Source organism: Caenorhabditis remanei, chromosome I, assembly GCF_010183535.1.
Source record: "Caenorhabditis remanei strain PX506 chromosome I, whole genome shotgun sequence".
NCBI lineage: Eukaryota > Metazoa > Nematoda > Chromadorea > Rhabditida > Rhabditidae > Caenorhabditis > Caenorhabditis remanei.
The window spans coordinates 8,869,320-8,995,064 of NC_071328.1; the positions used below are offsets into that span (position 1 = coordinate 8,869,320).

At 36.2% G+C, this 125,745-nt stretch overlaps 30 protein-coding genes across 30 annotated transcripts; 16 read left to right on the top strand and 14 right to left on the bottom strand.

Annotated features, from left to right (window-relative positions):
• Positions 1 to 3,319: 3,319 nt before the first annotated feature.
• Positions 3,320 to 6,191, bottom strand: GCK72_001821 (uncharacterized protein; the record flags this gene model as incomplete). The annotated part of the gene is made up of 10 exons (XM_003114844.2): positions 3,320 to 3,430; positions 3,508 to 3,660; positions 3,732 to 3,854; positions 3,901 to 4,044; positions 4,094 to 4,176; positions 4,222 to 4,339; positions 4,386 to 4,547; positions 4,593 to 4,693; positions 5,172 to 5,354; positions 6,095 to 6,191. 10 exons carry the CDS (start codon positions 6,189 to 6,191, stop codon positions 3,320 to 3,322), a joined length of 1,275 nt encoding a protein of 424 aa, XP_003114892.2.
• A 14,066-nt stretch (positions 6,192 to 20,257) lies between these two features.
• GCK72_001822 (uncharacterized protein) lies at positions 20,258 to 21,922 on the bottom strand (the record flags this gene model as incomplete). The annotated part of the gene is made up of 6 exons (XM_003114961.2): positions 20,258 to 20,380; positions 20,431 to 20,583; positions 20,627 to 20,803; positions 20,858 to 21,151; positions 21,408 to 21,494; positions 21,695 to 21,922. The coding sequence occupies 6 exons, from the start codon at positions 21,920 to 21,922 to the stop codon at positions 20,258 to 20,260; spliced, it is 1,062 nt and encodes a 353-aa protein (XP_003115009.2).
• A 2,745-nt stretch (positions 21,923 to 24,667) lies between these two features.
• On the top strand, positions 24,668 to 25,099 carry GCK72_001823 (uncharacterized protein; the record flags this gene model as incomplete). Its single annotated transcript, XM_003114803.2, has 1 exon — positions 24,668 to 25,099. The coding sequence occupies one exon, from the start codon at positions 24,668 to 24,670 to the stop codon at positions 25,097 to 25,099; it is 432 nt and encodes a 143-aa protein (XP_003114851.2).
• Positions 25,100 to 31,142: 6,043 nt separating this feature from the next.
• GCK72_001824 (uncharacterized protein) lies at positions 31,143 to 31,839 on the top strand (the record flags this gene model as incomplete). The annotated part of the gene is made up of 2 exons (XM_003114575.1): positions 31,143 to 31,277; positions 31,693 to 31,839. The coding sequence occupies 2 exons, from the start codon at positions 31,143 to 31,145 to the stop codon at positions 31,837 to 31,839; spliced, it is 282 nt and encodes a 93-aa protein (XP_003114623.1).
• A 1,205-nt stretch (positions 31,840 to 33,044) lies between these two features.
• GCK72_001825 (uncharacterized protein) lies at positions 33,045 to 34,537 on the top strand (the record flags this gene model as incomplete). The annotated part of the gene is made up of 5 exons (XM_053723143.1): positions 33,045 to 33,179; positions 33,226 to 33,399; positions 33,491 to 33,667; positions 33,794 to 33,959; positions 34,044 to 34,537. 5 exons carry the CDS (start codon positions 33,045 to 33,047, stop codon positions 34,535 to 34,537), a joined length of 1,146 nt encoding a protein of 381 aa, XP_053591788.1.
• A 586-nt stretch (positions 34,538 to 35,123) lies between these two features.
• GCK72_001826 (uncharacterized protein) lies at positions 35,124 to 36,514 on the bottom strand (the record flags this gene model as incomplete). Its single annotated transcript, XM_003114924.2, has 6 exons — positions 35,124 to 35,409; positions 35,529 to 35,630; positions 35,677 to 35,760; positions 35,808 to 36,189; positions 36,253 to 36,375; positions 36,421 to 36,514. 6 exons carry the CDS (start codon positions 36,512 to 36,514, stop codon positions 35,124 to 35,126), a joined length of 1,071 nt encoding a protein of 356 aa, XP_003114972.2.
• A 2,573-nt stretch (positions 36,515 to 39,087) lies between these two features.
• On the bottom strand, positions 39,088 to 39,802 carry GCK72_001827 (uncharacterized protein; the record flags this gene model as incomplete). The annotated part of the gene is made up of 2 exons (XM_003114663.2): positions 39,088 to 39,233; positions 39,280 to 39,802. 2 exons carry the CDS (start codon positions 39,800 to 39,802, stop codon positions 39,088 to 39,090), a joined length of 669 nt encoding a protein of 222 aa, XP_003114711.2.
• Positions 39,803 to 40,127: 325 nt separating this feature from the next.
• On the top strand, positions 40,128 to 42,380 carry GCK72_001828 (uncharacterized protein; the record flags this gene model as incomplete). The annotated part of the gene is made up of 7 exons (XM_053723144.1): positions 40,128 to 40,219; positions 40,319 to 40,389; positions 40,453 to 40,649; positions 40,720 to 40,983; positions 41,028 to 41,159; positions 41,209 to 41,424; positions 42,222 to 42,380. 7 exons carry the CDS (start codon positions 40,128 to 40,130, stop codon positions 42,378 to 42,380), a joined length of 1,131 nt encoding a protein of 376 aa, XP_053591789.1.
• Positions 42,381 to 42,701: 321 nt separating this feature from the next.
• Positions 42,702 to 43,416, bottom strand: GCK72_001829 (uncharacterized protein; the record flags this gene model as incomplete). The annotated part of the gene is made up of 2 exons (XM_003115002.2): positions 42,702 to 42,896; positions 43,210 to 43,416. The coding sequence occupies 2 exons, from the start codon at positions 43,414 to 43,416 to the stop codon at positions 42,702 to 42,704; spliced, it is 402 nt and encodes a 133-aa protein (XP_003115050.1).
• Positions 43,417 to 44,434: 1,018 nt separating this feature from the next.
• Positions 44,435 to 45,352, bottom strand: GCK72_001830 (uncharacterized protein; the record flags this gene model as incomplete). Its single annotated transcript, XM_003114879.2, has 2 exons — positions 44,435 to 44,635; positions 45,143 to 45,352. The coding sequence occupies 2 exons, from the start codon at positions 45,350 to 45,352 to the stop codon at positions 44,435 to 44,437; spliced, it is 411 nt and encodes a 136-aa protein (XP_003114927.1).
• Positions 45,353 to 47,406: 2,054 nt separating this feature from the next.
• GCK72_001831 (uncharacterized protein) lies at positions 47,407 to 48,083 on the top strand (the record flags this gene model as incomplete). Its single annotated transcript, XM_003115076.2, has 3 exons — positions 47,407 to 47,411; positions 47,467 to 47,653; positions 47,703 to 48,083. 3 exons carry the CDS (start codon positions 47,407 to 47,409, stop codon positions 48,081 to 48,083), a joined length of 573 nt encoding a protein of 190 aa, XP_003115124.2.
• Positions 48,084 to 49,186: 1,103 nt separating this feature from the next.
• On the top strand, positions 49,187 to 50,594 carry GCK72_001832 (uncharacterized protein; the record flags this gene model as incomplete). The annotated part of the gene is made up of 8 exons (XM_003114838.2): positions 49,187 to 49,274; positions 49,342 to 49,464; positions 49,515 to 49,695; positions 49,739 to 49,832; positions 49,890 to 49,963; positions 50,029 to 50,214; positions 50,265 to 50,457; positions 50,508 to 50,594. The coding sequence occupies 8 exons, from the start codon at positions 49,187 to 49,189 to the stop codon at positions 50,592 to 50,594; spliced, it is 1,026 nt and encodes a 341-aa protein (XP_003114886.2).
• Positions 50,595 to 50,793: 199 nt separating this feature from the next.
• GCK72_001833 (uncharacterized protein) lies at positions 50,794 to 52,425 on the bottom strand (the record flags this gene model as incomplete). Its single annotated transcript, XM_003114819.2, has 6 exons — positions 50,794 to 50,898; positions 50,942 to 51,074; positions 51,123 to 51,544; positions 51,596 to 51,701; positions 51,751 to 51,885; positions 51,932 to 52,425. 6 exons carry the CDS (start codon positions 52,423 to 52,425, stop codon positions 50,794 to 50,796), a joined length of 1,395 nt encoding a protein of 464 aa, XP_003114867.2.
• A 582-nt stretch (positions 52,426 to 53,007) lies between these two features.
• Positions 53,008 to 53,828, top strand: GCK72_001834 (uncharacterized protein; the record flags this gene model as incomplete). Its single annotated transcript, XM_003114973.2, has 5 exons — positions 53,008 to 53,141; positions 53,194 to 53,262; positions 53,334 to 53,418; positions 53,468 to 53,623; positions 53,760 to 53,828. The coding sequence occupies 5 exons, from the start codon at positions 53,008 to 53,010 to the stop codon at positions 53,826 to 53,828; spliced, it is 513 nt and encodes a 170-aa protein (XP_003115021.2).
• Positions 53,829 to 54,472: 644 nt separating this feature from the next.
• Positions 54,473 to 57,455, bottom strand: GCK72_001835 (uncharacterized protein; the record flags this gene model as incomplete). Its single annotated transcript, XM_053723145.1, has 3 exons — positions 54,473 to 54,844; positions 55,051 to 55,257; positions 57,315 to 57,455. The coding sequence occupies 3 exons, from the start codon at positions 57,453 to 57,455 to the stop codon at positions 54,473 to 54,475; spliced, it is 720 nt and encodes a 239-aa protein (XP_053591790.1).
• Positions 57,456 to 60,115: 2,660 nt separating this feature from the next.
• Positions 60,116 to 63,200, top strand: GCK72_001836 (uncharacterized protein; the record flags this gene model as incomplete). The annotated part of the gene is made up of 8 exons (XM_053723146.1): positions 60,116 to 60,199; positions 60,975 to 61,062; positions 61,432 to 61,533; positions 61,665 to 61,816; positions 62,231 to 62,580; positions 62,629 to 62,776; positions 62,821 to 62,942; positions 62,987 to 63,200. 8 exons carry the CDS (start codon positions 60,116 to 60,118, stop codon positions 63,198 to 63,200), a joined length of 1,260 nt encoding a protein of 419 aa, XP_053591791.1.
• Positions 63,201 to 71,836: 8,636 nt separating this feature from the next.
• On the bottom strand, positions 71,837 to 72,701 carry GCK72_001837 (uncharacterized protein; the record flags this gene model as incomplete). Its single annotated transcript, XM_003114560.1, has 4 exons — positions 71,837 to 71,993; positions 72,063 to 72,176; positions 72,299 to 72,396; positions 72,450 to 72,701. 4 exons carry the CDS (start codon positions 72,699 to 72,701, stop codon positions 71,837 to 71,839), a joined length of 621 nt encoding a protein of 206 aa, XP_003114608.1.
• A 4,453-nt stretch (positions 72,702 to 77,154) lies between these two features.
• Positions 77,155 to 79,835, top strand: GCK72_001838 (uncharacterized protein; the record flags this gene model as incomplete). The annotated part of the gene is made up of 11 exons (XM_003114580.2): positions 77,155 to 77,230; positions 77,718 to 77,868; positions 77,942 to 78,041; positions 78,088 to 78,235; positions 78,282 to 78,367; positions 78,417 to 78,542; positions 78,594 to 78,966; positions 79,061 to 79,196; positions 79,245 to 79,351; positions 79,416 to 79,516; positions 79,587 to 79,835. 11 exons carry the CDS (start codon positions 77,155 to 77,157, stop codon positions 79,833 to 79,835), a joined length of 1,653 nt encoding a protein of 550 aa, XP_003114628.1.
• Positions 79,836 to 80,213: 378 nt separating this feature from the next.
• Positions 80,214 to 82,043, top strand: GCK72_001839 (uncharacterized protein; the record flags this gene model as incomplete). Its single annotated transcript, XM_053723147.1, has 10 exons — positions 80,214 to 80,255; positions 80,322 to 80,396; positions 80,443 to 80,640; positions 80,688 to 81,317; positions 81,431 to 81,496; positions 81,544 to 81,608; positions 81,656 to 81,719; positions 81,767 to 81,838; positions 81,883 to 81,930; positions 81,981 to 82,043. The coding sequence occupies 10 exons, from the start codon at positions 80,214 to 80,216 to the stop codon at positions 82,041 to 82,043; spliced, it is 1,323 nt and encodes a 440-aa protein (XP_053591792.1).
• An 824-nt stretch (positions 82,044 to 82,867) lies between these two features.
• On the bottom strand, positions 82,868 to 83,806 carry GCK72_001840 (uncharacterized protein; the record flags this gene model as incomplete). The annotated part of the gene is made up of 4 exons (XM_003115096.2): positions 82,868 to 83,170; positions 83,305 to 83,441; positions 83,487 to 83,659; positions 83,754 to 83,806. 4 exons carry the CDS (start codon positions 83,804 to 83,806, stop codon positions 82,868 to 82,870), a joined length of 666 nt encoding a protein of 221 aa, XP_003115144.1.
• Positions 83,807 to 84,241: 435 nt separating this feature from the next.
• On the top strand, positions 84,242 to 87,299 carry GCK72_001841 (uncharacterized protein; the record flags this gene model as incomplete). The annotated part of the gene is made up of 8 exons (XM_053723148.1): positions 84,242 to 84,476; positions 84,522 to 84,652; positions 84,698 to 85,414; positions 85,460 to 85,532; positions 86,184 to 86,443; positions 86,494 to 86,618; positions 86,665 to 87,122; positions 87,175 to 87,299. 8 exons carry the CDS (start codon positions 84,242 to 84,244, stop codon positions 87,297 to 87,299), a joined length of 2,124 nt encoding a protein of 707 aa, XP_053591793.1.
• Positions 87,300 to 87,562: 263 nt separating this feature from the next.
• GCK72_001842 (uncharacterized protein) lies at positions 87,563 to 89,819 on the top strand (the record flags this gene model as incomplete). The annotated part of the gene is made up of 11 exons (XM_003114891.2): positions 87,563 to 87,626; positions 87,676 to 87,772; positions 87,817 to 87,920; positions 88,059 to 88,297; positions 88,344 to 88,437; positions 88,487 to 88,589; positions 88,637 to 88,772; positions 89,088 to 89,267; positions 89,315 to 89,435; positions 89,484 to 89,606; positions 89,773 to 89,819. The coding sequence occupies 11 exons, from the start codon at positions 87,563 to 87,565 to the stop codon at positions 89,817 to 89,819; spliced, it is 1,308 nt and encodes a 435-aa protein (XP_003114939.2).
• Positions 89,820 to 90,080: 261 nt separating this feature from the next.
• On the top strand, positions 90,081 to 91,169 carry GCK72_001843 (uncharacterized protein; the record flags this gene model as incomplete). The annotated part of the gene is made up of 4 exons (XM_003115088.2): positions 90,081 to 90,240; positions 90,334 to 90,599; positions 90,647 to 90,838; positions 90,897 to 91,169. The coding sequence occupies 4 exons, from the start codon at positions 90,081 to 90,083 to the stop codon at positions 91,167 to 91,169; spliced, it is 891 nt and encodes a 296-aa protein (XP_003115136.1).
• Positions 91,170 to 91,584: 415 nt separating this feature from the next.
• Positions 91,585 to 92,132, bottom strand: GCK72_001844 (uncharacterized protein; the record flags this gene model as incomplete). Its single annotated transcript, XM_053723149.1, has 4 exons — positions 91,585 to 91,623; positions 91,783 to 91,893; positions 91,937 to 91,998; positions 92,048 to 92,132. The coding sequence occupies 4 exons, from the start codon at positions 92,130 to 92,132 to the stop codon at positions 91,585 to 91,587; spliced, it is 297 nt and encodes a 98-aa protein (XP_053591794.1).
• Positions 92,133 to 93,234: 1,102 nt separating this feature from the next.
• Positions 93,235 to 99,474, bottom strand: GCK72_001845 (uncharacterized protein; the record flags this gene model as incomplete). Its single annotated transcript, XM_003115075.2, has 11 exons — positions 93,235 to 93,411; positions 93,467 to 93,588; positions 93,758 to 93,862; positions 93,953 to 94,062; positions 94,442 to 94,583; positions 94,776 to 94,872; positions 94,991 to 95,096; positions 95,362 to 95,430; positions 95,475 to 95,637; positions 95,790 to 95,850; positions 99,394 to 99,474. 11 exons carry the CDS (start codon positions 99,472 to 99,474, stop codon positions 93,235 to 93,237), a joined length of 1,233 nt encoding a protein of 410 aa, XP_003115123.2.
• Positions 98,212 to 99,571, top strand: GCK72_001846 (uncharacterized protein; the record flags this gene model as incomplete). Its single annotated transcript, XM_003115052.2, has 5 exons — positions 98,212 to 98,286; positions 98,333 to 98,497; positions 98,547 to 98,830; positions 99,245 to 99,330; positions 99,381 to 99,571. The coding sequence occupies 5 exons, from the start codon at positions 98,212 to 98,214 to the stop codon at positions 99,569 to 99,571; spliced, it is 801 nt and encodes a 266-aa protein (XP_003115100.2).
• Positions 99,572 to 101,165: 1,594 nt separating this feature from the next.
• GCK72_001847 (uncharacterized protein) lies at positions 101,166 to 104,359 on the top strand (the record flags this gene model as incomplete). Its single annotated transcript, XM_053723150.1, has 16 exons — positions 101,166 to 101,253; positions 101,496 to 101,563; positions 101,611 to 101,743; positions 101,795 to 102,102; positions 102,145 to 102,331; positions 102,374 to 102,503; positions 102,555 to 102,801; positions 102,852 to 102,999; positions 103,104 to 103,202; positions 103,247 to 103,378; positions 103,425 to 103,511; positions 103,561 to 103,712; positions 103,757 to 103,909; positions 103,953 to 104,019; positions 104,065 to 104,153; positions 104,204 to 104,359. 16 exons carry the CDS (start codon positions 101,166 to 101,168, stop codon positions 104,357 to 104,359), a joined length of 2,244 nt encoding a protein of 747 aa, XP_053591795.1.
• Positions 104,360 to 104,458: 99 nt separating this feature from the next.
• Positions 104,459 to 105,491, bottom strand: GCK72_001848 (uncharacterized protein; the record flags this gene model as incomplete). Its single annotated transcript, XM_003114676.2, has 4 exons — positions 104,459 to 104,713; positions 104,821 to 104,958; positions 105,011 to 105,065; positions 105,388 to 105,491. The coding sequence occupies 4 exons, from the start codon at positions 105,489 to 105,491 to the stop codon at positions 104,459 to 104,461; spliced, it is 552 nt and encodes a 183-aa protein (XP_003114724.2).
• Positions 105,492 to 106,174: 683 nt separating this feature from the next.
• On the bottom strand, positions 106,175 to 107,954 carry GCK72_001849 (uncharacterized protein; the record flags this gene model as incomplete). Its single annotated transcript, XM_003114942.2, has 4 exons — positions 106,175 to 106,258; positions 107,142 to 107,246; positions 107,405 to 107,635; positions 107,757 to 107,954. The coding sequence occupies 4 exons, from the start codon at positions 107,952 to 107,954 to the stop codon at positions 106,175 to 106,177; spliced, it is 618 nt and encodes a 205-aa protein (XP_003114990.1).
• A 1,743-nt stretch (positions 107,955 to 109,697) lies between these two features.
• Positions 109,698 to 120,490, top strand: GCK72_001850 (uncharacterized protein; the record flags this gene model as incomplete). Its single annotated transcript, XM_053723151.1, has 40 exons — positions 109,698 to 109,742; positions 109,793 to 109,879; positions 109,926 to 110,071; positions 110,178 to 110,457; positions 110,507 to 110,773; positions 110,821 to 111,045; positions 111,097 to 111,209; positions 111,269 to 111,509; positions 111,566 to 111,696; positions 111,748 to 111,906; positions 112,350 to 112,493; positions 112,691 to 112,843; positions 113,555 to 113,689; positions 113,777 to 113,985; positions 114,081 to 114,298; positions 114,347 to 114,454; positions 114,502 to 114,728; positions 114,802 to 114,889; positions 114,934 to 115,040; positions 115,084 to 115,209; positions 115,294 to 115,559; positions 115,610 to 115,894; positions 115,948 to 116,096; positions 116,148 to 116,446; positions 116,496 to 116,640; positions 116,696 to 116,816; positions 116,920 to 117,098; positions 117,145 to 117,429; positions 117,896 to 118,066; positions 118,118 to 118,201; positions 118,246 to 118,394; positions 118,444 to 118,678; positions 118,731 to 118,835; positions 118,911 to 119,207; positions 119,260 to 119,612; positions 119,663 to 119,911; positions 119,959 to 120,039; positions 120,087 to 120,187; positions 120,233 to 120,363; positions 120,413 to 120,490. The coding sequence occupies 40 exons, from the start codon at positions 109,698 to 109,700 to the stop codon at positions 120,488 to 120,490; spliced, it is 6,972 nt and encodes a 2,323-aa protein (XP_053591796.1).
• Positions 120,491 to 125,745: the final 5,255 nt, after the last annotated feature.

The following is a 125,745-nucleotide window of genomic DNA, read 5'->3' on the forward strand; positions in this document are numbered from 1 at the left end:
TACTTTAGGACATCAAGTGGACATTATTAGGGAGATGCTAGTATACTAACCTAGTCAGAGATGATGCAAATGTGATCTACTGTATGCGGAAGTTATTAGAAGACTTCAGAATTGTTTCGAAGGGAGAATAGTTTCAATCAATTGGCCAAATACTTTGAAATACTAGGCTGGCGGAAAACAATAGAATTTTCGAATTACTTCAAGAAGACGCTCCGAAGCCGTACAAGAACTTCAAAAATCATACGTGATTCTTGTGATGGAAACTTGGAATCTTTGAACGGAGAGTGCGCATTCTGAAATAAAAATGGAAGCTGAAAAGTATTGGTAATTGGAAATAATAACTTCCGGAATAGATGAGCAGCTGAATTATGAAGTCATCGAGAAATGGAGACCTGAACTTAGTCAGGAACCGAATTGTTCTAGGAAACTTTGGCTTTCGACAAGAAAACTTTGAAAAACTGAACGTAGAATTGAAGGAAGAGCTCTAATGAGACAAAAAAAATTCCGTCGAGCCGGATTCGAACCAGCGACCTAAGGATACCCACTGACTCTACAGTCCTCCGCTCTACCAACTGAGCTATCGACGGCACGGAGAGTAGACGCACATCCTCCTGCAGAGGCCCTCTCAAAGTACTGCGCGCAGTGCATCTATAGACGGCAATTCGGCAATCAGTTTTTATCAGTTTGTTGAACGAGAACAGCAAATGTATCGGTCGGAAAACGGTGCTACTTCGCTTAAGAACTGCACGAATAAGAACTGTGTTGTTTAAGAACTGGCTTCGCAGAAGAGCTGCGCGTATAAGAACTGTACCGTTTAAGAACTCGTTTAGCAATGGAGCGCGTTCGCATTAATAACTGAAATTTGAAATTTCTGCAGGTTTTCAGTTGTTTTTCGACGTTAAAATTGGTATTTTCACGACAAATGCGCTCTATTGCGAACAGAGTTCTTAAACGGTACAGTTCTTATGCAACACAGTTCTTCTTCGCGCAGTTCTTCTGCGAAGCCAGTTCTTAAACAACACAGTTCTTTTTCGTGCAGTTCTTAAGCGAAGTAGCACCCGAAAAACGATAAGAGTTTTGTTTTGTATTAGTTTCATAGATTGATCTTGTGGAGCTAACGGATCTTAAGAAATTAGACTGATCTTTAGAAATAGGAGTTTAAAGAGTATTCCTGCTGCTGATTAAAGAAAACGATTGAGAAAATGAGAGAATCTGAGTGTATAATTTTGAAAAAATCACAATGAAAATAGAATAGAGTCAATAAAAAGGTGTGAATGTGTATCGAAGCGAATCGAGAATTCCTCCTCCTCAATTCCTTCTCTCGTCTTCTTTTTTTCACTCCAGAATGATCTTGATACACATTAAAATTCAGAAAATACATACGTTTCCGGCTCTCGTTTCTTAGCTCAAGGCACACTAAATACGTATTAAAAATAGAAAGTGTTGGAATAAGAAGAAGGAAAAAAAGTAAACGAAAAGGCTAAGAAAAAGGATCGGATGACTGAAAATGAATAGAAGAAAAAGGAAGTAGTAGTAGAAAAAAGAAGAGGACAAATAAGATTTTTTGGGAGAAAAAAAGAAGAATCCTTATTACAAATATTGGAATTTATCGAGTCTTTTTTTTATTAATTCAAATTAATTCAATGAGTTTTTGTAATAAAAAATATGGTTTTTTGGTTGAATACATGAAATTTCGAAACTTGAACAGTGGAAATATGTATGGGTGGTACGAACGTTTGGATATACAGTACTGGCCATAAAGATTGCGACACTTGCAGTTTTTACTTGAACATGGTCAATTTTTTGACGAGGAGTCGGAGGCGTCGCACAGGGAAAAACGTAACATTAATAAAAACTTATAAGAGTAGTCGATTGTTATTTTTAATGACTTTACAGTTTCTCTTCAAGACATAAGAAATTACATGCGAAACGATAATATTTGACAAATAGGAGCTTCAAAATCCCGAATGAGTTTGTGATTTGCTATAAAAACTTCAGCGTATAAGTTTTCAAATATCGATAAAATGAATTTCAATCGAATGCAAGTCGATAAAAATAATTAGAGCTGATTCGGAGAACCGTCTTCTCAATTTTCTCCAGAGACTAAGAAGTGTGTTATTGGGATTTTCTCGAAACACTGGGATCCTCGAAATTAAATTAAAGCAGCCGAAGCCGATGAGCAGCTAAACAAAATGAAAGAGACTAAGAAGATTAGAAAAGAGAGAAAATGAATTGTGTGTTTTGAGAGAATTGGATCTTTTTTCTTGTTTCATTTTAGTGTTGAAAATAAATAAGAGATGGGAAATTCAATTTGTTACGGTTCATTGCACATTATATATTTGCTCATTATATACTCGGAAAATTAATTGAAAATTTGCCAATATTTTAATGAATTAGGCATGTTTGATCGAGATGGTTAGATGTTTTGACAAACAAGACGGTAGAGGAGAAAGTTTTAGTGCTATAAGTTGGGGCATACACATAGATTCTTCCTTGAAATCCCGTTTCAACTTCTAAATTCCTTCTTATCACCATGAGCCCACTGTCGCGGAATTAATAGGTCTTAATTCACGACCTCGCAGGATATACCAAAGCCACACTGGCTCATTCACTACACATAGTCTCCACTAGACACCTCTCATTTACAACACTTTATAAACTATTCTAACTATCGACGTGACCCTTCCATCTCACTTCTGGCAAAGGAAACATCTGGCAATTCTACCGTATGACCGTGCCATTGGCCTTCGACCAACCGACCCGTCCTCTCGATGACCAGCTGCCCTACTTCTCAGTGCATATAAGGAAGGAGGAGCGACGGAATCAACACTCTGCTCTGCTCAGAATCTCTCGACAGCAACTGCCGTTACGTTCAATGGTCTCCACCGCTTCTACCACCGCGTCTGCTTCCGCTCCGGCTCCGAAGTCTACGTCGTCTTCTGGAACCACCCCGATGGAGGTTGATGAGGCGAAAGATGTCAAGAAGACTAAAGTTATCACCGATGGTTAGTAAGATTTGTTAGTGTAATAAATGTGTTGACTCTATTTCTCTGTTCTGTTCTCGCACTCTAAGCCTGACGGGGCTCACCGGCCCTTTAACGTCGGAACACCCACTTCGATGAAGTCCTGGCTTTGATTTTTTTTCTGAAAAATAAAACGAAAGAAACTTCAGAGATCAAATATATTCATTTATCTTTAGTTTTTTGGCATTCAAAGTTTTGAAAAACCCGGAGAAATGACTAGAATTGGCGCGTATGAGTATCTTATCCTACTTGTAGAGAGATCAGAAAATTACAACGAAAAGAGAAAGAAAATGGTATTAAATATGAACACTGCTATCCAGTACAAGATCAATTTTTATCATTGGAATAGCATGAGTCGGAGATTCTTTTGACGGCGATTTGCGGGTTGGCATAGCAGAACAGCGAGTCTGAAAGTAAATGAACATAAACATTGGAGAGATAAATTTGAGTTTAGTCTGCCTATACTTGCTGCCCAAGTTCTTACCAGTGGACGTTTAGGCTTCGGACGGCAATAAGCAAGAACAGATGATCGGAATGATTTGTTCATGAAGCAATAAGTAATCGGATTAGCCAATGAACTGACATAAGTGAGAATAGTTAGAGAAGAGTTAAGTCCCGGATTCCAGAGAGATGTTGCCTGAAAACAAATAAAATATTAGAAAATATATTTGAGATTCAAATTTATTTTCAGATCATAATATCACTTACCGCCAAATCAGCCATCCGTAAAAGAAGCCAATACATGTATGAAGGAACCCAACAAAAGGCAAAAACAATGACAAGAGTTATCAACATTCGTGTCACTTTCTTCTTGGCTATCAGAATCTTTTCCTGAAAAAGTATTGTTTGATGAATCCAGTTTACTCAGTCGTCCTACTTGATTAGTACTTCTTAGCAGCATTGTTGCATCAAAAGATCCACGTGGCGTTGAGAAAAATGAAGAAAACGATGATCGACTGGGGCGAGCAGAGAGACCAGTTGTTTGGGGGATTGATAGAGAATTCTTCTCTTTGAATTGAAACTGAAATAGTCAATGAGAATTAGTTCATGCCAGAAGACAGAAAACTCACGGTTTTAGAGACGACTTTCATGCTTGGAACTCTTTGGACTGCACTCACGAACCAGTCGGAGAAGGACGCCCGAGATGGAAGAGCTGGAATTTGTATAGTAATTTTAGAAGATGATCAAAACTATTTACTTTTCTCGATCATTTGTTGCTCAACTGTCGGATGATCACTATTGATTGCAGTGTTCAATGTAATTATCACGTTACCATAAAGTCCAACCATCAAAGCCAATGGAACGAATAAGAGAGTCTGGAATTCAATTGTTCAAGCAGTCTGATAGAGATAGAAAACTTACAAAAGTCAAATATAGTTGATATATAAAGTCCACGAGAGGTCCTCTCGTGGAATCACATGTGAATTTTGAACCGATTGGAACGGCATCGTAGAGAAAGAGACTGGTAAGGTTAGCAGAGAACGAAAAACACCAAACCAAGGAGATGGTGATGAGAGCACGTTTCTGGAAACAATCAGGTATTTTGGAGTTTATGATTTGAAAGCCAACCTTTGTCTGCCATTTCCTTGACTCCAATGGTCGACATATTGCGTAATATCTTTCGATAGCAATGACTGCCAGAGTGTAAGCAGATGCACATACTCCTACAGCTGAAAACAATCACTTTGTTGACTTTTCTAGAACATCATGTCTTCCCAATATCAATCAATACACATAGATTTTAGAAAAGAGATGGACGGAGCGGTAAGTTAATTACAATTGTTTCGAATAGTTTAAATAAATAAATAAATAAATAAATAGTTTTCAGCCCCCACTCGGACTTAAATCGAGTAAATTCAATTTTATTTCTTCCACATAAATTATTTATTTTAAAGAACGCTCACTTCACACATTTATTTTCCCTATCTTCACTATTTCTGAGGTCAAAGAATACAAAAAACGAGTATGTTCCATTTCTCTGAAACTCCATTTTTCTTTTTTTAATTCCTTTTCCCTTCATCCTACTTCCAATTCCCTTTTCCGTCATTTTTGATTGATGTACTCAATTTCTCCCTCTTCATCTCTTAATCTTTTCAACTCATTCTCCCATCACTTCCTCATTTTTTTTTCTGAAATTACTCCACTTACGTTGTAAAAATGCAACAATTTTACACATGGCAGCTCCGAGGAGCCAACAGTGTGTCAGTTCTCCAAGAAGAGTACTTGGAATACAGATTATACTTCGAAGCAGATCGGCAAATGCCAAGTTTAGAAGATAAAAATTGGTGATGCTTCGGGATCGATGCGATTTTCCAAGGATTGTGAGGATTACTGAAAAATATCGAATGTTTAGACATCACGAAGGATCGTTCTCAACTGGAACCGTCCGCAATTACAGTACTAATTATAAGAAGACAACCTGAACGCGTTGAAGGCACGCCAGACATGCATAAATCTTCAAATTATGATCTACTTTCCCCTCTTTTGTCCATGAACATCGTCACTACACTCCAGTGACATAGACATACTTGATCTCTGTTCACCTATTGAAATTCAATTCTAGAACTCATAGAATATTTGAGAACTCTTTTTTCCCGTTTTAGTCACCAAAGTGTCTCAAATTCTTGAATAGGTGTGGAAGGTCAACAAACAATACTATTGGAACGAAGTCAACTCACTACAGAACATTTTCAGAATAGAGTTTATATTATCTCGAAAATTTAAGTTTTCCAGCTTCCTCGCTCTTTCAGTTTTGAAAAATGATGTAGGCTTTTCCCAAACGAGCTTGTCAAAATTCAAATATTTTCACTTCTTAAAATCATGTTTTTTCCCGGGGGTGTCATACCAAAAGGGGGTCTCAATCTAAATGACAAACAAGTCCAAAACACACGTTTTCAGCATTCTTTAGTCTATTTTTCTCCAGTTTCTTCTCGTTTTTGCAGTGTCGCAAAACGGAGAAAAAATGAAGGAAAATGAAGAAAGGTTCGAATTTCAGAATGACGAGATATTGTACATTTTTAAATAAAAGAAAAATCAAAAATTGATTAACTTCTGGAAAAAACATGACTTACCGATTGCATTTCCAAGGAGAGAAAGAATGAGACATAACAGGAAAACAGCTGAAATCATAACTGTGTATGGACTGATTATAATTGAACATTCTCGCATTTTTGTGGATCTGAAAATAGAAGAAATTAGAGAAGAGTTTTGTAATTCTTGGTAAAATGCAAAAGTGAAATTGAAAGAATAGAAGAGAGGAAATCACGAAATAATCCATAAATCACCTGATATCATTTGGAAAGTGAAGTGGGTGGAACTGAACGGAAAGCGGAAAACTTTTTTGAGAAAACTGAAGAAAACGGAAATTCGAATAAATCAAAATGATGGAAAATGACCTCGAAATCACATGAAATGAAGAAAAAATGCACCTCAAGAACTCAAGATTCATATCAAAAAGTTTGTAGTTTGGATTTTCGAAAAATATTTATTTTGTCGTGAATGAATTGAAGGTACCGTAATGGAATAGACTAGATGAGATTACAGATTTGCAGCCTGTTTCAACATATTATTCAGAGATTTTTATATAATTTCAAATGAACAAAACCGACGAGTTCTCAATTAATAGTCAAAGTTATATCTCATCGTAATCACTTCAACGAAAAGATAATTTCTGAATAAAAGTGAAGTAAAACTATTTCCAAGAGTCCTATTTTTGAACCTTACGTAAAAACATAATTGTGACATTTACTTTCTCTTTCTTTCGTTTTCGATAATTGTTCGTTCGGAAATAGTGAGAAAAAGTAAAGAGCAAAACACAAACAAAAGGAAAGTTCAGATCATTATCAAATTAAAAAGGGAATCAATTAGTAATTATAATTTAACGAAATAAAAAAGTTCGAACCTATGTGTTTTTGGCTACGAAAAAACATGTGTCCATCGGATAAAACAATTATTTTTTGATTCTAAATATGGAATATGTGAGTAGAAGGTGCTGTGCCACTACTCTTGGACTGAGAAGCGGGGGCAAATAAAAAGTAAATAGATCATCTACTTCTGAGTCTCACTCCTTTTCTTAGTTCTTGTTTGAATTGTGATATGTAATTGGATCAAGTATCACATCTCACCCCTTCTCTTTTCTTCCTTTTCAGAGAAATATGGGCGGAGTCTCGATTCATTTTTTGCTCTCTCGCTCGCTTTTTTTGTTTCCATTTTTTATCCTCTTTTTGAAATATTCCATGTCCCACATCTGTTTGGAATACGAAGTGTAGAAGTGGGGGAGATGGAAAAAATGAATTAGAGCCCGAGGCTGTTTGTCTTTAAAGAAAAATAGAAAAGCAAACGAATCAGTGCCAAGTACGATTCCAGAGTGTTCCAGAAAGAGAAGAAAAAGTTTTTTGCAGGAAAAGAGAAGATATTCAGAAGCAAATTTCAACGAATTCAGAGATTCACAGAGTCTTGATCTTGTGAATTCTTCAAATGACGTTCAGATAAATCGTGAAAAATCCAAAAAATCAAGAACTTCTTCTAATTTAGAGACCACTTGAAAGAAGACAAAGGAGATAAACAAAACACAAAGACCTCATCTTGAAACTCTTGAAAATGTTTCTTCTTCTAAGAGCACAACACAAAAACGCCCCCAAGAAAACAGAGAAGAGTCGTCTTCTTTTGTCTTGAGGAACTTTCGCAAATATTTCAACTCGTGAAGAATTCTCAGTTTTAGGATTAGACTACAGTGATGTGAAAAAAACGAAACGAGGAAATCTTATTGAGGTCAACAGGCGAAGAAAATATTTTTGAATTCTGGAGAGGAGAAGAAACACGAAAAAAGAGAATGACGCAGGAATTGTGATGAGAAAAAAGAGATTAGAGGAGAGTAATTAATTGGGGAAATAAATTACAATTTGCTGTAATGTTTCATGTCTGGAATACTAGAACAACTGATTAATGATTCAAAGGAGTGGAAGGAGTTTCAGATGAATTATAGACAAGAGAACTCTTAAGAACATGAGAGTACACCAATATATCATCGGAAAATTATTTTATAGATCAGTGAGATATGGTCGCCTTACAATCAGCATTGTTACCGACAAGATATAGAAGCTGTTGTTGTTTATTAAAATCATATTTTCAGCTATCACCAATCAGATATTTCAATCAAGCCAACAGAACAATAGATCACGAACCAATTCAATGAAATATGATTTTCCAGAATATTGACGCAAGGCGTAAATAATCAAAGAGAGACCTCCACGAAATTAGTTGGAAACTAAAAGTCAAATAATAGAATTTCCACTTCATCAGCTTCCTCTAAAATCTGTATCATCTCAAACAATCTGTTTAGTTTTCTCACGTAAAAAAATGTGTCTTTAGTCCTTTGATTGAGGAATTTGGATTACACTGAAATAACAAAAAATATTATTTCCGACTCTCAGTGTCCCCGATTTCCTTATTTTGATGAACTTAATTTTAGATGCACTACTGAATTCAAGGTATAACAAAAACAGAACGTCAAAGGACATCCCGCTTTGTTTTTAAAGTCTGAAAACTTCGATCATATCAGTGTATCGAGATCTTGATAACGGGATGTCCCTATGTCTGGTTCTTAGATCAAGTACTATCTCACCATGTCCTATTTGTCTTCCAAGAAACCCCTTCTTCTTCCTGACATTCTAATTATAATTCCAAACAAAAACACCCAAAAAAGAGCATCATCGAAAAACAACACCACCAAATAAATCAATCTTTAACACGATGGTTTCTGGTCAGAATTACGGAATAAATTGATGACAGAGCCTGACCTTTTCATAGGGAATGGGAATTTATTTGGCTGAAAAATGAGAATTTTCAGTCGAAAAAAAACGGGAGGGTTCCCCGTTACGTGTTGATCGTTAAAGATAATGATCAAAACACGGAACTCCGTTAAAGTTAAGTGAAAAGAACTGAATATATGGAGGAAAGGGAATGAGTACCAGGTTAAACACAAAAGAAACTGGAAATTTGATCAGATAAATATCCTGTTGATTTGTATTGTTTTTGGCTACAGACATTGCTTGCTCATATGAAAACTGATTGTTTTTGATACACAATCAGAAATATTTGTGCCGTTTCTATTATCAGAATCAGCAAGTAGATTACTCGAAGTGGTAATTACAGTCTTTACCAATTCTGGCAAGCAGAAAAAGAAATTATCATAAACATCTGAGTCAGTCAATATGTGGTTGTAGAAGACTCATGTCTGGAATGCATATTCTGACTTATTCTCAGCTGAACTCGATTTTCTATGAACGCATTTTTCCACTTGACCAAGAAAACGTCATTCGGCTCAAATGCTCAAAAAATGAAAGTTGGAACACTAAAGTAAAACAAGAAGAAAAGTTTTAAGTTTTCCTCTCAAAAAACATCAAAAAACTAATCTTGTTCCTTCTTTTCTCTCTTCTCCTGGGGGCGTGATTAGCTTTCTCTTCGTTTCTTCCAATTAGGCTCCGCCCACTTTCTATTCTGGATCTCTCGTGTGGAGAGAAAGGAAAGTTTCCGTGTGTTCTAAAAATTGGTCTAAACATGAAAAAAACAGATCTGAAAATGGAAGAAACTCGGAAGAAGAAAAGAAGAATATATTTAAGTGGAGCCATGAAATGAATTGAAAATTAGATGGAATGAAGTAATAAAAATTGGGAAAACAGAAAGAAAAAATGGAAAGAAGAATGAAATAAAATAACAAAACGATAGAGTTACCGGGATGAATGATATATCTCATAGTGAGACATTCATAGATCTGGTCAGAATTCAGTTACACTTAGAGAGGGTTGGACCAAGTGGAGATTACTTATTTGAGAACTGTAATTGCTTAACGACAATTTCGGATCAGTAGAGAGATAGTAGGGAGGATATTAAAGACGATAAAAGAAAGTCATAGCTATTTCAACGAAATAATAAGAATTTTCAGGTGGATCTTTAGTTGATCCATTCCATTTCAACTAATAAAAACAAGGTTCGAGACCAATTTTTTCCACGAAAACGTGAGAATTCTTAAGAAGAAATCGGTAGCGAAAGAAATATTGCAGCAGTTCTTTTTCAATTTATATGTGGAAAAATATTGGTTTCGTAATTTCAATCGGAGGGTGGATATAATGGGTTTAATATAACGAAAACTCGTGCTTTTGAACGGTATAATAACATGTTTTCCGGGAAAAATACTCATTATACGGGTCTACTGAAACTAATTGACGAAGAAAACTCTGGAAGATTTTGAAAATTTTGATGACGTGGAAAGAGTAGAGGATCATGAGAAAAGAGATGAAACTAATAATAAACTATGTCTGGTGGGTTGAAGAAACGTTTCGTTTCGAACATCAGAAATCTCATGAATCTTTTCGCAATCTGGAATATTTTGAACCGCATTTGATTTAAAAGTTTTTCATGAAACGCCAATTAAGGTCATACTCAATTGTTTCCAATAATCAGAATCACGGACTTGGCAAACGTTGGATTTCAGACAAGCTTCCACTAAAAACTGTCTGAAACAACTAAATTTCAGTCTTGAAAACTGAAAATTAGTTTGCCAACAAATTGAACTTTTTCTCGAAAGGGAAGAAATACTAATTCTTTTTATTTGTTTATTTAACTTGGCGAAGAAAATAAAAGAAGCTTCCACTTCCCCATCAACACGAATGCATTTGGGAATTTTTCCGAGTTCGTTCCTCGAAAAAAAAACTTTTATTCTGAAATAGTCCGTAAATCTTTAGTCGGAATTGTTTGGATGTCTAGAAGCTGAAAACTAAGTATGTCTGAAGTTTATTCAAATAAATTAGGTAACAACTAAAAGGACTGGGAAACAGAAATCGTGTTGATTGACGGGTCTATCAAAAGAGTCATTAGAAAGAAAGAATTTGTGATGATAAGAGCAGAAATATGCGATTTTTGCATTTCTGACTCTTCTAGACAGATATTTATGCTTGAAATCAGATCTTAAACTTCATTATCTCAAAATTAGATGTACTTCATGATCAACCTCAGAACCCTGTTATGCAATAGAATGAGTCATTTTACAGAGAACATTTTGATTCTGATATCCAACTTAAAATGAGGTTACAAATATTTTTTCGTCGTGATGAAAGAATACACCCACAAATAAGAGAATCATGCAGGATAATGAACAGTTACACACTTTACAGTAAGAAAAGATTTCCAAATTGGCATATATTAGGTCTCAAAGTGAAAAGGAACTAACTTCCGCCTAATTTGAAGCGAATTCGGAGCAATTTTGGAAAGAATCGGAAGAAAAAACAGACAAAACGAAAAGAAAAATCTGAAAATGACGTGTGGTTTTATTCGTGTAAAAATGGAAAATGGAAAGTTCTAATACCAAAAATGTATGGATGAATGAAGTTGAATTTTCAAGTTGAATGCAGAAATGAAGCATTTCGGGTAGGAGAAACCGGCGAAGAGCAAGAAAAAGATGTTCTTGTTATCAGAAGACATGTGAGAAAATATAAGAAAAATTGCACTTTTCAGAGAGTAATGAAACATGTGTCAATTTGAAATTCTGGTGAAAAATGTTTCGGAACTTTGAGCGGAATCAGTCGCGGTAATTTCATAGGAGATCGTATAAATGAACTCTGAAATCAAATCATTGAAACATAATTTAGTAAGAAAAACTTAATTCCGCAAATTATATGACCTTTGGAAAACTTTATTTCACTGCTGTTATGCTTCTGAAACAGAAGTTTCGCTCACTGTAAATCGAGGTTGGAGCATATCTGACTCCATCTCGTCGATCTGAAAAAATGCAATCGGACGCAAAAGTAAGAGCCCAAGATCTAACTTGGGAAATCGGATCAACATTAAGAACCATGACTAAACTAGAAACAAAAAGTGAACTTGTCCATTTATCCAATCATTTGGAGTTCAAGAAAAGCCAGAAATAACATTTCTTCTTTTCCTCTTAATTTCCGACTATTTTTGTTGTGGAACGATCAAAAGTCAGTATGTTTTCTGTGCTTTATTTATCATTATTTCCTATTTTCATTGGAGCGGAAAGCCAGAAAAAAGAAACATTTTCCCCTCATTTCTCCGGAAATTTCCATTGTTTTCGGATAATAATTATTAGAAAATTAGAGAAGCAGAAAAAAATAGGAAGAAAATGATCAGAAAACAAAAGAAAAGTGAGTGAGATGTCAGTTGGTTTTATGATTTTTGTGTGCTTTACTTGTTCTTTTTTCTCGTTTTTCTTGTCGAAAAACCTTGGATTCAATGAAATTGTGACAGCAGATGGACGAAAAGAGAGAGAAAGAAATGATGGAAGAGATCAGAGATTTTATGAAAACGAAACGAACATTAAGAAAATAAATGACAATTTGATCCTCTGTGAGTTATTCCGAAAAATCAGTTCTGGCACGACGTGAATGCGACGACGCATTCGGAGGAGGATTCTAATAGGAACTCAAGTATTTGAGTCAGCACTCTTTCGTGTTTCGGAAATGGACACATGAAATACTAATTCTACAAACCGGCCCACTGATAAGTAAGCTCGAATTTACAAATTTAACCTTGTATGATGCGTTGAAGAAGCAAATTAAAAATTGATGACACTGAATTCGCCAAGATGAGATTTAAGTTCAATATAATTCTCTGGTTTCCAACTCCATTTTATTCGAAACTCAAGATCTACTACATCGGTTCCCTAATAAGCACACCAACTATGAATGTGTTATTCAATCAAATTTGATTATAAAATATGAAAAATGAACAAAAATCAGTCGAATACGCACTCAAAACACACTGATTTCTTTTCAATTTTTGATAAATTTATCTCAATTTTGACATAGACATTTTAAGTTGCTGAATATTGAGAAAACGTCACGAATTCTGATGGATCGGAAGTAGGGAAGAAATGAGTTACGTGCCGATTTGAAGAGTCTGGAATTTAGGAAAAAAGGTAAACAAAGAGATGTACAAAAAGGATAAGAAAAGTGCAGATTTTATTGAAACTACTCTGTTACAAACACAACTTACAAACATGTATCTAGTTTCATTTTGAACTTTTCTTTTCTTCTAAATTTGTCATTGTTTCTTTTTTCTTTCTCTTCGTTTCCTCCCACGGAAATGGCAGAAAGAATGAATTCTGAAGAATTTCGAATTCCCGAGGGATTCATGGATTCTTCTCAACATCTTCCAAGAAGAGATTCATTTTGTTTCTATCTTTTCCTTTCTTCTACAAAAAATTTGTTTCTGGGGAAGAGTAAAAGCAAAAAAGAAAACATGAAAATTGCACCTTGTTAACAAAATCGAGGAAGTCCGGATGTGAATTTTTGGTTCCATAACGGGCAGGAATAAGAAAGAAGAAGGAATTCAGAAGACGTCGTTGACATGAAGAAAGAAGAAGACGTCGTGACATTTAACACGAGGTTTTGTGCGCTCCAATGAATTTTATGAGCCAAGAGGAGGCCAGAAGAATTCAAGATTTTATAGGAATGGTAAGTACAAAATAACAGGTGAAAACTATTTAATTGATTAAAGGAGGACGCATTGAGACTTTATGTTTTCAGACTTTGCATGAAGTGTTTGCAAAAAGACGTTACTTTGTATAAAAATAATTATCAAAATTTCAGAACATAAACTAGATCCAAAAACATAAAAACTCGAAATCAGCAGATCAGTTATTCCAAAATGTTTCTTGGTTTGATCATGAGCTTCTGTTTTTTTCAAAGAGTTCAAACACTTCAAACTGAATTTCTAATGGAATCTTTGAAATTTTAAAAACCCAAACACTTTAGGAACACACGTGGTTTCAGAGAGGTGTCGTTCCTATGGCAGGGAATCAAACAACTTCTGGATCAAAGTACATACAGACATCTTCAGACCGAAACAAGAATAGACTGTTTTAGGTTTTGTGTGGTTTCAGTCAACGAGATCAAGTCTGCTAATCAAAAGCTCAATGTTTCTTCAAGATTTTTACAGTATTGCAAAATCTGTGAGATCCATTATCAGAGAAAACCTTCTTGTTCATAATTCAGACATCAAAGTCCCGTGTTCCTAATAGAAACTCCGACTGAAACACTTAATCCGACTTCAGGAGACACATCTTTATAAAAAGGATTATAAAGAAAGATGATGTTAGGATTCTACTCTGACCCAAAAAATGTTCCTCTTGTAACAAAACAGAGAACATAATAATCACGAGTGAAAGAATGAATAATTATGAGAAGGTGATGATGATCGGTGTTTTGGGGAAAGTTTTTCGTGGATACAAAACTGAAATAAACAAGTAAATACGAGCTTAGAGCTTAGTAAGTTGTACGAAATCTTGAATTCTTCAAAGTAGTGATCAGAGACTAAGGGAGAGAGAGAAAAACTGAGGAAGTTCGAAAGTTTATGAACATTGCAAAATATAAAGACGGTGTTTATTCAGCTGGATGTATCAGAGAGGAAACAAAATACATGTGAGTTTTGAGCAGGTCAGGGAAGTACGGACTAGGTTGGTGGATCTGGTCCATCTCCAGAGGAAGGAAGAAACTAATTTGGATGGGGTCGTTTTTGGGAGAATTTTTGATAGATTGCAGATCGAATAGAACCTACAGTAGCGAGCATAAGTGAGTATACCACCATACTTTCATATGTATCTCAGCTGAAACAAGTCCGTTTTGCATAAACTTTTTTTTCAAAGATAGCTGAAGTATCCAGTAAAATCGACATAAGTTTTTTGTTTGAGGTGATCAGCTGATTTTTAAGATTATTGATTTTTCCTGATCTTGATTTCAAAATCCGAAAAAAAACTTTTTATTTTTGAACTGGACCCTATGATTTTTTGAGTCCAAAATGTTGAGCAACGTTCATAAAAACAAAGTATAATGTTAGAATGCTTCTGTGAATCTTGACCATCGTGCTACAGCTTCAGAAGTCCAAAATGGTATGCTCGGCTAAATCATCATAACTTATCGAAAAATGATTCAAATTGGTTGAAAAGTGCGGGAAAACATGCGTATTATGTTTATCAACAATCTTATATTTAAAAATAATAATTTTGAGAAATTTTTTTTTCGAATTTTTTTCACTCGAAAAATTTTGGTTTCCAACTTTTGCTCAATTTTTTTTATGTTTTTATGAAAGTATGGAGGTATACTCACTTATGCTCGCTACTGTACATAAAAAGAGTAATTACTTAAGACCATGGGAATTCAAATAAAGACTTATATGGATTCTTATTATCGTGGCATGCAATTATATGGGCCGATTCTGAAAATAGTGCGATCTAGTTTTTTGTCCGAGCTGACGATCCGAGCCGGACTGGGATCAAATCTCGCAAGTACTTTCCCGCCAGTTGCTCATCTAACTGAATAGGTCAAATGAATTCCGTGGATCCTGTGAGAACTCTAGATTTCTTCCTGATACATAGATCAACCCAATTGGTATATAAATCAACAGTTACATTGTCTATGACTATGTTTCCGTATCTCGTTTCCTGGAATATCCTGTCAAACCAAGCATAACATAATTTCAGAATTTCTATAAAACCGGATGTATAGAGTCTCATATGGAGTAGACTTTGATTTCAATAGAGAAGAAGTGAAGTTTGAGTAAAAAATTTCAAAAAGGGAAATATTTTTCTATTTTTAGAAAAAGAGGTCCGTTTCCCTTAAAGCTTCTCTTATTCTTCTTGTTATTTAGTGTTTACACACAGAAGAAGATTATAAGAGCATTCGATGGAAGAAGAAGAACAAAAAAGGAAAATGTTTTCTGATTCTTTTTCTCTTCAGAAGAATGAACATTGACTTCTTGTCTTCTCAACCAGCAGATGAAGAGGCAACAAATTTGATTTATTCGGAGGTCCCGATACTTGTGCAACAGATTTCAAATTTCTTTTATTCTGAATTCTGAATCATGGCATTTTTTGCAGAATCTGAAGCTTCAGAATCAGAATTCGAACAATGTCAACAAAAGAAATGGAGAGAAGGATTGAGGAATTCAGAAGAATAAGGAATGAGGTCAAAGGTTCTTCTAGTTTCTCTTTAAATAGAAGAAGACGTCTAGGCAAATTAAGAGAAGGAATCGTAAGATCATGTGGGTGGGAATGAATAAACTGAAAATTGGAACTGGAATTATAATGAAGATGTAGTTTGATACACAGAAAACACGAAAATCATAAGATAGAACTTTATTGAAATTATTGCATTTATCGATAACATTCATCCAAACCTCACGTAGTTCTATCTCTGAAAATTCCATTAAATTTTCTATCTCAGAAATCAAAAGAAACAAGTTCTGACAAGTTTGCAGTCTCACAGTTTCCAAAGTCTCGAAATTTTTCAGTTTCGACAGAACTTCAAACCAGAAATCGATTGAAATCTTTCGTTTTTTCGTGAAAAAAGAAGATAACTAGATTTATGTTTTGTCAGGAAACAAGTAGGGATTTCAGTTGTCTCTAATATCAGAACGGAAATTTGGAAAGTTCAAAGAGACTGAACTCTGACTAAAGTCTTTTAGTCACCTAGCAGCACGCATGAGTTGCAGAATATTCAAAATGTTTGGAGTCTTTTTTTTTCGAAATTTTGGAATTTCAGATGAGGAATGATTGATAAGGATGGATGTGACTATTTGAACTGATTGAAATAATCCATTTCAGAAATTAAAATTTCGAATGATAAGTTAGAATTAGAATAAAGAAACAATGCGATTTTTTGAAGTGAGTGAAGTTTTGTACAAGTGTAAACATTGAAGGGGAACAGGATGAATTTCCACACTTTTCGACTGTTTGCAGAGTTCTTCAAACCGAAAAAAAAGAGATAAAAGAGTGAACTAGATTCAAAATCTTGCTTCTATCAATGCATCAAACAGGAAAAAAAAGGTTTGACTCCATTCTGCTCCTAAAAACTCTTCATTCAGTTCTTTGGTTCACGGATTTGCGCATCACCGACTCGTTCTCTCTGTCTGATCTCTGACGTGTCTTTTCTTTTTTCATTTCGAAAGTGAAAAACGAGAAAATTTGGAAGAAACGAGTTTATTTTTTCGAACTTTTATTTTTCTGTCCGTTTGAGAGTACGGAGAACAAAACAAAACATTTCCAAGTAATTGGGTTTCAGAATTCGCTCGAATCTCTTGAAACTTGAATCTTCTAAGAATTATACATTAGACAGTAGTATTCAGTGTTTCCAAGTACCCTGCGTACCAATAAAAAGAATTCCAATGAGATATAAGACAGGCCAAATTTGAAAATTTTTTTTCCTCGACAGTTTTCTCTTTGTATTTGGCAAAAAATGGGAAACTCATAATTGTTAAAATCTGGCGGATTTTTGAAAAGTATGTGATTTTTAACAGATTTTTATGAATTCTCAGCTAGTCGAATTTTTCTGAAAAAGTTAACTCATGCTTGAAACTTTCTCTTTATTAGGATTTGATTAACGACAAGTTGGTAAGACTGGAACAATGTTCACAAAAAATTTTATTGAAGGAATTTTAAAAAGACAAACACAGAAAAGACAAACACGTAACAGTTACACTTTTGTGAAAAACAGAAAAGAAAAGTACGTGAAAATTAGAATAATTTTGATTTCACGTGACGAACTCGAGCTTCCCCAAAATCGAAACTGTTACAACTCTGGGAATTATCCACGTATCGTTGTGTATGAGTTTCAGAGTGCTACCTGAAATTAAAAACGAATTGAACGTATTGACACAAAAAAAGAAAACGACAAACCTCATTGTGACTTAGAAGAGCATTTTGTAATATATCAACATAAGCCAATAACAACGATAGATTGATATAAATAAAATTTTGCTCCAAACACAATATAATATATCTGAAAATCTGAAAGGATTATTCTTGAAACCGTAATCGTTAAGTTACCTTCTAAACACTATTGAGAAGTCCAATTAGCATTAAAAACCCAAGTAATAGAACTGGGAATTGAAAATTAGATGAAAAATCTGCAAATTTGTGGTTGTTTCTTACCTGGATTCAATAATTTTCTCTGGAATAGGCATATTTCAATGTATAGGGCTATATCTCATATCACATCTAGCAGCAAATTTGCCATCAAGGAGGAATAAAACAAATCATCAAAACGTGGTTTTCTTTCCAGAATGTATTTTTTTATAAACGTGGCAGAATTTTAAATAACAAGCCACGTTGAAAAACGTCCTTTGTTTTTTGAGTGACACGTCATTTGTTTTGATGATTTGTTTTATTCCTTCCTGCTGGTAAATTTGCTGCTTGATGTGACATGAGATATAGCTCTATACATTGAAATATGCCTATTCCAGAGAAAATTATTGAATCCAGGTAAGAAACAACCACAAATTTGCAGATTTTTCATCTAATTTTCAATTCCCAATTCTACTTGGGTTTTTAATGCTAATTGGACTTCTCAATAGTGTTTAGAAGGTAACTTAACGATTACGGTTTCAAGAATAATCCTTTCAGATTTTCAGATATATTATATTGTGTTTGGAGCAAAATTTTATTTATATCAATCTATCGTTGTTATTGGCTTATGTTGATATCTTACAAAATGCTCTTCTAAGTCACAATGAGGTTTGTCGTTTTCTTTTTTTGTGTCAATACGTTCAATTCGTTTTTAATTTCAGGTAGCTCTCTGAAACTCATACACAACGATACGTGAATAATTCCCAGAGTTGTAACAGTTTCGATTTTGGGGAAGCCCGAGTTCGTCACGTGAAATCAAAATTATTCTAATTTTCACGTACTTTTTTCTGTTTTTCACAAAAGTGTAACTGTTACGTTTCTGTGTTTGTCTTTTTCAATAAAAACTGGTCGAATTTTTACGTAACTATTTTTGAAACTGTTTCAAAAAATCAAATTGACAGCTGACCTTAATCAGTTTCTACAAACCAGTTGAGGAAAAACTGTAATTTCGTAGAAATCCTGTTGAATTTCCCAGAAGTTCTAAAAATTTTCCGTTTTCTAACAATTTTGGGAGATTCATTCAATTTCCACATCAATTCTTGGAATTTCGCAACACTCAATTTTTTCTGTGAAAACTCACAGGAAAGTTGAAAATTTGTGAAAAAACAGACGACGAAAAAAAATTTTCAAATTTGGCCTGTCTTATATTAATAGATCTGCAGTCTCAAAAAGTATACCACCTACCCATGAACTTGATGATCATTCAAGATTATCTTTTAATAAGATTTATCTTTTTCTGAAGAGAAGATGACGATGACAAACCAAACATCTATCTCGAATTTGATGTTTAGGAGATTTATTTTGAGTCAGTTGATTTACGTCAACAGAATAGCGAACACTACTTCAGAAGAATGCCAAGGGCGAGAGGTTATAACGGTTTCTGATTGAATTTAGTTGGGAAAAAGTTGGGTGCTATGTAGTCATTGTATGCAAAAAATGGTTTATCCTTCGGAAGCTTATTGATGGAACAGACTTTTCTCAGAAACTCTGCCATTACTGGTTGGGTTATTTGAATTTATTTTGTTTATCGAAATAGAATACTGAACTTTTGGCAACCGTTCAAATTATACATGTAGTTTTAAAAATTGATGAATGGCGTCTCTGAAACCAGAGTCCAAAGTATGCAAAAATGATCTTTGGCTGATCTCGAAGTCAGAAAAAAACTGAAAAAAGAGCAGATGTCATCGTTTATCCTAACTGACATTAATCTTATTAAAGAAGTTCTCCTCCTACTCTCCAAGAAATGATGAGGTGGAATTCAGCTTCTTCTTTTTCTTTTTTCCAATATTTTCTTATCCTAAATAATTCAAATCCTTCTTTTTTCTCCAAGTCTTCTTGACTTCCTCCTGCTTCTCTGAAGACGTTCATCTCTATTTCTAGAGTGGATAATTACAAGATTGACGCATACATTTTGAAGGGGTCTAGACTATTTCGGCAACCCACAAGATAGATATTTTGTTGTTTTTTTCACGAGTCTATTTTGAAAATAAACAAATCCCAGTAGAGGAAAGTCAAGTTGGTCATGACATATACTTGTACATAGTTTTTGATTTTTGTTTCACTAAAATTGAAATTCATTTTTTCTTTTGAGAAAGAAAGGGGAAGGGAACAAGACAAAAGAAAATGCCTCGAGGGAAATGGAATATGTTTGATGGATGGATGGAAAACCGACAAGGAAGATGAAAAAAGTCAACGGAGAGGAAGTTTGGAGAGGGATTCAGAGATGACGTGGAATCTCAGTTTTGCTCCGGATGCGTATTCAACAGTGATCGTTTATTCAAAATTCACAAGTATTTACAGTTCTCTCTCAAGAAATTTAGAAGTTTGAAGCAGTGGAAGTCTTTGATTTCATTGAGCTCTTCTTCTCGTTTGTCGTCGTTTCCTTTGTATATAAATCTTGAACAGTTCCAGATTGAGATACGGATGATGACGACTTCGCCTGAAAATGAGAGTAATGTTTTCACATTTCCTTCTGTTAACGAGTCTTACATTGAAAAGAAGTTTCTTGTTACAACTGAGCAGAGCCATCGGTAGAGCAACTTGTGGAGCACAGGAGACGATTTCATCGATACGATTGTAGAGGGCACTGAACGTTTCATTGGTCACCACGAACACCATGAATAGATGGACAATGAGGGAAGCCTGAAAACAGGTATAAATTAATGGAATGAGTATCTCAACTTACCGTATAAGTAACCAAAATGAGCATTCCGATTTTCAGAGTTTTTCTTTCCGCTTTATCAATAATTGACTTGGTCTTGTCACTGACAACCAGAAGACGTTTTTGACGGAGATTGTTGTATGCTACTACATAAAACACAATCGATGACAACGGGAAAACGTAGACAGCGATTGTCAGAGGCTGAAAAAAGTAGATTTTTTTAGAACATCAGTCACTTTGAAAGCACAATCTTACCTCGGCCATATCACTTGCCATCATCTGAACAGTATTGGTTGCTGCATCATAACGAGTGTAGACTCCGCATAATTTCTGATAAACAATAGACAGAACAAGAGCAAGAAGAGCTGCACAAGTGAGTGTTCCACGTACAATCCAACATCCGAATGCATTGATCACTTTATGAGGCCAAACAAGAACCATCATTCGATTTAATCCGGCATAAAACAACCATATAGAAGAGGCGATGCATGTGAACATATTCACTATCATTATCAGTTTTATGTACCAACATTCTTCGAAATCTTCGGCCTGAAAATTCTCTCGTTTTCCTCTGTGATCCAAACTCTTTGAAAACGTCATCACTAAAACTACGGTATACCACCAGAAACCAACCAAATAGAGTTAATTATAGATGAATGGCGGCTGGAGACAGAGAGAAATAATTTGATTTTTTGGAAGTCAGAACATGAGAAAAGAGAACTTTGGTTGTACTTGTTAGCGAGGGTACACTAGAGATCACTTGGCATGTACCAATCAAAATGTTGTGTTCTACAGTAATCCTCACCTTTCTATCCATCATTGTTGCAAGTGTTCCCAGTGCATTCACGGCAACAAAACAGTTGAAAGTTCTCATGATGATGTAGAAACAAGCCTGAATAGTTCGGTTCAGTTTTTGAATGTCTAGTTTGTGAATTCGAGTATCTGAACAGTCAGTAAAAATGCGATTAGAGACTGTAGTAACAAATCCGTTGAGTTGAACCTCTCAACTCAACAACATTTACAAATAAACAACATTAAAATGATTCCTAGTTTTCCTTTCTCAAAGATATTATATCCTAAATGGGGACATACCTTATATTCTGGCTTTGTAGCTCTCCAGAGAACGGCGAAAACCGAAACATTGAGAAAAACGATGAATACATTCAAAATGATTTCTCCAATGAACATTGCATATTCAACAGTTGATAACCACTTCGGCGCTACCGTACTCCCTCCGTAACTTCCAGATGGAATAGCTGGCCATCCGGGAGATATTGGTGACGTTGTCACTGTAGACGATTCAGTGAATTTCATGAACATCTTGAAGAATATAAGAAATAGTGAGAATATTTCAGAGTGATCAAATCCTTTTATAGAGCCGAGTGGGTGTGTCTTGTTGGTATTGGTAACCAACCAGAAAATAATTGAATATCTCTGACACACGGGCGGTAATTTGGTTTTTCTAGCGGATTATGCTCACTTTTCAGATGTAAATTGGAAGTGTATGACTGATAGAAACTCGTGATGAAATATAAGAGTATAGTGATTTATGTTGCAAAAAAAGGAAATCAAAGAGTGGAAATTTGATTGATTGAGTTGGTTGGGTTCAGTTTTGTTTAGAGATTATAAATGATGAATGTAAGAAACAAAACAGTTGAAATTGGTTTTTCAAGTTGAACCACTGGTTAGAAGGCAATTGAAACCTCTAAACAAGAATACATTTTTTGTTACAGTGGTGTTTTATAGCCAAAAAAATTAACAGGCGAGTCTAGACGACGTCAATGACAGGTGTTCTTGAATTGCTTCTGAAAATTGGACCGTCTGTTTATGAAGAAAACAACAATGAGTCAACTGTGGTTCAGCTATCAAACTTCACGAGAAATCCTTGAGTCTAAACTTTGGAACAGCTTCACCATTCATCATTGTTATGTTCTCACCCTCCTACATTCTCGACTCCCCAAAAGATGTCCGATATCAAAACGGTTTTCCAATTTCAACATTGTAGTATTGAAGATCTCAAAGTACACTTCTCTAGTCACGTAAAATGTTATTTTTGGGAGCCAACATCTCAATTATCTGAGCATTTTCATGATATCCAAGTTATTTTGCAACGGGCGTAATCAAGTTATGCCCTACGACGGTGTTGGACACAAAAAGTTGCGAAACACTTTTTTATTGGTTTTACTTTTTTGTAGATATCAGGTTCTCGGGGGTGGTGCTGCGGATGTAAACAGGAGAATAGCATGTGAAGTCTGAAAGACGCCTGAAAAAGTTTGAATACGGCGGATAATTGAATAACATGAAGCTGTCATCAGGTATATCAAAAACTCCTGAAACACAAAATAGGAAGAATGGAAGTTCTAAACAAAAAGTTAAAAGATTTCTGGTTAATATCATGAACTTCTTCCTGCGTTTCGGAGAAATCCATTGCGAAACATTGTTTTATGGATGTCAATGAATTTTATAGAGAATCAGATAAGAATATGATTTTGCTATTCGGATACAACTTCAGAAAAAACTAACAAGAATATGCATTCGGAGCAGTTTGACATTGGTTTCTACGTTTTACTCACCAGAAAGATTTGAAGAATCTTCCACCTTCCTGATTACTGCTTGGACATTAAATCTTTCAGAGTATCTGAAACGAAAAACATGAAGATATGAGTCATAAGAAATTAAGATAAGTTTTACACTTTCCCATTAATACACGATGGTTGACTCTTAAGTATTCCGTGTCTTGAAAAACTTGATTATTCGGGTTTTGTGATTTCATTTTCAATTTTTTCAAAAAGTTTTATGCATTGCTCTTTATCAGACAGTAAATTGAAGTTTCTATTTGATTGTCTTTTTTGAAATTTGATGATCTGTGTCTCCGATGCGATCGCGTTTCAAAGTGAAACGAATTCCAATATCATACGTTTATAAAGCGATTGCTCACTATTTTAGAGTAATTTCATTCTTCTCTGTCGTTTCATAAACACTGGTTCATTGCAAGATACACACTCCACAAAAGTTCATAAGAAATAATGACGTAATGTGTCTCTGGGAAAATCACGGACTCTCCGACAACTTTTTTGAAACTAGTCAAAGTAGGGGTAGAGGAAATAAGTATTATTTCATTCATATCGTTTTCAAGTTTAGATTATTCATTTTTAGCAGGTCTAAACCAAAGGGGATGTCCCACTAGAACTATTCTCTGGAACACATTAATTTTGAATTCGAAATTCTGTTTCTCTTTCGAATTTTGTCAATTACATTTTCAATCCTATTTCAACAAATCAATAATCTCTAGACAAAGTCATTCCACTTTTCATTTCAAGTCTATCTATCTCTTCCTTCTTTTTCTATTATTACACATTTCGTAGTTCGTGCTCTCTGTTCTAACACAAGTATAATGAAAAAGCCTTATCTGATTCTCGATCATCAGATATAGTGTTTGAATTGAAGAGATGAAAAAGACAAGTACCTTTTGACTATGTTTTGATTAATTATGACACGCATGCAGTAAAGCATCAAAACATATCTCTTATCCATTTCTCTCCTATTATTTTTCGAATTTATCCCGCCCTTTTCTGAAGAGAGTTTGAACGTGACCAGTCATTCATACTTCTTCTTTTTCTCAATTCATTTGGAGACTTCTGTCTTCTTTTTTCAGAAAAATTGTAGTTTTGAATTCAATTTGAATATTGAGATATGTCAGAAGAGTACTCAAAAGGAGAATCAATCTCTTTCTTTCAGACTTCGAATTGTCTGTTTTTTCACTTATTCAACCAAAACAATAATCGTCTAATTGTTGTGAGAACTCACGATTGTTTTGATCTCTCTCTTGAATCATTCCAGTGAATAATATCTCTCGAATGTCGGTTGAACAAGACCATAATATTTTCAAAATATGTAATACGAGAAATCGAACGTTCTCACGTCTTCTTCTTCTATTCTAAAAACTTAGTATTGTCCAAATCTCTGAAATCGATCTGGATCGTGACAACTACTTTGTTTTTATTGTTGCTTTTGGATTGTACCTCTTCCTTTCTTCTGCTAAGAAAATGATAATTTCAGACAGAAATGTCATCTCCAAACACCAACATCTCTCCAACTCAGGGCATTAATCTCCTCCGATCACTTCTCAATGATCCGCACATCAGTCCACAGAAACAACCACAAAAGATTATCGAGACACTGGGATCTCGTCCAGTTCCAACTTACGGAAACTGGACAATTGCTCCGAATCAAAACAATTTTCATCAGAGCCAAAACTCTCAGCCAACTTTCGTTCCAGTTCGTAGATACTTCGTCTACAAGTATCACTACGAGTACTATGATCCCATTCCTCTTCATCATCTTTTCAATACTTCGATGAAGAACCAAAATGAGATCGATGAGGACGCTTTTTTGCCTCAGTCAGACCTCTACTGGATGAGAAAGAGACAAGAGCGATACGAGTTTCATAAGAATCAGAAGGGTAAGGTCGAAAAACAACTGTATATAAATATTTAGACAAATATATATTTAAAAAAAACCAGTTTCAGAGAAACACTAAACCAACCGCAGTCACCTCTCGTTCATCAATCCTCCAACTATACTCTCATCAATCAGATACTCCGAAACCCAGGTCTCTGATACGTCGTCACCGGAAATTTCCATTTTTTTGAGTTTTTTCTGTTTTTTGTTCTTATTAATATGAAATTAATTCTTCTGTTTCAAACCAATTTTTGTTTAATAAATTGAATGCTCAAAAGAATCCACTCTATCATCCAAAGAGAAAGAAGCTCTCCATCAGCCGAACTACAAACACATTTTCAGATATTCATATGCATTTGATTCCACCAAAACATTGTTTTGTCGCATACATGTATGAAGCTATTCTATTTTGAATAGATATACTACTGGTCCATATTCTGTGTTCATTCAGCTGAACAAACATCACATTTTTGAAAAGGAGGTGCATCTTTTGGCTGATAGTTAAATAATACGTGGTATCTTGTTATTCGTTATCATAATTTGATGTTTTGTTCTCATAAAACTTGCATTACTCTTGTTTTTTCAGAACATAATTCGGTTACTCCAAATATTTTTCATCTTGAGATTCAAATGCCCATCGCCACATTAGATTCAAATTTTACTGTTAGAAAGGAATGCATTACAATGTAATGGTTCGATAATCTATTCCATCAGATTATTGTATCTTCAACCTTATCCATTATAATAGATCGTATTGTTCATAAAATACATCAAAAGGGACCGAATATAATCCGTCCTCTCCTCCTCTTTCTCCTCCTCTGACCTATTTTATATTACTTTTTTCAACAACTGTTCAAATACTTTTTCGAAATGTCTCTTCACAAACACACCGAAATTCAATCCATTTCCCTCTTGAAACTGTCCATAGTAACCCCACCTCACAATTAGTATGTGTCCGAAATGCTGCTCTGACCTCATTGCTTGTTGACAGTTCCTCTCCGGAACATAAAGACTTCGGCGAGAGAGTGAATACTTTTGAGAGGGTCCAGAGACTCGAAAGAGGTACAGAGAATGAGTCATTTCTCTCTTTTTCTTCCTTGGAGACCTTTCTTCCGAGGTAATATTTCGTAATTCGAATCCTGTGAAATGACCTTGTCAAGTGAGGAGAAATAGAGAAAGGTCAGCCTGTGTCGGAAGACAACATCCACCGCCATTTGCATTGCATATTTCGTTTTTATTCTCATTCGTATTCCTTGTATTTCTTCTCTTTTGTTTTGTTTCAACCTACTTTTTTCTGGTATGTTTTCAAAATATGTAATCGTTTTATCCGTTTAAATGTAACTACAGTAACTGAGTTGTTGACTTCTCTTTCAATACCATTCGACGGTTTGTTAATCGCTGGCTTGTTCATCAGGGAAGTACAATATGGTTTGAGGAAGGATACGCTTATGAAGCAATATTGTATTTGAGAATTCGGTATCCGTGTCCTCGGTTCAAGGTTCTACCGTAAAAAGGTAACAAGTTGAGCTACATGTTTGTCACATATTTTCGAATTCACTGATTATATCCTCATAGTTTTCAAATCTTTTATTTCGAATTGTCATTCGAATCCCTATTTTCAATACATCAATTAACTCTAATCAGAATTCATTTTCTTCTTTTTGAAACCTCAAAAACTGTCATCTGGATCTTTTGAGTCTCTTTCCTTTTTCCCTTCTTCTCTCACATTTTTCAAAATTCGAAATTCGAAATTCAAAGTGACAGTTTTTTGAATATGACAACCTGTGAAAGCACTCACTTTTCATTTCAACTTTCAATATATTTCCTGCCTTCAATTCAATCAAAATTGTTTATGAAACTGTATTTATTTTTTCAAAAGAAAACGAATCGGTCAATATTTGCATTTGAATTATATAGCAGGTGACGTGGCACGACTGTGAAAAAAACAAAATAGAAAATGAAAAAGTACAAAAGGAAAAACAGTTTTTCTGCTGAGAATTGAGTACTAAATCAGGATCTTGGTCTAGGAATAGCTCCGAAACATTGATGGACAGAGGAACATCTGAAAACGTATCACACAGACTTCTTACAATTAGCCGTTCAAGCTAAGTGTTTCTATAAATACCAGATTCATCATTCTTATATATAAAAGACAAGTGGGCGTTGTCTGAGGCACTGTCCGCAACGATTTCACAGGTGGTTCGCGATGGAAGCATTGTGCGTTCGCGCGGTGTCGAATATGGGAGTCATAGGAAACTTATGTGCTAGTTATATGCCTGGTATATGGAAGCATGTGGTGCAGCGGGAAGCATATATGACCCACGCGCGATCCGTGTTATTCTTGCGGTTCATCATGTCTACCGACAGCTCGTGCGATGCCCTCGCCTACTAATTCAACCCATTATAACGTGTTGCTACTTTGCTATTCCATTCCGAGTCTGTTCAGCTCTATTCTTTATGACATATTCATTTTCTCCGTTTTCAATTTTCATTGAAAACAAATTACGACTATACTTTCAGTAACAAAAACACGAACAGTTTTCGAGAAAGCACAGAAAGCTATAACTTTTTTTTCGTTGTTTTTTTCTTTTATTCCATTTCTTACCAAAAAAACAGAAATGAATCAAAAAAGTTTCAATCACCTAATCAACGAAATGAATGTTTTCCGAAAACCGTATAACACAGTGATGAGCTTCTTACTTTTCTTACTTCGTCTTGACAAAAACTTACCGTCTTACCTTTTTCCATCTAAAAATAATTATTATAGCCAATCCGAAGTAAGAAAAATAAAGACGCTCTTACTTTCATGGATCCTATATGCGAGCTATATGGAAGCACGCAGGATCCGTGCCACAAGCATCACGCCTCGAAGCATATCACTTCCGCGCGCAAAGCACATCGTTTTATGCGAGCACATGGGAGGTTATATGCTTCCATTTTGAATATGCCCCATATAGCATCCATCGCGAACCACCTGTGTTCGGAAAGAGAAGAGAAACTGAGCCAGCGGGCAAAACCGAACTAGCATGTTTTTGACACGACCGCCGCTTTAGACCACTCGGCCATGCGGGCACATTCGAAAGTCAATGACCACGTGAATAAAGAGAAACCAGCCGGCTCAACCGCCGAAGGCGGGGGTGACAGGCTGGTTATCTCATAAAATACAAGTAATCCCCGTGAATCAAACCATCTGACTCATTACTTTCCGTGTTCGTTTTATTCTTCTTTTCTCCTATTCTTCTAGATGATTCTTCTTGTTTTTTCTTCTTCTAGTACTATTTGATGATTCATTCTTATTCTTCTTATTCCACAGGTGGTTCGCGATGGATGCTATATGGGGCATATTCAAAATGGAAGCATATAACCTCCCATGTGCTCGCATAAAACGATGTGCTTTGCGCGCGGAAGTGATATGCTTCGAGGCGTGATGCTTGTGGCACGGATCCTGCGTGCTTCCATATAGCTCGCATATAGGATCCATGTTTTTACCGTAAACCTGAAACTTGCAACGACACTCCGCCATTACACCATGGCGTGTTGTTTATCGTAATTGAAACTGCATTTTTTTCAAAGACATTTTCATAATTTTCTCCGTTTTTGAAGATTTTCATGCACTTTTTGTCAAATTTTGCTGAAAACAAATTACGACTAAATAAAAATTAATTTTTAATTAATGTCCGAAAAGTATAATTTTAATTTTCAAGCTGAATCGCGATTTTTTAGGAAAAGCTAAATGAAATGAAATGATAAAGTTATCTTATTCCATGAAAGTAAGAGCGTCTTTATTTTTCTTACTTCGGATTGGCTATAATAATTATTTTTAGATGGAAAAAGGTAAGACGGTAAGTTTTTGTCAAGACGAAGTAAGAAAAGTAAGAAGCTCATCACTGTGTTATACGGTTTTCGGAAAACATTCATTTCGTTGATTAGGTGATTGAAACTTTTTTGATTCATTTCTGTTTTTTTGGTAAGAAATGGAATAAAAGAAAAAAACAACGAAAAAAAAGTTATAGCTTTCTGTGCTTTCTCGAAAACTGTTCGTGTTTTTGTTACTGAAAGTATAGTCGTAATTTGTTTTCAATGAAAATTGAAAACGGAGAAAATGAATATGTCATAAAGAATAGAGCTGAACAGACTCGGAATGGAATAGCAAAGTAGCAACACGTTATAATGGGTTGAATTAGTAGGCGAGGGCATCGCACGAGCTGTCGGTAGACATGATGAACCGCAAGAATAACACGGATCGCGCGTGGGTCATATATGCTTCCCGCTGCACCACATGCTTCCATATACCAGGCATATAACTAGCACATAAGTTTCCTATGACTCCCATATTCGACACCGCGCGAACGCACAATGCTTCCATCGCGAACCACCTGTGTCCTCTCTTCTTTTCCTCTTTTTCTCACTTTTGTTTGTCTGATCGTTCATCGTTTCGGTTGTTGCTGCAAACACATGTTTCATTTTTGTGTGTGCTGCTTCTTGTTCTCTTTTTTCTATTTTCTGTCTTTTGACCGAGATAAAGAAAAAGAAAAATTGGTGTTCTTGTTTAAAGTTTTGGAAACAGAAAGTTGGGAGAAGGCGCGTTTTTCCGCTATCCAGGCACCAAACTACAGTAATCCTTTTTCGTACTGAAAATATTTTTTGTTAGGACATCTGTTCTCATCTATGTTTGTCTGGATGTCCTACATTTCAGTTTTTCAAACTAGGCATTTCTGGTCATCCAAAAAATCACATTCTCCACTAAACACCCAAATTTTGTACTAGGTCAAAGTATGGCACACACATGTTTCTTTCCAAACAACAGAAACTAAAGTTCTTAGCTCATCGACCAAAAACAACAATCCCTTCCTTTCTCCCACTCTCTCTGTTATTGCCTTTTTTCGAAACAATAATATGTATTTCGAAACCAACTTTTTCTCATTTCGAAATATATTCTCATTTCTATTATTCCCACCTTCTCACCTTTCCTTTCAATACCCTTCTTTCCACCTCTCTATGACCCATTTTGCACAAAAAAGAGAGTGAGAGACCCCATAAATATTCATTTTCACATTTCGAATCCACAATATTTTCATTCTTTTTTCACCATCTCTTTTTCTCTCCTATCACAATTTCTCTTGTTTTCGAATTCTCTCTTTTTGGAGGTGTATACCTGGTTACACGTCATCTGGACAATGTTTTTCAAAATTATTTTATTGACTTTTGATGAGACCTTTTCACTTATCTTTTGAGTTAGAAATTGATTGAGCAACTATAACCTTTTCATTACTTCAATAGATCAAAACTTGACATTGAACTGACAATTCCATGTGTTTTCGTTTCTCAAGATATTCGTCAAGAGCCTTCTGAAAGAAGCCTTGTGATTCAGAATTGATTGAAATAATTCCAGTGTTGGCCCCTCTTACTCAATTAAATGTCAACCTTCAAATTCAATTTCTTTTTTCTTTTCCATTTTTTTTTCGTTTTCATCTTCTTCTTTTCCATACACAAATCTGAAACAAATCCCTATTCCATTTTCTCTGCGCCTCTCAAACCTCTTCTTTCTTTCCATTTTGTTTCTCAATCTCCATTGACATTATACTTCGATTCTCCTATATAAGGATATAGACTTTTGACGTATTAATGATGAGTTGAGAGATTTTGAGACGGAGAAAAATATTCTTTTCTTCTGCTTCAGCTCCTTCTCTTTTTTTAATCTGTTGCTCCGTGAGCTCTCTCCGCCAACGTCTCCATTATCATCTTATCACCAGGGCAACTGATCACGCCTTCTTCTTTTTCTTCTCTCTTTTTCTTATTTCGCACCTCAAAATGTGTTGGTGCTTCTGTTCTGGGTCTGATTGTGAGGGGGAATTCTGGAAACAATGAATTCTTCGCAAGTTCAATGTAAATGTCCAGGCGTTTCTTTCCATGTTCCAGTTCCACCACTTTCAGCGTTTCACCTTCTCACTAGTCAGATCATCGTTTTTTTTCTGAATCAATCAAATTGCGTTTCTTATCATATTTCCCTTTTTTCTGCTGATTTCTCGAATTTCAATCTTCCAGATCAAACACTACAACAAAACCAGCGAAATCCAGAATGGCCGAGGAAAAGATGACTGTCAATGTTCCAGCTGATGCTCCAGAAGAGGGACGTGTCTTCGTCATTGAATCGAATCGTCGCGATGAAATGATCAAGTTGGCTCTTCTCATCATTCTCATCATCATCTTCCCAGTAAGCAACAAATTGCACTAACACTCATCACGCTGCAGTGGATTTCTAATAACATCTCCAGAAAACATTCAAAAGTTCATCTTCAAACGAATCCCAATCACGAGTTTCCTGTATCCCAAATCCCAGCTTAGTTAACCAACAAGTACACAAAACCTTCTTGTGGTTCAATAAGCAGATCAGCTCTATCATGCATAGACTTTTAGTTTTTACGAATTTCTCAAAATAGCTGAAAATGATGCTGATATTTGTCAGGTGATCAGAAGACATTAGGCTGATTTTTGATTCAAGAACAAAAAGAAAATCATGAAGAGAAACTTAAACCAGTACCGTAAAAGTTTGGAACAGGAAACTGATAGCGAGATGCACGATCATTTTTATGAACAGCAGAGATTTCAAACAAATTCTGATTTTTCAGCCAGCAGCCGTCGCCGTCCATGCAAACGAATGCAATATGCACGTTTTCATCTCTCTGATCCTCGTCTTCTTCTTCATGATTCCATCATACATCCACGCCATCTGGTACTGCTTCTTCCGCAAGCCAACTCAAATGACAATTGCTTAATTCGATTACTGTCACTACAGTAATCTCATCGTCATTCCTCTGTTTATCTCTCCCACCATAATCATGATCATAATCGAGCGCTTTATCATTGAGCAATTCTCAACTTTTCTCACTCCCTTTCAAAATTTCGTATTCTTATCTTTCGCCCCAGCCGCCCGACCAATTGTATTTCATTCTCATTGTCATTGTAATATGTTTTGGTATGATCAATAAAGTAAGTATTCCACATGAAAAAACTGAACAAACTATCGTAATGTACTGCTCTCATCGCCTCGTTTCCGTGGATTACTGTCATACAACCATGCTCTACTGAATCAACAGATACCATCTGAGACCGCTACGCGGGCCATCGCGTTCCGTTCAATGTGTGACTCGGGTCTCTCGTAGGATGAGTGTAACATGTCATCTGCTCTTTTCATTTCTCGGTTTTCAATGACTTCAGTTCTTTCCATTTTGTAATGACTGTTTTATTCTTGAATTTCCTTTCTGCGGGTTTGTAGAAAGAACATGTAGTTCCTAGGAATTCCTGTTATAGAAAAGTTGTAATCCTCGATCATCGCTTTAAACACTGAATTTTTTTTGGTGTAAAAGTATTTTTCTTCAATCACGTTTTAGCTCAAATTCGTTTCGTTTCAAATGCTCTTCTTATCCAAAACTAGATTTTCTGAACGATTTTACACGGCAAAAATCGATGCAATTCATGACAGAGGGATCTTCTCGATCGATAATTCGCGCGATAATTGATTTTTTCATGCAGACAGCTGCCTCAAAACCATCGATTAAATATCTTTCTAGGAAATTGTAATGAAGATGTGCGCACACAACTAACATTCAAAAATCTATCGCTGTTCTCTCCAAAATAGTCTGCGTCTCATCTCTTCCCGCACTTCTCGCTCTCCTCTCGTAGTCTGTGTCTCGCGCGCTCTCGTCACCACTCGTTCTCTTTTAATCTATAAAATTTCAGAGACGTGGACACAGTTCACCTTGAAATGAATATTATTTTCAAACGCTCTCTCTTTCTGATATATTATTTATCTCGTCTTTGTATATCAGCGAAGTTATTCTTCTCAGATCTAACGCTTCCTTTTTAGCTGGTTAACCAGTTCCGCCTATCTGCTCTTTCATTCATATTTCGCATTGATCGCATCATTTTGGCAATCGAATTCCAATTAAATTCAACATTTTCAGATAAAACTCAATCGAAAATGGCGGGTGATTTGGTAATACCTCCTGATGCTAGAAATAATGAATTCCGTTTGGATATGGACGATACACTCTTCCAATCAGTCGTTCAACAATTCATACTTCTTGACAAAGAGTTTATCAGAGCGAAAGCAGAGGTAAGAGTTTTTATTTCTAATTAGAAACAAATATTGATATTTTCAGAAAAATGCCAGCCTCAGACTTTTTATCACATCTCCTAGATTCCTCATTGAGTATGCTCGGTTGACTCATTTTTCAAGCGTCCTTCCACAAAAGGAGTATTTAGACAGGATGTCCGAAAACAATCTATTCCCATACAGAAAAAATGTATATTCTTTCAATTTAACCGAAATTGTGGTAAGTTCATAAAGGGGTTCAAAATCAACACACTAACATTAGCGTTGCCGTACGCTTTCTGAAAAACAGGCATACCCATTTCATTTTTCAGTTCGACAAAACTCGTCATGGATTCAGGGAAGTTGACTTTCCATTCGACGCAAATCACGGAGTAACGGCTGTTCAAGACGTTGGAGGTTGTCATTCGTCTTACGATCTTCGCAATATTTTCGTTCTCGAAAATATGAATGTTCCAGTTTGTCGCTTCGACCCCGTGATGTTTTGTCAGGTGAGTCAAACACGGCAAACGGAGTTATGTAGATTGAATTGAAAAAAAAGCGAACTGAGGTTTCGAAGAAAATCAGCATTCGAAATCTTAAGCTATTTGAACAGCGAATGATTTTTCTTTTTTAAGTCCTGGGTGCTCACTCTGTTCCGCCCTAAATTCGTGTTCCGTGGATTGGTTGCTTGCCCGAAAGGAGACTATGGACTTGCACGAATGATTGTAGAAGTAGGAAACTCGAAAGGATCAACTTTCCGATCGGAAGCGTCAATTGCATTCAAAAAGGGAGACGATGAAAGTGAGTTTCGAGACTTCCAGCCCATGCATAAGAATTTAAAACGAAAATATATCGTAAACGAAGAGACAATTACCGTATTTTCAGAGCTTGGAAAGTTTATTCCATTCGAAGTTGCAACTCCAGAGTATAACTTCCGACCAACACACATTTTCTTCTTCGTCTGCATTTTCTATGTCAATCGGAATCCTATTCCAATCCGTGGAATGCGTGTTTCCAACTGTACAGTTCAATGTGTTCTGCCGGAAGGGCCGCCATCATTGGACGCAGTTGAATGTAATGATAGTTTCCCGGCAGGAGCCTATGATACTCCACCCGTAATGTGCAACTATGTTGTCGAACACCACGACGATCCAGAGTATTTGAGAGACTTAAAGGCTGGATTCTTCTCAACTTTTGATAATTACAAAAATATGAAGGCAGCTGAAGTTGCACGTGCTGAACAGGAAATGTATGATATATTGGAAGGAAACATTTTGGAAGATCGAATGGACGTTCAAGAAGTCGACGGTTTGTCTGATAATAGGAAACGTGTGAATGTTGATAACGAAGACGAGCCACTCGCAAAGAAGAAATGCTGAAACTGTACTTTTTTCAAATAACTCGTTTTATCTGCATCTTTTACATATTTGAGGTCACTTTGTTGACATCTCTGCTTTTAACCCATGTGACACAATTGAAAATGTTTTAAAAGTCTCTCTTCTTTTGTGCTTCATTCCTCTCGTCTTTTTCAGTGTTCCTTTACGGAATTTTCATGTTTCATCTCTCATACTACTCGATCCTCGGTTTTAATTAACAAACTTTATGCGCATCGCTATTCACATCACAATCTAATATATGTATTCTCTATATTCCTTCTGGTTACCATACGAATTGTTCATGAAACTATTTTTCCATTTTTCCCGATCTCAAGAGTTTCATTTATCCCGATTTTTCAGACTTAATTTCGAAATGTTACTTCTTTGTAATCAATTTTTGTATAAATATATTTTCCAGTTTTAATAATATTATTTTTACTGTTATTTGGTTTTCAACCCGAAACAAAAACAACTGATGAAAGAATGAAAATTATACAGGGCCAAATGGTAAAACAGGAAGGCGTTTGTAAGCATCACAGGCAAAGAACATGGTTTGAACAACTAAGCTATAAAAGAGAAATTTAAAAATCTAGAATGTGATATTTTTAGACAATCCAACTAAAACAGCACCAGTGATAGTGATTGACATGGCAGCCCCCAGAAGCATGAAGTTCTTCTTTCCACGAATTTCACGGTAATAGAAGATACTCCAAGCAGCGGCAATACATCCAGGCATTTGAGAAATTATTGGGAATGTGACAGTTTGAGATAAATGTTGATTGGCGACGAAAAACGATGTTTGAGCGATTGCCCAAAGACATCCAGCAGCCATTCCGGGAAGAAAGAGATTCGGTGGAGCATACGGTTCATTTCTTCTGAAAACTTGAATTATATTGATCATTTCAGTGACTCCTGTGTTACTGTTCTTCAAATTAATAATTTCAATGTCTAATAGCCTGTATTTCCAGACATACTAAATCTTAAATAGAGCTACCTGAAGATAGAATAAAGGACAAAGATTATTGTCGATGTGATGAAAATTCCAAAGTAATGAGAGAACACGTAAGAAAGTCCATCAGTTGGGAATCCCTTATATCTGAAATAACATGAATTAGTGAAGTAGTTTTATTTTGAACACTCACGTTTCAGGATTGTCGATCATTCTAATCACTGGTACAAATGTCATTCCGTAGAAGACTCCGGCTATTAATGCGGCTATGAAGGCACTATAAAATATGAAACTTTTTCAGGGATATAGATAGTATGAACTTACAACAGTCTTTGCGATCCAGAATTTAAGTCCTTTGTTGGTCTCAAAACTTCGATATCAGCGACGCCATCGTCCGAAGACTCTCCCGTATTTAATGCTTTCTTTTCTTCAAAGTTCATAGTCTCCATATCAAATGATGCTCGACTAGTTTTTTTAGCAACCGGAGCTGAAGGCTCTGATCTAACTTGTGCGAATATCGAACCACCGATAACAACAAAAACAAGTCCGAGATAATTGAGAAATGGTGATGCGGGCACTTGTGCTTTCATTCCGAATAAACCGAATCGACCACCAGCCCATCCAGTCAAACAATTAGAAGTGTTCCAGACGAGGATTGATACGGCGAGTCCGAGGCGAGAGATGATTGGAATAGCTGTCGCGTTTCCTAAAGAAAATTATTTATGTCAACAAACTTGATTTTAAATTAAATTTATTGTTTTGAACTGACCGATACACCAAGAAGCTCCACCCAACATAGCAAGTGGATAAAATCCAGAAAATCCGGTGTATGCGAAAACAACAAAACCGACGAGAAGAATGGCAATTGACATCATCCATTGTGCGAAGATACCTGGAAATATCATCGATCAGGTACTTTTCGAGGTTTTTTGATTACCATCTCTCGAATCATAAGATTTTATTGGGACAAACATGGAACCAAAGAAGACGGATGAAACGGCACAAGCAGCCATTCCTATACTTGCCGACATTCTCTTCCTGAAATTCATATTGAGAGAGACTTTCTTATAAACTATGTAATACAGAGTTAAAAACAGTTTAGTAATTTGTTATGATGAATTCAGAAAGAAATGATACGAATTGATAAGTGGAAAGTAGACGTCGACTTTTTGTTCGATTTTCTGAGAGAGAGATATGACATTCTTGATAGATATCATGTCATTTTGATCGTTCGCAAGGAAAAAAGAACGAATCGTCGAAACGCCGCAATTCAAGAAAATAGGTAATCGTGAAAAAATAAATTGATAGATTCGAATGTTAGAACAAGAAAGGAAATATCTGAAACGACCACCTCTGGGCGGCTATCTAGCAAAATGAAATAAGAAGAATATCCACCTCCGGATCCTATAAAACTGTAACTTTTCAGTTTAAACTTTTTATTATTAAAAAAACCAGCATCATTTCCTTATGATAAGGGAGACAACTCCACTGATAAAATTAAATATTACAAACCACATGTTCTATTTTTTTTACTACCTCGAAAATTTTCAAACAAGTTTGGAAATTGAAAGGAGTCAGATTCAGAGAAATAAAAACCTTATGGAAGAATACTTCGAATTTTTCACATTTTTATTGTTTTTATTGTCTCGAGAACTAAGAAAAAGTTATGATTTTATGAGGCAAAGTGAGAGGCGACATGGCGGTCTTGTCTCTTCGCTTTTTTATATTTACAAAGTGTGTGTTTAACTGTAGACACAGTAAAAAGTAGAGAAATAGAGAAGTCAGAAGTAGGGAGAGAGAGAGATGAGGTGTTGACCATGAGCAGGTGGAGAGCTCTGACTATATTTATGAATATGTGCTGTGAGCTGTGAGCTAGAAGCCTTGTTTTTCAACTATGTTATTGGAAATGTGGTGTGGTCGAAGATTTTTTAATGTCAACAGAAAGGAAATAGTTTGTTCATAACTTATTTTGAAACTGTGTCGACAGTTTCTTGAAATCAACAGAGAAAGGCAACGAAGAAAATACATTTTAACCGACAGAATAGAACTCTGGTGAACGTAACAGGAAGGATCTACCGGTGTTCACAGAGAAAAATACAAATTTTATTGCATCAAAACTACAAAATTTTCTGTCAGAATCGAGAAATAACTTGCTCACTTTGCAAGTTCTGGATTCTTCGGTTCTCTCCACCCACCTCGCCAAATGTCTCAAATTTCAAACATTTCCGTTTGAAATAAACATTTTTCTGTTTTGAAGGTGAATGAGACGAAACGGAAACTGAATCAAGACACATTTCGATTTGTCATCACTTGGTGCAGGGAAATGGACTCGTAAATATGGGGTACTCGAATAAATTAAAAGGAATTATGGAAATATCAGTGATCATGGAGGCAAGTACGATTTTATTGACCACTGAAACTATCCGATTAAAACGGATAAAACTTCGGTTTTCAAAGTTTCCAAAATTTATATTCTTATTGAACATCGTCATTTGAAGCCTTTTTTCTGAAATTAAGGGGAAAAACAACTCACTTTTCTCAGTTTTTCGTTTCCTAAACCGATGTGATGAGATTTCTTCTCGTTCTTTCATGCGGTTTCGATCGGATGGAGCACGGTCTGAAAAACAGTTTGATGTTTATGAATTTTTCGCTGGGGAAGGCTGGGAAAGCACGAAACTAAAGAAATTTGGGAAAAAATTGGAAACGTGGCGTCGATGAAAATACGCTCTGTTGATAATTCGAGAATGAAACACGGATGCATCAAATTCGGAAAAATTCAGAAAAGCTGAAAGCTACTTATGATCATGTTTTCATCAGTAAAAATGTTCTGAAGAAAGATGCATTTTGACTCAAATTTGATGTCGGGATAAATATTCTGAAAAATTGCTGAAATAAACTTGCAGGTTCAAGAAGTTCAAGAGCATTAAGAACATCTGCAGTCTATGCTCCATCAACAAGAAAAGGTCAAATTGCGTTCTCTATCCAATTATCTCTAATTATTGTTTTATTGAACCAACCGGAGTGAAGCCATTAAAAATGCGCGAGAAGCTGTTGGTGGACCAGAAGGCTTTGTCAAAAGAAAGAAAGAGAACGGGTTAGAGAGCGGAAGGAAAAGGAAAAGAAAGGCTCATTTCATTCAACTAAATGTCTCTCCATATCTGCGTCTCTTCCTTTTCAATACTCTCTAGTTCTTTCTTCCACTGGCCATCTGCCAGAGGGTCCCTCGATTCCGTTTCCAAGGAGGTCGCACTTTGCTTTCATAATAAGGAGAAACTTCATTGTTTCAAATTCCGTGAAAACACTGTTTTTCAAATTTCAAAATCACAGTTTGTTATTTATTGAACATACTTTCACAGTTTCAGATATTATCAGTGAGAGCATTAAACTATCTAAACGAAAAGTTTCGATTATTGTTCATTCCAATATATGATATTCATTCAAGTATCCACTGGGTTCTAGTTAAAAAGAAAGTTCAAGGCATGGTAGAGTGTTCAGTCTGTTTGGATTACTACAGTATCCCAAATTGTATAACAAACGAAACTCATCCGCAAACCTATAACAAAAACGAATAAACCAATTATTATTTTATTTAAAGACTCTTTTTTCACATGTTCAATAAGACTCGATTTGTCGGTAATCCATAGATTCCTCCGTTTTCGATTTTGAAGATTTGGCGATCATACGGACAGCGAACAAATCCGTTTTGGATGAAATGTTCAGCACAATCAGTACAGATCGTATGACCGCATTCTAGAAAAAAGAAGTTTTAATTAGCAGAAGCATCATTTTTACTCACTCAAAACACGTGGAATTCGTCCATTTAGTTTTTCAAATGGAGATGCACAGATTTCACAAGTTTTCCATGACGGTGGTTCTTCACTCGTCTCGTCGTCATTATTCTGAATATTATCGAGTTGTTCCATCCATTTCTCTCTATTTTCTACTGTTTTCTCCCTCGCTTCCGTGTAAACTTCATCTTGTTCTTTGAAATTATCAAGTTTTCTTTCCATTTTTTCAATTTTCAACTTCTGAGTCTCATCCAGTCTGGCAGTTTTCTTCACCTGAACAGTCAGCTCTTTCTTCATCTGAACTGCCCTTCTTGAATTCCGAAATGACATATGAACTCTCTGTCTCATCATTGAATTCTCTCTTATTGTATTCGTAATATTGTTACAAGTTTCATCCAAACTCTTCTCGACACCCTTTAATTTTACTTTCAATTCTTCTATTTTCTTCTCCGTCGTTTTCGATTTTTTAGCCACAACTTCTTCTCTTTCCTCTTCTTTCTCGGCGTTTCGCTTTCTCCAAGAATCCAACATTGTCTCCTGAAAATTAAAAGTGTTTCGAGATATTGAGGATTTCAACTTACGAGTTCTGTTTTTGTTTCAGTTAGTAATTGTCCGAAGATTCAAAAGAATGATTATGTTGGAATGGATTTTTTCAATTCGAAAACTCACGTTTAATATTTAAAGCAAAATAATTTTCCGTTCTTCTCCAGAAAACAAAATCGTGAATATTACTTGTGTTTCTTCTCTTTTTTCTTTTTTTAAATTTTCACTGTTGTAGTTGCATATTCTCGAGTTGTCCCAATTTTTTTAAAATTTTGTTCTACTGAAAATCAAGTCTATTAAATTTTCAGCCAAAATGGGGAGTCAATCCTCGTTTCTCCATTTCATGCATCGATTGGTTTTTTGGGTTTTATTCGCGATGGTTTCATGTTTTGTTCTGAGAGTTTTGTGAGTTTTCTTTAAGTTTCCAGTATCTCCATTTGGTCTTTTTTACACTCATAGTCAGTTGCTGAGTGTCTTCATATTTTGAGAATTTATTGATTTCAGAATTGTACTGGATCTGAATAAACGGATCTACAACCATACACCTGGACCATGTCGAGTGTTAACCGAAAAGTGTAAGTCTGACTAGTGAAAAATGAAATCTTCATTTCTCTCAATCAAGTTCTATTAAATTTCAGACAAAGGTACCGCTGGACTGACGTATGTGGACTCCCAGAAACGAGTTTATATCACTTTTGGATACGGAAAATCTCATAATTTAACGACAAACACGGGAATATCATTCTATAATTCAAATCGAAGTGATGGAAGAAGTCAACAAGAAATGTATGATCTGGTTGAAATGTCAATTAATTGGAATGGTTATGAATATCAGGTTAGCATTACTCGCAAAAGAAATGTGTTCTTCTTTTGATACAACACAAAAACTATACTTTCTATTATAGAATCTGTTTATTCCAACTGGAATTGATTCATATTCCTCATCAAATGGTCGTGTTCTTCTTTATGTGATAAATGCTCATCCAGATCATCAATGTATTCATTTCTTCCAAGTTGACAACACTAAATTGAACTACAGAAAATCAATTTGTGACTCATCTTTCACTAGTCTTCAAGATCTTTCGGTTGTTGGACCCGATAGAATCTTCTTTACGAATATGGCAGCATTTGGAAGAGGATGGGCTCAAGTTGTTGAATTTGCATTACAGGTGAGATTAATAAGAAAATCAACATTACACAGAAGAAGTTTCAGACTGGTCAAGGAGTTGTGTACTATTATGATGGATCTAAACTGGCAATCGGTGCTCCGAGTGTGAATGCGCCAACTGGAATTGGATATGATTCAAAGAGAAGGATTCTTTATGTTGGATCTTTGATCAGAGAGGTAAAATTATTATTTCATAGTTTCAGATATTTCAATGAGTCATTTTCAGTCCCTGTTCGCATATAAAGTGGCCAAAGATATGACACTTGAGCTGATGTATGAAATGATGTTATTGACATCTCCGATTGGAATATTCGTTGAATCGAAAACAGGAGATGTTTGGGTTGCTGCCCATCCAGTTCTTCATGAATCTGCATGGCATTACACACATCCAGAGAAAAAGAATGTTCATTCTTCAAGCCAGATTTTGAGAATCAGAATACAGGTGAGTGAAGGCGCAGTTTATAACAAAAATAATTATTTTTATGAGTGTTATCTCTGATAAAACTAGAATCTATGAGTCAAATAAGAGCAAGAATTGTAGTATTTATTCACAACTCATCAAAATATGTTCAATTCTTATCCAGAAATCGGATAGTAATACGGTAGTTTTTCTTCTTGAACAGGTGCGCCTCCAGCGTAAATATAAGGAAAGAATTTTGTAGATTCAACAAATGAAACTAGATATTGAATAATAAGTACCAGAAGAATTAGGAAAAATATATTGGATTTCATGCTGAAAATGCCCAATGAATGACTGACGAAATATAATTGTTGAGAGGTCTATTTAAAGAAACATAATTTCAGTTTTCTTTGTTTTGAAATTTCCAATGAGATACTTCAGACATAAACTTGTGGTTCTCTAGCCACTCGAATGATTCCAATATGAAAAACAATTTCAGTTATGGGCGTGAAAAAACAGAACTTTGACAAAAAAATTACATCTCCTAGTTGAATAATTCTTGGGATTTTGCCTGCGTATTCAAGTTTTTGAACATTTTACTATTATTTCATCTTATCATCAACAAATTATGCAATTATTTTATTGCTTCCCATCATAAAACCTGTCAAATTATGCTAACCAAACACTTTGTCCTCATAAACATATTTCTCGCTTTCATCAACATTTTCTTATCATTTTCAACCATTTTCCACGTTTTCTTATCTAAAAAGAGACTCAATACTTTCGAAATACTCACCAAAAGAAAGCGTCAAAAAGCCAAAAATCACAAAAAAATTCAGGAAGAAGGAAGCTCGTGGGTCACAACTGAGCCGTATGCGAATGATGGAGCAACGATTTCAGCAAGTTCTGCTATAGTATACACAGACGATCAAATGATTATCGGAAGCTCTTTCGGAAGACTTTTGCATTGCGATCTGACTCATTCTCATATTACATAACTTCGGAAAGGCAAAAAATAAGATTAAAATGTTCAAAACAAGCCGGACTGAACTGTTTAACATCAGTAAAGCTATATTGAAATGTTCATCTTTTCGTTTTCTATTTTCTTTCCGTATTCTAAAATGTTCATGTTTGCCAAGTTTTCAATAAATGTGATTCCGTATAATTAGAACTTTGTTCTGAAGCTGAAAAATTTTGATTTCAATACAATATTTATTACTCGAATCAATCATTAGTGAAATAGTTTACAAATTCAGAATATAAATCACAATTTAGAAAATTTAGATGAGAAGCTCTTTTTTGTCAGAAGGGGGAATATTTTATTCTCTGACGTATTCACGACGAGAGACAACGGATCCAGCTTGAAGAGTGGTGATGAGCTTCTCTCCATCGAGCCAACGAGTGATGACTGACTCGACCTTTCCGTCCTTCTTCTGGGTGTGAACGAACTTTCCGTTCTCGAAATTGACGACCGATTGGACGGTACGACCATCTGGAGTGGTCTCGTCGAATTCCTGGAAATTAATGATTTTGTGGGAGATTCCCTGTTTCGGGAATACAGAAATTTCAGAAAAAGAGTATTTGTCTTTCTCTGAAATTTCTATTTCAGTCACTAATCACTGATTTATGGTTTCGACTAAAAACGAGTATGCTGTTATCAACTGTTTCTTCAGTGATCAACCCATATCGAAAGTAAACATTACGGAGTTCTCGAAAATCAAGAAATTTTAGAAAGTTTCACTACATGGCTCTGATTCAGAGAACATCCCCAAAATTGTCAGATCCTCAAAAAGCCCTAAATGTCTCTAATCTTCCCGAGTTGCTTACCTTTCCCAAAGTAAAAGAAAGAGTGGTGTTCTTGAAAGTGGAGTATTGGTTTGAATGCCAGACATCTCCCTCAACCTTGATCTCCAAAGTTGGTTTCAAGTTGGCAGCAGCCTTACGAGTGATCAATCCAACTCCGACTTCCTTCATGTACTCCTCGAAGTTCTCAGAGTGAACGAGCTTCCAGCGACCAACGAATTCTTGGGACATTATTGGTTCTGAAAATCGAAAAATGATAGTATGGAATAAAATACGAAAACTTATGAAACGGTAGGTGGAAAAAAAGAAGAAAAAGGGGAAGACGGAAAGAATAGATCAATTGAAAAACGAGGTGAGAATGAATAGCAATGCCATCTTTCTCTCCATTTCTTTCGAGAACAATTTGTCTTTTGGTGGCCTGATAAACCGACTGATAACGGAAGAAATGGGCGGAGTCTCTTCTCCTCATCTCTCTTTCTCTCACCTTTTCATTTTTCGCTAATGGTTTTCTAGAGAAATGATTCATTTTCTGTTGTATTTTTGCATGAGAAAATTGACAACAAGAGAACAAAGATCTGAAGAAAAATATGTTTTGAGAACCTCGTAGGCGGTGAAATGTTCTGAAACAGCACTGAGCTGTCGTACTTTCGGCGCTTTTCCAGCAAAGCATCCAGACTCACAAAAAGTGTTAGAAACTAGCATTAAAAGCAAAAAAGCACACTTTTCTAAAGTTGTGAAATTGTATGATGAAGAGAGGGAGAAACGAACAAACAGTCGTTTTTTCGTGGTTTGTCAACTGAATTGTTTGTTTTTCAAAAATTGTTTTTTAGCGGTTTTTGATCAATGAAAGTTCGATGTTGAGTTCTTTCCCAGAATTGGGATTTCTTAGGTTTATGCAATATTATTTAGAAAGTGTGAAAGCTATTCGGACTGGATAAAAAAAGAATACTGATTTCTAAAGAAGACTAAAATTTTTAAAAGAAATTATGACAAACATCTGAAAACCTCCTTATAAACAGCTCAAAAAGGTATGACCAACCATAAAAAAAGAAAAAGATGTAAACAAAAAAAGAGAAAATAATTGAAATACAGGTTACTCTAACCACTCGTTTCACTTTATAACACATCATCCATTTGACACAGAAATAAACAAAAACAATTTCATTCTTTTGGCAGTTTATTGAATCAAAAACATTGTCAATCATATCAAAAATAGATGAATCGAGTTCATAGTTCGAAAGAAAAAACCCTATTCGCGAACATAAGCACGACGAGAAACAACGGATCCCGATTGGAGGGTTGTGATGAGCTTCTCTCCTTCCAACCAACGAGTAATCACTGAATCATGATCAGAATCCTTGATTTTCTTTTGAACATGAACTACTTTTCCGTCTTCGATTGTGATGGTTGACTTGAATTGACGACCATCTGGAGTCGTCTCGTCAAATTCCTGCAATGAATTAGGTGTATAGAAAGAGCATTGGTTATGCATAATCAGTTTTTCGAACTGTGTAAAAACGTTTGCTCAGAAATAAAAATATTTTAAAAATCCGGTTCACAAAGAACACAGAACATCCAAACAGCTACATTCTCATGGATACAAAGTTCACATGTTCTTTCTTCTTTTTCTCTCTTGTTGTCATCAGTAAACACGTGTCTCTGTGTGCACTTTGACCCAATATTTCTCTTATCAACTCAGAGAATTTCTGATGAAAAAATGGTTTGAACTAAATAAATAAAAAATTGGGCAAAATTATAAAGCTTCGAGGTTTCGGTGTGTCCGAAAATATGAGGATGGGTGCAGGGGCTCGATTAGCTAACTAGAAATCTCAATCATACATTTGCTAAAATGAAGTTTCTAGTTCAAAAATTTCAGAGCTCTCAAACTACACAGCTCATGTCTTCTACTTCTACTACACACTATGAAATAATTGTTTAATTAAAGAGTAGAACTAACCACTCCCAAAGTGAATTCCAACGTGGTATTCTTGAAAGTGCTGAGTTGATTCACATGCCACGTGGTTCCATTCACTTTGATCTCCAATGTTGGTTTGGCAGCACATGCAGCTTTTCGGAGAATCAATCCAATTCCAACCTCTTTGAGATAATCCTCAAAGTTCTCCGACTCGACGAGCTTCCAGCGACCAACGAATTGTTCAGCGGACATTCTGAAAATTGATGAATTAAAATCAACATTGATAGAGTTCTGAAAATAAGCAAAATGACGATGAACGAACAATTTGGTTCCAGTTGATAGGAAACCAATGAAAAAAAGACACAAAAGAATGGAAAGAAAAGAAAGAAAACACTTGAATATAAAAACCAGAAATGCATAAGTATTTATATGAATGTATTTTACAGAATGACTCCCCCTTTGAATGAACATTTGAATGCCACGTAATGGACAAGTTGGTCATTTCGTTGCACTGATAACAGAGAGAATACACTAAGATGGAGTCTAGTATAAACAAAGAAACGGACAGAGAACAGAATACAAATAAAGAAAGAGATGACTCGTTTTCTTGGAAATTTTCAGATTTCCTTGCCAGAGCATCGAACGAAGTTCAAAGATAACTGTTTCATGAATCATAACTGATTTTGAAAGAAATTTTATAAAGAACCATTTTTCAAAAAAGTTTTGGTCTATAAATTTCTGATAGTGATTCACAAACTTTGTGAACTTTTATAAAACATGAGAAGGCAGAAAATCGAGAACGTTTCACTCAGAAATCACAAATATGCTCACCTAAAAATGTGATTTGATCTCAACTCTAATATTTGCTCAACAACACTGTTCACAGTCCAACATGACGTGATTCTCATCTGAGCTCTGAAACATTTCGAAACCGCCATTATGCCATAGTCATGGATACACGAGGTGATAGAGGAAGTTTTTAGAAAATGAAATTTTTAAATTATATTTTAATTTTTGCAGACGTCACAAGTTTACCATTCGAACTGAAAGAAAAAGCTTGATGTATCATTATGGAAACGTAATTTTTTGTTTTCTACCAAGAAAAGAATAGAATATTTATCTCATTAGCATATTTTTGTTATTCATAAAATACTGGGGTAGGCACAGAAAAACAAACCTTATCAAAACTAGGCAGCATGTCTCTTTGTACTGCAGTTAGCCACATGAAGAACTATCACATTGTCAATTAAAAACACGTCTACTTTCAGAATTCGCAACTTGCAACTTTACACAAAAAACATCAAAAGTACAAACTCAATTTGAATTGAGGGAATACAACAAAACCTTCTTTCTTTCTCTCTCAATATGATACAATCTTCTTTTTTAAAAGAGGTCGTTCGACGTTTTCCGCTATTTATCTGACAATGAATCGACCCTCTTTCGTGAAAATAAGGGAGGTGTAGAGAAGAAATGAATTCAAGGTCAGTTGAAGACATAGACAGAGAAAGTAGACGGAATGGAAAATCTTTTGATCCAAACTTAAGATGGAAATCTATTGGAACGGAACCAAAGTGAGAAGAAATATGGTAACAGAAGAGAAATTTCCAATTGATTGTGACAGATGACAATTGTTCATAGAGTGTGAATTGGGATATGTGTCGTCAAAAGTACCGGACGAACATGCTTATAGGAAAGGATATAGAAAAAAAACTAAAGTTTCCTATGTGATTGGTTTTGTAGCACTCGTTCTGAGTATAGAAAAAAAAACTATATCAATCTGGATGCAGAAATATTCAAAAAAAATAAAAACTCAAACATTTTTTGGAAATCTGTAGAGATACTTCAAATGCTTCTCGTTCATCTCTCTTTCATACTTACCTGATTGCCAAAAATTCCATTGATTCGCCCACTCAAAGCTTCTCAAAAATGATTGAAAATTTCTAAAAAAAAAGAATTGGAAAATATCAATTTAATAAATGGATTACGGGGGTGTTCTGAAAGAATATTATTCTGGACACGCGGCCTCTTGGATGATAAGGATAACTTGAAAGTGGATAATGGATTGGTTTTTTTTGCAAGAAAAAATCTGGATAGTTTCAAAGTAAGTCATTTGGGACGCTAGATTCAAAAACATGTTGGAATTGAGAACAACATTGAAAGCAACGATTGAATGCATTCTACTTCTGTCAAAAAGTAAGAAAGTTCAATGAAACGTATGTGACATTGCCCTGAAACGTTCCTATTCTCATTTCTGATTCCACAAAATTCTTAAGTTCTTCCATTATTTTCAATTTATTTCCTTCAAAATGATGTGAGTTTATCCTTCTCAATACTTCAACTTCCATAAACTTTTCTCTAATTTTCAGAGCGAAATTGTTGTTTTTCTTGCTAAAATCTTCATTTTTCTTAGTGAATGCAACATTGTTTGGTGTCATTCTAATTGGTTGTGCAGATGGTAAAAAAAGCAAGAAGAATAAAACTTCCTCGCCGCCAACTTCGAATAATGATGAGATAATTAAGAAGACACAAAATAGTACAACAAGTACTGAAAAGGTATAAATAAGAAGCTGGAAAAATCTGAAATCATCTGTTGTTTTTACAGGAACAAACATTGAAACAACCAACCAGTAATACGACTTCAACTCCTTCTCAAAAACAAATCGAACCACCGTCTCAACCTCCTTCTCAACCTCCATCGAAACCAAAAACTCCGAATGCGAGAACTCCGGACGAAACACCGAAAAAATCAGAGATGAAGTTGGATAAAACTCAGAGAAACGCGTCGAAAGAGTCAATTCGACCACCTCCTCGAACACTTCGTGGTGCTCCGAGAAATACAAAAAGTCGTGAAGCACAGAAAACATTGAGTGATGTCAAAGAGTTCTCAGCAAGAGGATCAGATGCACCAATTCAAAAAGAGAAGTCAATTAATCAACAGGAATTCGATGATTACTTGAACAACTTGGGAGAGAATAAGAACTAGATGAACTCGAAAGGAATACACTTTTTCAAATTAAAAAATAAAAGTTTTAGTTGTATTCTCATCCAATTTGTGCATCTACAACACTCTTCTTTTCCGAACAAATCTCGGTTTCCGAGTATTGAACCTGGTCGAAATCTGATAAATTCCCATGTGAACTCGATCAAACAGTCCGTTCCATTTTACAAAGTACATTTATTTCAGACTGTTCTTATTGGATAAAGAGTGTCATCTGGTTGGTTTCATCATATGAAAAAATAAAAATAGATTTGTGTTCCGATGGTCTTGTCTATTGAACCGGAACTGGGGGAACAGTGAGTAATTTGATTGTTTTTTAGAGTACAATAACATGAATATTTAGGTTGTCATATAAGTTCCAAAAGTGAAGATATGTGAACATTGCGGCCGAAAAATTTGCAGGAGTCGGTCTGAAATATTATCATAATCGTCTGCGAATTCGATCAAATGATTTGTTCTATGACAGTTCGAGACCATAAGAGTGATTTTTGAAGGCAACGAGAAGTATTGTAGATAGAAAATGAATGGATACGGGAAGAGAAAGAGAAAGTAATACATGGTTGGACTATATCAACAAAATTCAATAATGATTTACTTCATTGAGAAGCTTTCTGAATGGTACCACGGAAAGATATCTTTTTCATACCATCTCCACATCATCTTAATTTTTCAAAACCATACAGAACAGTTCAAAATGTTCTCTGATTCTGCACTTTCCCCTTCTAGATTTCTCACAGACGTCACTCCATCAATCTACCGTATCCCTTTGGACTTCCCCTTTCATTTCAACCTTTATAAATCACTCATCCCCCATGCCAATTTTCATAAAAACTGTTCAATGCGTTCAATTATTTTCTGTTTCTCTGTTTCCATGATTTCCCATTTCCATCCGCCGTACCGTATCTTTCACCACAATTCAGTTGGGAATTAAGCGGGAGTCTTATGTAAATTATGTACCTCGAAATTCAAATTTAAGCCATTTGAACTGATTTTTCGATGACACTCCGCCTAGTTCACAAGTTCTATATAATCTGAATTCCAGCCAAATTTCAGTTGTCATTTTCAGTTTTCCTTTGACGAGAAGAAGAATGATTGTTGGAATACTGGCATGTCTGACGGCCTCTTTCACTCTCGGATCAGTTTTTGCCCCGATTAAAAGGTTCCCGTCTAGTGATGGTAAGTTAAAAACATCTGATATTTCGGAATTTTAGTAAAATGAATTTCTAACTAATTTCTGTTCCAGGATTTATGGTTCAATTCTTCATGAGCCTCGGCGGATTCATCACAAGTCTTGCTATTCACGCTCTCCTCGAATTCCCACCAATTTATCCGTTGGCAATGTTGGGAGGAGCCCTTTGGTGTATTGGTGAGTACCTTCAGTTTCAGAAAAGACCGGTCTCAAAATTCATTTTCAAGCAAACGCTTTCGCATTCTTGATAATGAATCGTCTTGGATTAGCAGTTCCAATTCTTATTTGGAGTACAGTATCCTGTTTGACTGGATGGGCAACATCAAGATATGGGTTGTTTGGAGTACCGAAAGGAGTTCCAAGTTCTGTTATTCTCAACTATTTTGGAGTTATCGTTTTGGTTATTGGGTTGGTTTCTCATTGAAAAAATATGAATAAAGAGAAATTTCAGAAGTTCATTCTTCCTATTCATCAAAAGTCACGTGTACAAGCCAAAGAATTCAGAGAAATTGGCATCAGGAGGAGAAATTCCATCAGAGAAAAGTGTAAATTTTTACCAATTTTCGAAACAAGACATTGAATTTTTTACAAAGTTAATTCAGATGGCAACCCAATCTTCAGAAGGAGAAGACATCATCCCACATCCTCATCATGTGTCTCCAGTTATTAGAATCGTGTAAGTTTTCTCAGACATAATGACCTCTCCTGATCGTGTTATTCCCTCTAATTAATCATTTTTAGATGTTTCCTGGCTGCCATCTTCAGTGGTCTTTTCTATGGATCCATGTGCACTCCAGTCACTTTCATCCAGAATCGACCAGATTTATATCCAGGCGCTCCAACTCAAGGATTACCCTATCTTTTCTCGTTTTTCTTGGGTATTATGCCAACATCGACACTTGTTTTGGCAGTTTATTCCGGTGTTAAGTGAGTTATTTCATCTAGATGAGATTGTGAATTCGTCCATCTTTCTCCAGGAAGAACCAACCTTCCCTTCCTCCATATTTGATCCTTCCATCTCTTCTTGCTGGTCTTCTTTTCGCAATCGGAATGGGTGGATTCTTCATTGGAAACGAGAAGTTATCTCAGACAATTTCCTATCCAATTTGTTCGTTTGCACCTGGATTGATTGTCAGTGCATGGAGTGTTTTGTATTTTAAGGAGATCTCGGTAAATATAAAAAAGATGGAAATAGAGGCAAAATGGTTTCTTTTTTTCAGGGAAAACGAAATCTGATTCTGCTCGGTATCGCCTACTCCTTCACTCTTGTCGGAGTCATTATGGTTACTGTATCCAAAGATCTTTAGTTTTCAATTCTCAACTGATAATCTATTTGTACATAGATTCGAATTTCACCCATCGATCGATTATTTTTCATTCAAAACAGGAAAATAATCAAGTATTTCTCACGAATAAACGGTTTTAAGCCAATCAAAACTGAATTCTTTATCCCTAATTACAAAAAAAAACACATTGATATTCTAGTTTCATTGGATGATCTCGACATCAGAACAGTTGTCGTTTCATCAACTTTTTGACTCTTTTGCCTGAACTCTTCGAACTTTCGAAAGATTTATAAGCAGTTGAAGTTGAAGACGAACGAAAAGATTTCTGGAAAATCAGAGGATATTCTCAAATGTTGCGAGAAACTCACCTTCGACTTGTTCTTATTCTTCTTTTTATTCTTCTTTTTTTTCGGGTTTTTACTCTTTTCCGAATGCTCCTCTGTGCAAGAAATGATACATTCAACACAACTGTTACATGAATCACATCCCATCGAATTCATACTGAAATAGAAATTGACTGGTCAATTGAATCTTTAGTCTGAGACATACCTCTTTGAGTAAATCGTCTTAAGACTGGAACAAGAGTTCTCTTCTTCTTCTTCTTCTACTTCTTTTTTCTCCTTTTCCATCTTTTTCTCTTCTTTTTTCTTTTCTATTCCATCAATTTCTGTCCGAAGTCTCTTCAATCTCCCAGTGAATTTATCCAAATTCTCATTTCCAGATTCTCTAATTATCTTTTTCAAAATACATTCCTTCACCATCAATCGAAGTTTTTCGCGTGTTGCAGGAGATCGAGCATTCGGAAATTTGGTATCAGAACTGACACGTGTCAATTTCTGACTATTTGGTTTGTATTCTGATTCTGAAGAATTTGAAAAAGAAGTGGAGAAAGACGAAGAAGATGAAACTGGAGGAACTGGCGGTTTCAAGAAATCAGAAGGATCAGGATTCTTAGAATAATCGTCATTCTGCTGAAAATATCAAGAAAAATATTTAGAATGGATAGCCAAAATCTAAAATACCGTTTCTTTTTTGGATCTCATCAGAAGGACTTCTTTGGGTTTTTTCTCAGGTTGAACAGGTTGAGCACCAGGAAACGAATTGGCGTAAAATGGATATTTGATAGGTCTGAAATATCAAAGATGGCGTCGATATTCAGAATTCAGACGAGTATTACCGTCCACAATAATCAAAAGCTTCCGCAGTGCCAACTGGGGAAATTGATTTGTCTTTTTTGGAAGAGTTTCGAGTTGATTTCGATGACTTCGAAGCAGAAATAGAAGGAAAAGATGAAGAAGAAATGGAAGTGATTCTGAAGTTTTGTATACTTTTAGAGCACCAAATATTCGATGACTTACGAAAAGTTTGATCTCTGTGCAGCTGATGGACAAATAGTACCAACTTGGAATCTTTTTCGAATTTTGTGATTCAAAATCTGCAATTCATTCAGAATACGAATTGTATCCTCATCCATCCAATCTATCTTTTCCTCTTTTTTCTTTTTTTTATTCCATTTTTTCGAAACATTAAATGGACGAGATGTCCTTCGCTTCTTGTGTTTTGAAGAGGTCGATTTCTTTTTTTTCTTCATTTTCATTTTCATTTTCTTATTCGAAGACTCCAACGGAATGGTAATCGATGAGGATGATTCTGGGGGTGAAGATTTAGACGAGCGAAGAGAATCATCGATTTGATTTTCATCTTTTATCACACGAAGTCTCATCATTTCTTCTTCGACGCCGTCATTCGCACGTCTATAATAAATGGATATCCCATTTGAACGGTATTCAAGACGAGTTCTCGAATGAGGTCTTGTCGGAACCAAATTCATTTCTTTTTCCTTTGAAACCATTTCTGTAAATATATCAGTATTCAAGAATCAGGCCACGCCCCTTTCACAAACTTACGTCTCGATTGGAAATCTCTTGCTTTGAAGGCGTTCCTTCGACTGAAAAATTACGAACTGATTGTTCTCACATTTCAATCGATTTCTAATCTTTCACGTTCAAATATTTTAAGAAAGGGCATGTCATGGTGTTATGGAATGATTATAATTTACGATGGCACACGAGTGGTTTGTCGATTTAGAGTCTTGGTTAATCCAGATAATATCAGATAATTTTAAAGCCAAATTTTAAAATTCAATCAGCATTGATCTATTTTTTTCATGATGATTCAATTGTGCTTTTCCAAAATCACTTTCGAGCAAGAAATTTCTTTCTTAAGAAATATTTTTATTTCTGAAATTGTTTTTTTTTGAACTCCCTCTTTTTTATGGTACTGCACACTGGAGCGCGTTTTCGTTTCTCACTCAATTTTTGGTCGGTATTTTCCATTTTTGATCATAAAATCATCATTTACCACTGAATTCTGTGTTTCTTTTTCAATTTTACTAGATTAAGACTTCATCTATCTAATGAGAACGTTTTCAGACATGACAGTTCAATCGATAAAGCGAAAAAATGAGTTGTATCTCGAGAAAATGGAGCTGACCGATAAATTTGTAACGCTACACGAAAAGCTTCAAAACGAGCTGAGTTTGGCTAGTCTGTGCATTTCAAAAGCAAAGTGAGTTGATTTTAAAATTAAATCAATATCAAATTTGACCGAATATTTCCAGAACAACACACGGTATCAGTCTCTTCAGTGTAAATTCATTCGATTCTCATGATTTGGAACCGTCAGTAAGGTAAGGAAGCATATGTTCTTTTAAAAATTACTTACATGGTGCAACTTTATTCATTACGAAATTCGGTTCAGAATCGATGTCGACAATGGGAAGTTCACAATTGTTAAGGAATTAGAAGAAGAAGAGACAAAGAAAGAAAAAGAAGAAACTGATGAGGTTTCACCTTAAATTATTGTTATTTAACATTAGAATTCAATATTTGCAGGGCGAAGACAAAAAAAAGAAGGATAGTGGCGAGTCTGAAGACGTTGAAGACTCTGAAGCCAAAAAGTCACCATTCGCTGGCCAATTCAGGCCGTTCGGAGTCCTCGAATCAACCGCAGCGAAAGATGCGAGAAAAATATATAAAAGTGCTATTCAGGTACTGTTCTCATCAAACTACATTTTCTGAATATCTATCTCCCATTTTCTGACCTCAATTACAAGGGGTTAAAGTCATCTATCCAATCTTCGTATTTTTATGTGGTGTTGAAAAATGTCTATAAGTGATGTTTCAGACAATCGTCGACTTGGTCTCCACGCAACAATCCATCATCTCTAAAACTCATGAGCTCACCGATAACTGAAACATTCTCCTTTCTTGTGATATATCTATGATGTGAATAAAATTACAGATAAAAACAAACTCTCGATTTATTTCAGCGCCTCTCTTCGTTGTTTTACTAAGCAACGGTGTGAGGGTGTGGAGATTTTCAGAGAAAATGATTTCAGCAATAGAAATACAAAAAAACAAAACGGTAGTAAGGTAGTATTCGACGCAAATTTCCTGAGTTAAATTATAATAAAAATGGACATAATAAGGTTTCGGAAACAAACAGTATCCGAAACATTTTAAAAATCCCTGAGAGTGCAATTTGAGGAGGTAGATGGTAGTAAATTGAAAAGAAAATGGGGGAAAGAGGCAAAGAAATTGAGGAAATTTGAATAATAAAATGAAATTTAAATGTTTAAAAAAACGATTACTGTTTAAAAAAAAGTATATCATATTTTCAGAAAAAACTTTCTTTTCTCTTCAGACCAGATCCTAAGTTTTTAGAGAAAACAAAAAAGGGGCGTTGTCTGAAGTTTGACAATTTTTCAGAAAATATAATATAATACTTAAGAATGGAAAAGAAAATTTCCGAAAGAAAACAAATCAAATAAAAACTTTTTTTAAGATCTTCAGCTAAATCTTCATCTGATTTCTTTCGAATTTCTTCTTAATCTTCGTCTATTGCTCAGAATCATCACTGGTTTCATTTTTCACTTGGTGTTCATGGTGTTCTTCTTTGATTTCAGATGAACCTTCATCAGAAGTCGAAGAAGATTCTTCTGCAGCTCTTCTTGCTGCTTCTTCAGCTTCCTCGGCCGCAACTTGGTCTGGTCGGTGTTTTCTTCTTCTTTCAGGACAAATCGAGCTGACATGTTCTTCCGATCCACAAGTATAACATACTTTTGCATCTGTCTTCACATTTGGACAGCTCTTTGCCTTGTGAGTTGCAAACTTTCCGCATCGGAAACAACGAAGAGAAACAGCCTTCTTTCTTCCCAATGGATGGATTCTACTCCCTTTCAAGCCTTGTCCTTCAACTTCTCCCGATACCTGAAATCCAGTTGTTGTTCAGGTATTTAATGAATTTAGAGTCTTGATTTGTTACATTCAATTTTTTTCGTTTTGACTAGAAAAGCAGTTATTCTTTCATTTTTTGGACACCGATCTTCAGCTATGGTGTTTAATTTGATCTTTCGAATTCAAAATTTACTAAACCTTTTTATACAATTAATTTCAAAAACTATAAAATAACTCACGGCATACGCTTCTCTTCCTTTTCCATTCGAACGTTCTTGAATGTAATAGGAAACACGTTCGCCCTCATCAAGACTCCGAAATCCTTGCATATTGAGGTTGGATTGATGAACAAAAAGATCTTCTCTGGTGATGTCATCAATCACGAAACCGTATCCTTTTGAAACATTGAACCATTTACATGAACCAAAGTAACGTGGAGTTGGCGACTGAAATTTCATTTTGAATATGAGAAATCAAAGAGATTTTAGATTATTTGTGATGCTGTCTTACTGTAAGGTTACTGTAGATCTACAGTAATCTTAAGGCATTATTTACCTATACACCTGCTACCCATGAAGAAAACTTGCCTACCCACGAACGCAAAATAATGCATTTTTATGGCACAAAAATGCAAAAAATGCATTAAATTGCATTAAATGGTACAAGTTTTCTTCGTGGGTAGATGCATATGGGGTAACGTCAAATACAACGAAGTAGAACTCTCAAGTTTTTATGAACACGAAAACAGTATTAGGTAACTAAATATTTGAAGACGAATTCCAGTAATTCAAAGACAATCTGAGATGAAATTTTTATGTTTGACCAATTTCACATTTAATTCATCTGAACCGACGGCCTTCAGAATCATCAAGGATACCTAAATCATCCGAAACGGTTCAAAATTTCTTGATTTTGACACAAAACATTTCAAACCAAACTTATTTTTAGCTGTCAATTGTTTCTTCTCAAAATTTCAGAATCTTCGAACTCTTAAACCTCAAATTGTGCGGCAGACAGTAATTCTGTGAATCAGTGAAACTGTTAAAGTGATTCTCATCAAAATCACAACTTTAAAAAAATAATTTCTTTCGATTCTCGAACTTTTCTTTTGAGAAAACCTTCCGGCATTTCGAAACTTTTTCCGCGATTAAATCAATAAGTAAACAACGTTTCTCTCACTCGTGAAACCATTTCTCCCTCAGAAATAAACGTACCAATGCAGACTTGACTAGAACGGGATTCTCCAGTGCGGCTTCAATCATTTTCCTAATATTTCTAAGTGTCCGGATCTACGGTTAGAGGAAACCTATTCCTCCTTGAATACAGAAACAACAATACAACACAGACACAGAATAATAATAGTAATGAAAAAGTGAGAGAAAGAGAGAAAAAAGTAGAAGAAGAAACCAGAGAGAAGGAAGGAAAAAGAATGAGTGAGCGGAGTAGAGTGAGGAGTTGAAATCAACACAAATAGAATACAAAATAAAGAGACTGAGAGAAAAAAGAGAGAAAGAGGAAAATGAATGCCAGAGGGAAGAGGCAATGGCAACTGGACGGATGGAGCTGTGTTGTGCGCGACAACAGAAAAAGAGACACTTCTCAGCTGACCTCTCTTATTTCTCTGATTCTCTTGATCTATATTCCGCGCGGAAGTGTTATAAAACAGAGAGACAGATACCGTATACATCGACCTTCTTTCCGAAAAGAGTAATGATTCCTATGAAAACGCAAAGAGCACCTGCTTCATCTAATGGAAAAGGAGAGTACCACGTGTCAACATTGCCAATGGTACCAATTACTGAAGGCTGTCAATAACTGGAGACAATGCCAGTTCATTCAGAAAAATGGTCAGATAAAATCTAGATCATCATTCCAAAAGAATTATCATCTTGATAACACTTCGTCCAGAAAACAAAAACTCGAGTTGATGATTCTTAGGCATTTCTAAAGTTCTAGGTTACTGTAGCTTTACTGATTTTCGAAGCACTACTCTAGAGGATACAATGACCTTTTTTAGAAAATTATCCATTTTTATCTCAGGAAAACACTTACCAGTTCTTCCATGAAATCGTAATAACTCATATCGATATAGTTTACAATATTTAGTTAGCTACTGCAGTTATCAATTGATTAGAATCTTTTTCACTTCGAAGTATCCGTTATTCTAGTCTCAAAACCTCCAACTAAATGAAGCTCGGGAGATATCACGGGGCGTGTATGCAAAAGCATGCACAAAGCTTATTTACTCGTAAACTTTGCGAATCACTGAACATTTTATGAAAATATGTAATCAGGGATGAAACTACATATGGAAAATATTCCGTTTTGAGTCATTCGTCATATATTTGAGTTCAAAAACAATAGAAACTCTATAAACACAATTCTTCAGGAATGGAAATTCGGATTTTTCTTTCTCTCTCTTTTTTTAACGGCAGTAGTTTTTTGTTTTAATTTTTAATGCATCAGCGCATATTCATTTAGTTTTCAAAGTATGACAACTAACCGGAAGTCTTTCAAACGAAGGTACACGCATTGTTTCGTTCAATTGGATATTATTCAAGTTTGGAATCAGTTCAGAAACGTCATCTTGTGGTGAATAACGTTCATTTCCTCCGTTTCTTCCCTCCGATACTACTGTCGACATTCTGAAATCATGAATCTTGAATTGGCAATCAGAATTTTCATCGTCGGGAAAGAAACAAGAATGGTCTCTGGCACGGCGCCAAGCTTTTTAATTGTGTTAATTCCCAAAAGATCATTTCAAGGAAGCGCATTTGCAGCAGCAGTCTGTTGCATTAGCAAACATTGTCCACAGAAAAAAGGATCAGAAAGAGAAAGAGTAGCTAGAGAAGGAAAGAATGAAAAATGGACGCCTCTTGGCATAGGCCGACGAAGGGTCAGGCGCCGGGCACATGGTTAGAGAGTACAGGGATTGAAGAGAGTCGAGATAGTCAGAGAGAAATAAAAAGGGAGCAGGCGCCGGAGGGCACAAAAAGAAGAAAATGGAGATGCAATGGGAATTAGTTATTGAGATGAAATTGAAGAAGATGAAGGAGAAAAGATAGGGATTAATGAAAAATTGTTTGAAATTCTGAATCCACATGATGTGAATGTATTACTTCAAGAGTAAGTTCAACAACTTCTGATCTACTTGAATCTTTAACTTCTTTCAAAAGTGACACCTCATTGGTTTGGAAGATACCTATTTCTTTTAATTGGCATTGCCAGATGCTCTAGATTCTATGAGAAATGAATAAACGAAACAGAGTGATGCGCACAAAGATTTATCAGGATTAGTTGAATCACAAGTTTGAATCACTTTTCACGATTCAAAAACGGGAAATAACAAGAACTTAAAGATATTTTGCCGGGATTGAAGATTCACTTTCTCGTTTTATTATTTTTAGTTTCTTTGATATTTTTTTTCTGACACTATTGTTTTCAGTTTGAACTGAAGATTACAAACTTTCTCAAATAAAAATAGCAACTAAAAGTATTGCAAAAACTCAATTATTAAAGTGAAGACAAACCAAGAAAAGCTCGAAAATCTGAAATGGACACATGATTTATATATTTAGTTTTATTCTGGAACAGGTGGTGTGGAAACAGAAAATATGACAAATATCCAAGAAGGAAAACAAATATTTTTGATTAAATAGAGTCAATTTATGAACAAAAAAGATTTAGATTGAAAAGAAAAAAAGAAAAAAATTGGTAACTTTTATTTAAAAAAGATAAGAGAATTTAATTCTAAAAGTGATAAGAGTTCTCGGAAAAAAGTTGAGATGAAAACGAGAGAGAAAGAGAGATTTCTTCTTTTTTGCAGAAGGATGAACTGAAGTCTTCCAATAAAAAAAGAGAAATAAGGGATCGTCAGTTGGTGGATTTCTTCAAGATCCTCTCGTGTTTTTGTTTCGGAGAAAAGATAAGGGAAAGTGACCGATTTCTGGTGATTGACAAGTAAGAAAGTGCATAAAAAGTACAAAATTATTACATTTTAGGATAGCATGTAGAATTCACTAGGTTTGAACCTGACTCTGTCTGTACTCAATAAAAAAAGAATTCTAAATGAAGAATAAGAACAACATGTGCCAGATCAGGATAAGTTCCGTTCAAATCTGTTCGTTCAATAACGAGAAGAAGAAGAATATATTATATCAAGATCTAATGAACACAGCATCCGAAAAAGAAATCAGTAAACAAATTTTTAATGAAAAATTGTGAATTTTTTGAGTAGAAACTTTTGAAAATCTCTCGGAATTAAAATTCAGAAAAGAGAAGAACGAATAAAGAAGAGATAGGATTTGAACCGAAACACACTCATCACATCTCATCGTTTTTTGCCTCTCTTCTCGATGTATGTCCTCCCATTTTCTCTCGATCTTCTTGTCTCTGAACACCCTCTTTCTTCTTCTATTCTATTTTCTTGACGCCAAGGTTTTTTGAAAAAAAAAGAAAAAAGAAGAAGAAGACGCTCCGAGATGCGATCGGAGACAGACGAAGAGGATTGACACCGGAGGTTGGAAGGATGGGTTTTATGACAAAGATACGTCGTGGCGAGACCAGAAAAAAGAAATAGAAATGGTTACGGTAGGTGTTTGTAGCTGGAGAGGCAACTGAAATCATTTTTATAATTTCTCCTATTTTTCATTTGGATTGGAGTTGTAGGACATGGAGGGTTGTGAGATAGACGCATATCGTGTCCCTGAAGTGAAGACGTGGCTTAAATATGCATCTCTTTTACGATTTATACGCAGCTTTTGTCAAACTCAAAAACCGTGCGAGACCCGAGTAAGACAAGTGAAGTATTCCTTTCAAAAGTATTACGGTAACTGACACTTGTCGACAGCTGACTGTTTTTTCTGAATTTCAAAGATGAAGTTATCACATTTTAGTGTTCGTAATCTCAATTGTTTGATTTTTCCATTCCTCTTACCTAAACTCTAGACGAAAGAGCAGTCGGTAAGAACAAACAAAGCATGGGAACGAGAGAACACAGACACTTGAGAGACGCAGACACAAATACGGATATTTCTCATTTTCCTTCATTTCTCCATTTTCTGCATGTTCTTCGCTTTATTGTAATCTCCGAAAACATCTGAAAAAATGAGATAACCGAAATTGTGTTTTTTTTGCTGTCTAGAATATAATATCGATTGTTTTTAAATAAATAGTTCGGGAGTTTAAGTTTTTTGAAAATCTTGATATACTACTTTCGTAGTTTATAAATATTTGTTCTTATTTTCAATCCATCTACTTCATTTTTTTACAGATCGAAGGATCTCAAACTTGAACATTTTCTCAATGGAAATGTTACTTCTAGATGGAAGAACTGAAAAACGACCGAACTCATCTTCCTCACTTGATCGATTCATCCCGGATATGCCAGTAAGTTTTTATTTTTATTTTTTCAAACAGACAAGTATTGCATTTGCCGAAGCTCTTTATGAAAATGTATTTATCATGCACGTGTTGTTTTAAATGTGAGTGAAGTCTCAACCTGGTCTCTTTGCGATCAATGAGAGTATTTTTGTTTTGATTTCAAGCGAAAATGTTGAAAAACTAGTTTTTTCCCTCTGAGTGTTCAAAACGCCTGATGAGCTCACAATCATCAATAATCTCCAGTCATATCGAGTTTTCCCACTTTCATCGTCATATTTCTAACACTTAACTACATATAATTCTAACGCCTACAATCTTTATTCGTTCCTTTCTTCAATGCACTTCTGATGAGTCATGCTATTTCAACCAACGATTGCATGCGGAAGATTTGCATATCAAAAGAGAATATCATCATGACATGAAAATTTTTCGATTTCTTATCAAACAAAATATTTTTATTTTTGACTTTTCGCATTTAAAGTAGGTCTCTTTTCGAATAAAAACAAAAAGAAGTAACTATAAATTCATATTTTTGCGATATTCAAAAACTAGACGATTTGGTCTCGAGTAATTTCAACCAAAGAGTAATCCTTTTTTCGATGGAAACTACACTTCATCAGTTTTGTGACGAATATTTCAATTCATTGTTTTGTCTAGTCTCATTCATCTTTGTTCTTTCCATATAAAATGACTAGTTTTTCTTAGGTCGGAGATGATAATGTCAAGAACTGAACTCTAATAATTCTCATTTCACAAATAATCGTTTTCAATTTAATTTCAGCAAAAAGTGAAATCTCGACGAAAAATGCGGAAGTTAATGTGCATATCAGGAATCTGCGTCACAATCTTCTTCATCATTGCAGTTTCCAGTTGGTTTTTCGTCAGGGATTTAGGTGGTGTTCGTGCACTTATACTAATTAAACAATTTTCTATTAGAAAATCATGTATAGCATTTTAAGAATTTATGTATAAAGAATAGTTTGAAATCTACGAAACCAGCAAATTTACCTTTGGTTTTTGTTTGCTCGATTGTATTTCTGCTTGTTGATTAATATTCTGTTTGTGGATTTTAATATTTTTCGGATTATGGAGAATTCTCCATGTATTTGGAAATCGTCGCATGATACATTCGGTATTTGTTATTCTTCATCACTAACCAAACTAACTTCACAATACCATCACTCAGTCATTATTAATTTGAAAATTATTAATCATCAATAACTGGATCAAATTTTCAGGTGGAGATTCACCAAACAACATTCCATTATGGAGTGCCGATATGAGAGATCCAAAGAGAAATGAACACAGTTTTCGGATTTTGTTGGTTGGTGATACTGGAGGTAATTCTAAAAATATATAATTCGAAAGTTCTTTCACGATTGTTGTTAAAAACTAATTAGAAAAGATCTTCACTTAAAAAAGGAAACTGTTAAAATTAATACATCAGTTTGATAATCAGAACGTTTTGCAGGTATTCCAATTCTGGAAACAACACGAGCACAGACTAAAGTCAAAGAAACAATGACATCGGTGGCAAACGAAAAAGATATTCAAATGGTTCTCAACATGGGGGATAATATCTATTTCACTGGACCAACAGATGAATTTGATCCCAGGTTTGAGGTGAGAATCACAATAGTATATTGAGGATGGCTCGGAAAACTTTGAAGCGATGAAGAGTGAACTTTGTTCAATATGATCCAAACTTGAATTATGATCCGAAATAAAATAGAAAGATGAAAATCACAGCTGAGTAAAAGTGGGAGATTGCTACAGCGCATTATATTGTGATGGGGAGAGGAATAGAAGAAATATATGGTATGAATCATGTATGAGAACAATAAGTATATACAATGCCTACATACTTTCTGGTGTCTGTATTCCATACAATCTATTGTTGAGACTGAGAACGTTCGAAATATCTTCTGATCGGTGTAAATAATAAATTCAGTGACAAAAGGCTGAATAAATTAGAAAAGCGAAAAGTTATATTCATCCGATTCGGTTATCATCTTATTAATCGTGTCCTTTTTTCAGTCTCGATTCGAAGCCGTCTACGATTCTCCAAGTCTTCAAGTAAAATGGTTAACAATCGCTGGAAATCATGATCATTTTGGAAATGTCACTGCAGAAATAGAGTATACAAAACGAAGTAGAAAATGGTATTTCCCATCTTTATACTATAAAGAAAGCGAAGAATTCAATGGGACGAAAATCGACTTCATTATGATTGATACCATTTCGTTGTGTGGAAATACAAAAGACATTCAAAATGCAGGATTCATTGAAATGTTACGAAATGAGTCACACGATCCTAGAGGTCCAATGAATGTTACAGCTGCGGAAAAGCAATGGAAATGGTTGGAAACGAATCTGGAAGAGAGCGAGTATGAGATTTTCGCAATTTCAGTATCAATAGAAATAATGATTTTCAGTGCTCAATATCTCATTGTATCTGGTCATTATCCTATCCATTCTATGTCGTCGCATGGTCCGACTGACTGTCTTCGACAGCGATTAGATCCACTGTTGAAACGATTCAATGTTAATGCATACTTCTCTGGGCATGATCATTCATTACAGGTTTGTATTTGAGAGTGTATGAAAAATTATATAAAAGTTTTCAGCATTTCATCTTCGATGGAAACGACGATCACAAGATTCATTATGTTGTTTCGGGAGCCGCTTCTCGTGCAGATGCCTCTGACAAACACATTAAGGAGTTTATCAAAGACAATTTAAAATTCAAGTAAAACATTTTTAGTGTTGCATGAACCTAATATTTTATTTCAGCTACCCTGAAAAATCGTGGTTTTCGTGGTCGCCAGTGTCTCAGCTCGGATTTCTGAAAGGCGGATTTATTTACGCCGAATTCGGGCATGAATCAGCTCGACTCGACTTTTTTGATAAAAAAGGAAAACAACTATACGCTGCTCTCATTCCAATTCGTCAAATCCCGAAAGACACTGCTACAAAATCGACTGTTTCTCCGTTTATTGAAATCTAAGTCTTCCTTTATCCGACATTTAGTGTACTTCATGTGTAATATAATATTTAAGCGGGTACTAGACATTATTTTCATATCAGCACTTTTAATATTAACTTGTCCTATTTATTTATCTGAACACTTCTTCGAAATAAAAGCGTTTCTACAGCATTTCTTGTCGTTTTTCGTGAAATTCTCTCTGCCGCAAGCGCGCTTCACTGACACGTGTTAGAGTGAGGAGACGGCAGAGAACCAGACGGTCGCATATGTCTCCCGCTGCCGCCGACGATATTTTGAAAATAATCTTCGTTTTCATAGTTTTTCACAGGGTTTTAATGCAATTTCATTTATTTAAAAGGAGACGGAAATTTCTCTCCATACAAATGTAAAACAGATATTTCAGTGGTCAATTTGCAGATTGTATCAATCTATTCCTTAAACTTATCCTACTCAATTTTCGAAATATCAAATAATTGATTGAAAATTGAGCTACTTTCTTATTTTATTTCTACGGTTGTTGTTTCTTTCTCGATTTTCTTCTGAATTATCAAATTCAGGGGTTTTCCCCAGCGGTTTTAATCGATTTTTACTATTCATTACTCATGTTTGAAGAAGAAGATAATAAACTTTGGAAATAGCAGAAGAAATGTAATTCTATTTAATACTTTTTAACTTTTACATCTCACACTATAGCTTAATTTTCCGTCCTGCTTTCTATCAATATATTCCCAAATTCTTGATTTTGCAGTATGTATAACGATCAACCAGGACTTGGTGGAGGGGGTGGAAATCCTCCTCAAAATCAAGTAACCTCAGAGCAATTTGTGGCTTTGCAGCAATTGATTGCCAACCTCAGTTCCCAACAAAACAATCAATTACCTCCAGACCCGCAGTTGGCGCATCTTATTCAAACTTTAAACAACGAAGCAAGTAATGCACAAGCCCAGATGCAACAAAGAAGACACCAGCAAATTCAGGAGCAACATGAGCGAGAACAAAGAGAACTGCGGGAAAGGGAAGAATTGGAAAGGAATCGTCAAGAACAGCTTCGACAACACCTGGAACATCAGCAACGGATGCAGTTTCAAGGAATTCAAAACATAATGAACTTACCGATGTCAAACTTATTTCTTGCACAACTCGCTCAACAAGTAGCTCAACAAATTCCTCAAGTGCCACCAATTTCTGCAGCTCAGTTCGCTCCTATCCCAATTCAACCTATTCCACAGCAACAAGCTCAACATTCTCCAGCTCAGAATCTTTTCATTGCTGCAAATTCTCCGGCTCAACATCTTCTGGCTGCTGCAAATTCCCCCGTTCAACATCTTCCACCGGCTGCAAATCCTCCTCCTCCGTTGCCAATTAATCATGCGAAACAAATTTGTGAAAATTTCATTTCACAAGAGCAGAATATCATGAGAGGGCATACTCCCGCTCAGGCTACACCACCAATCGTACAAAATGTTCCGCCTCAGCCACAGGCTCAGTTAGTTCAACAACAAAGAGTCCAACAGTACTCACAACAACAACAACAACCTCAGCAACAGCATGTGCACGGTCCACAAGATCAACACGCTCAGGTAAGCTCGCCTTTAATTTTTTCCTTCTGTTCAATGCAGTAATTGGAGATATAAAAACAAAGTTTTATGTGGAAAGGAAGAGAAAACAATTGTTAACACCTCTATAGTACTTCCAGAATCCTGCTATTCATGCTCCACAACCAATGCAGCAACCAATTCACCGCCAACCACCTCCACCGCAACAACAGTTAAATCAAGCACCTGCTCCTGTGGCTATTCAACACGCAGCTCCTCCTCGTGAGCAACATCGCGCGCCTCCACGCAGGAATGCTCAACAACGCGCTCCAGCTCGTAGGCGACAGCAACCCCCACCACCAGAAGCACCGCCACGTGTCGATGAAGCTCTCGCATATTTGAGAATTATTAAACAAACATTTTCGAGCAACGTTCCAATTTATCATAAATTTCTTGAAATTATGAAAGATTTCAGAGCACAACGGTAATATAGATAGATGGTATTTCTCAAAAAATTCTAGCTCAATTTCCAGGATAGAAACTCCAGATGTCATTGAACAAGTTGCTGAATTGCTCTATGAATCTCCTGATTTAGTTCTTGGATTCAATACGTTCCTACCCGCCGGATACAGAATTGAAATGAGTGGAACTAAATACGTGTTCAATTCACCCACTAGTGCTCCAAGGGTAAATTATTTCCAATTTTTCTCTGACATTACTATATTGAAAGATGTTTTCAAATTTCAATATTGGGAATACTCAAGAAATTTCTCGTTTTTTCATTTTAATTGTGAATAGATTATACAGGTTCTGCTCTCTCCAGAAGAACGCCGTGTACGTGCCGCAGCTGCCGACGGTGCTTCTGCTGATGCTAATGTTGTTCCTGATGCCGCTCCGAAGGAAGAAGATGTAGACGAAGCAACAGATGATGAACAAATGGAAGAAGAAGACGTTGAAGGAACTGAGGAAGAGGAAAACGAGTCGGCACTAGAGGAAGACGAGGAAAAAGAAGAAAAACCTTTGATCGAAGAAGTTCGTCAGGAAACGGAAGACGATGACGAAGAAGAAGAAGAGGAACCAGAAAACAATGAGGTTGATTTTTGAAACATTAAAAAAAATCCTTTTTTATTTTTCAGGAAGAAATTACAAAAGGTTTAACAGCTCGTACTCTGAACATTATAGAACTTCTCAAATCATCATTCACTGCTCGACCAGATAAACTCGTCGAGTTTGTGACGTTTTTAGAGTTTTTCATCAACAAACAGAAATTCTATTCATGGAAAAAACAAAAAGAAGCTGAGAATAAACGAGAAAAGCCCAAAAATGGCCGTGGAGAAGGGTCAGCACCTCCTCAACAAAATGCCGGGGAAAGTATGGAAGTTGATGAAGAAGGAGAGGCCGAATCAAAACCTGAGGATATCGAAGAAACGACTGAAAAAATCGCAGATGATTTTGCTGAAAAGCAATCTGGAGATTTAATGATTTCTATGCTTGCTAAAGTTTGCCTAGGAGAACCAGAGCTTCTTGCTGCGATGATTGATTTTCTTCCATATTTGCAAAATCTGCTCATCAATGCTTCCGATGAGCTTGTTCAGGTAAGAAAGTTTCCAATTAGACTAACCCAATCACTAACCTGAATTAGAAAAATGTTGCTATTGAAAACAGCAAAGGCTCGAATTAAGAATTTATTATTGATCCCTTGTATTTCGACCCGGGCCGGAGCCGAGAATTCACAAGCCTGAAATCAACCCTTTTAATTTTCAGAAAGTCCGAAATATTCTCAAGTTCAACAATATTCGGGACCGCCCCGATGTTCCGGAAGGAAGTCGTGTTGATCCGAAACAAGTTGATTTGAATCTGATGAATGCAATGCAGAAGTATAAATTCGGAACAAAAAAGGTAGAAATATTCATGGTTTCCAAAAAAAATCGTTTTGGCACATTTCAGAACGAAAAACTCGTTATCAAACAAACTGTTGGGAAACCCGAGGAGAAAGATGAGGAATTAATGGTCCTTCAGAAATCGTATAGAATTATTTATGAAAAGGTGAGAGTATACATTTTTGTTTCAAGCCTTAAAATGTATGTTTTCATTCAACATAATCTTATTTGTAGCTGAAAACTCGCACAACTACGTCCCAAATCAAGCAATTAATGATTATGTTTAACATGTACCTCAATATGGATATCACTGCCGAACAAATGGCTGCTGAGATCCCAAAAATTATGGAACGTGAAAGATCTGAACCGGAAATAATCATCATGAGTATGTTGGGAATCAGTAGAGACCCGAAAGACAAACCTGAAAATGATGTGGATGCTGTTATGAGAAAAGATATGCCACCAGTTCAACAAAAAATTGGAATTCGTGATCAGAAAATGATTCAACAAGTCAGAACAATTGATGCGGCCACAGTTTGTACTTTGGGACCAAGTTATCGGCTATTGAAGGGAGGTGCAAGAGGAAAGGAAACATTTGGAAGAATAGATATGTCCCGTGATGTCCAGGGTGTAAGTTTGAAATATCTTGAATGGTTTTCAAAATAAGAAATCTTTTTTAGGTTCTCAATGATAAATGGACATCATATCCGTCATGGTCTTCTGAAGATACTGGAAGCCAAACTGTCAAAAAGTCTAACTTAGAAGAATTCCATTTCAAAACAGAAGAGGAACGATATGAGGTATAAAATTCTCGAACACTGCCGTAATAACTGCTTTCTTTTTAGCTTGACATCGTCGTTGACTCCAATCGAACTATTATGGAGGAACTGAGCAAAACACTTCGAAATTTCCAGACAATGAGTGAAGAAGAGAAAAATTCATTCAAGTAAGAATAAAACGTTTAGAGCATCAAATAATTTCGTTTTGCCAGGTTGGATGCAAATCTCAATTGCTCGTATCGCTCGACTTTTCTACGTGTCATGACAAAAGTCTTCACCAACTCAGTTCATGAATACGTTGAAGCTGCTCAAAAAAATCCTTTGGCTGGATTGAAGAAAATTATTGATGGACTTCAAGAGAAACATATTCAGTGGACACGATTCCAACAGGAAGCGAACAGGTAACATAAAGAGTTAAAAATGCATTCAAAATTCAGTCACATTCAGCTGTTTAATTATTCTTATAATCGATGTCATTAAAATTGTTTTTGACTGACAATCGATGAAGTGTCAGACAGTTTTCTTATCCCTCCAACTTGTATTTTTTCCAGAACTTGGCGCGATGCATTGGACAAACAAATGTCGTCTGCAATGACTCTCCTCAATAATCAACAGAAAAACTACGATCAAAAAGCATTCAAATCGAAGCCGCTCGTCAATGCAATCGAGCAGGTTTACGAGGAGAGACGGAAAACGTAATTTCTAGATCAGCAGTTTAAAAAAAAATGTCTTTACTTTTTCAGCGGTGGAGACGAGACTCTTCCGCATATGACTCTGGAATACTCGCCAGAGCAAAAAGTGTTTTGCGACGTGAATGAGGTGACTGGGCACTTTTTCCACGATCTTCCTGGTGGTAAAACTGAAAAGGATCGAACTAGAGTCATGTTGTTCAGGTAATTTATAACTTGATGAAATACACCATTCATTTTCGATTCTTACAGAATATTGATGGAATGGCTGTGCCGACCACAACAAAGCGTACAAATCGATATTGATAATGGCGAAGTTTTCAAATTTCAAGGAGATGAGTGAGTTCAAAATGAATCTTAATTTGAATTGTACTTGGTGAAGGTTTCCGAAAAACACTGGTTCATTTTTCAGAAGCGAAGATGAGAATCTCTTATCATTCCTGGAACTTGATAGCGACCGTACTCGAAACAATCGAATTCTGATAATTCCACCTCCTTCTTCAGAAGAATCGGAAGAATTGACTGCTGATGAGAAGTTCCGTCAAAATCTATATAAAAGAGAACGTCGTGTTTTCTATGGAGATGATAATGTGTACATGATAATCAGATATCATCATATGATTCACGAACGATTTGCCAGAATTCTTGCAACTCAATCAATTTACAGTCAGGAGTATACTGTCCGTCTAGATTATTCTTATTGTGAAACACATTTTAATTTTTTCAGGAAAATATGAAAAAGTTCAAAAAATGGCAGAATGGAGTTGGAGCAGACATGCACGGTCGACATGCTCTAGAAGAGAATTTCAGAACGAGGCGTGATGCTGTGAATGATTTTAAGGTATGTATGTATGGAAATATTGCGGCAAATTTTCTCGACAAAATAATGACTGATTGGAGCAGAATGGCAAACAAATATCCTAAGAATGTGTAGTAAAATGAGGTTGAATAAAACTTTATTAGAGTTTCTATTAACGACACACTATTGAGTATTATTTCAGAATGTCCGTTCCTCTCCTTCGGCTTACTACGATACAACTTTGCGTGAATTGAAACAACTCGGAGGTTCACAGATGGATATGATTGCTTTTGAAGATGCTGTAAAACATTTGTTTCCTGCAGATGTTGTACTTTTTAACAATATTGACAAACTGTTTATGTCACTTGCTAAAAATATTCATCATGCAACATGTGCTGAAGAACAAGAAAATCCAATCAAGTTGTATTTGAAGTACAGAAAACGTCTGATGGATACGGAGAATACAGAAGAAAGAGAAGCAGTTGAACAGGAGTATGCACAGAATGCTGAAGAAATACTCCGAGGGAAGAATACTTATCGTTTCGAATTTATCAATGAACAGAACATTCCTTACATCAACATTTGGGTCATTCCAAGAGAGGTAACCAGAATCATTTCATTTTTTGTTTTATTTTGATAATTTCAGGAGAAGGGATCCGGCGATGAAGATGACGATGAGGATGGAAATGACGACGAAAATGATGATGATAATGAAGATGGAAAAGACGGTGGCAAGGATGATGATAAGGATGATGATAAAGCTGATGATGATGATGAAGATAAGGATGATGATAACATTGAGGATAAGGAAGACGATGATCAGGAGAAAGATGAAGACGACAGTGTAGACGATCAAGTTCCTGAAATGCCAGCGGTGAGTTTAGCCGCATTTTCCGAGTTTCAATAGATAGTCCAGCATTTGTTTATCGAAGAAATTCCAATGATTTTCAATAATTTTCCGTGATAGTCATCTTTTCGGTTTTCAGAGATCTAATGACGAAGATGAAGGGGAGAAGAGTGTTGATTTTGATGAGTTACCTGGAGCAGTAGGGCCTGAAGATTCCGTAGAGTATGAAGAAATGGAAATTATTGAGCAAACTGGATGTGATATGGAAGTGGCGTTCGAAGGGAAATACAAATACGATGAAGTGAAAGCGATCGATTCCAGGCCTGGGGAAACTCATCGTATTTACTTGAACTGCGTCAGAGGTTAGCTAATTTGTTTATAATCTCCGAATCCATAAAAAAGATATTTTGATTTCTAACGATAGATGTTCCATAATGGACCTATTCTGGGGTAGCAAAAAATAGTTTTTTGCTAATTTTTTGCTATTCAGAAAGTAGCAAAAAAAGCAAAAAACTCCTGGTTTGGAGACATTTTTTGCTTGACCTTTTCTAGGCCAGCCCGCCCTTTTCTAGGCCATTCGCTGCAAGACCTGTGTTTGGTGTAGATTTACGGGAGATTTTTTTGGGATTTTTTCAGCAAAGTTCGGAAAAAAATCATTTAACGTTTACAAAGTATGGAATAAATCAATAAAATTACGAATTCAGTTCAAAAGTAGCGATAAAGTACATGAATGCTGAAAAAATCGCAAAAAAATCTCCCGTAAATCTACACATGGCCTAGAAAACCGCGGGCTGGCCTAGAAAAGGTCAAGCAAAAAATGCCTCCAAACCAGGAGTTTTTTGCTTTTTTTGCTACTTTCTGAATAGCAAAAAATAAGCAAAAAACTATTTTTTGCTACCCCAGAATAGGTCCATTATTTTTCTTCATCAAATCAACTAACTCCTCTTCCAGTGTTTCCAGATCACGATATTTGGCTGTCTCGAACAAAACTCACACCGCGTAACTGGAAAACATTTACGTCATACAAATCTGAAGGAATAGAAAAAGTGCATCGATCATGCGATTATGACAAGGTAAGTAGCATCACTCGGAACTGATTATGATAAATGAACTGAATGCCCGAATACTCTTGTTTTCAGTCATCCATTCTCCGTTCTGATAAACTCAAATAATTTCAGATCAATAAATCTCGTCGTCTGAGAATCCGTCGTATTGAGAAAGCTTTGAACCGAAAAGGTCGAAGAGAGGATCTGAATACGTGGTTCAAGAGACCTTTCGTCCCGTTGATTCATGTGTAAATACTAATGCTTATCATTGCTTGGAAAGCTGTTATTATTGTCTTGTATTTCGGTTTATTTTACAATCCCCATCTCCCTGATTTGTGTTAAATGACCTCAATGATCTGTTGAATTTTCAATTCGTATCTCGAAATTATGCATTGCATTGCACAATATATTGTAAATTTTTAATATCAATATTTACACGCTTATCTTTGAATCCATCATGATTTAAAGTGATAAAACAGTATCTGTAGTAGGTCGAAACATTGAGGAAGAGATGCGATGCTCAGTGATGGACCTATTCTGGGGTAGCAAAAAATAGTTTTTTGCTTATTTTTTGCTATTCAGAAAGTAGCAAAAAAAGCAAAAAACTCCTGGTTTGGAGGCATTTTTTGCTTGACCTTTTCTAGGCCAGCCCGCGGTTTTCTAGGCCATTCGCTGCAAGACCTGTGTTTGGTGTAGATTTACGGGAGATTTTTTTGGGATTTTTTCAGCAAAGTTCGGAAAAAAATCATTTAACGTTTACAAAGTATGGAATAAATCAATAAAATTACGAATTCAGTTCAAAAGTAGCGATAAAGTGCATGAATGCTGAAAAAATCGCAAAAAATTCTCCCGTAAATCTACACATGGCCTAGAAAACCGCGGGCTGGCCTAGAAAAGGTCAAGCAAAAAATGCCTCCAAACCAGGAGTTTTTTGCTTTTTTTGCTACTTTCTGAATAGCAAAAAATAAGCAAAAAACTATTTTTTGCTACCCCAGAATAGGTCCATGAGCGATAAAACAAAACAAATGAAAATTCGATCGATGAGAATGCAAATTAATGTTTACTATTACTTTCAATTTTATTCAGACGTACATCGATTCGGCCAAAGATGACATTTTGAGCTCAACACGAACAAAATGAGTAAAGTATTCTGAAAGTTCATCGACTTCCTCCGTTTCCGTGACAGGCGATGGAGGACGAGCTGCTTGGACACTACATGGTTTTGGCAATATTTGTTCTCTGGAACGTTGATTTTAAGTTTTATATCTATTTCTAAGATGTTGTAATTTTAATCTGCGAAGAACTCACTTATCAAATATGCACATTCGGAGTGGTTCGACGTCTCCTTTTAACTTGATTTTCAGCAAAATCTCGATATCTGTTGGCTTCGTTTTTGATATATTCTGTGTCTTCCGACGGCGTCTGAAAATATATTTTATGAGTTTTAGTTATTAAAAATCTATCAAACACAGATCATAACTATTATGAACTATTTCCTGAAACATGGTAACGATTAAAGATAAATTCAGAGTAATTTTTCTCACCGTAATTTGATGGGTACTTCGTACGGTGAAAACCTGCCGTACTTCTGCGATGTCGAGCGATAAAATTGAGCATTTTCAGCTATAGGTGGCATATTATGCTGAAAATCAAAAATCTCTGTGCGAAGTTTGCGCGTCAATTAAAATGTCTTACAGTAATCCAAGTCGGTGATTGCGGGCCTGGGGTCCGACGATTCTGATCGTATCGACCTTCGCAAAGATCGGAATCTAGTGAGAGTTTATCGAAATCGAGTGTTAAAAATGAAGAAATTTGTGATGAGATTGATGAGGGACACGTGGAATCATCTGATTCCGAATCGCACGTAACAGTAATCGGACATGTGGATGTGGATGGAATTGGTGAAGAAGATGTTGAAGTTCTGGGTGGTGGCTCGCCCTCGGTCATTTTTATCTGAAATTAATTAATATAGGAAAATGTGAAATTTTTCCAGGAGAGAGAAAAACAGAAAAATGAATACAAACATTGTGTGTTTAGTTATTTGAAACAACAGTGAACCCTTTTTGAACTAGTGCAGCAATTTAAACATTATTGAACACAAAGTATAAAGATATTGAAACAACGTTATGTGGATGAAGAGAAATAAGGAAATAGAGAGTTGCAATTGAGTTGGTAAGGAAAATGTACTATAGAATGGAAGGATTACAACTCAGTTGGAAAACATCACAATACCGTTTCTAGAATAATACAAAAGACTGCATAGACCAATGAAAATTGAGAAAATAAGAAGCAATATTTAATTACTTCGAGCATTTATCTGAACTCCGACCCTAATCTCGATTATCCTGAAAGAATAAAAAAGTGATCAGAAAACATAGAATAGAAATTTTAAAGACTAATAAAATCGTTTAAGAACGACGCTTTCGTATCTCCATTCGGAAAGAGAAAATAATGAAGATAATTTGCTTCTATTTTAATCACTGACTAACTAGAATATAATAATAAAATGATGAATATATTCCCGCAAAACAAGCATTCAAGAGAGAAACCATAGAAAGAGAACACACAAATAAAAAATCGAAAACAAAAAACTCCACTCTTTTTCTCTAAAAAAGGCATAGAGACGAGAGAAGCTAGAGGAAAAGGAAGAAGTGCAAGAATGCTCGAATTCCTTTTTAGTTTTTTTTCAATGTCTATTTTCTGCTTTACCGCACTGAAAATCAATAGTTTCAAGCGTAGTACACGACGATTTGGCGGAGGACAGAGAGATAGAGAAAGAGTGTGTAAATAAAGGAGGGTGGTGAGAGAGACGAGACGGAAATGGGAGGGTGACGTCATGTACATTCTGCGTCTCTGATGAAGGAGAACTGGTTCTCGATAGAGAAGCTTTTGACTCAACACAGAAAAGACATTTTGAACAGAAAAGACAAAATCACGTAAAAATGATCAATTAGAAGGTGGAGAAAAGGGTAAAAGCATTGAGAACTTGTGATGGAAATCAAGATAACAATGAGAGTAAAAGTGCTTTTGGAGGTCATCGAGAGAAGAAAATGTTTGAAAATTGAAAAATTTCTGGGAACACTAACAAACAAGGTTGTCCAAAAGTGTTCAGACATTTTTCAATGCAAATGAAAAACATATTCTCAATCACTGGTTCATAACTACACGTATGACTACAATCATAAGGTTCGAAGTATTCTAAAAACAGACTGAAAAAAGTTTGCCGGGGAGGGGAATCGAACCCCTAAAGGATTTACATCCACAGACTCGTGAAACCTGCGCCTTTGCCACTTAGCTACCCCGGCACCAAAACCAAAATAATGACTTGAGAACTAGAACTAATTATAAGATGAGCAAGAGGACTACTGTAGCTTTTTAAAAATTTTGGGAGAAGGAATTGGAATACGGTAGTCGGTTGGAGAAAAATCACACACTTTGGATTACTACACTGTCGAAAAGGAAACTGAATGAGAAATCTAGAATTGGCAGATCATAAATTAACCTGATATCAGTTTTCGAATTTACGCTGAAAATGTTCAGGCTGGGATCATTGGAACCTCGAAGAGAAAATCGAAGATTGAGCTGCCCAATTCAAATGAAAATACTATTTCGAGTATCCTAAGAGGAAGTTGGAATTTTTCGATTAGATTAGAACAATTTTAGAAATTGTTGTGCAATTGATGAAAGTTTATACCGAAAAATAATCAGCTCGAATAACGAACATCTGGGTTTGTCAATCGGAATGTATTAGGAATAATTGAAATAACTGTAAAACCAAGAAAAGTTTTTATGTGCGGACATTTCCTAAAAAGTTCTAGTAAACCAATAGCTCAAAAATCTTACGATTTTGCAGAACTAACAGTGCTTCACTGATCTATGATTCTCTAGGAATCAACTGTACACAAAAACTGTTAACAAGAAGAATGAAGCTATAACTTTTATCTATGTCCCATGAGAATCTTGGCCTGATGCTTCAGTTAGTGAACCGTGAAACTATCTCAAATTTCGTATCCCGATCTGTAAAGTCCAATTATCGCCATTTTAAAGATCAATGCTGTATTAATAATCTTTCAAAATCCCATCGCCTTTCTATAATGGAGACAATTGATGTAGGATATCGTTACAGTAAGTCTTATTTTTGTTCTTTTCCGTTCTTCGGAAAACTGCAAGAACTGATATGTACCGTAGTTCCTTTGATATGGAAACTGTTAGAATTCGCAACGCAACGTACTATGAAATTTCTTCATGAATACATTCTTCCTCATCCCCATAATTATCAAACTGCTGTGTTTTCAACCGTTTTTTGGGCTCCGGGACATTTCGCCACTAGACGTTTCGCCACCGGACGTTTCGCCACCAAAAATGGAGAATTTTCCGAATTTCCGTAGCTTTATAGGGAAAAAAACATACCACTAGTACGCATTGATTATGCTTATTAAAGTGATGTGCTTTTTTCCCTATAAAGCTTCGGAAATTCTCCATTTTTTGGTGGCGAAACGTCCGGTGGCGAAATGTCTGGTGGCGAAATGTCCGGTGGCGAAACGTCTAGTGGCGAAATGTCCCGGAGCCGTTTTTTGTACTGCCTCTGGTGAATTGTGTCCTTCAAATTTTCAAAAAAGAACTCTTCTTTTGAATGATCTCGGAGCTATCGAGTGCGTTCTTCACATTCATAATATCTAGGTTTCCATGAATCAAGTTGCATCGGTAACAAAAATATACAATTACTAGAAGGATTTTGCTCAGACTTGTCACGGGCCGGACCGGGCCGAAATCAGACAAAATCTCGGTTCGGCCCGTTTTGAAACATTTTTTGAAAAAAATTTGAATTTTTGAACTTTTTTTGACATTTTTTGAACGTTTCTAGGAAAAAGTATAGTTTTTGACCAAAACTTTAAAATTGAATCAAAATGTGAATATTTATGATAATTTTTATCATTTTCACTCTATTTTTTTTTAATTTCAAAAAATTTCAGTAAAAATGGGTACCCACTTTTGCCGGGCCGAGAGATAATTCGGCCCGGACCGGCCCGCTTTGACATGCAAGTCTGATTTTGCTGGCGGACTTTACTTTTGAAATTCCATTTCGCTTTCGAGATAACAATTATTTTTGTTTCAACATCAACATCGTTCCCAGTTTCTTCTCTTATTCCTTCCTTTCATTCGTTGGAAAATATGTAAAACAAAGAAAACGAGAAAAGAAGGAGGTCGTTTGGGATGCTCGTGGAATGTAATAAAATAAAATGGAAAAAGAGACAAAAAGTATTATTTTCTGAGAGTCTTCGACTCATGGTCTGTTTTGCATTTCTCCCGTGGTTCTCACTGTTTAGTATATCATGAATTTTGGAAGTTTCCTATTCCAAATCACTTTTTTTCAGATATGATTAATAGAGCCAATTTTGTATAAACTTTTCCATGGTTGATGTTTTCCACCAACATCTAGGTTTATGTTGAAATGTGTCACCCGATGACACAGTCACCTTCAGAAAAAAAACCATAGAATGAAAAGAACCGGTTGGTTTCGTCCACTGACTAACCATAACAAATGCGATACGACAGGAGGATTGAAGCGAATTGTTGCAGTTTCTACTGATATTTTCTGTTGTTTTTGTTTTCACGATTACTGCGGGAAAGCTCTTCAACTACTGAAGTATTTCCTGAATCAGTTTCATATCAAGATTTTCGATGTCTCAACTTGATTTTTGCAACAGAGCATACTTTCAACATCGACATTTAAGGTTTCCAATTCATTTTTTCGACTTTCTCCTTACTTTTCTCTCGTTTTATTTCATTTTACTCTTTTTTTTGTTATTTCCGTTTCTGTTTCTCTTTTTTTCTCTTCGTCTCGTTTCCTCTCTCATTCATTTATTTTCTTTTTCTGCCTGCAATCGATTCTTTTTACACTGTTTTTTCCTGTCGCTCACCGTTTTTTCTCTCCTTTTTCTAAATATCTGTTGTGGCGGGTGGGTGCGTTTTTTCCTATTGTTTACTTTTAGTTGAAGAAGAAAGACTTATCAGAAGTTTTTGTTTTTTGTTCTCAGCTTGTCGCTCTGGATTGCTTTCTGAAAGTTTGATGCATTTGAAAGTTTGAAATTGAAGGTCCCAAATATTCAGTTTATCGGACATCTATTGTGACTTTAGCTGTATGTTCACCTTTATCCCTAACTTTCGTTTTTTTTCAAAACTGAAATACTATAGCACTATTTCTAAACAACATGAAAGTTCCCATGTGTTACTTAATTATTCGACAAGACTCTGTGAATTGGAAATTTGAATTTCCGGTCAAGCTGCTTCCGTCAGGAGACTTCTCAATTTCATTTTTCTTCTCCTTTTCCTTTAAAACATTGGCATTTTCTCCAAAGCACTAGTTTCATTTCAGACCCGATTCGAATCAACGAATTTCATGCCGAACTCGAAAAAAACCAAACATGGGGGTAATCAACAACATGTGACGATTGTGCCTGTTGAGCCAGTAAAAGGTAATGCTGCGTCCAAAGTAACTTTTCCGCGGAAAATCCGCGCGGAAAAGGTGTCCAAAGTAGCCATTTCTTTTCCGCGTTTTCCTCTGCGCCTTTAAGCTAATCGCGGTGAGACCAGCTCACTTTTTTGGAGGGAATTCAAAAAAAAAAATTTAATTTCGAAAATTTAACTTTCCCTCCTAAAAAATGCGCAGGTCTCGCCGCGATTAGCTTAAAGGCGCAGAGGAAAACGCGGAAAAGAAATGGCTACTTTGGACACCTTTTCCGCGCGGATTTTCCGCGGAAAAGTTACTTTGGACGCAGCATAAATATTTGGAAATTCTCCAGAAAAAAAAAGAGAAAACTAAGCAAATTTCCAAAAACAGAAATCTATTATTCTAACTCATCCACTTCGAATAAATTAATGAAAACAGCAGATACCACGTGTGTATCATAACTAATATTTTCCCACCCAAATATTTGAAACACATTGAATTCATTTTTCTAGGAGATAATGTGGACACAGTCGCCTATTCATCAAGAAGTCGTATTAGTGGAGAAAGTGGTCATTTGATAGCAGATGTACAGTCACCACATGCAAAAGAACATCGAATCATCTTCGATAGAGATCACAATGTTTTTGAATTCAGATTACTCGAGTGAGTTTTCTGTAAACTTGAAGAGTTGCCAATGAAAACCTGAAGAAGAACTAGAGTTCATAATCATTTTCAGTGGTTCATCGAAGCATCTGATTGTCTATCGACTCGATGAACTTCTCTCCACAACGTGTTTCCCATTAAAAATTAAAAGTGGAATTCCTGTTATTCCAACGGTATGATTTCCTCTTACTTCAAAACACAAAATTCATAATTTTTCAGAAACCAGTGACATCTGACAAGACACTTTATTTCAATTTTGTTTACAAAAAAGACAAAAAACAATGGAGACTCAAGCAGATTCCAGTCGTTTTTTATACGACAAGTGAGAGAGATTATTGGCATTCGTTGATTGATACCACGTTGAGAAGTTTGTTTTTAGAAAGAAGGTCAATTTGAAAAAATGTAATTCACAGGAGTCAAAAACCGTCCGAAGAACATTATTATCTTCATTAATCCTTTTGGAGGAAAGGGAAAGGCTCAGAAGATTTTTAAAGATAATGTTAGTTCGAAATTTTTGAGAAAGAAATATTTAAATTGATTATTTTTAGGTAGAAGCATTCTTCTGGTTGACTCCTGGACTACGGTACAAAGTTATGCTAACAGAAAGAGCAAACCATGCGAGAGATTTCATTGTTGAAATGCCATCAGAACAGTGGAGTGCTCTTGATGGATTGGTTAGTTTTGCACTAATGTGATCATAAGTAGCTCAAAGTAAAAATTTTCAGGTGTCTGTAGGTGGGGATGGTTTATTCAATGAACTCTTATCCGGCGCTCTTCTTCGAACTCAAAACGATGCCGGGCGCAATATAGATGATCCGAATACATCTCACCTTGTCACTCCACATATTCGTTTCGGTATCATTGGTGCTGGTTCAGCTAACTCGATCGTTTCCACTGTTCATGAGACAAATGATCATGCCACGTCAGCAGTACATATTGCAATTGGATCGGAATGCAACGTGGATGTTTGCACGGTGCATCAACATCAAAAATTGATTCGAATTTCTGCAAATGCGATTTCATATGGATGGCTGGGGGATGTTTTGAGAGATTCTGAAGAGTATCGATGTTTGGGACCAGTTAGATATCAATGGAGTGGTTAGTTTTGATACAGAATTTCTGAGGCTTGGAAAGAAATTGAACAGTTTCATGGTTGAATGATTGTTTATTGAGAATTATGGACACATTTCAGCCCTCCGTACAACAATTCGGCATCCAATCTATCGTGGAATCGTTCAATTCTCTTTGTCTCATAAGGAAGATGTGAATCCAAAAGATCAATTGCCGCCTTGTCTTGAGCCATGTCCAGTTTGCAATAAGTCTCAGGGGTAGGAGTAGAGAAAATTCTTCGATTCATTTTACTTTCATTTTTTCAGAGATGACAAATACGATTATCACTGGCATGCAGAATTCACCCATGTCATTTGTTGCGTCATTCCAACTGTCACTCCGTTTACTCCACACGGATTAGCTCCATTTACAGGTAAAATTCATCCGATTAAATCAAGCCAGAAGAGTCTGAAAAATATTAATTTTTCTTATATCAGGAATCGGTGACGGAACTCTCGACTTGGCTCTTGTCCCCAGAATCTCCAGATTCCATAACATGCAATTCATGCGAAAAGTTGCAATGTACGGAGGAAAGCAGGTAATTTTTTTTCAGCAATAATTATCTTTTCATTGCATTTTTAATTTCATCAATAGTTTTGAAATTTCAGCTCTACGAACTGGATCCTTCACTGAACTGCTATCGTGTCACTAAATGGTCATATCAACCAGATTCTGATCAGAATGATCCAGGAGTATGGAATCTTGACGGTGAAATTCTTGAACAGCCAAAAGATGAACCACTTCATTTCAAGCTTCATCCACAATTAATTTCATTCTTCGGACGAGATGCGGCCATGGTTAAACCAACGAAACGAAGTTTCATAAAAAAGAGAAAATCTTCAATTGTCTATCAATAATTACTTTTTAATGCATTTTATGTTTTTACCTTGTTTTTTTTCTCTTTCTTGGACCAATGTCTGTTAGATAATACTGCCACTGTCTGTCTGACTTGTTACTGCTGCTATAATATTTGTCAAGTAATGAAGCTGTTTTGATTCAATAAGGTTTTATCCCCTCAAGAAGCAAATACTCTCTGAACTCGGAAAAATTAGATTCTTGTAACGTAGAACGAGTAAGAAGACACTTCAAAAGTCAACGACTTCATTCGACAACGACACTCCGCAATTGCGACAACGCGCTCTGTTTATCGTAAATACACATCATAATATTTTTTTTACTATTTTCACTGAAATTATTCAATAACTATGACGGAAGCCGACTTGCAAGTTTTCAGCATGAATCAGCCACTCAATTTTCCGATTCCCGAAAAATCAATAGTAAGTTCCAGATTTTCTTGAATCAATTAAGCATCATAAAAATCGATAATCTAATTGATTTTTCAGTATCAAATGGGCTTCAACTCGACCGCAACTCAACCAGCAGTTACAAATTATGTTCATGAACCTCATCCACTAACGGTACTTTTTGATTTATCAGTTTATTTCATTTTTCAACATTGTTTAGAATCATCTCTTGGACTTGTTGAATCCACAAAATATGACTGATATTGACAAAAAAAGACAACTATTCTCCGAGTTGATGGCTCCACATTATGAAAAACAAGCGGAGATTGAAAAGAAAATAGACGTGTTGTCCGATGTTGTCAATCAATTTATCAAGTCTCAACAAGGTGTGAACCAGCTTATTCTTGAACGTGTTCTGGTAAATCCTCATCTAGATAATTCGAACACCTAGTTTCCTTATTTCAGTGTGTTCAAGAACAATGTTCCTCACCTATTTCAAATACAATAGTTGAAGATAACCAAATGGATGAACAGGAACCATCGCAAGAGTCAACACAAACAGAAGAAGTTGAAGATAAAAATGAAAGAGAAAGTGATGAACAAAATGAAACAATTGCAAATCAACAAACTATTAATAATCCCATGCCAGTATATCCTGTTCCAATCTCTCATGATGCGTCCCTACATTCACCAATTCGGAATCGATCTATTTCACCAGAAAAAATGGAAACTGGAGAGATGTCTGTCAGAGATTTCTTGAAGAACACGATGACTGTTCAAAAAGCTGATGAAAAGATTTTAGAAGAGGAGTTAGAAAGAGAACGAGATGAAGCCGCACAAGCAATCAGATACAATAAATTCCGTGTTAGAAACCGTCCAAAGAAATACAAACGTAGTGCCGTTACATTTACATCATCTCTAGAGTCGACGCCTGTAGCTACTTCATCTGCGGAGCCTTCTTCATCGACTATAGAAAATTTAGTAGCTGAATCATCTCAAGCGATGGAACAACTTTTGGATCAAACACAACAGGAAAACGACTCAATTGAAGTTGAAGAAAATGTATTCCAGCCGATTGTCGTTCCTTGTGTGCAGGTAAATTAATGCCTTCTTTAGTTTAAATAACAAAGCTATCAGTGTTCATAAGGGCTGAATGACTTTTTGTTTACAATAGAAATGTCCCAAACTCCCTTAACATTTGCTTTCAGAGGGCATCCGAGCTCGACCTATCACTGATGCCATCTGTTTTCCCAACAACGTCTTCGTATGTATTGGTACGTCAACCAAGATGGAGATAGTCTCCATATCCTCACTTTTCCAGAATTCTGCCTTGGATTCAACAGCACATGCTGCTCAAAATAGTTTATCTGCATTAACCGACGCAAAGTAATTTTGATTCGCAGTTCATATTATTTCTCTTATTTTAGTTCCAGGTTTCAAACTGATCCAAGCAGTATGTGGAAAGCTGTCGACAGTGTCACTCATTTATTAGTTGATGTAAACTTTATGATCATATTTCATTTTTTTTCAATTCATTCATTCAGGCGCCATCCCTTCTGGAGTCAGACCTTCGGTTTCCGGACCATTCTCATCACAGCAGTTTTCTTCCTTTCGTCGTTAGTGATTTCATCGTTTATATTCCAATAAATAAGTTTTTTAGCACGAGCCTCTGCATCATCGCTCTGCTTTTGTACCGGCTCAATACAATGTAAGATTGACGATGCATTAACCCCAATAATCTCAACTAGCCATTTCCAGAAAGATCGTCGGATTCACCAACAGATGGAAACTAACTTTTCTGATAATTTAAGGAGCTTGTAAATATTTTTCAATTAGCAATCATTCGGTGTCAGCACTCAAACTGTATCTTGATGTCATTACTTGTATTTAGAAAATCGTGTTTTATAATGAATTCTTTCCCATTCTCACTCCTGTCTGTTCCAGTTTATGTTCAAGCTCTAACTAGACGTATTTTAATTTACTCCCGCTTGATATTAATTATTTATAGTATTTAGATTCATACTTGTCAAGGGCCGGGCCGGGCCGGGCCGGGCCGGGCTTTTTTTTCAAAACGTCAGGCCCGGCCCGGCCCGGCCCGAAGCCCGGCCCGGCCCGGCCCGGCCCGTCAGGCCCGTCTTTTTGGAGGGAATTTTTTTTCCAATTTTTTTTCAATTTTTTTTTTCAAATTTGATTAAGGTGTACTGAGATGAACTCAGACTTTTCTCATAGAATAATATGAGTGTCTTTTTGTCAATTTTTCCGCAAAAAAAAATTGAAAATTGGAAAAAAAATTGAAAATTTTTCTCAAAAATCCCATATTCCTGACAAGACGGGCCTGACGGGCCGGGCCGGGCCGGGCCGGGCTTTTTACGGGCCGGGCCGGGCCGGCGGGCCGGCCCGTCATTTGACAAGTATGTTAGATTACCCTAGTCAGAACGTAATGAACGGATGGGGTTTGCACGTGTCGCTGTTGCTTCGAAAAGCATTTTCTGCTAACAGGTTGAGTTCTCTAGGCACAGAAAACAGTATTAATGTACATTTATCTCGGAATACAATAGAAACTGTTACAAAAATTAACGAAAACTCTACTGTTATATCATCACTTAATTTCAGGCTTTTCATAAAGTTGAAAAGTGGTTATTAGCCTATTGTTGAGCTTTTGCGAAGCGCTCGCTGACGTTCTTCCAGTTGGCAATCTTCCAAATAGCATTAACGTAGTCTGGTCGGACGTTCTTGTATTGCAGATAGTAAGCGTGCTCCCAAACATCAATTCCGAAGAGTGGAATGAGTCCTGTGGTAGACTCAAGTGGATCCTGATTGGCACAGGTAGCCAACTTCAGCTTCTTTCCTTTTGGGCAATATCCCAACCATCCCCATCCAGATCCTTGAACGGCAATAGTAGACGCGGAAAGCATCTTTTGAAGATTGTCGAGAGTTCCGAAATCGCGCTGAAAGTTATTTTATGTAAAAGTTATGTAAAACAAGCTACGACACAAAAACCATAGGAGGTTCAAATTGAAAGGATTATGCATATATTATGCAAACACAGACATAATCCAAGTCAGACCATTGTCGAACCAACCTTGATAGCAGCAGAAAGTTCGGCTGATGGCTCTCCTCCGTCCTTGGACAAGTTGGTCCAGAAAATGGAGTGATTGATATGACCTCCTCCATTGAATTTCAAAGCTGGCTGAAGAGCGATAGCTTCTTTGACGTTTCCTGTAAAACTTATGTTTCTGAATAGAGTATCGTAGTTTCATATACCTTTCGAAACAGCCTCATGAAGTTTCTCCTCGACTTGATTTAGATTGTTTACGTAGGTAGCGTGATGCTTTTGATGATGAAGTTGCATGATCTCATGGCTGATAACTGGCTCCAAGTCAGCATAGTCATATGGAAGATCTGGGAGAGTATGCTTCGATCGAACAGCCGCAACGCTAAATTGAAAATAGCATAATATTTTGCCGAACTCGAGAAAATATTTCGCGATATCGATAACTGCAGTGAGATTTATATTGAATAACAACTAACCCAGTGATTGGCTGGACAAGCTTGGAGACAGAGCGGACGGTAGTTTGCAACATTTTAACGACTGAAATTCAAAACAAAATTGGTGAGAAACAAATGTCTTATCAGAGTTTTCCACCCAAATAACACGAAAGGAAGAATGAATAGATTTCTGACCGCGAAATAAGACACCAGAAAGCAAGAAATACTGCAAAAATAAACAAGCGAACAGCCGAACAATTTTTGCGCGTAAACAAGGTACGCAAAACAACAATCGGTGTTTGCAGAACAATTTACACCGGATAACACGCGCAAATAATTTTCAAACATATTAATCCGGTCAAACGTTTGAGCTTTTGGATTAGCACAATCCTCATTCAAACATATCTTTTAGAAGTTATAAACTTTTCCTTTTTAAACGTTTAATTTTTTCTACTTGAAATATCTCGTTTTCCAGGTTCGTTTCCACCTCAACTTTCTTCTTTCGCCCGGTTTCCACACTTTCTCAAGTGATGCCCGTTGATCGCAGCCTTTATATTATCCCAAATGATTCTCCGGTCTGTCAACTAGACGCTGAAGATGCTTTCAAGACGTTATCTGAGAAAGAGAGAAAATACGCTCACTACGTGGCAAAGGCTTCTTTCGACGGAGCTCTAGCCGTTTTTCTTCAAGTTTCTCCGGAATCCGCACCTATTTTCTATGTCCTTTATAGATTATTCAAAGCAGAAACTGTGGACCAGTTGAAGGGTTCGCAAAATAAAAAACTACTTCATTAATACATTTTTTTTTCAGAGAAAGCAATTGCCGTCGGATTCACTGAGGCTGAATGGCAAGCTTTTCTTGTATACACTGCCGCCTTTTACAACAATTCTGGTAACTATAAGGGATTCGGTGACAGCAAGTTTGTGCCAGGGGTTGAACAGGTATCGATTCACCGTGTAGACTCACAGTAAGGTAACATTTTTCAGACGAAAATCCGCGCATTAATTGAGAAATCCGCTGTTGGAACTGATGAGAAAGTTCTGAAGACGTGGGAATCGGTGGAAAGTAAGATAGGATCATTGCAAACAACTGAACTGCAGCTTGGATTTGGAGATAAGGGGGTAACATGCTATCATTCTTCTAACGTCACCCAAGAAGACTCTGAAAAAATTGACCGATTCTTCAAGCAAAGAAATCTTGCATTTTGGAATACACGGCTTTTCAAAGAAGTTGGAGCTGATGGAAAAACGACGTTCACCATCAAATTGGCTTCATCGGAAGAGGGTGTTGTCTCGGAACCTGAGGAATTCGAAGGAGTCGTCATTCAAATTATCAGAGGAGATTATTCATTGTTGATGAAAAGAACTCATGAATGGCTGGCTAAAGCCATTCCAGTTGTGGCAAACAAGAATCAAGAAGAGATGCTCAAGAAGTATATCGAGCATTTCAAGAATGGAGATATCGATTCGCACAAAGATGGTTCTCGATATTGGATCAAGGACGTCGGACCAGCTGTGGAGAGTTATATTGGGTTCATTGAAAACTACAGAGATCCGGCTGGAACACGTTCAGAGTTCGAAGGATTCGTTGCTGCTGTCAATAAGGAGACGTCGAAGAAATTTCAAGCTTTGGTGTCAAATGCTGAGGAGATTCTAAAACAATTGCCGTGGGGTGCAGATTATGAGAAAGATACGTTCCTTAAGGTAAATAAGTTTTGAAAATGTAGTTTTACATAAGATATGCTTCAGCCTGATTTCACCGCTCTTGACGTAATCGCTTTTGGTAGTAGTGGAATTCCAGCTGGTATCAATATTCCAAACTGTAAGTTCCTTTTATCCAGACTTGTCAAAAATCGGGCCGGGCCGAGATTTTTCTTGACCGGGCCGGGCCGGGCCGAAATTCCTCTTGGCCCGGCCCGGCCCGGTCGGCCCGGATTCGAAAATGGGTACATATTTTTACCAATTTTTTTTTGAAAGTTTTCGAAAAAAAAGAGTAAAAATGCTTAAATTATCATACATATTCACATTTTGCTTCAATTTTAAATGTTTACTCGAAAACTATACTTTTTTCAAAAAATTTCAAAAAAATTCCAAAATTTTCCAAAAAAACATCAAATTTTCAAAAATGTTTCAAAAACTGTTTCAAAACGGGCCGAGCTACGGGCCGGGCCGGGCCGGGCCGAGATTTTTCCTGATTTTGGCCCGGCCCGGCCCGGCCCGGCCCGTGACAAGTCTGCTTTTATCCATCAAGGTCTTGCGAACATGCAGCAATAGTTTTCAGTTTTGCTAAATTCCGACACACTGGGCCGTATTTGAATTTTTGAACCTACAATATTTTGCAAAAAATTTCAACTGTTTTTTTCAAGTATATTCCTCGAAAACCTTTAAATCCTACAAAAAAAACATTGGGAGAAATTTTTCTCGGCCTGGTCGGCTTTCAAGTCTGATAGTTTTTAACCAACTTTCTCTTTAGACGACGACATTCGTCAAAACGAAGGATTCAAGAATGTGTCTCTCGGAAACGTTATTTCTGCTCAGCCAAAACAAAAAATGAACTTTTTGGATGAACACGACGAGGAACTTATGTTCAAATTTCATAAAGATTCATTCGAAGTTCAAGTTGGACTCCATGAGCTTCTTGGTCATGGTTCTGGTAAATTGTTTCAAAAAAATGCAGATGGAACATTCAATTTTGATAATAACAAAGTTAAAGATATTATCACCGGAGGACCGGTGAGATAATCTGAATTCCGTTCTCAATGAATAACAATCATTATTTTTAGATTGCCACTTGGTATGAGCCAGGAGAGACATGGTCCTCTAAATTTGGAGTTTTGGCATCAGCATATGAGGAGTGTCGCGCTGAAGCTGTCGGATACGTGCTTTGTTGTAATCCAGACATTCTAAAGTAATATTTGGTTCAAGTACCCAAAAATTCAGCATAAGAATTTCAGAATCTTTGGATACACTGGTGAATTAGCTCATGACGTGAAATATGTCAACTGGTTGAGCGAAATCCGTGCCGGTCTTCTTGCTCTTGAGTTCTATCAAGCTGATCAAAAGAAATGGGGACAAGCCCATTGTTATGCTCGCTATGTTCTCACTAAAGTAGTTTTGGAAGCTGGAAAGGGATTCGTCAAGATTGAGGAGACTAAAGGTGAAGATGGAAAGCCAGATCTTCATTTCAAACTCGATCGCAATCTTATCGACTCTGTTGGACGCCCTGCCGTTAATGCATTCCTTGCTAAACTTCAAGCATACAAGTCAACCGGAGATTTTGAAGGCGGAAAGAAACTTTTCGAGTCGTATGGAGCAGTAGGGGAGACCGAGTTGCAGTGGCGCGAAATCTGCATTGCGCGGCGCAAGCCAAGACGTATTTTTGTTCAACCAAATACCGTTGAAAACAACGGAGGTGAGGAAACGAACAACGCTATAAAATGCCTTCACAAATATTATAATTTCAGAAATCTCATTGGTCACCTATCCAGCAGAAGTATCTGGAGTTATTCAATCGTTCGTTGAACGGTACGATGCTAAAGCCATTGAAGAGCTTTATACATGCTGGAAAAACGATTATAAATGGTTCTAGGATATGCTTCTCCTATATAGACTGTGTATAACATATTGAAACTCGTTAATTTATTATGTTTTGTATCTTCGTTCCCAATGCATAAGCTCGTCTGTGTTACTTTTTTTTCGGATTTCCTGAGTTTTTACAATTGTTTCGGTAAATGAAGTTGCTTTGATTTCATTATATTCCAACAACAGTTTTTTTCTGATTATGGTTTATAACCAGCTTTTTTCTACTTTTATTTTTATCAAGAAAACATCTTTGATAACTTTTTTCCCAGGATGGATGATTCAATGAACGAAGATGAATATCCACAGGCGAAGTTATTGGGAAAATATGAAAAAGGTTCGACAGTTTGATACGTTTTGATAACATACATTTTAATGACTTCCAGCCCATAAACGATCAATAATTGCTCTTGGTAGCTTTTGTTTCGGAGCACAAACCGGTGTGATTTCGATATCACATGACTCATCAAAACTCTGGATTATGTCAGTTTTTCTCTTTAGGATAATATCAGATTGAATGATTTCAGGTACGATAAACGAGCAGAGGAATCAGTCTCTCTCGACGAAAAGATGAACTTATATTCATGGAAGACTGCTGTCCAGTCTGCTGAAGTTTCTGAGGATGGACAGTGTTAGTTTTCATTAAATAAAAACAAATGAAATTCATAACGTTTTACAGTTAAATCGTTTGATTATTTTTCTCTTAAAACAAATTTAGATGATTGAGAGGAAGTAACTATTGAATTTGATTGAACGAGTTCAATTGCAGATCTCGTAGTTATTGCAATGGATGCACAGGTTTACGAAACCGAATTGATTACATCTGTGAAGTTACAAGAACATGACAATGAATATCTCGAAGCAACCTTTTGTGCAGTTTCACCACGGAAAGATAAATACATTACTGCTTCTTATTCGGGATATCTTAGTGAATTCAAAAGTTTTGCTCGGGATCCAGTACGACGTGAACCATATCCCAATGTTAAACAAATCAGCCATATGAAGTTTGTAAGTAAACTCAATTTTAATTAAATAAGGAAAATTGTTCATTCAGAGTCGCGATGCGAAGTTCTTAGCTATCGGACATCTTGACGGTGGAATTGATTTGTTATACGCAGAAGATTTCAAAAACTATCACAAATATGAAGGTGAATAAAGCAACAATCAGTTTTCGTTTTGATTCTTTTATTATTTCAGTTCACTCGATGAGAATTCGGAAAATTGAGTTCCTACCTGGAGATGATCGATTTTTGACAGCATGCGACGACCGTCTAATCAAATTGAATTCGGTTGCCGATTTGTGAGTTTTGTTAGGAGCAAAAAATGACAAATTAGGCAATTTTTCAGTAGCCACGAAACAGATCCATCTCGTTCGACAAAAGCGATACGAGTATACTCTGCTCATGATGCTCCAGTTATCGGATTGACCATTGATGTGAAATCAGGTGGAACGAGATTTGCCAGCTCATCTTCTTCTTCTCAGGTTTTTTTTGTCGAGATTATGAAAATATATTTTTCCAAAAAATCGAAATGGTTTTCGGCCTGGCCCTGCCCGGCCTGCTCGGACCATGTTAAAACAAATAACATGCCTCGAAACCAAATTTTTAAAAACTTCTTTGGTTTTTTTGAAAAAAGTTTAGAGTTCAATCAAAAATTGGATATGTATAGTAATTCAAGCACTTTTACTCTAAAATTCAAAAAGATTTGCCAAAATTAAGTAACCATTTCTGAATACGGGCGACCGGGCCGAGAGAAAGTTCATCCCGACCCGTATTTCTAACAAATAATCTTTGTTCAGATTTTCGTTTGGCATATTGAATTGGCTACACCAATTATGTCAATAGTGAACGATCATACATCGGCAGTGACAGCTCTCTCATTTTCACCATCCAGTCGTCATTTGATATCAGGAGGTGACGACGCAATGATCTGTGTCTACGGTATTCCAGGAGTTGGGGAGGAAAGTCCTGAGCATGAGGTCAATATCAATTTAAACTACTTCTTCAATTACTTATCTTATTGCAGCATGCTCAGGAAGAGGAGGAGTTAAGTGATGAACATGATGATCAACAAGAAAACGAGCCACCTAGTGGTTATAGTCAATCAGCGGAACAAAGTGATTTTGCTAATCATAATGAGGACACAGGTGATTTTCATATGAGTTTTCCTTCTAGCCTTGTTTCAGTTTTTTCAGAAGCCACTCCAACAGCTCAGTATCAAGAATACAATCCATATGCGGAGCCACGTACTCCACCACAAGAAGAAAATGATGATGATCTTGGAGATTATGTTTACAACACGACTACTCAACGTAGCGGTAAGTTGCATTTTTAAAAAATGTTTGTGTATCCGGATGTACCGATTTTCTCATTTCTGGTTTTATATCTTATATCTGTATTTTGTGGAGTATTTTTTTAATGATTTGAATAGATTCTTTCTCTCAATTCATCATCCAAACAACGGAATAAGATTCTTCTTTACAGATGAACCAACATCAGCATCACATGATGAATACAATCCGGCATCATAGACATCCTATGTCTCATTCTAACTTCTAATTTATCGTTCCATTTACGTTCCATCATCTTATTTCTTTTCAATTTGTCTCCTTTCTCAAAAATCTCATTTGTTTTATAATTTATCTTCAAATTGAATTTCATTTGCCACCTAGAATAAACGTATGTTTGAAAATATTGTCTTCAATTCCCAACCCCATATTTTTAGAGATTCTTCGTTTCTGATTCTCGATGCTTTCGAAGGAAAACTCTCAAACACTTAATTTTTTTTTGAAATGAGCCCTCAAAAGTGGCACGACACATTCAGTCAGCTTCTGATTCCAGAAGAAATTCTGAAAGAAAACGGATATCTCTTCTTCGAAAGTGAGATATCAACACGTGCACAGTTCAATAAAAGCAACAAATGGAGTGCGTTCATGTTCATGCCTGATACAGGTGATTTTCCTTTTCTTCCGTCTCGTTTCACTTACTAATCTACTCTGACTCTCCTCGTGGAATACGATAGCTCATTCATCATTACGTTCTCAGATCCAACTCGAAAATGCACCCGTTGCTCTCGACTTTTCAACCGAAAGTCGACGTTTGCATACCCAAAACTCTGCCAATATCATCCACTCAAATCTGAAGATGTCAATGGAATCAAGCATCATTTGTGTTGTTTCAAAAGAGTTGGGACATCGAAAGGATGTCAATCACATCCATTCCATGTACACTCACAACCATCTGAAAATGTTTTGGAAAAGTTTGTGATGACGCCAAAACCTGTGTCATCAAGAGACTATCGGTCTAATAAGGTTTTTTGTGAAGATTAAATTTTGAGTTTCCCATTGAATAATTTAAGGTTTTTGGACTCGATGTTGAAATGGTTCATACGGAAAATGGATTAGAAGCTGGACGAATTTCATTGGTGGATTGCCAAGGGCGTATTCTAATTGATGAGTTCATCAAACCAGAAGGACGAATCGTTCATTTAAACACTCAATTCTCAGGAATCGAAATGAATCATTTGGACGATGCAAAATCTCTCAAACAGGTCAGTAGTGAGAAACGATATGAAAATGATGAGATATATCAGTGATTGCATTTTCCAGATACACAAACTTATGTTCCAATTCATTAACCAATCGAGTATAATTGTCGGACATGGACTTTCGAACGATTTCAAAGCTCTTCAATTAGTACATCTCAAAGTGATCGATACAGGATTGATAGTAACGACTGAGAATGGGAAAATGATGTCACTGAAAAGATTGGCCAAGAAACTGTTGGATGTGGATATTCAGGAAAGAGTTGGAGGTCACGACTCGATTGAAGATGCGATGACGTGTCTCAAGATTGCGGAAAAACTTGTAAATATGTATTAACTTTTTTGTTTATTGAATCCTTTAACTTTTCCCGAATAACCTGTTTTATTTTCATTCTTATCATTCGAGTTTATACTCATTATTATGTTTTCATCTGAGTTAGAAGTTCTTCTATCACTTTTTACCCCTAACCTGTTCAATATGTCTTTCATTCCAAAACTTAGTTTTCCTATTTTTTGGTCGTTCTCGTTCGTTCTTCGATTTCAAAATCTATTTCCTCACTTCTCATTAGTTTTAGCTCACAAAAATATATTATGTTTTTGAGTAATGAAAATAAAGGGTATTCATTCATTTATCAAATAAGAAATAAATACGATTATACCAACCAAAACTTGATTGATTCTCCAGCTTCCTGAGCATATTCCACCGTACTCACACCATTTTTCACTTTTCGAAGCCACTGCTACATATAATTCTATCGCAGCTGCCTCGCGCAACATTCCTCGGCATGATGCTGAAAGAAGAAAAAAGAAAAATGAGTTAACAGAATCAATTAACTTACTCTGACTGATCACCCCAACCAAAGTAGTTCTTCCGTTGATAACTCGAGTTGCACCCCCTCCACTATCTCCCTAGAAAATGAAAGATTTATTCATAACTTGAGAATTCTTACCGCACACGCAACACTCTTTTCAGAAGTTGAACGTGCCAAAATCAGTTGCTCTTCCGAATATTTTCCACTTTTCGGTGTTTTCGATCGGAATACAAACTGAGGTTGAATAACCTGAACCACTAAAACAATTAAAGATTTAAAATAAGAGTGTTACCCATGTCTGTTCATATTGGAATTCCGCTAAACTTGAAGAAGATTCTGGTTCATTAAAAGCAGCTGAAATAAATGTATGTGGTTCTGAAAAGAACTTGTTTCAGTTTCATACGCTGGGTTCCATATCCATAAAAGTCCATTGTCACGCCACCAGCAACGTCAGACATCGATTCTAAATGATTGCGAATTACGGCCATCTCGATTGTATGAAATGAATCACCTGAAACACATGCTGGGCGAAGTCTGGAATTGAGAGGAAAATCATTTTCCATTTCCAACAATGTGAGATCAACTAATGATCCCTGACTTTCAAATTTACGGCATGCAGAGATGAGCCAAATCTTAATGGTGGAAAAAATTACTTGAATTCGTAGAACTTCACTAGAAACCGGAGAATTCCAGTTTTTTATTCATCTTTCATCCACTGTAATCTCTCTTCAATAACTCACTTTCTTTACTAAATAAGGTTGAGTTTTACCCTGTTGGATCGATTTCCCCGTACCAATAGAAACTTTCCTTGCAACGTCGAGATCATCAATAATGTAATCTCTGGAATTTATCAGTAGTATTTCAATTATTTCATTGATTTCTCACGATCCAGTGCAGTCTTTCTTTTCAATAGGTTTATCATTCATCATTATTTTCAGAAATCTGTTCATGTCTTCGGGTAGGCTAGCAAAACAATGAGTTGCAGTGAGAACATGCCGTGAGGATATTACCGTACCACTACATGCTGAAAACCCAAAATAAACAAACAACGTTCTAGATCAATGAAATGAAATATAAAGTTTCCGAACCGCTTCTGTTGCCGCCTCTCGTCTCAGTTTCGACATAAACTGTCCATGGACTATCTTCAGGAAATATTTTATTTTTTTCCCCATGATAAATCTTGTCTGAAATTCGAGATATTCCGTTCGAACGCCTATTCAATCCTTACTTTGCATTTTTTGTCCACATGTTTCCAGTCTATTCTCGTTTTCTTCTTTGCTCAGTTTATCGCATTCAATGAAAGAAACAGTCGATATAAGCATCAACAGGAAGAGTTTTTCATTCATTTTTCAGTTGATTGATAAAATGTAAATATCTAACTTCAGTGATACATTTTGGATTTTTCAATAGGATTCTTATCTGATGAAATAAGGTTTTTAGTTGGTCACGTCTTTTTTGAGTGCTTGGAAAGTTAATCGACTCATTTGAAGAATTTTAATTTGGTAATAACAAGAAAAATCATAGAGTAGAAACAGTAGTGGATGTTGAGAACAAGAGATTCAGTTGAGATTTGACAGGATTCACATTAATTCAGTTTTGAGGTGTTCCATTGTTTGAATACGACACAGGCGTTCCTTCAATAATCATCGGATAAGATGGAGTGGAATTGGCTGAGATGTCTTGTGGAGTAGTTTGAGAAACGTTTTGTGGAGCTCCAGAGACAGAAGATGCAGATGAGCCAGCACGCATTTGAGCGAGGTCACTTGGCTGAAAACAGTTTTTTGAAAACATAAGAATGTAAGTTCAAGAAGTTTGAACACACTGTAAGTTTCTCCTCGTTATACAGCAGCATACGATGAAACTCTGTGAGATGCTCCAGCAGTCCCCAGGCACCAAGGAATCGCTGACTGCACGTCGCACATTTCAGACGGTGACGTGGTTCTTCTGAAATAAAAGATAAACATATTCAACATATCAACTGAGTTTCATCCTTCCGATGAGTTCAAAGTTCTTCGTACCCAGAGAGAGAAACTCTTATTAAACAAAAGAAATTAAATCAGCCCCACTCACGGTCCCTATCACAAGTTAAAAGATTTCGATTTTCCCCACTCACCAGGATCTTTGAATTTGCTGCACCCAGCAACACGGTGCTCTTTGAATTCTTCGAAATCACTGGTAACGAAGCGGCAATGTCCACATACCATTGTGTCACACATTTCTGAAAAACCCAGCAATTGGATCAAATTGAATTATTAGCAAATTTAGAACCATGCCAGTCCCTTCGACAACGTTCTTTTAAAAATTTTACCATTCGGTGCCAATTGGTCATTGGTTGTTCTATCCCCATTTGCGAATTGTTTATTCCGTTTGTTCTGCTTGAAAATCTCATATTCCTCTTCTTCGAATGGCCGTTTTCCGCTGAAAAAATAAATAAAGTTTTATGATTAGCCATGAAGTCAAGTAAACATTAATATATTCGATATGATTTTACTTTTAAAATTCTCTGCCAATAGTTAGTGTACTCTATTTTCCTAATGATCGCAATCTAAAAGTTGCGAATCGTTGATACCGACGCTATTCCAGATTAGGAAAGAAATTGGAAGTTAGCGTTTAGAGTAGCTGATTAAACTAAGTTCAGCAATTACCCAAGTATTATTGCAAATAAAACTATTGTCCGAGAAAAACGTAATGAGGAAAATTAGCCTAGAATTCGAATTTTAAGTTAGAAAATAAATAATCAAAAAAGAGAAAAAAAAATATTTTAAGGGGGTAAAAATCGACTGAAACAATTAAAAACCTTTGCGCTGATGATTCAACGACCTGTGTAACCATCGGCTTCCCGACGGGGATAGCCGATGGAATTGGCGCTACAGGATTTCCATGACGACCTTCGTTTCCAGTTGGCTTTTTCAATGAGCCCAACATAGCCAAATGAACATCTGAAACAGGGGAATGTGAAATATTTTTAACAAAAGGGGAAAAAGATTGAAAACTGTGAAAAAAAACAAAAATTGAAATCGTATAATGAATAAATGAAACGCTGAATGCGAACATTCGACTAGAGGTTGTCGATTTCTATTTCAGATTCTTTTAATTTTGATAGAAAATTCGAGGAAACGAGCCAAACTTACCCAAACAACATGTTTTCCACGAAATTCCATTAAGTGAACGACATGATTCGTCTGCACTTGAAGCTTCATTAAATTGAACAAATCCGAATCCTTGTTGCTAAAAAAGTTATGATTTATTGGTGGAGTAATGATCAGCTATTGCTGCTTATTCATATTAATTCTCCTCAAGAGAATGAATAGAAAAAAGAGAATCCAGAAAATGCATGAAAACTCACAGCAAAATAATTAACAGCCAAAATTTTTCCGAATGGTCGGAACAATTCAATGATATCATCGCGGGTGATGATTGCACGGGCAATGTTTCCGATGAAGACACGGGCTCTGTAATAACCAACGAATTTTCAATTCATCTATAGTTATTTTCCACTCCGTTTTTCAAACGTTTTGCTTACTCCAGAAACATGTGAAAAGAATAAATCTCATTCTTTCTCTTCTTTTTCTTTCTTGGTCACTTTATGTGTCGGGCCCTTTTTTCTAAAAATGTTTACTTTCCCACGACCTTTCTATTCCCTTCTTTTCCCGTTCATTCCCTTCTTTTTATTCATTTTACCAATAGCATTTTTGTGTTTTTTTGTTGGTGACTTACCTGATCATATGAGGATCTTTCGATGATGTATCGTAACTGATATCACTGTTCACCGCAGAACTCCCGACACTGAAAATTGATATTCAGAAGAACTTACGAACTAAGAAACTGACAGATTGAGTATAGTGCTGTATGGAGCACCAGTTCCATCTTCTGAGAATGTTGGTCGTTGCTCTCCATAAACAGAAGTTGCAGGAACAGAAGCAGCGGGTGATGGAGCTGCAGCTGATGCAGGCATACTTCCAGCTCCTGTATAGTATCCGTATTGATTGTAGTCTGAAATTTTATAGGGTTCAGCAGTTATATTTAGAATATCATTTGAAAATCAGATTTGGGTTAGTTCCGGAAGCTATCATGTTTCACTAGTAGGAAAAATCTTGTTGTTTATAAAAACTCGCGTATATTTGCATAATGCTCGTTTGTCTTACCTGCGCTCATCTCTCCCAGCGTTTTAGATTGTTTCTGTTTGAACTCCTTTTTTTGACAGATCTGTAATATTATAACATTAAAAACTCTTTTTTACGGTCTGCTTAGTTGAACGACCATAAGGACGAAATGGTAGAAGGAGGGTAAATTGAAGGTGTGAATACTGTCCGCACAGGATTAATATTATTGATTGTGTTGGTGAATCAATGGGTGTAAAGAAGGAATGAGTGAGGAGGAGAGTGGGCACTCAATCATAACAGCCGACCGCATTTCATTCAAAATGCAAAAGAAATTTGGATTATTAGTTCTTTTTTGCAAGTTTAAATGAACTATAACTTGTGTCTTCGATCGATAAACTTGAATTTTTTGTTCAGCCTCAATTTTTCCTGTCTGCGTCTTTTCGTCACTGTGTTCACGGACACTGTCTCTTAAACGCCGACAATTACAGCAAGGATACTGATACGTTAATTGAGACCGTACAAATCGGGAAGAATGCTCAATCGGGAAGAAACGGATCGGGAAGAAACCATACTTGCAACGGGCCGGGCCGGGCCGGGCCGATTTGAGAATTTTCACCGGCCCGGCCCGGCCCGGCCCGGCCCGGCCCGGCCTGGCCCGGCCCGGCCCGGTCGGCCCGGGTCACAGTACAAAAATTTGAAAATTTGAATTTTTTTGATTTTTTCGCAAAAAAGTCGAATTTTCGACTATGTTTTTACATATCGATAAAACTCAAGTGTACATAGGATTTTTGACTATTTTTGATGAAAATTTCAAAAAATTTCGAAAAATTTTGTGAAAAAATTGTGCTCATTTTTTGACTCCGGGCCGACCGGGCCGGGCCGGGCCGGCAACTTTCTCTACCGGCCCGGGCCGATATTTTGCAAGTCTGGAAGAAACGAATCGGGAAGAAGCAAATCGGGAAGTGACGAATCGGGAAGAACGCTTTTTCGCAAGTTTCAGTGTCGGAAATGAAAGAAACTGTCATTTGAAGGTGTATTGTGTAATTATTGCCACTTTTAATGGTGTCTTTACCTGTTTTTGATGACAATTTTGAATTTCGCTCGATATACCGTAGTTTCGAAAATTTTTCGCAAAACGAATTTCCGTAAAATCAACACAAAAACATGAAAACACACCATTAATAAGCAAAATAACTACACTAAACCAGTGTGTCTTCTCGAGACGGTCTCGAGAAAATTCTCGAGAAAATTCTCGAGAGAGTTCTCGAGAAAAATTTCTCGAGAGATTTCTCGAGAATTCTCGAGAATTCTCGAGAAATTCAGGTCTCGAGGAGCGATTTCACGAAAAACTCACAAAAAACCAATTTTACTAAAATAAGTATGTGAACAAGTGTAATAGAGATTGAGATTAAATTGAAAGAGATTCATTTTTAACAAGAGAACCGAGTTCATCAAATCGAGAAACATTTAAATAATAACTAATGGAGAAACTATATTTTTGTCAATAAAGCTTTAATAATACAAATATTTGGCTCGTGTTAGAAAAAAAACAACGGCACTCCGAAATTCCGCACCCCGCCATAAATAGTAAACAAAATTTTTAAAAACCTATTCTCGAGATTCTCGAGAATTCTCGAGAAATTCTCGAGAGATCTCTCGAGAGATTTCTCGAGAATTCTCGAGAATTCTCGAGAATTCTCGAGAATGTCTCGAGAATTTCTCGAGAAATCTCTCGAGAGATCTCTCGAGAATTTCTCGAGAATTCCTTTTCTCGAGAATTTTTTCTCGAGAAGACACACTGCACTAAACAGAAAACTATTAACTTTTCTTTCATTTCCGACACTGAAACTTGCGAAAAAGCGTTCTTCCCGATTCGTCACTTCCCGATTTGCTTCTTCCCGATTTGTTTCTTCCCGATCCGTTTCTTCCCGATTGAGCATTCTTCCCGATTTGTACGGTCTCCGTTAATTACGAGACTTTAAATAAATGATCGTGAAGTTTTTAAAAAATATGTTTTATGATTGGAATTTTGCTTTCATTTGGCTATATTTCCCATCTATTCTGCACGGAACATTTAATATTATACTTTCAATTCAGATCATCTGGCAGTTATTTGTTTCATTTTTGTGACATTTCACAACTCAATTATGCTCTCTCACTCTCTCTTTTCACCGCTCACGAATGCCACCACCTGGAGATGATGTTCTCCCCCGAGAAATGAATCTCCGTTCGCCTTACACAAAAACTTATGCGATCTCAGAGCAACAAGGAGTTCAGTGGTCTCTCCCGTTCTGATTGCCGTCTCTCTGTCTCTTTGTAATACAAACTTTCTTATTGCCAGAAGAAAAGTTTTATTTTGTTGGGCAGACACAGAGCTTTGCAAAAAACGCTTCAAATTCTTCTCCTTTTTATTACTCTCTTTTTCCTATTCTTACATCTTCTATACGTATCTCTATTTCAGATAATGATAACATCCTCATTACCCAGACGAAATCAACATATTCCAGCCACTCTAAATCACGAAGCCCTCATTCCTAATGTAAGAGTTTCAGATTCAAAAAAGTCTCCAATTACATTATTTTGAGGCTCAAAACTCTCCAATATCAATGCGATACTCAGTATCCTGCGCTGGAGGAGGACATAAAATGGGTACCATCGGAACCTACAGTGGAGTAGGAGGACAAGTTAGCGAAAGTCATCCATCTGTTATAGACTTGAATAACGAAAATAAGGCGATGGATAAGAAAGCAGTAAGTTATTCTCAGTTATGTTAGAAACTATTTCGATAAAAATTTTCAGGTTCATTGGAACATGCTTCTCCTTCTTTTCATGTCAGTTTGCTCGGCGCTATTCGCTGTTATAGCGCTTCAATTTCACTTTTCAAACTCCGAAAAATTCTTAAGAAGTGCCAAATCTTCAAATTCTCCATATAAAGGAGTAATTGATGTTATTCGAGATGTTATTGCATCTTTTGACGTGGCAATCGTTATTCTCTCAATTCTTGCCTTTTTCATATCGGCTCTACAGCTTCTTTTCATAATGAAAATTGTCAAACAAACGCAACAACCAGGAGACGTCGAAGTGTAAGTGCAGAATTTTGGCGATTTCTTCAGCCCAGCCCTAAATTTAAGAACATACAAAAATAATACTTGTCATTTAACGGGCCGGGCCGAGCAAAATTTTTTTTAGAATTTTAAGATTCCAAAAATAAATTTCAAGTACTTTTTCGTCACTAAATTCATTGTGGGATTACTTAAATTCTTCTATTTATTCGAATTTCAGCTCAAAATGTCCCAAAAACTCCTTTTTCAAAAATTACTGAACATGTTTTTTCGGGAAAAAGTCGCTTCATCAGGGCCGGGCCGGTGGAAATTAGGAAATTGGCCCAGCTCGTGATAGGTGTGCAAAAAAAGACTCCACAGATAAAGAAGCACAGTCAGAGAAAATTATAAAAAAAAAGATTGTATTAGAAATTTTTTTCAAACATTACTTTACAGAGCACTTCAATACATGAAATCGACTAGCTTCCTGCGAATTGTTGCTTTCTCTTTCTGGTTTGCGTCAATTATGGTTTTTGTGATAGGTAAAAGCTTGCTCCAAATCATTAAAATAACTACATTTGACATCTTTCAGTACTTTTACTCACAGTTGCAATCGATCCATCACGAAGTTTGGCCTCAAAATGCGTCTCCATAACTTTAGGATCATCTGCAGTGCTCCTCGCCATATGGTTTGCAGCAAAAACGCTGTATTTTTGGGCAAAGATCTCATATGGTCATGTTTATCGCGACGACTGCTACAACTATTTAAGCACACTGGTTTAATAACTTTCTAAAAGGTTTTCGTCTATTTTTTACAGCTTGCCTTTACCGTTTTCTTTTCCATTTCGGCCTTGAGCTTTCTCAACTTTACTAGTACTTTACATAAAGTTGCCACAACTGATCTGACGTTAATTAATAAAGGTTGAGTCATTATTATCAACATTTTAAGAAGTTTAATTGTTTCTATAATCAAAAAATGTTTATCAATTCTTTGTTCATCCCCAAGAAATGCAAATCGAAAAAATAGATGAAGGTTCGCTGGTTGCTTATGCCGTCCGACGCGTCGCGGTTGCGTTGCGTATTCTTCCAGGTTGGCATTTTTCTGTTAGGAGACACGTTTGCATTGCTTCCCCACCCCTTTCTACATACCCTTACTTTCAAATTGTGACATTTTCCTATAGATGAAGACTTGATTCATAATAATTCGTAATTTTTCCTCGAAAAATATTATTTTAAACCCCAAAAGCATTGCATGGAACATTTAGATCTTCATAGCTACAGTACTCCTTCGTTGTCACTCTTTTCTCCCTTCCGTGTTTCCCCCATCTTCACTGATATTTTTACAGACAACAACAACTTGAAAGATGGTTGAGCTAGGAGGAAAAGGACCATACTCCACATCATTCGACAACTCGGTTTTCATTATCCCCGCTATTGTAGTGGTTGCAGTTTTTGGTTAGTTTCCTGCTTCGAGATACGAACAAATAAAATAAAATTATCAACGACTGAAAGGGAAAGGTTTATTCCTTCAAAAATCGAGTTTAGAGAATAGAACAACATGCGATTGCCGCAGTACGTCTTTCCACGACTACAGGTTTATGCTCAACAATTATAACTTCTTCCTTGACTACGACCTCTTGTCCCTCCTCTGGGATCTCAGTTTTTGATGCTGGCTTTGTAGATACAGGAGTTTTCTGTAAAAGTGTTTCAAGTTTGAAGTTATTTTAGAGAGTTTTATGTGGATGTAGATTCATCATATTGACTGTAAACATTTTGCCCAACAAAGTTGAGATGATTTTTACATCTGAATAATAATCAAACATTAACTTACCTGCATCGTTTTGGTCATTCTCTGTCTCCGAGAATACTCGTAGGGGGATATTCGGAAGTTTCGGAAATTCAGACTGATATAAAATTTTGCCCTGCTCCGCACGCTCAAAGTTCAAGTATTCATCAAAAAACTTTTTTTCAGTTTACGCCGCCCTAAAACTTCGTGATGCCACCCTACCAAAGGAGAAGTCTTCGGCTAGACAACGCCGCGAGGAGAAGAAGAAAGCCAAGTAAACCGGTCGACATCTTCTGAATTCTCCAGGAACACAATTGTAACATTCCAAAGACAATTCGACATACCAACAATAATTCAATTTCTTAACTGTCTTTTACTGGGTTTTTTCTTCCAATCTTGTGTATTTATGTTTAGTATTTATTTCATCGGTTGATGATTTCTGGTTTATAATAAAATTGATGACCTTCTATTCGTTGGTTTCCTTTCTTCTTGCTTTGCATTGCACGGTTTCCATAGCAACTCGACAGCGAGCGAGCAGGTGAGAAGAGTATTTCCTGCTCTGTCCTGCTCAGAAGCGCATATTGATCAGAAATGTCTCTCTTTCGGCTTGTAGAATGGGTTTCTCACGCAGTTCCAAAGGTTTCTACAGTACTGAATGCTTCCTTTTATCAAGAACGAGGTTTGTTTCTGCATATAAATTTCAGTTGATAATCAAATTAATTGTTTATTCTTTTCTTCTTGTTAGAATATCCTATGTCCGGTTTTCTTTCTGAGTTCGTTAGTGAAGAGAAAAGTTAATTTTCCAGAACGAAACGTGAGATTAGTGATTATGAGAAAACATGCAACTTCTTCTGAATAAACTTTAACTGTGTCAAGATATTCTTTTGAGCAATCCAATCAACAGATAACATCAATTTTCAGATCAATTGATTGTTGGCGGAGAAGATGGTCAGATTATAATATTGGACCCAGGTTGCAGAGAAGACAATGTGAGTTCATTTTATCTGTGAAAGCCTGAAACATTCTCAAAATTCAGAACCACGTACTTGTTACAACTCAAACAAAATATCCTATTATGGAAATGGCATCAGATATTTTTTTGTCGACGATGGACAGGATTTTGGCAGTTTTGTCACCTACCAAACTCACTTATTATGCAGTTAACTTTGGTAAGTTCTTTAAAAACTTGTTAGACATCCAACCGCACTTTATTACTTCAGCCAATCCAGATGACACTCATGCTACTCTCGATGAAATCTTCTGTCATTCGTTCACAACTTCTGCGTGGAATATGTGTGTAATTCCAATCGACGACTCTCCATCGCAGATACTTGTTCAGTCGATCGACTGTAAATTATCTCTTTTCCAAGGAGACCAATGTGTTTTTTCCCTTGTTCCGTTGAGAGCTCTTCAACCAGGACCAATAGGATATTGTCAGACAACACAGACTCTTTTTGTGGCAAACAATGGATTCTTGGCAGCGATTAAATTCAGTCTCATGTCGAGTGGATCACAGAAAAAGATTAATGTAAGTTGATGGGGAACACAAACACACAGACAGACATTTCAGTATGATTGGTCATTCAATCTTGGAGATACGGCAATCAAAATGGAAGTGACTGAAGGATTGAAACCAACTACAATTATTCTTTGTCGTCGTCATGTTTCTGCATTCAATGGAAGTGGTTCAGTTGTTTGGCAGATACGTTTAGAAGCTGTTGGAATGGCAATGTGTCTTTATAAATCTCTTCAGATCAGTGAGTTCATTCAAAGAAAGGAAGAAAGAACAAACATTTCAGATAATACTCAATTCAATCGTCTCATAATTGCAACATCCGATGATACACTGCTCATATTTAAAGACAATCAATTAATATGGAACTGTAATGCTCAAATGTCGCCAGTTTCCTTACTCGTTTGCTCTTATAAGTATTTTCCAATTCTCACAGAAATCTAAAGGTCTAAAATTGATAATTACAGCAAATCATATGAAAATGTGATCACAATGATGGCTTCGAGCGGAAAAATAGTGATTGGATATCTCGGAACCGAGCCAAGTTTATATAAGGTTCCAGAGGATAAAGTGATTGTGAATTATGCGGATCGAATGGAACAATTGAAAGAAATTGAATTGAAAATCAAAGAATCAGATGCTGCTGGAGGGGCAATCAAGAGAAAAGAAGGGATTCAGATGAAAGTAAATATTGGAGAAATTGGAAAAAGAACGGTTAGAAAACATAGCGTTTTAGCTCATTAACTCATCTTTTTCATCTCCAGATCGAACCGAATGCAGCCAACAATGCCCCGTATTGCAATTTGATGATTGATTTCTCTGAACTGCACAACGTCTCGAAACTTCATATAAATGTGAATTCAGAATGTGCGAGTCCGTCGAAAACTTTTCAAATCAATGTAGGAAGTTCTAGTACGTTTGACTATGAGATTTGATCGAAAGTCACCGAATTTTCAGTTATTCATCGAGTTATTATCCTTGAGATTCAGGGATTGAGAAAAAATAGAAGATTTCAGAATCAACTGCATCCATTCAAATCCCATTTTACGTTGGATCCAAAACGAGCCCAACCAGCAATAAAGTCACAATAACAGCACATTGCATGTTCACTCAGAGTATGCTTTTTTCAAGAATGACTATAAAACCGCCTTTTTTTCAGTGAGCGTCACGAAAACCATCGAACTACCATTTAAAGTTTTGTTCGAAGAATCTCAAATCGATAGAAATGCAAAATATAAAGTGACAATTGATACAGCTGGAGCAGTTATAGGATTGGATAAACTGTTCTCTGGTAAGAAATATCAATTTTTCTATTCATTATTCTGGTTGAATTACAGAATTCGAGTCCGAAAACCCACAAGCAATCGGGTTTTCTCTTCATGGATCTGAGAAGACTGTTTCTATTTTTGCAGCAAATAAATCGAGTCTGTTGATTTCTCAATTTCCAATTTATTCATTATTTTCTATTTTCAGACCGGTATCGTATCCAATCTGAGCATGTTTCTCTTCTCCAAATTGCTTCGAAAGAATTAGTGAAAAGAATTGGAGAATCAGTTCAAGGAATGGAAATTGGAGGAGTTATTCCGTTTGAATATATCAGAGAAACGTTGGATGAGATTCAAGAGGTTCGTAATTGAATTGTTTTTGAAAAGAACCAATTGGTTTTCAGCTCGAAACAAAGAAGAAAGAAGAGTCGAAAGTAATTGATTGTCGAATGAAAGAAGTGAGAGCAATCGAAGGATTATCTCTGAATTCTTGTAAAACTGGAAATATGTCAAATCTCACTGCAATGGATGCACTTTTTGACAAGTCTTATCGAGAGGTATTCCAAAGAAATAAGACTGTGTTACGGATAGAATTTTAAGCTTCTTACATCAATGGACAACTACAACAACTTCTCAAATAAAATTGAAAATGAAAAAGCTGCGTTGAGTAAGTTTTTCAAGAACGTTTCAGCTGAATATCATTTCGTTTCAGACTCATTATTCCAATTGGCTGCTGATTTATCAAAACTGTCCAGAGTTGAAACTGTTCTCACCAATAATTTCTGGACAACCACACATCAGGTTAGAATAGAAGAAAACTATCGTAAATCCTTCAGAATTGATACTTTCAGTCTCTCCGTGAACGCCTTTGTTATGCCGTTCGATCGGATCGTGGAAATGAAATGGCTATGATTGAGAAACTGTGCGAACACTCTCCAAAAGAATTACCAAAAATCAAAGAAGAAGAAGAAGAAGAAGAGGAGAAGGAGGAATCAATAGTTGCATAAACATTGATCTTAAAATGCCACAGTTCATGTAATTAAAAGAGAAAAAAAAAATAAAAATCAACAAGAGAAACGAATAACAAAAACAAAAACGCATGAAATTTAGTCCATAAGATCGAAATCGTCTCTTGTATTGTTGTAATCCATAACATGTCGCTTGATTTTCGATGCATTTGTCCACGTAATCATGTCTTCTGAAGCACGCGTCACCATGAATGCTGGATCAGTGACGAGTTTTGTTCCAATTCGAACATGACCTTGTTCAACAAGGTCTGATGCCGTTTTCACTGATTCAACCATTCCGATATTTCGCATTACAACTGGAAGACGACGACGAGCGAATGAAGCTCCAGTGACCTGAAAATTGTGTTTAATACGGCGTATATACCTTATCTAAGCTATGAAAGCTGTTCACAGGACAGGTGGTGAACTAGAATGAAAATTGCAATCGAAACAACTCTCACTCTTCCAACTCTTTCCAGAGTATCTCCAGTTGGCACGAGTCCAGCTGCGTAGAACTTTGTCAACACGTCATCCGTACACTTGTCTCTAAATGGATCCGAGTAAGGGAGATTTTTGATTAGCTCGGCTAGTTCACGACTCTGAAAACAAATGTTTATTATACTGTTTAGAATTGGAGATCGAAGAACTCACCTTTGTAGCCAGTGTGTTGTATAGAGCATAGTGTTCGCGCTTTGTCACGTGAAATCTGAAAAATGATACATAAAAAGTTTTAAAAAGTTCTTCTTTGAAATGTTGTTTTCTAATAAAACCTAAAGCCAATATTTATATTACATCAAATTACAAGTAATTTGTCATGTTTGAGATTCACACATTTCGTGGAAAAAACTCATAGGAAATCAGTATGAGCGTTTCGTTCAGTCCCATTTTATTTTCCCAGAAGTTTTTTCCTCGGAATGTGGGGGATATCTCTTTGTTTTAAAATGTATTTCTTAACATTCAGTCTTTGACAAGAGAAATTTCGGCATTGACACAACCCGAAATTCGCCAAAATTCTAAGTTCTCCGTACTTTTTTAGCATATCTCCCTGACGGCCTTGTTGATCCACTTGCCACGACATGAAGTCAGTCTTTTTGAGGAGCTTCTGCTCATGAGTTTTCAGTTTTCGAACCATTTCAAGAGTTCGTTTTTCTGAAAATCTATGTAAAACGGTGCAAAAGAGAGAACTAGAATGGCAATTGAGAAAAATAAGAGGGTTTTCTAACCCAAAAATATTGAGAACACGCAGCTCGTGATTTTTTTTACAGAGGTCATGATTTATTAATTATGGTAGAAATAGAAGCTTTAATTGATAACCGACAAAAACAGAAAGTTATGAAAAAAAGATCCAGAGAAAATGGCGTTTTTATGTACAAAAACACGATAGAAGGGAGGCTACGGTAAAAAAAATGGTGAAAAGAACCTTGACTTTCTACAATTTGTTTTTATAGAAATTACATTCGAAAAAAACGAAAAGAAACTCCGAGTAAAGTATAAGGCTGAAAAAGCTGAAATTCATGAAAATATTAAAGAGTAGTCGAGGAAACCAGTACCAAAGAAATTCTGAGTAAAATGGAAGCTTTTGGGTAGAAGTATCAGAACGGTGATCTTTACAGTCTGATGATTAGAGAAAGTTTCATGAAATTTCCAGTCATTTTCAAGGTCAAGACCGGCTTTAGAGGCAAAGTTTTACAGTTTTTCACTAGAATGGATTGAAAGAGAAAGCTAGAAAACAGAGTAATTTTGGAGAGGGAGGATTAAGGGTTGAGAGAAGTTGGAAATTGACAAATGGAATAAAGAGTGTGAGATGAAAAAATCTCAGAGACGACGCTGCCGCTTCATTTGCGACGTTGGAGACATTGAATGATTTGGAGATCTTTGGCGTTTCCGATGACGTTGCACCTGGAAAAGTGATATTTAAGCATTTTTACATTTTTATTCATACTTTTGATATTTACTACTAGTTATAGTCGACTACTTCTTTCTCTTAATATGATCCACTCTTGTCATAGACCTTCCCATTTTTCAGAATATCTTTTCCGGTGAACAAGCGGTCAAAGACGTGATTATGATCTCATTTGTAAAAAAACAGTCGCGGTTTTGAATTCGGGAGAAACAACCTTTTTGTTTTTTTCGCCATCAATTCTTTCTTCTTGACTTTTGTATTTTCCATTACAAGTATTTCTTATTACTTAAATAGTTCGAATCAAGATGAAAAAATTGTCGACCTTCCGACTACGTGACATAATTCAAACAAAAGCTAGAGATGTATCATAAATTCGAACATTGGTCAATATTTGACAACATACAAGACTGAGAAGTCTGCGATTCCGGAGTAAAATGTTTTTGAGCTCTACGACCATTGAAAAAAATTTTACCACCTAAAATGTTTAAAAAAACAATTTTTGTTGCAAAGACTTTTTTCGACCTATTTAAGTTCCTTTAAGGAAAAAAAATTCGACCTAAAAAAGTATTTTTTCAAGAAGAGATGATCCCTTTTTCATTGTTGTTTTATTCCGCCAATTTCACCGTATTCGCAGTGGTCGATTACCACGTTCCCACCGCGATATGACCCAACGCGCACCCTTGTCATACACCTTCCCATTTTTCAGAATATCTGCCCCGGTGGCCGAGCGGTCAAAGGCGTGAGACTTATGATCTCATTGGTGAAAACCAGTCGCGGGTTCGAATCCCGCCCGGGGCATTTTGTTCCTTTTTCTCGTTTCAAAAATACAAATACGAGGAATATATAATTTTAAATCGAATAGTATTTAAAAAAAATTACCTGGTTGGCAAGAAACTCGTCTAACGCATCAGACTCTTGACGCTCTCTGGGAGCATGAGGACGAACGCTCAACGAGTTCAACGACGGTGGTTGTTGGTTGAGAGCCTGGAAAAACGTATCGTCTTACTTAAATAACAGCCCCATCGAGTGAAAACTATCAAACTTCGAATTAAAAACATTTTAAAAATTCTAAGAGACTTCACCAGACATATGAATTCATTACGATCATGATACTGATCACTTTATATTAATTAGACACTCACCTGCTGGAATAACTCAACAGCGGCCAGAGTATCAGCCGAAAATCCAGCTTTCGTATCAACTGTGAGTCTTTCTTCTCTCGGAACGGCCATATTTCTGTATAGAACCTCAAGTACTATGTTCATATCGATTTTCTGCGGGTCTCGAAATGCTTGAAATATTTCTTTTGCAATACTCGTACAACCCGATGAGAATCCCTTGTCGAATCCACGACGGTAGCCGTCAGTTGCAGTCTGGAAATAAAATAGTTTATTTTTAAAATCAACCGAATCAGGCGATATGGAAATGGATTTATACAAATCTTTCAAAATTCGTGCATTTCTCAAGTCACATTATTTGTTATTCACAACTTACTTTGTATAACTGCGTCGTTCCTTCAGCGGCTCCTCGGAAGTTTCTCCAAGAAGAATCAGAATAGAGTCGAGCAACTGCTTGAGCACATCCCTCAAAATCATTCCACAACTTTTCGTTTTCCGTTAGATCTTCAGTGCAATCACATCGCCGATTTGCACCGCCCATTCTGGAGGAACACCCTTCTTGATGATTCGACATCTTTCTGGGACTCTGAAATTTAACATCTTAGAGTAGTTAAATTTTTGCATCGTGAATAAAATGAACAGAAGGTATAAAGCGAAAGAAACGAACGAGAAGGGAGTGGACTGAAAAAAAAAGATGAACGAGAATATGGCGCTGCCCATAAAAATGAAAAGATATTGTCGTGGAAAGACCCGCAGAGATAGAAAAACCGATTTGTCCCTGTATTTGCGAATAATGAATTAATGAGCAAAGATTGATTACGAGTTTATCGATTTTATGAAGAGGGACGCAACTGCTAAGACAACATCAGATGACGAAACAATTACAGGGGAGAAGGAGAGATGGGAAGAAGATTTAGAGGGTGCCGCGTAAAACTTAATTTTCAGATGAAAACAAGAGATAAATTTCATTAATTTTTACTCGCAATCTGAGATGAAGATGTTTTTCTAGACCGTAAAATCACTGGTGGGAACAAAACCGGTGAAAAGTTTATTTCGAAACATTCTACCTGGTGATTGATGACAAAACCAAAACAACTCAGAAGGGAATAGAAAATATATTTAAAACAGCAATCAGACAACTCTCAAGCGGATAGATTTAGAAAACAGACAAAATGAATAAACGAAAGCAGTCTAAGGATAATGCGAGGTAGGCATTGATTTCAAACAAAGGAGCTTCAGACAGTTGGTTTTGAAGGTAATTCCTACCAAATCTTGGAAAAATAGTATTTCTCATTAAACAGTTATTCTCTTGTATCAATTTTTCATTGAAAAAAGAATACAGCTACGAACTGAGCGAGATTGCATCTTTTTGTCTAGCTTTTTATCGATTTTATGGTAGCATAGCGACGATTACCTGCCGGTGGCAAAACAGTTACTCTACTTCATCTTTTACTGTATGTTTCGTAAAAAATCGATAAGGAACTCACGAAAAAAAGTGTCTGAAACGGGCAGCCAAAAAGAAAAAGATCGCGAGAAAATGGGGGAGAGCGGTCCGTCGAAACAAAACATTCGATTATCCATAGGGCGCACATTCCCTTCGTTGCGTCAACCATTTACCGTCGACGTGACCGATTGTTTGAATGCTTTTTGATCACTTCTTTTGTTACTACATTTTTTGGATTGAGAAAAAATCAAGATTCTCAGCGAGAAAAGCAGATGTTTCAGTTTCGAAAATTAGCAAATTAGATTTTTTCGAATTCGTTTTAAAATATACTGTATTAAAGGTGCATATCAAATATTTAAATCCGGGATCTCGTTACGAATGATTTTTAATGGTTGCGATCTCAATTAAAAGTCGCAAAAAAAATAATCCTCTGGAATTGCTTTCAAAACTTTTGCATATTCGTCGTTTTTACCGATTTTAAATTAAAATTGTTTTTTTCTGTCGATTCATCCATCGTCGCGGTCTATTATCACGTGAACACCATCATTTAGTTTTTTGAATCAATTTGACGTAATACTTTCTCTATTCCCTCTAGAAGAATAAGTTATTTCAATTTAAGTTCAACGTAAGCCGTGGTTTGAAAACATAAATGTGGCGATTCAGAACTTTTTAGTAAATTTGTTCGGAAAATTAAAACCAACAAAAAATGCATCACAAGCGTAAAAATATGAATTCATCTTGCTCACGGAATCTACCTGACCAATCCCGGTGATTACTCATTCAAAACACACACTTTCTTTCTTTTCTGCAGTTTTCTTTTTTCCTTTTGAAATAATTATTTTCAGCTTATGCAATCGTTTGTGTCGCCCAAACATGATAACATCGAAAAACAATGATATTGGGAACCTGATTGAACAGGTGCGAGATAATAACACTTGATAGTCAAAAAATATTAGTTGAATTTTCAGTTTCGTCAACGTGACACTCATCAAAAGGAACGAAAAGCGATTCTTGTGAGAATCGAGGAAATTCTTCAAAATGTCAATAATTTGGAGGTGACACCCATCAGTTTCTAGATCTTTTGAAAATTTTAAAATTCAGGATGCTAATGTGAAATGGATGTATGTTTTGGATAGCGTATGCTGGCCGGTCCTCACGAAATTCGATCGATTCGAGTTTAAAACATACGCTGGAAGAATTCTGAGACATATTGGAACACTTCTCTTTGATTCTACCGCTTATCCAGAGTACGTTCATCCAATGATTTTTGTGTGAAAACTTTGCAGACTTTTCTGAATGTTTACTTCCAATGAGGTTATCAAGTAAACGAGGCACAATGTCCCTTACTTTCAGATTCCTCATTTGGCTCGGAACCCTCTATCAGAGTTTACCGAAAAAATCCGACGAAGTACGTGCAGACATAGTTTATTCCGTATACTATGTAGTGGGAGCTATCAGTCAAAAAGCTGAAAATCGACGGATCTCTGAATATGATGAAGAGCACGTCCGAAAATCATTGGAATGGGTGATTCAAGTTCTTCCAAATGCATCAATATCAGTACATAATCAATGTTTAAAAGGAATTGTTCTTGTTTCGAATACATTCCCAAAAGTTTCCAATAATTCATTCGAGGTGAGACTTCAACCATTGTTTTTCTATTATATAATTTCCTGGATTTCAGCCAATAATCAGTGCTATTCTTACAAATCTACCTGATTTCAACAGTCATGAGAAAAACTTCGAGCGTCTCATCGACACAGTAACTCTGTTTTCCGATCAATTCTCGAAAAATCTGGAATTCTCTGAGGAAATGGTGCGACTGATCCGACCGGATATAAAAAAGAATGGGTTACGAAATCTGAAAGAGTTAAAGAAACGAATAAAATTGACGATGGCTGTTGTGAAAATGGCAAAAAGTCAACAGATGCTCGAGGACACTAATCAAATGGTAACGAATTTATATAGGATTTTGGGGAACATCTATTTTTTTTTCAGATCTCTGAATTGTCTGTCGAATTCGAGGAAAATGGTGGAAAGTGGTCATCAGCCAGTCTCATAACAGTCGTTTGTGACATATTTAATGAGCTTCTCATTATTGGAAAAGACGATGAAAAAATGCGAAAAGGAGTTGAAGAATCGTTGGGTCATGTGTTAAAAGATTTGAACTTGTCAAAACAGAATACAAAAGAAAAACAAGCTTTTTTCAATTCTTTAGCGAAGGTTCGTTTCAGCCCGTTGAATGTATTATGATCCCCGTGTCAGTTTATTCAGATTGTCAAGCAACTTCCTGCTGAATCTCCAATCAAAACGAAAATTCATCAAATTGTTTTCAATCAGGAGACTGGTCTTTTTACTACAAAAAATAAGGACATTCGAATTTTTGGGTATGTTGATTAGTAAAGCAAGCACCGAGAATTTTCGAATGAAATTATACATTTTTCAGACATAACACCATTTACAAAGACCTCGTCAATTTGATTTCTGTTCTTCTCACTCCAACTTCTCTAAATCATCTTCAAGCAACTTATACCGACTTGAGAAAAGCAATGATGGCGAGTATGTCACGTCTGAAACGTAGCGAAGAAAAACCGCATAGTGATAGTGTCAGATGGCATGAATCAATTCTCTTGCTCTTTTTCTCTGCACTACAAGGAATATCGTGTGCGAAGAGTTCACTCATCGTGGTAAGTAATAAAAGTTTGGTCCCTGTTCCTGAAATTTAAAAATATCAATATTTCAGATGATGGGAATTCGTCCGTCTATTTTTGAATTCTTTTCAACTGAATTGCCACTGACGGAATATTGGCTTGCTTCAAACCATCCAGAAGTTTACCATCTTTTCGTTACCATTCTTGTCGGACACTTGAAAGCGTGGGGATCCAAATGAAATATTTTCAAGTCATTTTCTTTCTTCATTTTCAGCCATGATTTCTACATTGCTCAATCCGATTATCTTGTTCGTGGAGACAATTCGATCGGACAAAGTATAGGACAGACAAAGCGAGAGTATGCCAGAAAACAAGTCATTGCTCTGCAGAAAATTATTGCGAACTTCGGAGATAAATTACTTAAAAGAACAAGGTAAGCATAGTTAAAACACTCATATTATTACGTTCCTGAAACCTGAATCACTTCCATGGTTTTGTTATTTTCTAAAAATCAAAAAAAAAAGTTATTGCCCCGGGCGGGATTCGAACCCGCGACTGGTTTTCACCAATGAGATCATAAGTCTCACGCCTTTGACCGCTCGGCCACCGGGGCAGATATTCTGAAAAATGGGAAGGTGTATGACAAGGGTGCGCGTTGGGTCATATCGCGGTGGGAACGTGGTAATCGACCATGGTGAACACGGTGAAAATGTTATTGGGGAATAAAACAACGATGCACAAGGGAATTATAGTTTTTAAAACCTCAAGACTTATAGACATGCTCGAAACTCAAGACTTAGACAGCCTTAGCTGGTAGAAAACAGTCTTTGAAAAAATATCGAGATGATAGAAACAAAAACATTGTAATTTTTCCAGAGTGTTGATCTCCTCTTGGCTTCATGGCCTTGTTCTCGCTGCTTCCGATCAAAAAATCGGTTCTGAAAGTTTCAGTCAAAGAGAATGGGTTCGATTGAGAAGTACGGTTGTCCATCAATCAGTCCTGAGCTGGAATAACGAAAGGTAATTCAAATATGTAGCCCACTATGTTGGAAACACACAATAGTAAGTAAAGAACTGGAATTCTTGTATTCACATCTTTATGACATACTGAAAAGTGAAATGGAGATGAGGGAAAACTGGTTTCATTTACTATTATTTTTAGTCAGCATTATGAGAATACTGTTTTCAAACCTTTTCCATCATTAAAAAAATTCCAGTACTAATCAAGCCTTGACTCTTCTTTCGGCAGCTACGAAATGGCCAGAGCTCACTCTTGACATCGACAGAGATATAACTGACAAAACGAAAAAAGCCAAGTGGAAAGAAGCAACAACGATTTGGGAGGCAGGAGATTGCAAGATTTATATCAGGTTAGATTCGATATCATTTTTGTACCTTTTGCAATTTAACTTTACAACTCGAACAAACAATGATAATACTGAAACACTGTAATAGTTTACTGAAAGTTTGATTATCTCAAATCCACATTTTCCTTTGAAACAATTTGTTTCAGATGTGTCAATTCCAAAATACGCGCACATACATACTCAAAAAGTGTTTATGTATTTATGACCCTCCTAGAGAAAGAATTGAAGGAGAAAAAAGAACTAGATGGATAATCGGTGTGTGGTTGTAGTCGCGGTCACATACACTCTTCTGAACTTGTTTCTTTTACTGTTCAGTGGCTGCTTTGAGTTTTCAGATCTAAATAATGTTAAATTTATTTGAAAAAAAAAAGTAATATCCTATAATTCCATAAAAACGTACGGATTCCTGATGTTCATTTAGTTTACCCGCTTGACCGAGACCTTTAAAGCTCACGGAATGCGTTCCTCTCTGACAAATTAATTCAATTCAAGGTTGTTTATTTGCTTACATGAGTTCTAAAACTAGCTCCTTTTACTCTCTCTCTCTCTCTCTCTCTCTCTTCGTCCCATTTTGTTTTCCTCATCTGTTTGCACCTGCGCCAACGACGAGACGAGAGTTTCCGCCTGAATTACGCTAGAAATTAACAAAAACAACAGAAGCTTTAGTTCAGTATTCATAAATGAGCTTACCTTTTCTTACTTGTCATTTTCCAGACAAAGTATGGCACCAATCTACCAAATGTGTCAGGAAAAACAACAGAAACTAATAACAGCGACGAGTTTTGGAGCAGAAGAATTCAATATTGTCACTAATTTCTTGCTGAAACAGATTGTTCCGAGTACTTTTAAGTAAGTTTAAGCTGTAAGTCAAGCTCACAGAATGGTAATCAGTGAGACTGTAAATCTAAATCTTCAAGTCTCAACTCAAAATTTCAGAAAAGGATCGTATGTTTGGATGGATGAAGTGCTCGAAACAGTAATTCAAGGATGTCAGAGTATTTCACAAGAGAAAACTGAAAACTTATTGCCGGAAACATTCATGGAAAAGTGGGATTGGATTATCAATCAAACTGCCAACTTCTGCATTGTCAACAAAATGAAAACACCGTTGGGTAAACCAATGCAGACATTCGCAGCTTTTGAGAGTAAGTTTTTGTTGCGTCTAAGTTCATTTTCAGACTTGCTAAATTCCGGGTCGGGTTTCAATTTTGGTCCATTTTGAATAATGTTATACTTTCAGACGAACTGAAACGACTTGCAAAAGACGTTTTGAATCGTAAGAACAATGAAAAGAAGTCAAAAGACGAAACAATTCCTCCGTCATCTCCTCCATTGAAATATTCTATTCAATGGCTCCGAGTAAATCTTCTTTTGAAACTGATTGAAGTTTTGGAAAAGTTAATGATTTCTGCTATCTACGGAGGATCTTCAGTATTCAATTTGACTGAAATCCCAGTCGTAAGTAATTTTATCCAATAGTAAAGGATTTAATTTTAATAATTACAGACATCTCGCCAATTCTTCTCAATGAACTCGGCAAGTTGTGAAGTTTGGCTCAATCGAGTTTATTATCCAGCATTGGTTGTTGCATATTTCAATGGATATTATGGATTGGTCAGTGGACTATTCAATTAAACGATGCTAAATAAATCTATTTTTAGGTTATTCGTTTTGGATCCAATGCACTAACGCATTATGCAAAACAAAAGAGCTCAGATGAGAAAGTTATTGTAAATGGGGTTTGTACGGCGTGTCTAATGTCTTTATCGATGGCAGTTCTTGGTGAGCCAATGGAAATTGTTGGACTGAGAAGGAGAGTTCGAGAAGAATTTGGAACAGAAATGGGACAACAATTGATGGAAGCATTGGGAGAAATGGCACGGGCGAGGTATGTTAGAATTGTGTCTCTTCATTTTAGGACTAACGTATCACACTTTGGTAAGCCAATTTTTATATTTCAGATACGAAATCGCTTTGGCTGCTTTGGAAACAATCCTTGTGACTGATGCTAGTTTGAACGAGACGTTGAAAATTATTATCCAAATAGCGGTAAACAAATGTTCCAACGATTGCTTGAAACTTTGCTTTTTCAGATGACTGACATGTTAAATCGTATTCGACTTCCAGAAGCAGTAGATTATTATAAGACTACACTTTTTGGCAGTGATCCAGATGCACCGATTACAGAAGATTTCCGATCGTTAGTTTTGATTTTTGGTTATAATTTAAACCAATATTTTTAGAATCGAAATGCTCACCAAGTTCGAAAAAATTAGCAATGCCGTGAACGAGAAAAGACAAGTTGTTGATTGGAGTGCTCGTGAACGTCTTCAAGTTGTTGAGTCGGCGTTTTCGCAAACAATGAGAAGGTAATTTTTCAGTAAAACACAAGTTGAAAACAAAAAAATTTATTTGGTTGGTTCATATTTCTAACTCTTGTCAAGCGGTTTCAGAACTGAGCTCCTCGATCTCCAAAAAGAGCTCTCCGCTATGGGAGCTCTCACATTGAGCGCTGACACTTCATGTAAACTATATTCCGATATCTCATCCACTTCCATCATCGTTGCTAATCTTGTCGATCGAATGACTGGAGTTTCACAGTGGAAAAATCAATTGACGGATGGAGAAATGTTTGATAAAACAGAAGAAGGCAACGAAGGAGATAAATTAGCAATATGTCGAAAGCTGATGCATTGGGGACGACACATAAAACATTACCGTGAGTCTTAAATAGTGAGCTCGAACAAAATAATTCTCGCCGTTTTCTAGGAGGCCAATCAAGTGCTGCACATGGTGAGATAATACGTTTATCTCGTAAAACTGACAATTGTGAACTCGCATTCTTCCACATAAACTCAGTGATTCGAGGAGACAAATTGAATGCGTGGCAACGTTTAGAAGTGGAAAGACAGCGACTGAAACTGGTAAAATTACAAAATCTTCCTGTTCGAATTCGAGAGATGAACGCAGTTTTCAAATCGTTGGCTGATGTTTTTATGACTAGCATGCAGCTGAAATCGAATTTCCAATTTCAAGATGTTTCTATTAAAGAGAGTAAGTGTTTTTATTTCTATTTTTAGATATACTTTCGATATGAAAACTTTCAGAAATGTTATCCGAAGGTTACTTGTCCGAAATTGCGAAACGAGAAGAGCATATGAGCAGAGCCAGCATTCAAATTGCTGACTTTTTCCAATCACTCCTCCCTGCAGTTGACAATGTTCTCACTCCGAATCTCTTTGAAACGATGATATGGGTTCGTTATTTTTGACAAGTTTACAAGGAATGCAAATCCTAACATTTTTAGTCTGAAATACACGCTCGCTCCAATAACATGGCGTGTGGATATCCTGGAATCGTTGGTGCTCTATTCCATTTGGCGGCTGAAATGTGTCCGACTCTGGCTAAGTCTCACCTGAAATTGGCAAAATGGGCATATGAGATGGCTAAAATAGAAAACTCACCTGATATAAATCTGTGTACAATCTACCAATTCGGTCAGACTCCACAAGAAAATGAGGAATTGTGGAAGTGTTTGGAGGCTACGAGCCTTGTGAATTTGGAGAAACAAGTCAGAAAAGTTATTCCGGATGTGATGAGAGCCAAGTGAGAGTTTTTATTATTTTCCTATTATGCCCATATTTCTTTTTTCCAGTGCTCTCATTTCTCCAAACAGCCACTATCTTCTCATATGGGAACGAACTAGCGCTCATCGTAGAAAGTTCCTTTCGATCACCGTCTCATCGTATTTCCAATTCATTCACAACATGTCAGGAGAGTTTGACAACTTACCATACTCGGTGAGCTCGTTTTCCGCTTTCAGAATTTCGTCACGCTCAATATCTGTTTTTTCAGAAAAAGGAAGAGACAACACTTGCAACTCTGAGAATTCTAGAGCTGCTGGTAAAGCATGGAGAAGTTTTGATTGATGTAATAAATGATGGATTGAGTAAAACAAACGTTCATGTTTGGAAAGGTAAGCTAGGTTCCATATTTCTCTTTTAAAAGCAATATGGATTCCCACAATTAGAGTAGTTTTCTGTTTAGTGATGAATTGAAACGAAATTCTGTTTTTTCAGAAATTCTTCCACAACTATTCGCCCGCCTATCCCACCCATCTGAACATATTCGCAAAACTCTTGTTGATCTAATTTCTCGTGTCTGCACTGCTGCACCACATGCAGTCGTTTTTCAAGTTGTTTCTGGAGCAGCTTCATCCACAGAAGTTGGTGAAGAACTTGAAGAACAACAGAATGATGTAAGCTAGATTTATGCTCTCTTCACCTCGAAACCCATTTCTTCAGGATCGTAACCGTGTTCGTGTTTGTTGTGAACAACTCGAAACAAAAATGGCTCAATCATATCCAAGTCTTGTCCGCGATGTTCGTCTGTTTGTTGCAGAACTCGAGCGTATCAATTTATTGAATGAAGAAAAGTGGTCTGTGGTGTTGGGTACAATGGAACATGAAATGGAGAAGAGATTGGCGTTAATAAAATCTGAGAATATGAAGACTGAAATGGCAATGCACTTGATGCCAGCTATGAAGGATGAGATCATTGAAAATAAGACAAAGTTATTAACCAGACAGGTAAGCTTTCGGTTGAATTTAATGGTTTAATGCTCCATTTTTGTTAACGCGCCACTAATTTTACCTAACATGAAACTACGGAAGTCTGTTCTGTGAAAAAAGTAAAAAGTCCCGTTTATCGCTGGGAAATACGTGATTGCACTTATAAATGTATCACTTTCCGATACTCATATGACTATGATTCCCTTGTGCATCGTTGTTTTATTCCCCAATAACATTTTCACCGTGTTCACCATGGTCGATTACCACGTTCCCACCGCGATATGACCCAACGCGCACCCTTGTCATACACCTTCCCATTTTTCAGAATATCTGCCCCGGTGGCCGAGCGGTCAAAGGCGTGAGACTTATGATCTCATTGGTGAAAACCAGTCGCGGGTTCGAATCCCGCCCGGGGCAATAACTTTTTAAAGTTTTTTTTTTAGTTTGGATTTTTAATAAAACAAATAAATCAGCTGAATTGCAGATCTTCGATGTACTTGATGAACTCTATCAACAAACTATTATGGAACCGGCAAAAACTAAAAATGAAGAGGAATTTGTCACTGCATTTATTGAAATCCTTTCGAACGCTCATCACGAATCCAAGAAAAATCGCGCCATGTCACCGGAACAATCATGGGCGCCATTCAAAAATGTAAGATGCTATTCATGAATTTCAGTAACATCATTATTAATTCACTTTCAGCTTATTGCGAATTTCGTACATAGAAACATCAAAAAAGGAATGCAACTGTTGAAAACTGCCGATATTTCTCCATATTTGGCGGCGGTAAATCAGAAAGCGTCTTGTCAACCTGAAATTTTCCATTTCAGCTCAGCAACTCATGTGTCCCTATGCCTGGCCAAGAATCTGTCGAATTTGATAGAGTTGTTTCGATTGCTCGTGTCTCAGATCAAGTTACGATTCTTCCTACCAAAACAAGACCAAAGAAACTCGGATTTGTTGGATCAGACGGAAAACAGTTAGATTTGAAATCAGTATATTTTGAAAACTTTATTTCAATATTTCAGTGTTGCATTCCTATTCAAAGGCCGTGAGGATCTTCATCTCGATGAGCGTGTTATGCAATTCCTTCGTTTATGCAACGTCATGCTTCAACCGGGAAAATCGAAGAACCGCCAAATTGCTGAATATCAAGCACATCACTACGCAGTAATTCCACTTGGACCACGTTCTGGATTAATCAAATGGGTTGAAGGAGCAACTCCCATTTTCCATATATACAGGAAGTGGCAGATGAAAGAGGTTTCTAAATTTTCAAATCATTTTCAAATTTCAACATTTTCATTTATTCCAGAAAGCGCTGAAACAGGCAACCAAAAAGAATGGTGAGACAGTTCCTGATATAGAGAGGCCCAGCAATATGTATCATAACATGATGAGACAAGCATTCACAGCTCATGTAAGGTTTTTAATAATCATTTAATTCACATTTGTCAATATCTCAAAGTCGCAACTATCATTGCTTTTTTTCCAGAACATCGACGCCACAATTGCTTCTGATCGTACGAAATGGCCTGTCCACATTGTCGAAGAAGTTTTCGAGGGCCTCAGCTCAAAAACACCCACAGATTTGATAAGCCGGGAACTGTGGATGCGTGCAAGTGATGCCACATCGTGGTGGGCAGTGACCAAAAGATATGCAAGATCATTGGCTGTTATGAGTATGATCGGATCAGTTTTGGGACTCGGTGATCGACATTTGGATAATTTATTAGTTGATTTGAAATATGGACATGTTGTCCATATTGATTACAACATCTGCTTTGACAAGGTGAGTTTTTGAGGCTCCAAATGTAATTATTGAAGACTTTTTTATTTTCTAGGGAAAGAATCTACGAATCCCAGAAACAGTTCCATTCCGTTTGTCTCGCAACATGAGACACGCTCTCGGTCCGTCTGAAATGTACGGAACATTCCGTGAATCGTGTGTTCATGTTCTGTCAACTCTCCGTTCTGGTCATCAAGTACTGACAATGCTTCTTGATGCATTTGTATTTGATCCACTTGTTGATTGGACATCACACGAACATACATCAACATCAGGAATCTCATTGGCACTTCAATTAGCAGTTTATGGAAGTAATTGGAAAGCAAAATCACGAGACAGATTGACTGATACAATCGAGTTGTTCCAATTGAGAATGACAGAAAATCATTCACTTTGGATGAATAATCGGTAAGAATTTGTTAAATATAACTAAAACTTCAGAATTGTTCCTTTTTCAGCGACGATCTTCTCCGTTGGATGAAACAAGTAACCGAATGTCTTCTAATGGAGAAGAATTTGATGGGTGCAAACGGATTGTATGCTCAACAACGTGTTCAAGCAGGAACAGAACTTCGCGAGGCTATCACACGTCATCAGACTCTCACGAAGGAAATTCGTCCATTGATACGAGCAATTGGAAAAGAAAGAGAGGAATTCGCGGATTACTTTAAGTTCTACAAGCAGGCGTTTATAGATCCACTGTTGAAGTAAGCATTAGTTCAACCATTTTTATGAAAACAAGTGATGTATTCAGAGGACATTCGGCTCTCCGTCATGAAGTGGATGTTGATACCTGTGTGCATAATTTCAATATAGTCATGCAAAACATCGATGTGTAAGTTTACGTGAGAAAAGGAACATAGAAAATCTCATATTTTTAAGTGTATTTGTCTCTCTAATAAGTCTATCCTCAATGCCAGTCGAATCAATAATTTCTCGTGCTCCACAACCACAACATTTCAAACCACCACCTGGTCTTGAAAGTAAGAATCAGAATAATGAAAACTCATCAAATGTTTCTTCTGCAGATGTATGGGTTGTGAAACAGGATCAACAAGAAAATTCACAAGCTCGTGAAGTGGTTCGACGTGTCGAAAGACGACTAAACGGATGGCTTGATGGATCAGCTCCTGATCGGAAATTGTCTCCGAGAGAAGAGGTACGAATGAAGTTAGTATTCTGCTGTCATGAAACATTTTTATTTACAGGCTGATGTTTTGATCGCCGAAGCGACATCCAACGCTAATTTGGCACAAATGTACGAAGGTTGGACTGCTTGGGTCTGAATACGTTCAAAAGGCATTCATTCACGTGTTATGTCAATCCATTTCTTCATTTTCCAATTCAGAAGATCATAAAATAATAAGAGAAATGAGCCATTTCTATCTCTTCTTATTGATCTTCTGTTTTGTTTCTGAAGTAGAGATGGTCGGGGGCGTTGAGACACGAAATAGAGAAAATGGTAAGAATTAAACATCATGAAAATGTGTCTTTCCAACTTGACTTCTTGCAGAAAATTCTCGAAATCGTATACGTAATTCGCCTGCCGGTTAACTTCTCTCATCAATCCATCCCACCCGTTCTTCGCAATTTGACAGAATTTGTCATCGATAAAATTGGCTATCGGTGATATTTCGGAACACAAATCCCCCTCAATCGGTCTCTTTTCCTTCTTTTCTTTTTAAAGAATTTCCATTTCCAAAGAACATCCAACCCCAACCTACAGTATTCTATTAATTAGTTGTATTTAGCTCATCCCAGTTTTTTTCCTATTATTATTACCCAAACTTGTTTCACAATAACCCGCGGATTGTTTTGTTCTTTTTCACTAATACTTCTTAGGGTAAGGATATCATTTACTCGCTTTCTTCCCAATGTTGCTTTTTTGGCTTTGAAAGTTACTCAATGGAATAATAAAGGTTTTGGAATGGAATCAAAATCTTCTTCAATAACTTTCAAATTGACGTCAGTTTCTTCAGTTGAAACTGACCGGCACAGTCTTCTCGTAACATGTGTTACATCTGGTCGTTTCTTCTGTTTTCTTCTTTTACAAATTTATTTATTTCCGTTTTCTTCGTTTTGCACAACCAATTCTTTCTCTCAAAATATAGTAAAAGGTTATGTGGAAGTGACTCTTTCCCCCAGTTTTGTAATATTGCCACGTCATCAAATGAGTCATTGACTTGTTTCAACTGACTTTACACTAAAAAATGAACAGAGAAATAGAAAACTATTTCAGTTTCTTTCGGTTTTTTATTTCTATACAACAGGCAGTTCGAGTTTCAAAATTTGAAAAAAAACTATCGCTGTGTATAATTGATTTTGTCGATTAGATTCTGAATTTTGATTCCAATTCTTCTTTTTTTCCTCATTACAACATCTTGTTTAAAAACTGAAAACATATCAGCAAAGAATCAGGTAACTGCTTTCTGATTTCTTCAGTTATCAATAATTGAATGTTCCCAAATGACAAAGCAGTCTTGTTGTATTTCAAGCCATAATATACATTGAATCTCTTGAGCGAGTTTCGTATTATTTCGAAAACCACTTTCCAGATGTGAACACGATGAAAACTCCCCCTCTCAATCCTTCCAGTCATCCCAACAAATCCTCCCAATCGAAGTGAAATAAAAGCTTTTCACTCTTCTTCTTCTTCTCTTCTTCAATCTTTTCCTCTGTGTTGACATGTGTTTCAAAAGGCAATATAAACGGGCGGTGCTCTCGAAAAAGAGAGGATATTGGGTGTCTTCTTCTCCCGAAGCTCCGCCCACTTTTCCATTTTAATTAAACACATCGTTTTGTGTGTCAAAGAGAGTAAGAAGAGCGGAAAAAGAGAAAGAAGATTTCATTTCAGAGCAATTCAACAGGGTTCTTGACATTTCCGATGACACTTCTTTAACAAGTAGACATCCAAAATTACTTCTCCTTCAACGTCTTCTCCTACAGTAATCCCGTAGCTCCGCCCCTTTTACTACAAATGAGAATGAATGTCTCTTGCTTCGAAATGGTCACTTTTTATTGTTATTTAGAAGATTTCTCATCGAGCAGAGTGGAAGCTTTTCGGGTTTTATGGGTTTCCTCTCTGGAGTAAACTTGGAAAAGATTCTGATCTTCTTCTCTCTTTTTTTCGATTCTAAACAATTTTGTTAGTTGATTTCGGAAGATTTGTTTGTTGTTTTGAGAACATCGAGAAGAGGGTTTCTTGAGAATTTTGAAAATCCAGAAGTGTAGGGATACTGTATAATTGAGAAAATTATGCATATCTCGAAAATTATGAGTAATGACTCATCATTTATGACAAAGCAATCGTTGATCTACATTATTTATGACACCCGTTTCCACAGTTTCCCAAACCAAAAAAAATAAACAAAAAAAAGAGAAACATCATAAATATGTAAATTTTCTTTCTTTTCCACATCTGATAAAAGTATTTATTCATGAATTGATGATTGATTTCTCCTGATTTCTGTTCGCTTGTTTCACCGATTCTAGCTCTCCATCCCTCTAATTTCCATCTTCCATCCTTTGGTTCATCTGAAGTCGATGCAAGACTATCCATCAACTTGTATCCCTTCTTTTCCATCCCATTTTCGTTACAAGCAAAAATAAAATTAATCGTCTTCAATTTTTCTTTCCGTATTTCTTGTTGTGTGCTTTCGAAAAAAACGGAGGAGCATCATAAAAACTGGCGGTGCCAATTCGTCTGCCTCCAGGAAGAATAGTTGGAAAACATGTCAAGAACACGTGTTTTTTTTTGAAATTAGAGAATGAAAACCAGAAAAAAAAATATATATTTAGTAAAGTGGTCGTATTTTCCACAGGAGCCGCCTAGTTTGTGATTCTAATTTCTAAAACTTAGCTGAAGTAGACGGTCTACGGTCTGAAATTACTGTTCATATAGTTCCCATTCTATCGAGCAGCAGAACTATTCAATTTGTTCCGATTCACTTCTTTTTTGTGTCATTTTTTTGATTTACAAGAGTTTCCTCCCTTTTTATTTCAATTGCCTTCTTCTCCTCTTTCCTCCCATTTCATCTCTTTGTTCGGTTTTCTGTCAACCGGTTGTTCCTCTTCAGATCGCTCGTCTTCTTTTCACATTTAACATCTCAATTGCCTTCTTCTTCGTCGTGTTTACACGTCCAAAAATTTTTATTATTTTATTTCGCTTCCCTATGAAATTTTCCTTCACTCTTCGGTGAAAATCAGGTGTCTGAGAATATTCCCTGAAAACTTATCGTTGGGTAGTACGGTATTGTCGTAAGATTAAATGTGGCGTACGCAATTATTTCCTGTTGTGTTTGCGAACCGCCTTCAAAATTTAATTTTTTCCCGTCTTTTTTCGAATATTCTACAAAACCCCTATTTTCTTGGTTTTCTCTGTGTTTTTGTCTACGAAATCTGTCCCAAATGACGGCCATTTCGAGGATTTTATGGCTCTTGAATGTTTGCAAACAACGGACATTTTGCCTCCGACCCATCGCTGATTTGTTTGAAGCGTAAATTTGGAAAATGCCTTCTTCCAATTTTTAGACCCATCTTTTCGTATGTGAAACATTTCTGAAGGTATTTAAGCTTTTACAAGTATTCTAAATGCTCCCGATTTCGCTTATTTCACCTGATTATCCTCGAATTCGCGGATATTTTTCGATTTTTTCCGACCTTCTGCGGTTGGATCAAAATTTTTTTGATCTAGTCTTTCTACATTTTCGCAACGTTTATCATAAATACACCGTTCATTTTTTCGTAATAAATATATTTACATGTTGTTAGCCATAACATGTCTAATGCTCTCCTTCTAGAAGTGCGTATATTTAATCGGAAAACCTTTGATAATCCTCTGAATAAACATCAAAAACATCTTCGTCATTTCCCTTATTTCAACAGTTTTATCATTTTCTCTTCCGAAATCCTAGTTTTTTTTTTCACATCTGCTACGTCCATTTCCTTGTCCTTCTCACTGGTTTTTAATGTATTTCTGTTGAAAAAAGTGTCCACTTTCCCTGTTTTTCGTTCAAAAAAGAAACGATGGGAACCCGTGGAAATAGTGTTGATTGAATGGAGAATGAATAAAGAGGAAAAGAGAAAAATACGTTCATGTTCGTGGTGGCTTTCTTATAGTTTTTTTAATCGTTAAAATATTGTTTTTAGTGTTTCGTTGTTCCACTGTATTTCTCTTCTCGGCATTCTATTTCTAACTCTTTGCAATAGACACCTGATCCGACGCCGTCTGCCCGATGAGCTTCTTTTCTTGCCGCCCATCTCAAAATCTTACAATCGGTGTAGCAGAAAGTGCGCAGAAAAAGAAGAAGAAAGGTCACCTGTTGGTACTTTGTCAACTGATCCGCCTGTATCTCTGTTCATCTAAATCTCTCTAATCCGTAATCTTTAATTCTAGTATAAGTTTTCCTTCTTCACTGGCTGAGCTCATCATCCTCCTATCTCCGGCTTATTCCTTTCTCTCTATGCTTCTTCTTTTCGTTCGGATACCAAAAAGAGAAAAGGGAGGAAAGAAATAAGAAGAAGATGACTATAATTAAATCTGCACGCGGCATGTATTAATTCATATTTAGTGTAGAGAAGAAGAGACTTGTTGGAAGAGTCCTCTAACGTTTTCGTATTTTCACGGTCTTCTCTCAGATTTCTTTGATCTACATTTTATTGTCTGAAATTTTTTAATTGGATTTTCTTCAAAAATAGTGATGAATAAACAATGAGAATTGCGTTCTCCTCAAATTTGTTTTGTTATTTGCTGGAATTCTGAAATTTATTAGAAATGTTTTCTCGTTCTCATTGCCAGATTATTTCAATTTCTACCGAATAAAAAAGTATTTTTTAAACAATATGGGCAACTATAGATGTTTTAAATATAACCGGATGTCCTCTCAAATTCGCCGTCAAACATCTAATCCGAAAATTTCTAATCTCTCATCAACTGATTTTCAATTCGTAATACCTTTACCCTCTCCTCCTCAAATCCATTTCTTTCGTGTCTATTTTATAAGGAATTATTCATTTTTCTTCCAAGGTGCATCATTCATCTTTCCGTGAAGACTTCATTTTACTTACCTGGAATAGATTTTTCCTTCCGAAAATTGTTAGAAGTTTAACTGAATGCCAACAAAACTCTATTTATATCTCGGCAGATTTATTTTCCTGTTCCAACTAACCAATCCAAAATGTAATATTTAATAAAAGATGGAAGATGACCCCAGGAGATGGTGTAAAGTTGTAAAAAGAGGGTTGACCTTAAGACAAACGCCTCCGTTTTTACAACCAGTTGTACCATGTGTTGCCCGTACGAGCAACGTCTGATAGACACTGGTTCTGAGATTTTTGAATTCCTTCTGGCGAAATGATCTTCTTGTTCCAAAATCATATCCCAGAGGAATATTCTCTTTTTGTGCTTTTCTCCTCCAAAGATGAATTATAATCTCATATTAGAAGTATGTGCCGCCCTTACTGCAGAGTCCACAAGTGTTACATAACATCTTATCCTCTCACTTTTTCTTTTACTCTTTCCGTCGGTATTCTCATTTGTTTA